The 130887-nt window shown below is 38.3% G+C and overlaps 4 protein-coding genes across 8 annotated transcripts in view; 2 read left to right on the top strand and 2 right to left on the bottom strand.

Annotated features, from left to right (window-relative positions):
• TRIM23 (tripartite motif containing 23) overlaps positions 1 to 6315 on the bottom strand; it is a 19663-nt gene extending 13348 nt beyond the window's left edge. Inside the window, exons 1-4 of the mRNA XM_072416355.1 lie at positions 6203 to 6315; positions 3874 to 4036; positions 1537 to 1658; positions 442 to 720 (exon numbers count right to left, since the gene is read on the bottom strand). Coding sequence (XP_072272456.1) covers positions 442 to 720; positions 1537 to 1658; positions 3874 to 4036; positions 6203 to 6304 — 666 coding nt within the window. The 5' untranslated portion in view covers positions 6305 to 6315. The remainder of the gene's footprint in view (positions 1 to 441; positions 721 to 1536; positions 1659 to 3873; positions 4037 to 6202) is intronic.
• Positions 6316 to 10296: 3981 nt separating this feature from the next.
• TRAPPC13 (trafficking protein particle complex subunit 13) lies at positions 10297 to 38922 on the top strand. Of its 2 annotated transcripts, XM_072416351.1 has the most exons (13): positions 10297 to 10437; positions 21760 to 21828; positions 22528 to 22627; positions 23084 to 23168; positions 23795 to 23922; positions 25095 to 25167; positions 26746 to 26790; positions 28372 to 28389; positions 30812 to 30945; positions 33703 to 33901; positions 34253 to 34353; positions 35686 to 35836; positions 37702 to 38922. In XM_072416351.1, exons 1-13 carry the CDS (start codon positions 10392 to 10394, stop codon positions 37801 to 37803), a joined length of 1251 nt encoding a protein of 416 aa, XP_072272452.1. In that variant the 5' UTR covers positions 10297 to 10391; the 3' UTR covers positions 37804 to 38922. The 2 variants fall into 2 exon arrangements, with proteins under 2 accessions (XP_072272452.1, XP_072272453.1); XM_072416352.1 differs by lacking the exon at positions 28372 to 28389.
• Positions 38923 to 43131: 4209 nt separating this feature from the next.
• Positions 43132 to 71863, bottom strand: SGTB (small glutamine rich tetratricopeptide repeat co-chaperone beta). 2 transcript variants are annotated; one of them, XM_072416353.1, is made up of 12 exons: positions 71789 to 71863; positions 63350 to 63480; positions 59615 to 59718; positions 54182 to 54260; positions 53394 to 53493; positions 52884 to 52988; positions 51555 to 51693; positions 49941 to 50003; positions 48955 to 48992; positions 45805 to 45888; positions 45600 to 45721; positions 43132 to 43620 (listed from the first exon to the last, which is right to left on the bottom strand). In XM_072416353.1, exons 2-11 carry the CDS (start codon positions 63447 to 63449, stop codon positions 45610 to 45612), a joined length of 924 nt encoding a protein of 307 aa, XP_072272454.1. In that variant the 5' UTR covers positions 63450 to 63480; positions 71789 to 71863; the 3' UTR covers positions 43132 to 43620; positions 45600 to 45609. The 2 variants fall into 2 exon arrangements, with proteins under 2 accessions (XP_072272454.1, XP_072272455.1); XM_072416354.1 differs by having other exon boundaries at positions 71780 to 71829.
• Positions 71864 to 77630: 5767 nt separating this feature from the next.
• Positions 77631 to 118584, top strand: NLN (neurolysin). Of its 3 annotated transcripts, none has more exons than XM_072416347.1 (13): positions 77631 to 77722; positions 86058 to 86314; positions 87387 to 87535; positions 88670 to 88777; positions 93270 to 93372; positions 94779 to 94939; positions 95766 to 95901; positions 97329 to 97695; positions 100348 to 100549; positions 110416 to 110602; positions 112158 to 112286; positions 113487 to 113623; positions 116008 to 118584. In XM_072416347.1, exons 1-13 carry the CDS (start codon positions 77685 to 77687, stop codon positions 116137 to 116139), a joined length of 2106 nt encoding a protein of 701 aa, XP_072272448.1. In that variant the 5' UTR covers positions 77631 to 77684; the 3' UTR covers positions 116140 to 118584. The 3 variants fall into 3 exon arrangements, with proteins under 3 accessions (XP_072272448.1, XP_072272449.1, XP_072272451.1); XM_072416348.1 differs by having other exon boundaries at positions 77686 to 77703; XM_072416350.1 differs by lacking the exon at positions 77631 to 77722 and adding an exon at positions 78972 to 79163.
• The last annotated feature ends 12303 nt before the right edge of the window (positions 118585 to 130887 follow it).

The following is a 130887-nucleotide window of genomic DNA, read 5'->3' as shown; positions in this document are numbered from 1 at the left end:
ATCCCAAATCCTGGGCCCCACACTAACCTAAGATAAGCACTGGCACTAAACCAACCATTTATTTTGTATGTTACCTGACCCTGCAGAATACAGTCAGTGCACAACCAAAAATTAATCAGTGTAAAAGTGGCAACATTCAAAGCTCACACTCCACAAAAGACCTCATTCCCCAAGAAAGAGTGCCTGTATAATATAGGCAAATAAGGCAAAAGATTGATCGTTCATAAAAACATATTTAAGATACATGTTTACGTATTGTTTTTCTGACATGCATACAAAAATGTTATATCTACTTTTAGACTTCTTCATAGAAATAGCTGATACTTTCATTATTGTTAGCAAATTTTACAAGAATTAGGCTGTCATTCAGTTTTTATTTGAACGCATCACCAATTCAAGAGGATGTAGATCTAGAAGTATGTAATATATTATATATATTACCTTGTGTCCTTGGTGTTTCCCATACTCCTTGCACACACAGCACATCAACGGGCTGGTCTGGCAGCCATCTTCTAAGCACACAAACTCAATGGCATGGACTTGGTGTTGGGAGCACAAGGTTTTCTCATAAGGTTTGTCAGCTAAAGGAACACGCCGGTGTTTAGCCAGGGTCTTTGTGGAATGGGTGTGCAGGGAGCAGTCAGCACACAGGTGAGTGGCACATACAGTGCAGTATACTGAAGCCACATGAGCGTCATCCTCATCACAGCGCACTATACTCTGCAAGAAAACAAGACATTTCCAATTATAACATTAGGATACAATTCAGGGTCAAGATTTGCTCTCTGGGATCTGTGTTAATTACTTCTTATCCAATTTTAAAAGGCTCAATACATATAAAACTGTTTGCATGCTGCCTAAGCACATTTTCTATATATAAAGAATACTTTTTTGGGAGAAAAATTAAAAGACAAAACTATCTGACCATCCACAAGGCAGCTGGATCATTGTCATTGAAATAAGAGCAGGGAGACCAGCGGTGGTCCGCGGCTTTAGCCGGTGCACCCCCCAACGGGGTCAAAAGAAGGACCCTGCTGGGAGGGGACGCACCAGCCAGAGCCGCGGACTATGTCTTCCATATGCATCGCAGGCTCAGACCTGCAATGGGAGATTGGGCGGGTTCTGGCATCATGACATCACTCTGGGGGAAGTTTCTTTTCCTTTGAGTGACACACGGCTCCCAGGGAATGTGCAGTCAGTAGTCTGTAGATTTAGTGGTCCGCAAGCTCCAAAAGGTTGGGGACTGCTGGTTTACAGAATTAGTATCTGCACCCCAACTTCTCTGCCAGCAGTCACATTCAATATCCATCTCAGCTGGTGACTTCCCCAATAAAAAGAACAAACTAACTCAAATCTGATAGCTCAGTTCTGCACAGACGGTGCAAAGTTCTCTCTCGGTTAGGTTTTTTCTCCTGTCATGCCTTTATCATTATTAAACAGGATTTATATAGCGCCAACATATTACACAGCGCTGTGCATGCCTTATCATGTGACAGTCTTTTAAAAAGCCATAAATTACATGTGACTTCGTCTTACCTCCCCAGACCCTCCTAAAGACTCGTCTGATGAACTGCACTGACCACTGGCCCCATTCTGTAGTCGCTCAAGAAGTTCTAACAAAGCAAAATTTTTCTTTAGACCCCACACACCAGAGTCACCTGTTCAAAAACAAAACGAAGGAAAAAAATATTAACGAATATTACCAATCAACTATATTAAACACATAAATGTGCCCCTAAACAAATCTCTGAACTATTTGCAAATTTCTATACCAAAAAGCACTTGGTATATGAGGATTTGAAAATGACAGCAGCCTGCAGCCACTATGACTGTGCTATTAAAAAGCATCCATGGACTTAATTCAGAAAGTATACGGCTTAGAACTGGCAGCCTCCGAGCATGAATGTCTGCAGTGAGCTAATAATGTAATACAATGTGAGTAACTACGCTAATAGGAAAGTGAACTGGAGATATGATGAACTTGGAGATAACATACTGGAAATGTCTATGATCACCACTGGCAATATTATTCATATATACCCAAGTGCTTACATTATGAGAATTTTTGCAGATTAGATATTAAAGGAGGCAGAGAAGGCTGGGGTTTCTCAGCAACTTTGATATTTCAAATAAAACACAAGCATAAGGAAAGATAAACAAAATGGCATATTAAATCTCAGCACGTTACATTCAACATAGGTAGGTCATTACTAATTAAGGTTTCATTGGAAATGGAGCCGGATGCCTATACAAGAACAGTTTTTATATGTAAATGAAACGTCTCATACACAACGCATTTCGCCGATAGGCTTCCTAGGAGGATGCACTGAGAACGTTACACAATTTTGTTGGAAATAATTTTCATGTGCGGAAGGGGATTCTCCAGAAAAGTTGAAGACCTAGTATTCAAGGTATCCTCCGGATAGAAGGGGGTTCTGTGACGGCAGCAATGTACCAACTGTACCCCAACACCATCTTTATTGGCTATGTGAGACTGACATATCCCATACATATTTTATTGATTGGAAAGTAAGTATTTAAAATAGATGCTATTTCATAGATTTGGCTTTATGTTTGTTGGATTGTTAATAATGAAAAAATAATAATATATAATGTTGTGCTTTAGATTCAATGTATCATGTTCCTGATGAAGCAGTGTATGTCTCTGCGAAATGCGTCAAACTAAAATATATAAAATCGTGGAAACTATTATATGTACAATCATTATTTGTCAACATGTTCTATAGGAACACAAAGAGTTTTATTATAATTTGTATAAATAAATGTTTTTATATTTATTCTATATTTGAGGTCCTGCTCTTGCTTTTTGATGCTTTGCTGTAAGTTATGGGATGTGGCTTTGCTTAGACAGCAGATGGGCAAGCTTATCTTCTGGTGCTGGTGAGAAGGTGACGTGCAGGCAGTAGGGTATTTGCAGGTTAGGTCTTAAAAACAAAAAAATCAGCAAACAAGAACAGTATTATCCCCAGAATGTTTTTCAGTAACCACCTAAAAACAGATGAATAATTAGTGAAAAGTGCCGGGTGGAGTACCAGGTTAAAAGGGTCTGGGGATAATACAAGTAAATATTGTAAATTGTGGTAGATAATAATAGCCACCCCATAGTAAGTAGGTATAAAGAGAGACAAAAAAAAGACGGGATTTTGAGGCTTTGGATATTTTGGGTAAATTATGAATTGATAAAAATTATTCATACATAATTACACTGCAATCATGGTATATATTGCCAAGTATCAACACGGTGTTGGAATATGCATGCTAGACAGTTTCGCTAACACATCAACATCATAAATCCGTTACAGTCTAGTCCACCCAATGCGTTTCGCCTGACAAAGCTTCCTCAGGGGTTTACATATTGAATATACGTGTTACAAACAGGCAATAATAATATTGAATACAAAAATATAACAAACATACCACTAGTGTAATACAGGAATTGTACATGCTAGTCTTATAATCTATTGAGCTGATTGCTCTATATATAGGTGTACATGTTTGGGGTACATCAAGTCTGGTGATAACACTGAAGAAAGGATGAAAAACATCAGCATGTATGTGTAAAAATGGAACTAATTATTTTTCTTTCTTCCGCTCCTATTGACAGGAAACACTAATAAAGGAAGTGGGGCAAATTTGCTGAAAGGGATTGTGGAAACTAAAATATACCTAATAATAAATTGATAAAAACTACTGTTAGATGTTTAAATCCCGGATTCCCTTTAATTCCTGTCCCAGTGATCTCAAATTCGAGACGCAGATAACAATCCTGGCAGATATTCCAAACTTTCCAAGTTCTATCCAAAACTAAAATGTAATTACAGGACAATTTATTTACACAGAGAGAATCATCACCTAGTTCAGTGACTTGCCGGTCGAATGGGCAGCGTATGGCTCTTCCATGCAGAGGCAGGCGGGTCAAGCAGTCGTGGCAGACAGTATGGCCGCACAGCAACAATCGTGGCACTTTGTCCCCTTGTAGTGTGAAAACATCTTCACAGACGCCGCATTCTAGAACCTAGAGATATAACAAAAGGGTCAGGAAGTCTAATCATTCTTATAAGGATGAAAAATGGAGAAATAACACAAGTAGACTAAATGAACAAGCGAAATGAGCAGCTAGCCCTTTCATCAATGTTTTAGGAAACTGCAGTGTTCTCCCCAGCCCCTTTAAGCTGGGTGCACCACCCGGCACTTTCCAGCAACCACCCGGCTGTTTTTGGGTTGTTACTGAAGAGTTGGGTCACAATACAGGGGCTGCCACCCGCCTACAGCTTCTTCCCACACAGCTTAAAAAAAAAGTTCTGGGTTGAGCACTGTACTAAATAGGTATTCAATATGGTAGACAGACATTTATTAACCAAATTCAGAGTGGAGATCCCCCTCTACGTCTTTTTCTCCCTCCCCAGAGACTGAACGATTTTTACCCCCAAAGCTGCATCTAAATTCCCAAGCTGTCACAACCTTCAGCTTTCACATTTCAGCAGCTGCACATAAAACTACTCTTAGCATTCAGTTTTATATTTCTTCTAGTCTATTTAAAGTAGAATTAAAATTTCTCAATCAGCCAATTGTCACAGCATTAAATGAAAGGTGTACAAAGTATAACAGTTTGGTTTTTTTTCAGCAGCCACAGACTAAAGAAGAAAAACCTGTCCCGTGCTGCAGAGGTGTGTGGAAGCAGCAGTCTCTCTGCAGATGTCTGATATGCCCCCTCTTGTGGTAGCTGATTTGCATTCTCACAGCTGATCAATATATCAGTCTCAAAGGGATCAAGTTAGATTTTTACAGACCACTGTTAAAAGGGTCTTTGCAAATGGCAGACTTCCATTTATTACAGGATGCAGGAACAATGGGGAGATGAGCAGGAGGAACCAGCGGGTGCTGCAGGGAACGCATGAGATTAACACTCCAGGAAAAATTTGTTGTAGAAGAGAAGTTATTAGGGGATTACTTAGCATCTGATCAGTGTTTAGTGATGGGCACAGCAGCAGAGGTAAGTAGAACTAAAGTTAAAGCGTATCTAAACTCAGAATTTTCACTTTACATGGGATCGAGAATGAATGGGAGTGCAAAGCCTCCCGGGATACCTACATCACACATTCGGGGAGGCTCTTGGGTGCATGTGCAGAAGGTGACAAAATGGGAAAAAAAAAATAAAAATATATCGCTACGTCTTCCGATCTCGCGCCTGGGTTGGGTGATGTATTAAGAAGAACCTGGAAGAAGATGGCACCTGGGGCGCCATCCCCAAGGACAACGTGGGAACAAATGGAAGAAACCCCTGGACCCATCGTCTGCACTGTGGGATTGAAGGTATATGGGTTTTTATTGTTTTTGGCAGTTTTAGTTTCTCTTTAAGTTCGTAGGGTCATGCAGGCCATTACCACTGAAAGGGACAGGCGATGTCCCATCTGCAATAATATGATTTACCTGCCTGATCGCTCCGAGTGTTTGCCATAAAGCTGAGCTCTGTGGGCATCAAGTCTGCTTTAGTTGCCAGCGAAACCCGACAATCGGTTATGTCAATCATGCCAGCCAAAGATCATACAAAAGTGTAAAAATAAAAGGAAGGTGGTGCGAGAACGCGGCCAGGTTTAGCTGCAGCTCAGGTGTGTGAGATCTTACCATTCTCCTGATCTTATAACCATGCACGTATTGATAGGAATCAATCACATATTTATATAATCAGAACACAGAAGATCATCAAAAACAAAACCACATGGGAAAATAATCCGCATGCCATGTGAGGCCCCTCCCACAGGACAAGGGGCGGGGCCAGCTATAAATAAGTCAGAGCAAAGTCATGATTTGCATATAAATTCTGCTGCCTCTACCCTTACATCTTATGATTCATTTGATGCCATTTCACTAACCCTTTACCCCACTGATGTATTTATTATTATTATTAATTTTGCACTCTGCATTACCCAGCCCATAAGACAGGTTCGCTTTAGAAGCTTTCCCGATGACAACCATGATTACATTATGAATGAATCGGTCAGCACTGCAATCCAAGGCCCGCATTGTACAGTCCCTGGTGTCTAGGTGCCCGGGGCCGGTAATTGTCACAAAGTTAAGGCGATGACGTGTAGTCTGAGTTCCAGGCCTTCTGCACACATCACAGCAGTGACAACACAACGCACCATTTGCAATGCACGGATGCTGGAGACACTTATCTCACCTTTACTGCTCCCCCTGGACCCGTCCGGCTGTGCCTGCTGATGCCCTCCATCCTGCCCGCAGAGCCGTGCCTATTTACAGCAGCAGCTGCAGCGACAGCCATATTGACAGGCCGGCTTACAATACCGTGGGCGGGGGTGTCTACACTCAGTGGAGGTACATTAAATAACATTGTAACTAGCAGCTTTGGAATTTGTAAAAACAAAATGTATATAAATAGTTATAAAATGGTATTTTTTACATTTTTTACTAACAGCGTTCTTTTAATTAATGTTATGATTAAATACTGCATTCCTTCTCCTCAGCGATTGAATGGTTTCGTCCAAGCTTTGCCAGTACTACCTCCTAAACAGTAAATGCAGCAATCCCTGTCATAGTGCTGCGGCGGCCATGTTAAGTGTGGGAAAACAAACACGTCATTGCCTATGCACTGTATTTACTTATCTACACCAGGCTTTCTGGAACTTTTTAACATGGGGAAACCTTGAAATAACTTTCAGATTTTTTGGGAACCCCTTCTATAATTATTATATCCAAAGCTCGGTGTATATTAGTAAGGTGGCCTCTTACATTGCTGTCCAGTGGGAAAATGTCACCATTACAGATAGCCAAATTATTATTATTATTATTATTATTAATATTAATAAACAGGATTTATATAGCGCCAACATATTATGCAGCGCTGTATATTAAATAGGGGTTGCAAATGACAAACTAATACAGGCAGTGATACAGGAGGAGAGGACCCTGCCCCGAAGAGCTTACAATCTAGTAGGTGGGGGAATTTACACACAATAGGATGGGAGATATGTAGTGGTGGGAAGTAGTTATCAAAAAACAAAAGTCATCAAAAGTGTTTCAAAAGACAGAAGAAGATGGGTAGGCAAGTTTGAAAAAATGGGTTTTGAGTGCTCTTTTAAATGAGCAGAAAGTAGGAGCAAGTCGAATAGGACGAGGAAGACCATTCCAGAGAGTTGGGGCAGCTCTGGAGAAGTCTTGTATGCGTGTGTGTGGTGAGATCATTGGTGTCATTTACAGAGAACCTAAACTGAAAACTCGCAAAAAAAATACATCTACCTTCAACCCCACAGGGCAGACCAATCCATCCGGAGGTGTCTTCCATCGGATCCCGCGTTGGCTCGACATCAGTCCGCCGAACCGGCGCTCCGGGTTCCGCCATCTTTTCCTCTTCTTCTGGGTTCTTCATCCTACCTCATCCGACACAAGTGCAGGATCGGGTGACAAAGAATGAAAAAGAAAATTGCCAATCTCACTGCGTATGCGTGAGATCGTCAATTGATTTTTTTCACAAAAAGGCTCCTTCTTCGCATACCCGAGCACCCAAGAGCCTCCCGGGATGCCTGACGTAGGTATCCTAGGAGGCTTTGTGCTTCCATTCTTTCTCGATCGCCTAGTTTCTGAATTTAGGTACGCTTTAATATGACCTGAGAGTCACAAACTGCTCATGGCTTAGGAAACCCCTAACAACCTCTGGAGGAACCCCGGTTGAGAAACCCTTCTGATGTTTGTTTCTCGTATGTATAATGTTTATTCAAACTGGTTTAATAAAAATTCACACTTTGCATATTTTCAAGCATTCTATAAAAAATTCTGATGTTGTGTTCTCATAAAAATTCTGAGAAATGTAGAGGCTGCTATTGCTTCTTATTATTCTGCAAAGTACAAGTTTCCTGGCTTCCATACTTCATGATTTCCCTAGCAAGCAAGTACATAATGGTTACGGAACTAAATCGTGTTCCAGTTTGTCTTCTTCCTCTGCCGGATGATCTTTGTCCATCTTGATTGGCTATGCTGGAATGACCTGACTCCCATGTACCCTTCAGCCAGGCCTGCGCAAAAGAAGTGATTGTCACTCACTGATTGTGACAGCTTTGTCGCCAGAAACCTGAAGAGATCAGGCAGGTAGGACACATTATTGCAGAAAGGATATCGCCTGTCCCTTCCCTTCTCACAATAAAGACCTGCCAGATCATACAGACTTAAAAATGGAATTTTATTGAGTACATCGAACAATTCATGTGACTTGTTGTCCCACAGAGGAGCTCACAATTTAATGTTCCTATTATAGTCATGGGTGGAAGCCAATTACCCTTCCAGTGTGTATTTAAGATGTAGGAGGAAACCCGTGTGTCTGGAGAACATACAAACTCCATGCAGCAGAGACCAGTGACTCAAAACTTACCAAAGCCAGTTGTTCAGTGTTCTAACGAGATAACTAGCATCTTTAGAAGAGTATAAGCAATGGCTTTTTCTATGAGTGGCTAATTTAATAAAGTAGCGGTGTGGCTGCACCACAACAAAAATAAGATCTGGATAGCAGAGTGAAGGCAGAGAGGGAGATATCCGCTCAGGAGCAAAAAGAGCTCCGGTCATGTGACAAATCAAAGACATTTCTGTACTTGTTGCATATTATCCCCACTTCTTGTCGAATAAAACATTGTTAGCACAATATCTTATTCTTTCTTACACCTTAAAAAAAAAAGTAAACAACATGCCTAAAATACAAAACGCAGATATATATTCTTATGGGAAGACAGTGGTAGGAATGAGTGTTTCTCAACCCAGGTTCCTCCAGAGGTTGCTAGGGGTTCCTAGGGAACATTAAGCAGTTTGTGACCCTCAGGTCAGTTTAAATTACGATCAATACCAATCAACTTGCCTCAATCCAATGAACTTGGTTCTGCTGCATCTAGTGGTATAAATCCTGATTGATTTGGCACTGTCTGTTCTTATGTGTTCCATAGAACAGTGGTCACCAACCAGTGGTCCGCAAGAAAATTTTCGTAGTCCACAGAAAACTGTGAACATTATTTGCAATTTTTATGTTTTATTAATAATAAAACAAAAAAAAAATATTCTAAAAAAAAATTTTTATTCTGAATGACAATTTTCGTCTTTATATTGCACTAAATTCACAAACTGTACTAGAGACGGAAAAACAAGCGAGGCACACCGTGACGTCAGTGTAGTGTTAAGTTGTATAAGGCAACCATTGCCGAGCCGTACATTTCAGTATTGTTTCCACCATTACAACAGTAACCCCGCTCTACGAATACCGATTCTCATCCGATTGTTTTATTTTATTTGTTTATTTCCCAGAAGCTCCTTTAGGTAAGTATGACCTTAGCTGTGTATTTTCTTTACCTGGTATATTTATTGCCATCAAATAGTTTGATAACTATCATTTCTTGTTTGGTCTTAGATTCAAATAAAGTTAACCCATAATGAGTGAGAAAAAGCAAATAAATATTTTGCATTTCTTTAGTAATATCAAAGATAATACAACTAATGATAATAGTAACAATAGTAATACTTCACCGTGAGTCAGGCACAATTAGAAGATCATTATTTTACAAATGTATTTATCTTGTTTTTAAAAAAAATTCACATTATTGGTCCGCAGGATTAAAAATTATAAATTTAGTGGTCCGTGAGGTCCGAAAGGTTGGCGATCGTTAATATAGAGGTATGTCTCAATGCCATAGAAGACTTTGTGTAGAAAAATAAAAACATGCAACAGCAGATGGCTGTGGTATATATGAATATATGGGGTGAGAGGGTGGATTAGATTAGGTCAAGGCAATAGGGCAAAAAACATAGGGGCTGCATAATATGTTCGTGCTATAAAAAAAACCTGTTTATTATTATCATTATTATTAATAAAAATAATAATAATAACAATATCAATTTAAAGGGCATCTATCTTTAAAGGACAACTAAAAAAGTGCAGTCATAAAAAAATAACAGATAAGTAAATTATATTTTTGCAGCAGATGTAATCAGGACTTGTAGTTCCATAAAGTCAGTAACTCCCCCTGTTTTTCTGTGTCTGGTCTGGATAATAGCCAGAATGTGAGATTTGCCCTGTGCCCTGACTAATGCCAGGAACCCCTGAAGCTGGCAGTGTACACAGAGGCTGATCATTCCACCACCCCAGTATCACCCCAGCTCTCCATCACACAAAGCCTGCTATCACCTTGGTGCTCATTCACTCTGCAATCTGGGAGAATCTATCACGTGACCTGCCTATAGTCCACCGCCTGCCAGCTCTGCGCATATTCTGCGCATATTCTGCGCATGCGCCGAGTCCTGGCGTTGTTTGGTCCCTTCTTCGACCCGTAGGGTCCGTGTAGTGAGTTTGCTGTGCGGGTTCTGACAGTACGGGCGCCATGGATGTGAACCAGCCCAAGCAGGAACATTTACTGGCCCTGAAAGGTACCGCAGTGTGGGGGTTTTGTGTTGCTGGGTGGGGTGTCACTTCCTCTGTTCTGTCCGTGGTTCCTCATAGCTGTACCAGGCCTGTGTCCCCTACACCGGCCCTGACACCCGAGGTAGTCACCGGCACCCCTTCCTGCTGGGACTGAGATATCAAAACACAGAGAAAAGTAAAGTGCTTTTACCCTGAGGTACCCCCAAAACCATGGGCCTTGGTGCAAGGGGTGTAATGGGGATATCTCAGTGCTGCTCACCTTAATCTGACCCTACAGCCTATGGGGTAGATTTCTGGCTTGTTTGCTCAGGTAATGCATGTGAATGCAGAATTTGGATATCTGTTGGGTATTATTTTACCATAATAGCAGCCGTGCAGCATTGCACCACACAGAAAATAGATATTCCAGGTTCCACTTGTACAAATGCATGATGATTATTACAGAGAGGTCCAGGCCATGTCTCCTCCAATAATTCATCTTCTAATAATTCATATTACCTTCCTGATCATTCTGGGTTTCTGGCAAGTTGAGCTCTGTATGAGCAGCACTAGCTTTGGTTACCATGGAAACCCGACAATCCCGAATGAACTCCCAGGTGCCTGCGCTTGAGTGGTCACCCCAGCACAGCCAATCACGATGGCAGGAGATCATCCCGGGGAGGAGGGAGTAGATAGCGCTGCCTTGTGCTGGGATGTAGATAGGTAAGTCCCGCAGGCTTAAAGAGGAACTAAACTAAAAAATCTCCAAAACGAAAAAAAAAAATCCACTTACCTTCAATCCCACGACGCAGTCGATCCGCCTGGAGGTCTCTTCCATCGGGTCCCACGTCGTCCCAGTATCAGTCTTCGGGCCGGTGCTCCGAGCGCCACCATCTTCTCTTCTTCTTCCTAGTTCTTCTTACTACGTCACTCGACCCAGGCGTGAGATCGGGTGACGTAGTTGGAGAAAAACACTTGCCGATCTTGCTGCACATGCGTGAGATCGGCCATTTTTTTCCTTTTGAAGAAAAGGTGCCTTCTGCGCATGCTTGAGATGCGTGACGTAGGTATCTCGTGCGGCTTTGCGCTCCCATTAGGGGGCATTGCTGCAAGAGTGTTGCACATAAAAACAAACACATAATTTTTACTTAACATAAAAGGGTTGTCTACCTTTTTATATAAGTGAAAATTCTGAGTTTAGGTACGCTTTAATTCTGCTTTTATAAAGCTCAGACCCACAATGTACAGCGCTGTGTTTGATGCTCTGTAAGACCAGTACTAAAGATGCTGCACGTGGCACACCTTCTAATCTACGGTGACAACGCTCACTTATTGCATTGCAGCTGTGACACAGAGTTGTCATCCTAAGACAGGAAGTATGATAGGACTACAGAATCTTCCCTTCCCACTTCAACATAACACAGATGAAATGATTGTGCAATTCACAAGCTGCTAACTTTTAGGTTTCAGGTCAGTCCAAAAAAAGTAACAAGGATACTGGATTTCAATCCAGATCAGAGGAAATTTCTTGTCAGTGTTCTCCCCAGCCCCTATTAGCTGGGCGCACCACCCGGCTGTTTTTGGGTGGTTTCTGAACAGTTGGGTCACAATTTAGGGGCTGCCACCCACCTACAATTTCTTCCCACCCGGCTTAAAAAAAATTCTGGATTAAACACTGCTTGTATTAGCAAAAATTGGGCTGGAAAAAATCTATGGACTGGTCATATTTTATAGCGAAATAAAACCTGTGACGCTCGCCTGCCCCAATTTCCTCACAGGGCACCGCCACCTTCTTCTTTTCCTGACGATGCTCTTTGGCCATCTTGATAAACTGAAATGGCAAAACTAAGCTCAAGTTCATTCGTTCCTGGCACGCACAGAGGTTCGGGATTGCTGAATATCCTGACAACCAATGCTGACATTGCACATGCGCAGCTCAGCTTTTTTGACAAATACCCGGAGTGATCAGATGAGTTGAAGATTTTAATGCAGAAGGGACATCGCTTGTTCCTGAATACCCTGGCTAATAATGAACTTTTAAAAAACTAAACTTCTGCTCTAAAGTGCCAGACTTTCTATTAATTTTATAGGACATTGTTGGGTTAAAACAGGTCACGTTGTTTCTGCTGTCTTTGTCCTCGTGGGGGAATTTCCCTTCACTTCCTGTCCTGGAAACACAACAGAAAGTCAGAGGAAATCTTTAAATAACGATGGGAATTCCCCTCAGTTCTTACAAGATCCCTGTTAACACCAAAATTTTTAACTTCACCTCTTGCTCTGATGATTACTGTAAAATGTTGAATTTTCATGGCCTTCTGTTTCATTACAGTGTTCTTCAGGGCAGAGTGGAGAGGTGAGTGTACCCAGAGGACACAAACAGCTAGAAAACCTGAGGTTCAAATCCCTTACTACTCTATCCAGGACATAGGAGTTGGGTTTAGTTAGCAGTCCCATGACTACTATTCTAGTACAGGCCTTTGGGGTGGTGTAGGCCAGTGGTAGCCAAACTTTCGGATCTCACGGACCACTAAATTCACAATTTTATATCATGCGTGGAGAGCCATGTGCCAATCAAAGGGGGTCTTCACCTCCAGTCACTTCCCTTCTTATCCTGACTACAAACCTCTGGCTGCTTTCATACATTTCTTCCGTTTTTATCAATGTGTCACATGCAGCTGCATTCAAGTACTGTTACGAATGGATTTCCAGTAAAGATTTTTACTTTAATTCTATTTATAGTTTTGCATAACTAATTTTTAACTGTTTCATAAAAGCAGAAAAATGTAAGTATGTTAGATAGAATCTTACCTATTTTCAGAGCAGTTTTTTATTTTGATAACAAATATTTTTAACATTACGGTGTATTGTTGTTTTTGATGTGATGTTTTTTTTTTTATATCAAAATATCACTGTGATAAACAGAGCAACTATGATGGGACTTGCAGAATAAAGAGAACATTCTTTTCAGAAAATTAAGAAATTTGAATGATCTCTAGAAATGTTTCCCTATCTAAGTGTGTAATATGTTTGTAATGGGCAGAATTGTAACATTGAGTAGCAAAATATTATTAATAATTTTAAATATTACACATTATATGGCGCCATCTTATTATGCAGCGCTGTACAAAGTCCACAGTCATGTCACTGATGTCACTGTGACGATCTAAGCCTGCGATGGAAGAGTTGGCGGGTTATGTCCAGAGACACAGCCTGCCCACTTCCCTGCGCCTGGGACTTGTATGCGGACGTGTTCCGCGGCTCAGGCCGGTGCTACACCCCATCGGGGTCACACTGGCCAAAGCCGCGGACCCCCAAAATTTTCTCGCGGACCAACGGTTGGCGACTGCCGCACTAAAGTATAGTTATGTTTTAATTTGAACATGTAACCAGGCTTTGGACATTCAAGTATTTACATTTTCTTAACAAGCTGTAAAGAAGTTTTAAAATAAGTCTTTAATAGCCACAGTAGCTGCAGGCATTTTGGAGTAAATCGGCCTCACAGTTCATAACAAAGGCACGCTGGTCACCTTTAAATCCCCCTGCTCTTCTCCCAGCAGTGACTTGGTATCCTTCCTATGGGAACACAGTGCAACTGCTCCCTTCCTCTTTTTTTTGGCTGCCTGTATTGTGCACTTTTCTAAGTGTAAAGAGAGTCCATGTACCATGTATGATGCCTGAGAATGGTCCTCAGATGAAGAAAGTTTGGATCCCTTACATTTATATGTTGTGCTGGAAAGGCTATTACCAGGTTTTTTAGATATTTATACAAATTCTAGTAAGTAGTCTCTACTTGGGCATTTTTCCACACTTTTCGCAATCAATAGACTGGCAGATGAGAATCTCAAATTTATTCCTAAATAGCCAGAAAATTTTATTTTCTGGCTATTTAGGAATATTATTAGGATTTTGTTAAAGTTTCCTTTTCATTTATTTACTTTACACAATATAGTCAAATGTATTATTATTCATTATGTAAAGACAGTTTAAGTGTGTGTTATGTTCTAGCAGTAAATTGAGGTTGTAATTTTGGTAATAATCATCATCCAAACAGTTATGTACAACACTTCTGCCTTAGGTCTACATAATATAAGATGATATGGAATCAGAATTCTGAAGATTCACGTTTATCCTACTACAGTTCTTTGCGATGGTCACTATACCGATTCTTTGAAGACAAAAATCTTACTACAACTTATGACAAGGAGATCAAATAAATACTTCCAACTATTTTATTTTTGCACAGCACATGATTTGAATCTAATTCGGTTCGTGGCTTGACACGCTTTCTGTATTCTGAGTAACCAGCATTATTGGCATTTGCTGGCTGGTGGAAGAGTTGTGAGACATCTAAGTTTTTGAGCTCTATGAAATGGAAGTTATCTTGCACTATCGTCCATCAGAGAATACACCAGGGAATGCACATAAATTATGTGTTGGCTCATTGGAAGAATTTCCTGCCCGACGTTTGCCAAAGTTTGCTCCTTGGTTTCCACATTGCATACGCAGCTTTACTCTCAAACCTCAAAGATGTCCTCCACCTGTGCCAAGTGATTTCTCTTCCAAGGCAGATCACAGCCCTTTTGATCCTCTCCATGTGGAGACATTTTTGTACTTTGATTCGACACCTAGTCTGTTGGAGTTCAACACAAATGTTTATGCAGAACACAACAAGGAAACGGAGTCCTATAAAGACAAGGACATTCACTGTCCTGCAACTGTGAATGAAAACATATCTGATATCAGTGCACAATTTAGGACATGGAGTATATGTACTCATAAAGCCAAAAAGAAAGACACGGATCTCTCACCATCGGAAGAACTAAAAGCCGTCTTGGAAAAACGTAATCTGAATATATACTACAGGGGAAGGTGGATAGTTGTACCATCAGTCTGCGGAACTCGAACGCTGGAAGATGTTTGGAGGAAACTGAGCCGATTGCTAAGAGATAAAGTCCTTCCAAGCTGCAATGCCACAATTCAAAGAGATATAAACGAGATATGGATATTCTGCGATTTGCGTTATTGTGAGCATATTGGCGCCTTGGTTAAATCAGAGCTGCAACTCTCTGGTAAAATGGATTTGTGTGTACATAAACATGGAACAATTTTTAGTTTGTAATCTCCAAAGCATTCAGATTTATTTACTGCAAAATAAAAACTGACAATTTTGCACAGGGAATGGCAATTTGTCTAAAGCCCTAAGCACTGTTAAATAGAAACGGATGAGACAATCTCAACTCTTTTTGCTAGAATCAGTGGTTATACAATCAATTGCCTAGAATTTCACACATATGAACTACAGTCAACAGCGCCTGGGGGAGTATTTCTTACAAATGCACCTTAAGAGTTGATCAACCTAAAACATGAAGAAATTACCCACAGAATGTCCTGGATTATAACTGATTAATTAAATGAATGAGCTTTAGAAAAAGAACAATAACTCAAGTTTTAAAATTTCAATCATGTCATAAAATTACTTGTATTTATTATATGATGTACATAAGCCCCACCTATGAGTTCCTGCTTCCTTCCCTAATTTTCAAGTACCAAATTGTCTTCTTTGTTATCAGTCATGGTTTCCCATATTATGTGAACAACATGTTGTAGATTGTACATCTGAGTGCCAGTCATGAAGGCTCCATAGAAACTAATAGGCAGGTAAGAGATTATTGCAGAAGGGGCATCTGCTTTCCCTTCCTGCAATAATGACCAACTTTGCCTGATTGCGGATTCTTAAAAGTTGAATTTTAGTTTTGCTTTCAGTATGGCCAGTTTAAGTAAAATCATGCATGTGATTTTTGTTTTCTTAAGATTTTTATGATTTTTTTTTATTTGTTTCTTAATTTTACATGATTTTCTTTTTATTCTTTTTTTGTTGTTCATTTTATTTTTACATAATAAAAATAGCATAGAGGTTAAACAGACACAATTTTCTACCTCACATAATGTTTTTAAAAGTGCTTTAATTATTTTAAGTTGATATTCATTGGAAAGGATCTTGAAAGTAATTTTGCAGCAATGCATAATCTCACACTGTGATATTTCTTTTTTTTTTTTCTTTTTTTTTTTTTTCTGCGAAATGTAATTGTTTGCCTTTATCAATGTTTATTATGTGTGGGCCGATTAGGCTAAGTACACGTGTAATAATTGTTGTTAGAAAACAAATTACTAATGACACATCAACGATTATTTTGAATGTTTGTATAGTGCCTGATTCGGTACATGCTGCAACGATAAGATCATTCAAATTGAATCCACCAATAATGTACACACGCTAGATACGATCGTTTGAATAATGCAGGAAGTGACATGTACCGCAGAACCGTCCACAATCACTGAACGACACAATACACACACTAGATGGCAAATGATCATCGCCCAAACGGATCCGCCAGGGCGGTCGATCACCTTCAGCGACATTCCTTGTTCATTTGCGTCATCATGCATTTTCTTTAACGATTATCCAACGATCAGTTTTAAATTGTTTGTTTGCAACAACAATTATTGCACGTGTGTAAGCAGCCTAGAGCCTATGACTTGCAATGTGAAGGTATTATTGTAAAAATAGTTTATATTGTTGTGTTTAGTAGTTTTATACAAATGTGAAAAAGGGTTTTTAACAATCAGGGAAACAATTAACAAAGGTGTTTTAAACCATATTTGAAGGTGTAACATTAGATTTATAATTTATGGGAAATTTGACAGTTCAATAATTTTGGTGGCAGCTGTGACTCCTAAACATGGGGCTTTACATATAGATTTCCCTCCATTGAATCCTGCCACCATAGAACGAACAACTTAAAAGTGATTAATAACATTCAATGCAGATGAGATACCTTATTAAGGAGGGGAAATCAACATTCAGGTTTGAAAATCTACTTCAATATATATTCACCCCATGGATTACACAGCTGCCTATCGAATACTTCACTAATGTGATAAAATAGTCGCATATTCATGTTAAGTGTTAAAGAAACTTTTAATTACTACTAAAACATGTCCTTCTGAGGAAGCCCTTGTGGGGAAATGCGTCAAGGACAGTTTAATGGCATAAAAAGATAAACTAAGATATTGTTCCCTAAAAACAGAAAAATGTTTTTTTGACGTGTTTATATGCTTGTAAACAGTGTGTTTTGTATCAAGAATAAAATACAAAAATGTAAAGTTTTTTACATCTATGTGCACCAAAAAAGTCCCATTTCCTTCCTAGGAAAATAAGAAAACCTTGTCTGTTATAGAACTAAATAGGGGATGTGGTGAGATAATAAATAAGTGGGAGAAACAAATTTCCATTAGCTCTCCTTTAAAGTACTAATCTAGTTCAATATTTTTGTCAGCAAAATATGTAATTGTGCTGTCACAACAGCTTACTTATGATTTATGTGTTGGTATGTTCCTGATCTCCCCTGTATTATACAGTTAGTTAGTATAGTCAACCTGTTGTCCCTAGCAACAAGTTTTCCTTTGTTGTGTTAGTGTTTCCAGCAGTTGGATTAAAGATACTAATGGAACTTACAGCGGTGTTTCTTGGCGAGTAAAACTACCTGTCATCGTGTTTTCAGCAAGAAGGTATCCATCCGTACAGACCGGGTCTCAGGACGGGTAACTTGCATAAATCGACATTGGTGACAGAATAGTAATAGTGTAATTTGAATAAAGTAAATACACACTGGATCTCAGAAGATGTCATTGCCTTTTTTACCAGTTAAATTAATAATATTAGTATTATTAATAAACAGGATTTATGTACAGCCAACATATTACATAGCGCTGTATATTAACTAGGGATTTCAAATGGCAGACAGATACAGACAGTGACACAGGAGGAGCAGATGACCCTGCCCCAAAGAGCTTACAATCTAGGAATTTATGTATTAGTGTAATTTAAATAAAGCAACTACACACTGGATGTAGATGTCATTGCCCCTTTTAGCAGAAATGACTTCTTGTAATGATTTTGATACCTGTCCACTAATCTTTGACATCAACTTTTGACCTCTCCTCCATGTTGCTGTTTACATGCATGAACTTCCCTTTCAAATCTCCCATTAACATTTTGTGGGATTTGATTTTGGTAGTTAGATAGGCCAGTCCGTAACACTTTCCAAGACATTCCTTTTCCTAGTGTGCTTCTAGTGTAATGTTTACCATAAAACTTTTGAAAAGATGGCCTCACATTCTTCCCAAGAGAGCGATTATATAAATCGGAACTCCTAGTTTGTTTTTTTGCAATGGGTCAGCTGTTCAGGCCTGAAGCAGCAAATCTAACCCAAACTGTAACATTTTCACATGTGCCAAAGAGTTTTTTTTTTTCTTTTGCCCTCAAAATGCTATTAGAAAAACAATTTCTGTTTATACTTAGTCTTCCCCTTGTCACAGGTCCTGGAGTCCCACCACACACCAGTAAGAACCACACTTGACTGGAAATAAATTCAGTTATTACTGATGTGTGCTGCTCTGCATATAGGTTCAGTACCTAGTTCTGTACAATCTTATTCCATGATCCTCTGCAAGCAGAACTGGCTGCATCCCCTCCCTCACTGAAAACATCCACAGGCTTCTTTCTTTCTTTATTTGAATAAAGATATAATGTTTGCTCGTTCTATTTTGGTAAAGAAAAATTAAAAGTCAACTATTTCTATGGATTGTAAGTATTTTTTTACAATTGTATGTCCAAACTTCTGCGCTGCCCCTATCAGGTGAAGCCATTAGAGTAGATTTCCTATTTGTTATTTTGCATTTTTAAAACCCCCAAAAAATTTGAGGCTCATTCGGCATGATGATGGGGTCTGCAAGAGTCTAGAAGTATAGATTTTAGTTGGGAGGTGGATGAGGTAAAGACTGTCTTTAGCCCTACCTGTATTTTAAAGATTATTTTTTTAATGCTACAATATATCACATATTTTGTGTTTTTATGATATGATCATTATTGGCTTAGTTTTAAATAAAAAGTATGTCTTCAGATTGTTTTCTATGCAAAGACTGTGTAAATTTTAAATGTATACAAATACTCCCCGAGTTACGATGCTTCGAGTTACGATATTTTGAACTGACAGTGATGATACTGGTATAGAAGTTTCATGTGTAAGGCAAAACATGACACCGTATGCGGTACGATACGTTGGGAGCAATGCCAGGATGCCTAACTTTCCATCGACGAAATTGCAATATTACACTACTTCTCCATACTGATCTACATTCTATGAGACTCGTGGGTAGGCCAGGCCAGTTTCCCATTCTGATATTTTCAAGTTAGGATGGGGTCATCGTAGCTTTTTTTCACCGTAACTCGAGGACTTACCTGTATTACTATTTGTGGATGATGAGGGGGAATTAAGAAATGGAAATTGCCTACAAGTAACCCATATTTTTTTGAATGCTACATTAATATGAATGTAATCTTTAAATTAGAACATTTTTTTAAAAAAAAAGATCAAATCTCAAATTTGTTTTTTGTATCTTAGTCTGTAGATTTTATTATGTAAACACCCTTGGATTTGTTTTACTAAAAGCATACTGGCTCATCGCTTGCAAAGTGAATGTTTATGAATATGAATGTTCACTTTTAAAATCTATTCATGATAAAAAAACAAAAAATGTTTTTCTGTTTTCACATTATTGGGTATTCTAAATAAACATTATTTCTTTTAATTCACCAACATTTATTTTGGAAAGTTTTCTTTTTTGCAGCTGCTAGAATGCAGCCATTGTTGTTCGGTCTGTGATTCTTTCATACCATTATGTATGTATGTATGTATGTATGTATAAATATTGTAAATCTTTTATCAATATAAGTAGGTTGCTTTAGCAGAGTTCAACTAAAGCAGTGACAGGCATGTTTAGCCTGTTTGGTATTTAAAAGCACTTCTCTTAATCAGTGTCCTGGCCGTTAGTTTGATCCAGTAGCCTCCGTTCATGGCAAGTGTCTGCTTTTACTCTAACTGCATTGGCTTCATGTGTTTCCTTGAAGTGTGCATATATATAAAAATCAGAGATTTTGCAAACTTTTAATGGAATTTGGTAACTGTCTACATCACTAAAAGCTGAAAAAAACTTACATTTTGAAAAAAAAAATGCCGTACTAGATTCTTTATGGAACATAAGTCTGTTCCTTGTGCAGTAAAACAAACTTAATCTAGTTTATGATCTCAGGATAGCTGGCTGCCTTGAATGAATTCTGGCCTGGCCAATCAGGATGGCCAAAGATCCCGAACCCAGAAGACCGGATAATTAAAGGAGCGAGGAAAGGTGAGTTTAGATTATAAAATAATTGTGAGCAAGCAGGCAGATCATATATCTACATACATAACATGTGCACAACAAAATCACACCAGAGCAAATGAGATTTTATTCAAACTACACTTCTACAGATATCATTATTTGGTTGACAATGAGTGAAATGAAACATGCTTGGCACAATTGGAGATCTGTAACAGACTTGGGCAACAGATCTGTAGTGGATATTACTAGCACAGCTTGACTAAACTTGGAAGATGAATATAACATTGGGGTGGGAGGTCTGGACTTGTAGTGGATAGCAAGGTATAAATGAATGCTGGGCACATTTATCCCAATCTTCTTGACATCATATAAACACGTAGGAGGCAGTCACTTCATTGGCCTGCTGTTATGTATGATATAAGTATAAATCCAGAGCATAAGGTGATATTTTGTTATGTATCACAACATTTATACTGGAATTGGAAAGCAGAACTAAAGCTACAATTTAACAAAAATGTGAGCAGGCAGGCTTTTTATTGCAATAGGGCCAGGCTATGTCGCTATTGAAAAAAACTTACCTGCATTATTATTTTTTTACTTAAACTCCCTTTTCCAACCTCCTTTACCAGTATCTCTACCCAGTCTTCTGGATTTGGGTCATCTTGATTGGCCAGACCAGAATGACACAACTTCTGCACATGTGGGAGTTCATTTTTCCCGGGTGCCAATCACACTGGGATCATACAAAGAGCTGTGAACAGGCAGGTAATTTGTGCATTAAAGATCATGTATACTCTCAGTTTTTGTATTCATTCAATTTAGTTCCGCTTTATAATCCAATGCTTTGTATTTTTCTTTTTGTTTTGTATTGGTTTCCACTAAGTGCTTAATTCCACCCACTGTGCAATTGCATGTTGGTAGGTTATTTATCTGGTCAGTGACCATGGTGTTTGTGCAAGTGTAGCAAAATATTTATATTCTAAGCTTCTTCAGCAGGAGGGCTGATAGAATAGAACTGTGTTCTCAAAGTGTTGCATGAAATTACTGCACATTGAAAAGAAAGAAACCTAAACTCTCCAACAACAAACTTAAATATTAAGACTTTTCTTTGTATTTCTCTTTTGCAGTGATGCGCCTCACAAAACCAACTTTATTTACCAATATCCCTGTAACATGCGAAGAACGAGACCTTCCAGGTAAAATGTTATTTCAATTCATGTGCATCTCTATACATACACATTTACATTTTTAGAAGTATAGAAGATACCAGCCTGAAAAATACATACATTGGGGTTTCTTTTTATATGTTCTGAAAAGCCAAGCAGTCAGAGACTCATCATTTGAAATGGTTGGTTTCAAAGTGTATAATAGAGGATGGCTGGAAAGGCTGCATGTTCTGTATGTGCGTAGAGCCAAATTATGTGCCTTACGACTATCTCACCTTCGTAAGAAACCTATCCTGACATCTCGGGGGCTAGGTGGTCAGAATGAACAATCTCCATGTTTCACAAAACTAATACTTTTCAAGCCTTTTACTTATTGATTGTCAAAAGGAGGTTTGGGCAGTTTCATGCTGGGCAAGGAATTTACCACTGAAAACTGTAGGAATTATTGTGGTTTGTGTTAGCCACTTGCCATTTTTTGGGCATGTTTATTTAAAGCTTTTCAAGGCTGGAGAAGGATACACTTTCATCAGTAAAGCTGAGTAATCCAGCAAACCTGGAATGGATTTGGTCCAGGATTGAAAACATTTGCTAACAAATAGCAAATGACTTTTAAAAAATCCATTCCATGTTTGTTGGATCTCCCAGCTTCACTGATGAGCTCAGGTTAATTTATGATGTTAGGTCAAGTTTTCCAAATGCTATAATGGTTCCTTTGTTCTCTGTGTCTAGGTGACTTGTTTAATAACCTCATGAAAGATGACCCTTCTACAGTAAAAGGAGCAGAAATATTAATGCTGGGAGAAATGTTAACATTACCACAGAATTTTGGGTATGGACCTTCTCTTTATATAACCTGGAAAAAAAACATACTTTGCAGACCTATCTACTGTAATTCTACAACTTCACTTACTGCCAAAACCCAGCTGTCATTTTCTCTTTTCTATTCTTGTTCTGTAATATGGCAGAGTCTGCAGAACACTCATTTTCCTATATCATAATTATGAAATGCAATGTAGTCACGTCATTGTTCCTTGATATGCTTGTGATGTCTGGTTAAGCAAAAGTGTGTGTGTGTATATGTATGTTGATTTATTAGACTCATACAACGAATGTATATGGGTATGAGCAATGAATTGATCTAAGTGGTCTGACTGACTAATAATTTCTATGTCTATAATGCTGTGTGCTCTAGGTAATAGGAGTTAGTCTTCTATACAGCAAACATTTTGTTTTCTTCTTTTTGCATTTAAATATTCAACCTCTTTTCTTGCATATGGAAATAAAGAAATATCTTCCTGGGAGAAACATTTTCTAGCTACATCAGTGTTCACAATGACAGCAATCAAACAGTTAAAGACATACAGGTCAAGGTAGGTCAATTCTAGTGATACTGTTATGGCTCCTCCCCCCCCATATATTATCACTTATTTGACAATTTGGGTTACTGCACATTCAACTTTAAAAATGCACTTCTGAAGAAATTTAAAGTTGGCAGATTTAGGTTGTTCAAATGAATGCAGCGCTGTATTTTTACAGCCTTAAATTTATTCCTAATACTGCTTGCATTGTTTAAAATAATCTGAATTTGACCTGTTATCTGCCTCTTTCATTCTCTCCCATCAGCATCTGGGAAGGTAGGGTAAAGCAGCACAAGGAGCCAGTTAAGTGTGCCACTGTGTAAATAGTATGCCAGTAGAAGGAGATATCTCATCAGTATGCTGCTTCTTTTTCATTGTCCATTTGCAATGTTGGAGAATATATGTAAATAAAAATAAAATTGCAGTGGAGAAAGGTCAAGTGTCCTCCTCTTCTAAGCAGACATGTTCTCTATAGCATAGCTGTTAACAGCTGTTACATACTTCAGTGCTGCATACTAGTTTTGGGATATGAAAGTTGATTGTTTCCATTTAAAGTACCCTAATTGGTGAGAAAGATAAACGTCTCTGTGCGAACAACTGTGAATGGCACTGATCAATATATTGCTTACTTTTTACAGGCAGACCTACAGACAAGCTCCCAACGGCTCAACCTGTCTGCATCCAGCGCTGCAGTAGCTGAACTGAGGCCTGACAGCTGTATAGATGACGTCATTCATCATGAAGTTAAAGAGATCGGCACACACATGTAAGCAATAGGATTAAAGGATGACTGGAAAAATAATTCCGCTTTAGCTTCTTGATTAGTAAATTGATTTGCAAGTCAGTAAAGGTTTTATGTATGTCAAATGGTGTCGCCATAGTCTGGTCGGCTACATTTTGTTGTTTTTAATATTATGCAATGTTTATATAGCGCCGACATATTATGCAGTGCTTTACAAAGCCCATAGTAATGTCACTAACTGTTCCTCAAAGGGGCTCACAGTCTAATGTCCCTACCATAGTCATATGTAATTCATACAATCATGTACATGTGAAGAAGTTTAAAGAGGAAGTAAACTCAAACCTCACCCAAAACAAAAAAAATACACTTCAATCCCGCAGAGCACTTGCTTGTCTGGAGGTCTTCTCCTTTGGGTCCTGTGTCATCCAGGTGCGGTGGGCGCCGCCACCTTCTCCCCTTCTTTCAGGTTCTTCTTCCTACGTCACCCAACTTTGCACTGGGCAGGCACAAAATTGGGTGACATAGATGGGGGAAACAACCTTGCCGATCTCACTGCGCATGTGTGAGATTGGCAATTTTTTTTCCCTTTTGACGAAAGGAGCACCCAAGAGTTTCCTAGGTATCCCGGGAGACTTTGCACTCCCATTCATTTTAGATCGCCTAGGTGATTGAGAATTAGGGGGCAGTGCTGTAAAGGTGTTGCACTTTATAAAAAAAAAAAAAAAAAAGATTTTATCTTGTCTAAAATGGTTGTCTACCCTTTTATGTAAAGTTAAATACGGAGTTTAGGTACGGTTTAATTATTCAGCTTATTTGTAGGTCCACACTAGGAAGAAAACATTCTCAAACCTAACAAAGCCTCTGCGACAGGTTTATAATATGTTTGCAACCCCTCTGTCTGAATTCCTGATTTTTATTTTTTTTTAAAAAAGCAGGTTTTCTAAACCTTCACACAATTTATAAAAGGTCAGTTAGTTTTGATTTTGTTGCATTGACTTTAGACTAGGTAGCATTTAGGACCTTGTAATAAATTGGTCTAATTCATGTTTAGCATTGACTTGCTGTGCAACAAATTGATAAATGTCTTCCACAGTGTTTTATATGTAGTTGAAGGGTCCAGTACAAAGAACAGCAGGGTACAAATATTTTTTTAAAGTAGAACACTGCTAATAAAAATGAACTTTTCTTTCTTCCAGATTGGTGTGTGCTGTAAGTTACACCACTCAGACAGGTGAGAAGATGTACTTCAGAAAGTTCTTCAAGTTCCAGGTGAGGTTTACTAAATACAATATATATTGGGCATTTTAGGGTTTTTGCCCCTGAGTTGTATTTGTATTGTGACTATCCTCATTTTTGAATTTTGTGTTATACATAATATTTTTCAACTTTATTGTCTACTGGCAATGGGGAGGGTGTATGGTTTTCAGTCCGTTTACAACCTGATCAACTTGCATTGAGGAATAGCATAGTACAAGCCCTACCTTTATATACTTTACCCAGTTGCACTACAAACCTCGAAGAGCCTTGGCCTCCTTTAATAAACCTGCCCATTGTTCTTTTTTTAAACTAAAACCTATTTTAAGCATGCAGATCATAAAAGTGAGCAAACAGCTAATCTGCTCACTGGCTCCAAGGCAATGAAGTGCTGAAACTACTAGATCAACTTGACAGCCAGGTAGTATATAGTAAGGAAATGTTCACAATTGCATCTTAAGTTCAGTTCTGGTCAGCTCCCAGAATTTTTTTAATTAGGAAACATATAAAGGATATAATACAAAGGTTGCAGGGGAGGAGAGTTTTGTAAAGGGCATTTTATTTATTTATTTTTTTCTTTATGTGCAATTTGTTGCTGGGCATTTACTTGACCTCACTATTTTGAATTGGTAATTTTTAAAAGATTCCCAAACACTCTTTTGTATGTTAGTTGTTTAAAAGTTGTCATGATTAAAGCAAGTGACAGAATTTTATTTAGTCCTTCATTGGCCACCCTTATGGGGAGATGACTATTTGTAAATAGTACAACCCTCAAAAGATACTTTATTTTTCTTTTACCATTCTGCTGCTTATGTCTGTATTGTCTTTTAGAATATATATTGTATATGATCTTTAACACTATAAAAAAAATTAAATTTTTTTTTCATTTTTTTGTAGGTAATATAACAATATAGTTTCATATGTATTTTCTGGCAAGCAGGTGGAGTTATAGGCTTCTTTTCCTATAACAATACTAACGTTTGGCTTTGTATTTAACTATTTAGCTGGCATTAAACTTTGAAAAGACCATTGTCCACAAAAATACATTACAAAGTTGCTGGTAAATATTTAGCATTTTCCATCTGACCCTACAAAATGTAAATAAACTCCCTAGCAGCATGCCTATTCCAGTCTGGGGGTGTTAAAGGCAAGGATGTTGTTGGAGTATGTGGAGTGCTTTTTCAGTACTGAAAAAGATATCCGTATAGAGACCAAGAGTACTCATCCTTGCAAGCATTACGAGTGTCATCTGTGGTGCTTCAGACTTTTTTCTGATTTTAAATTACATAAATTAGATTAAAAACAAAATATATTTCATTTTATTATTTTGTAGTATTAAGGACCGAATAGTATTTGACTTTGAGAGTGATCTAGACCTCTGGACATCATTGGACATGCTATTTTCCACTCTTGCTCTTGTGGAATGTCCTAAGAAAACAAGCATTAAATGTTGCATCTCTGCCAAACAGAGTAAAAGCAGAAAGAGCCGCACTTATTATTGTGGAAGCACATAAAACCCTAACGGACAATTGCCCCAAAATAGAGAAACTGACAAATTGCCTTCTGTTTAACATACCTTCTGTCCTGATGCAGGTCCTCAAACCTCTTGATGTGAAGACCAAGTTTTATAATGCAGAGGTAAGTCATTGTTCTCTCGCATGTATAGTAGTAAAGAGTTTGTATAATAGTATATGTTTTATAGAGCTTACTTGCTTCCTTCGTGAGCTGAGACTTTTCAACATTAAAAACTCAGCTGCCATTGTCTGAGTGACACATTAAATGTTTTTTATGACACTGGTTACATTTAACAGAATGGTTAGGATTTGTGCATGCTTCAGGTACTGCATGTACAAATCTGCTGGAAAAACAGTCCAGGGTTTGTTTTATTAGTAGAATCACATAAACGAGGAAATATCTTGGCATTTAAAATCCACATTTCTATTTAAATATATACTATATATATGTACTGCCTACATCTCCTGCTGAAAGTATTTTAGCCAGTGGGTCAACATAGGAGCCAGAAAGTTAGCAATTTAGTAAGGATGTCGGCACTGAATTCTCATTATTTATCTGATGATGATTTAATGTTGAGAACTAGGGACATATAATATTAAGGAGAAGGTCAGAGTCAGAAGTGGCAACTTTAAATTCTCATTGTAATTGATTTAGTATAGTTGCATGCTCCTCCATACCCCGAAGTACCAGATTTGAATAAAGTGAACGGGGAGCAAATAAATGACAAGTTTATTCTGCTGTGCAGAGGTCTTTAAAGAAAATCTACTTCTATTTTCAAATGGCAAAGCACAGACTTTCTTAATAAAATAAAATAACAAAATAAAAACCTGCTGAAAAGTGGAATACAAGACGTTTCAAATAATTTAGAGTGTTCCAAGTATGCATGATTAAAGTGCCATAAAAGTATAAGCTGCCAATTGGAGTACTTCATATTTCATATACTGCAGTAAGTCAAATGCATGCTTGTCTTTTTACTAATAGAGTAGCCACGTCTTCTTTTGCAGCTGGGGTATGTAAAATACTAAATCCACTTTTTTGTAACATGCGCTTGTTTACATGTGGTGGTTGGGAAGTTACTAATGTAAAGCAAAACAGTCATCAGTTTCCAGTTGTGTTTTTGTTCTTTTGTTACTTTGAAATTAAAGTGGGTGCCCACCAGTCACAGCAAACTTCCTCTTCAGTTGTGTATATCCTCTGCGAGTATTGTAGGAGTAGAGATGATGTCTCCAGTCCATGTCTCCGTGTCTTGATATCCCTTAAGGGCTCCTGACCACCTTCATTTTTGGATAGCCCTCCGTTTCCCACTGGCAGAAGGGTTTTCTATTCTTTGCACATCAGGGAGAATGAATCGGGAGGAGTGCCACAGTCTCCGTTGGTCTTATGATTGTTTTGGGGATCTTAACTTGCAACATATAAATGGTGTAGAAATCCAGTGGGTATCTCAACTGAAATACCTGATCTAGGTTGACAGATCTTTCCATTTTTGATGAAACCATGTAATGTGATTATTTGCTGTGGTTGGAGACCCCTTTAATGCCAATTAGTCTTTGGATTTAGTTGTACAAATGTCATGTATATCTGTAGCTTTTACTAATGCTAAATTAGGCAGCAGTTTAATACATGTATTTTGTTCTAGCGTTTCTAATTTTTAACATTTAACCCTCATTTCTTTCTCTAATGTTTGTTTTATTTTTTTCCCGTTAGAGTGACCTCAGTTCTGTGGTAATTTTTTCATCATTTTATTTAATTCTAAAGCACTGTCCAGTTTTGGCATTTGTGCCCGTTAATCAGTAATTTCATTCTGAAATCAAAACATAATGGAAAAGCATGATCACAACCAAGTGTTTAGGATATGTATGTCCTTTATGTATTGTATGTCGGATAATGCATGACGGCAATGTTTGCAATTAACAAGATGGATGGGCTTTGTTCCATGTTTTTGTTGGAAACATTCTGTGTCAAAGACATTACAAAATATGCACAGTTTTTATTCTGAATGAGCATGAATATTCTGCAAAGTGCAAATTACATAGAGAATAGTAACACTAAAGTTTGATGCACTCAGTTATAAGAGGTTGTCACTGTGTCCTCCTGTATGCCTTACAATTTCAGTACACAGCTAGTACAGTCATCATGTGTCATCGTCATTGAAGAAGGTAAGGGGTTAGAAGTAGGGGTGATGTCCCCAATCCCCCGAACCTTTATATGCCCAATAGGCTCCTGACCATCTTTTATGTTGATAATTTTATATTGGCAGAGGGGGTCATCACCGTGTGCATGTCAGGGAGATTGGTAAAGGGGGTAAGGTAAGGATTAGGTGATGGTGTTGGGGAACATGTTAAGAATGAGCGTAATCATAACAAATATAGTAAATAAAAATCTTATCCTTGTAGTACAACTAAGAAAGGTTCTAACCCTTTTTTCAGTCAAACTAATTGTGCCACCTATCATGTCTGTCCACTTATTCTCACTTATTCCCTTTTGGCCATCTTACTGCTCCAAATACATAAAAAAGATGGCACCAGTTTATAATTTACAGCACACATGTCAAATACACATTTCACCTTCCTGTGACAGTTAATAATCATTGCATTCTGTAGTGAGCAGTTAGGGATGGAGGGGAGGACATAGCTGTTGACTTTTGACAAAGGGTTGAAGTCCATAACCACACGCTTCACTGTGCTTAAGCTGCAAGTATTCAGGTAAAAGGTATCTGAATAAGCCAATGAATTATATAAGGGACCTCAATGTTCAAATGCTTGGAGAAATGTTTATTAAAATGAAAGTATGCTTTTTTAAATCCATTTATGCTCTCAGGTAAACTTCCATTCAGAAATAAAAAGTGACATTTCTGCAGCATGAATCACTTTTGTGGTGTCATTTGCTATGACTGTTGGCTAATATGCTTGGCTAATATGAAGCGGCCAATACAGCCAAGTGCAGTATTTCAAATGACCTGTTACAGTGATTATACTGCTGAAAAGTAGATGTAATTAGCAATATTGGTTTGGCTATCTGTTCTTATTAAATAACCTAGAATAATTGTTTATCGGTTATTGTGATAGCACAGATCTTCTCATGGCAGACACCTGAGGACCAGTCACACCTAAATATTTTGTTGATGAACTTGCTTTTCTATTTTGTTGCTTTGTTATAACCTCCTTAAGCTCCACTAAGCCTCTTTCACTTTGCGCTGACAATTGCCTCATTGATATTTACCAGTATGCAGAAATTGATTCTACAGAAAAAAAAAAAGCAATGGACTAATGTGATAGGGGCACCACTGAGAAAAATTGAAAAGTTAAATAAAACACTAAAAGTTTTTTGGAACTTCTTTGTTAGCTTTCTGTACGCTAACTGGGCATATTTTTTGAGTGGAAAAATTGGCACAAGGAGAAATCTAAAGAAAAGCCTAGGTATCCCCTTTTATAGATAGGTAACAATCCACCAGATCTTCATGTTATCGAAGTGTACCTCTAATTTTGAAAACCACATCCCATATGATTTTACCTGCATCTCTAGCATGTAAAAAGAACTAAAGAATTGGGATTTCTACTTTTATCACAAATTCCTGAAGACTTATGCTTACCCCTGATGTGTTAGTAGTGTGGGTGCATAGATAATGGAAGAAGTAGCTAAAACAGTTCAGAAAGCCAGATAACCCTCTGCTTATAGTGACCTCCACCAAACAGCCAACTTGGGGATCTTAATGCATAACATCCCTAGTGAGAACTGAAAGCAAACTCTGCAAGGCTATAGCATTAAACACAAATTTATTTGCTGCCTTTATGTTGGTCACTATGAGTTTATGTATGGAAACTGTACACTCTGGTACTCTCTGTATGCTACTCTTCTCCTTTCATCTTTAAAGGTTTGAAATAAATTGATTGAAGCCAGAGAAAAAAGCTTTGTTTATCCTTTGGAACCTATCCCATGTCCATTGCTTGCTCCAGTATGCCATATGACTAACTTTGCTTCTGATTCTTAAGTTTGGGATGCCGGTTGGAACATCCATTAATTGTGGTAACTTTGATTTCCAGGCATGACACTAATCACTTTCAGTAATAATAATGCTGTAAGACACATTTTGTCCTCTTTATTTATATTCATAGCTTGTCTTGTAACTATCTGTGTGGCCTTTCAGACAGATGAAGTGTTTCTGGAAGCCCAGATTCAGAATATCACCACTTCACCCATGTTTATGGAGAAGGTGTCACTAGAACCATCCATAATGTACAATGTGACCGAGCTGAACAGTGTGGTTTGCAATAATGAAGGGTAAGGAAAACACTAACATTTAAAGTGTATGTTATTCCTATAAATAAACTTTCCTACTTGCTTTCCTTCTTACTACTCCTACTTTTGGTCTGTCATGTGTACCACTGGAAGCATTTAAGTTTGTCTGTTGAATTAATACAAAATACCTGTTACCCATGTCAGAGCTGTCCAATGCTTACTCACTTTATGTTTTATCTTCAGAAAAGTATTTAGCCCTTTAAGTCCTTATGTTAGGTCTACAGAATGTTTAGTGTTTGTGTGAACATTAATATAATTATCATTAATAAACAGTATGTATATAGTACCAACATATTACACAGCTCTGTACATTAAATAGGTGTTGCAAATGACAGATATACAGACAGTGACACAGGAAGAGGGGAGAACCCTGCCCCAAAGAGCTTACAATCTAAGAGGTGGAGAGGCAGCATAAAATATTATGGGAGAGGAGAAAACCCAGAGTACTTTGCCAAGAGAAGACTGTGCATGGCTGACAACACTGGGTCCATATAAATACTGTGTGTTGTAAGCCCACAACAAGAATTGGGGAAAGTGCATTTATAGCTGATCAACATGTATTTTCAGGGTTTTTAAATTGATAAACATTGGAATGTATTGCAGAGAATTACTGCAAAATCTATGATGGTCAGGCTATATATTTTGCACTAACATAACCCCACTAATAAATTCTTATTCATTAGTTTGGCCAAGTCTTGTCAGTCCCTTTAAAACGGTGCAGTGTAATCTTAAGCATGCCATATAAACAAGACATTTCCATGTTTTATATGACCTGAAGCTTTGATAGAAACAGTCCAAAGTTTCTTTAACCACCTGGGCGTTTCACTGATGTCTAGATTTCTGTACCAAAAGCGGTACACTGTTTTCAGTTAATTTTCTTTTTAAATTGTAGACCTGTAACTTACAGAAATATGTCCTAACCAGGGTCTAGTAGATATCCTAAGTTTGAAACACAATCATGTAAAAAAAAAAAAAAAATAATACTTTTAATAAAATTAAATAAAAAACACAAAAATTGGCTTAAACAAGAATACATAAATAAATGAAAAATACTGAAAATGCAATAATTCGGTATGCTGTATAGTAATATATTTATCTAAACACCTCCCTAGTGTGGTAAATTTGAAAACAGAGTCCAACGTCACATACCTATAGACAAAACCACATAAAAATATTTTGTATTATTTTGTTTTGGATTGGATACAGGACTTTGTATTGAATCCAATACAAAATATTTGAATTTCCCGCTCTGACCCCCGTCGACCGACGCACGCACTGACATCATCAGAAATTGAGGGACGCGAACGCAAACGCCGGGTCTTCTGATTCTTTCCGAACTTCCGTACTTCCATGCAAAAAGTGTTACATTTTTTGCATGGAAATTTATTTTAGATTGTAGGCTATATTTCACCGAATAACTCAATAATTACTTAGAATTCACCAAATTACTGCATAACTCACCGAAATATGCCCAAAATGGTATAAATTTAATAAAAAAAATTTTATAAAACAAAAAAAAAATCTTTAAAAAAAAAGTGTGTAATGTAACTGTATAGTAGCTTATATAATATATATATATATATATATATATATATATAATACAATTATATATATATTATATAAAGATTTTTTTGTATTGGACTCAATACAGCTTTTTTGTATTGAGTTCAATACAAAGTGATTTGAATTTCCCGCCCGCACCGATGCATGCAGCGACGTCACAGGGAAACCCCGGAGATCGTCACTGCACACTCCGGATGAAGAGAGAAGACGTCTCCGCAGGAGCTGCTGGGACAAGGTAAGTATTTTTTTTCAGTTGTAATCCGATTGTCATACAATGTTGTATGACAATCGGATTGCACTGTAATGCATGTTTATATTTTGGTTCGGAGTAAACGATAACAGCAAGTTTACTTACCCCGAACCAAGGTCGGGCTAACCGCCCGGGTGGTTAAATAGCTACAGCAGCTGCAATAGCATTTGGCTGAGGTTACCTCTAATACAGGTAGTTCCTGCGTTACATATGAGATAGGAACAAACCTACAGTCCCTAAGTTGAATTTGTAGAAACAACTGCAGAGTTTGTCTTGGTCATTAAAGAGTTACTGCAAGAGGCTGCAGAAAGAGCTCAGTCCTTAAGATCACCAACAACCTCAGCTGTGCTTAGCAAAAGATTTCTTCTGCAAATCATTCAAACTGACCCCTCCCCCATCTAAGCCCATTTTGTATCTATGAGTCGTCTGTATGTCAGATGTCCTTAACTCGGGAACTACCTGTAAACACATTTCTATTAAATATAAAGTATCACATGCTTTATCTATGAAAGGGACCTGTATAGACATTAATATATGTTATATACATATATAATCTGTATTTATTGTATGTATTTGATATTTCAACTTGAGTGTTTTGGGGTCAGAGGTTGGTTGTTACCTTTCTAAGATGAAATGGAACAGTAATAGCAAACACTAAACCAGCCCTCTCCCTGGTAAACTTGGGCTGCATGTTACTTTTTTGTTTTTTCTTTTGGGATGGGTACTGAGCTGAGTCTTTAAACTGCTTGCATCTTTTGGCAAAATCTTTTGAGAAAATCCAGGCTAAAAGGTACCCATAGCCTTTAATGTCACAATTCAAATTGGTTATTGTAAGAATTCAGCAAAGTGCAATATTATTGAACATCTTATCTTGAGCCTGCAATAAAAAAAAAACTGGAGATGAACTAAAAGCTTTTGTCCTGTAGGTTTTCTACATTTGGAACAAAGACTTACTTACAGCCACTCGACACACGGCAATATCTGTACTGCTTGAAGCCGAAGCCAGAATTTGCAGAAAAAGCCGGCGTCATCAAAGGGGTCACAGTGATCGGCAAACTGGATATTGTATGGAAAACCAACCTGGGAGAAAGGGGCAGATTACAGACCAGCCAGCTTCAGAGAATGGTAAAGCCAAAGACCAGCACTTGGTGCACACATTTCAAGCAATCTAATAGCTGATATTTATGTTATAATTTTTTCATTTTCCTGGACGAACTGAAGTACCACAGTGTGATACTGAGTTACATAGACATATATTTTAAAGAAAAATTTGGTACTATGACCTTAACATTTGTCCGAGCAAACATAGATCAGAGGGTAAAAATAAATCGTACACATAACACATGTATAAACCCGATGCACAATATTTGTTTCTTATGTAGGTATTTTTAATGGCAGAATGATCTATATATCATCTGATATATCCGATGATTTAAATCAAAGATTCTAAGACTATACATCTTTAATATTTTTCAGGCTCCAGGATATGGGGATGTGAGGCTTTCTTTAGAGACTATCCCAGATACAGTCTGTTTGGAGGAACCGTTTGATATCACATGCAAAATCACTAATTGCAGGTAATCCCGACAATATGATTACATATAGAGCTTGATGAAAGTGCCATCTGGACTGTTCAGTAGGTTGCTGGATGAGGTTAGGATATCAGTCCAGTCAGTATGCAAAAAAGGTATGGATGATTTTTTCATAGTTTAAAGTGTATCTACATATAGATGAGACAGTTAAAAACGAGTATCCACTAATCCTGGTATAATCCAAATTTTTAGGTATTTTGGAGCTTTTCACACATAATCAATTGCTTATAAAGGGCCAAAGCCTCTTTGTGATACTTGTCTTTAATCTGCTGGCATAAGAGCTCAGAATTGCTGAAATGGTTTTGATAATCTGCACTAAAATGCACAGCAAAGAAAATGGTGCTAGGCTGCATTTTATTCTAGTGCAGTGCAGAGGACAGTAAGTTTTCTACTCTGCTTGGTATTGCAGCAACTGTAACATGTAAATAGACCCCAAAACTGATTTGTAGGGTATTTTCTAACAATTCTTATGCCTACATTTAAATAAACATACCATATGTGTATTTAAAGTTACTTTTTGTTTCACTGACTATGAACAAGTGCTTCTGATATTCATTGGTCTTCAAATGCTCTGTGTTGCAAACATGGCCTGCCTTGTAATGCATTGCGTATCATTTAGTGCCATTTAACACAACGGGTTTATTAATTTTCTCATTGGGGCTGTGTGATGTTTGGTGTTTCTTTGTATGCTTTTTTCTCATTAACTGGAGACACCCCTAAATGCATCAGAGCAGAACTATTTTTAATCTGCTTATTGTCCTGAGAAGCACAATTATTAACTTCAAATGATTTGTGTCTAACATTGATCTAAATAATTGGATTTGTTTAAACCAACTATCAATAACTAAAGATGAAACCTTGTGTTGGTTGAAATATTTCGGGTACTGTTCAGCTATATTTGTGATTCACACCTCCCTACAACACTGTTTTGCCAGGACCACTTTTTGCAGCTATCTCTGCCACTTCTACCAAAGTCTGATATATAATACAATGATAAAGTGACTCTGTCATGAGTAAAAGTACAGGACCTACAACTGCACAGACTCCTATTAACATTCTAGTTGCTTGTTCCCATACCTTTCCAGCAACAATCGTACCAGTAATACAAAGATAGGGTTTTTTAAATATATGTCCAGCATTAAAAAAAAAAAAAAAAAATCATTTATGGTTTCTGAATTTACACATAAGCACCATGATGAGTTTCTTGATTTACTGGAAGCATTGGGTCCCATGTGTTGGGTGATTGTGCAGGGAGAGATGCTGAGTTTAATATAATAATATCTGGAATTGTAATGTTTTGTCTGTTCTCGTCTTTAGCAGTGAAAGGACCATGGATTTGGTTCTAGAGATGTGTAACACCAACTCCATTCACTGGTGCGGAGTATCTGGAAGACAGCTTGGCAAATTGCATCCCAGCTCCTCGCTCTTCCTGTCTCTTACACTTCTGTCATCTGTACAGGGTTTGCAGGTGAGTAAATCTCCAGCATCTCCCAGTACAGTGCTGGGTGACACGACAGCAGCTAAAAACAACATTGATGGACATTTCTGAAAATTAAACGCATTTTCAGCTATAGTTCAGGAAATAAAATATGATTGGACACTGAGACTTCATGTGAGCACTGGATTCTGCATCATCAGACTACATGTGAGGGACTAGCATTTTATATATATATATTACATACCCAGAGCCAGGTTATCCACAAAGCAGCCCTAGGCAGGATCATAGGACCAGGTGGATGTTCACAGGGCCCCAGCAGCAACACTTGTGCAGCAGTTAACCAGAGAAACCGAGCAGTTGGTTAGAGTTGTGCACCTGCCTGTCACTTCACAAAGTAAATTGCATTTAAAATCAATTGGTATCTGATAGGAAAATCTATATCTATGTCAAAGAAAGGGATAAAGAAGCCAAAGCTTTTTTTTTTGCCTCAGGGCCAATTCCTCCTAATCGATTTTCCACTTTAAAGCCTCATAAGATTTTTTTTCCCATGGCTACATATTTTATTTTCTGTCAACAATAATGTATTTAGAAATGGGTGCCAATCTTTCCATAAGAGTTTACATGGTGCAGCCTCAGATTTGTGACTGGCTGTCTGAATGGCTGACATGGTCACAAAGAACTGAAGATCTACACACATCAATTGGAGCTTTTTATTTTATTAGGACAGTAACTGAAAGCATAAAGTACTCAATGGTGGCACTAACCAAAGCAAAGTGAGAGCAAGTGATTAATACAGGATTTATATAGAACCAAAACATTTTACGCAGCGCTGTACATTAAATAGGGGTTGCAAATGACAGACTAATATAGGAAGTGATACAGGAGGAGAGACCCTGCCCTGAAGAGCTTACAATCTAGAAGGTGGGTGAATTTACACACAATAGGATGGGAGATATGTAGTGGTGGAAAGTAGTGAGGGTTTCAAACGACAGAAGAAGATGGGTAGGCAAGTTGGAAAAATGGGTTTTGAGTGCTCATTAAATGAGCAGAAAGTAGGAGCAAGCCAGATAGGATGGCTTACAATCTAATAGATTGTAAGCCGATTGAGAGGAAGACCATTCCAGAGAGTTGGGGCAGCTCTAGAGAAGCCTTGAATGGAAGCCAGTGTAGAGATCTGCAAAGAGATGCAGCGGAAGAGGAGCGGTGAGAAGGATGGATGAGTCTGGCTGCAGCGTTCATAATAGATTGTAGAGGAGCGAGTTGGGTTAGTGGAATACCAGAGAGGAGGAGGTTACAGTAGTCCAGACGAGAGATAAGCGCATGTACAAGGAGTTTGGGGGTCTCAGGGGACAGGTAGGGGCGGATTTTGGAGATGTTGCGTAGGTGAAAGTGACAGGATCTGGAAACGTTCTGAATATGAGGGGTAAATGAGAGGGCCAAGTCAAAGGTGACACCAAGACAACGTGCCTGAGGGGAGGGCTGAATAACAGTGTTATTAACAGTTAGATATGTGTCAGGGGGAGATTTGGAATTTGAGGGGGAAGATGATGAGTTCTGTTTTATCCAGGTTGAGTTTCAGGAATCGGTCAGACATCCATGATGAGATGGCTGACACGCAGCATGAGACCTTATCCAGGACTGAGGGAGACAGGTCAGGGGTGGACAGATAGATTTGAGTGTCATCAGCATACAGATGGTACTGTAAGCCAAAGGAGGATATGAGAGAGGAGGTGTAAAGAGAAAAGAGAACCAGTTCAAGGACTGACCCTCTGGGGAACACCAGCAGGGAGGAGAGTGGGCGAGGAGGAGTTATCATTGAAAGAAACTATGAAAGAAGTGATGTTTATTGGTGTCATTTCTGTAAAATTTGCTTTTGTTGTCCTTTATTTCCACAGAGTGTTTCTGGGTTAAGGCTGACTGACACATTTTTAAAGAGAACTTATGAATACGATGATATTGCTCAGGTCTGCGTTGTGTCCTCCAAAGTTGCAGCATAAAAACCTTCATACGGAGAGGTTCTAGTGATCCCTGGCACTTCTGGAGACAGGGAAGATCAGCGTCTCCAGACTGGTCGCACACAAATCAAACCAATGACCTGTTTACAGACGAAGCAAGCGCGTTTTATTGTTTTTTTTCCATTTGTCAGCAAATGTCTTATTTTTAAATGAAATGTGCTGTGTTTTATTACACCATATTTTATCTAATACATAAAAATAAAGTGTAAATATGAATTTATTTATTTGATATACAGCCTTGCACTCTGGTATTACCTTTTACTTTAATTAGTGCATTTTACTGTTTGACATCTAACCTTTAATACAAGTAAGCCTAAAACTGGGCAGTTCAGCCTAAATATAAAATGAACAAATGCAGAAGCAGAGTGAAATCATGTGTCCAGTGAGTCAGTCTAGGGACACAGGCTGCTACGTGCAAATACTGAATTTACTTGTAAAAGCCGAGCTTGTGCACCTCCTGCTGCTTCTCTATTGGTCAGTAATGCTGTTCATTATATTGGGGAACCAATAGGAAGATGGGGGGGGGGGGGGGGGGACAGGCCAGGCCTATACAGGGAACATTAAGGTTTGCATGTAACTTCAGCTTCAGCTGCATCATGCTCACTCCGAATTGATGAGGGTAATGGCAAGCTTACTTTACAGGCCAAAAGTTTGATGGATTATTGTAACCCTTGGACTGTTCCATACCTTTAGTTTACACAACCTGCCTACATAGGTCTTTTTAAATCCTTTTATTTCAGATTATTGGGAATTTTGGGTGTTGTTGGGCCATAAACCTATTTAAAATTGAGTTAAATTGGAACCAAATGCTAATAGAAATATACCTAAATGGAGGGTGGGGTTCATTTAGTAGAAACTAATGACCTCATACCAAGATTATATCACCAATTGCCAGGGAAAGGACAGACTGCATTCTTCTCTTAGTGTACATACAATATCGCTGTCATTGTGAGCAATAACCACATTACTGCAAATACTAAAACGGACCAACCTATTCTGTCACTTCTTGTATTTTGCTTGTTTCTTTTTAAATCTGTTGTTACATGCTATATAAATATGGAAATATATTTGTAAATAAGAGTAATAAACTGATCTACAGATTTCTGGTTTACATTTCTCTCTGTATGTGATGTATAGATGTGCTCATGGTATTGAATGATGTAAGGTGGGAATGGGATCCATGTGGGTGATTGTGACATCTGCTACACATCTGGATCATCATGTTATTACAGCCAATTATGGACAGATTATGAAATCATAGCAACTTTCTCTAAATGTGTAGTTGAAATGTGTGCTGAAGTAATGAATGACATGGAGGATATAGTGCCGGGGTTGTTATGTTGAATCCCCAATAGGCACTGTATGTGGATGGAGTTTGTATGTTCTGCTGTGTGATAATGCTACAATGCTACAAAAAATTTTTTCTTAGGTTTGAATATAGATGATTGAGGAAGAGTCCATACATCTGATTTTCTATTTCTGTGCCCATACTGGGTAAGGTTCCACCTTGCATTCCATCTGAGAAAAAGGTCATTAAATAAGAAGCTGCTCAATGCAGTGTTCATTCCAGCTCCTTTTAGCCAGGGCGCACCACCCAGCACATTTTTGGTTTTTTTGTAATTATATTTTTATGGAAATTTTTAACAGGGTACAGAAAGGAAAAAAAAAGGGAAAAAACATAAGGGGGTAGCAACACTATAAGAAAAAATCAAAACATTCCAGAGTCACACAAAAAGTATACAACATACATTAACTTTTATAAGGTAGTATATAAATCTCTGAAGGTGTAAGGGGGGAACAAGTAAAACCTGAGTCGTAAGGCATTGCACATTTAAGAAGAAAAGACACCACAAACATCAGCCACACAGATTTGCATAATAATGGTCCCATGCCTCCCAAACTGACTCAAATTTGGCCATCGTGTCTCTAATAATTGCCGTAAGATACTCCATAACACCCAGCACTTTTCAGTAACCACCCAACTGTTTTTGGGTGGTTACTGAAAAGTTGGGTCACAATACAGGAGCTGCCACCCTCCTACAACTCTGCGAAGAATACCGCAGATGCAAGTAAAATCCTGACAGAAAAGTTTCACTTTATATCTTGCCTTGCAATATAGGTATTAGATTAGACTAGCCTCTTAGTCTGGAGTTGTGCGGTTCTATGCACCCTAAATGGGCTTTTTTTAAATCTTGGAAGTACAAATTATCTTTTTATTGGCTGATGTTGCACCCTAGTCACCATCGCAACTCTAATTAGTGGGTACAAGATTCGGTGATAATCTATTATTACATAAGTGCAAAGCAGGCCATACACTGATATCATTGCCATGTGATATTTGCTATTTTCTTTTTTTGCTGAAAGTCATTTTGTAAATTAAGGTTTTATAATACATATCTGCTAGGTGTACCTTATTAATCATACTGATTCTTGTAGTATTTTGGTAACTCACAAATGATTCTGTGGGCTAGTGTGCCTTAAAACACTTCTAGAGTCTGTCTGCTGCTCCTTGGATCACTATGCAGTTTCTATTAGGCAAAGCAAAAACTGGAGTCATTGTTGGTGGCAACAGCGATTTATTAAACAAAATATGATTCCTGAAAAATAAAGGCTTTTTATAGTTTTGTGTATATAGACCCAAAAGCAAAAAGGTTGCAACTTATCAACCCTTAAATGTAGGGGCTGCATTGATTTTAATTTTTCAGGCTAAGAACATCCTCAGCAAGTACAGGAATTACGGGTTGTTCAAGCTAGAAATGCAGATTTCTTTTTCCTTTTATAAACTATGTATTTCGCTAATAGACTTCAGAGATGTCTGCCTTTGCCCATCTCCAATCTGTGTGATAACAATGGCTGCCTTCATAGGTGCACTGGAGAAATGAGTGTAGCCACAAAATTACAGGAAGTGCCTTACTTTCAGGATCACCAGCTGAAGAAGAAAACTAATGCAACCAACTCATCTAGGGACTGGTAAGTGGATATAAATATTACAATATTTTCGAGTTTTGATAAGCTTTAAAGACGAATATTTCAATACAAAATCAAAAATGCATTTTATTCAGAGCTAGGACAAACCCATATCTGTTTTGATATTGGCCCCTTGTTATTAGGCTCATGCTTTATTGCTTTGTTTGATAATATACCCATGGAAGGGGAAATAATAAAATTATCCTACTGGGTGTGCTGCTGCTGGAGGGAAGTGGGTCTGTACTGCTACACTGCAAATAAAGTCCAGCATTTTCAATGATTGGTATCTTCTGGAATGCAAAACTAGCTGAAGAGAATTTCAAATCAATTGATAAACAAGAATGTTTACATACATATATAGTATGCCCAAAGTATATGGACAGCCTCCATATTATGGATTCCAGGGTTTCCCATAAGGGTCACCATTACTGCAACATATTGCACAAAGACATTGTAGACATCTGTGAGCTAGCTTTGTGAAAATGGTTGTAGGTAGATACTCCCCTATACCCTGTGCACAAAGCCAACTCCATGAAGCTATGGTTTATAAAGCTGACTGAGCTCTGATATCAACTCTACAGAACTCATTGGGATGAAGTGGAGTGACGATTGCAAGTTAACTCTTCCTATTCAACACCAGTATCTTACCTTGCAAATGCTGACAGACATTCAGAAAGCTTGAGGAGGCCATTATATTCACAAACATAATGTCCATGGTTTTGGAATGGGTTGTCCAACTAGCCCATAATGGTTTCCACAAACAGTCATATATATATATATATATATATATATATCTATATATATATATATATATATATACACTTTTTTTTCTGCACAAGAAAAAGAAGGTACACCCTTTACACTCCTTTAATTCAATAGTTTTGAGTATCAGGACATCAGCACAAAATTTACCTGGTCCCTAGCAGCATTAGGCAATACAACCTCAGATGAACAGCATCACCTTGTCATTATTTCACAAAGACTTAGTCAAAATGCAGGAGTGTGTGAAACATTCGGTACATCCTTACCTCTTTCATAGGAATTAGGATAAGTAGCGGCCAGGTGCTGCAATCAAATGCAAAAGCGAAACTAAAGTAAAAACAAAAAAAAATCACACTTACCTTTAGTCGTTGACCTATTAGGAGGTTTATTAGATCGTGTCCCGTGCCATCCTGGTATCCATCTTTGAGATTGGTCATGCACAGAAGCAGTAGCCAGAGTGTGATGTAGGTATCACTGGAACCGCTGCGCTCCTATTCAGTCTTGATTGCCGCAGCAATGGGGTAGGGGGCAGTGCTGCACCTTTTTTTTTTTTTTTTTTTTTAAAGGGTGTTGCACCTAAATTCATTTTTACTTTATATAAAAGGGTTGTCTTGAGTTTAGAAATGAAAAAAATCATTCACAAGTGGGAAATTGTCAAGACCGTTGCTCCTAGCTGTGGACATCCTAGCAAATTCATCCCAAGGTCAGACAGTGTAATGTTCAGAGGAATTGCAAAACACCCAAGAGCTCCATTTCATACTCTACAGGCCTTTATTAGACCTCATCATAGTTAATGATGACTTCAAGTTATTGCTACTGGGGGAGATTCTTCAAGCTACTGAATCATGGAGTGTACTTGATTTTTCACCCATGGCTTCTCCATTTCAGCTTCATTTTTGCTAAATAAATAATGACAGTGGACTCTGTTGTGTGCTTTACACCTGAAGTTAGATTTTAATAATCTGGAACCTAAGGCTTTGATGACTTTGTCCAAATAAAACAATGGAACTGGAAAATGGTGTACTTTTAGTTTCTTGTTACTATATATATATATATATATATATATATATATATATATATATATATAAATGAAGGATGCCACAACAACACAACAATCAGGGACATAAGTCCCATTCAGTGGACATAGGGAGGTGCAAAGCCCCTGCATGATGGCCTTGGGTCCTCAAGTCAGTTCTACATGCAGGCTTACTGTTGGCCATGTCCACCACTGACAACTATGTAGTATTTATGTGAACTTAATTGTTTAAAAATTAAACGTAGGAACAATACATGGCTCACATAGAACTTTGTGATGTGGTAACATTCAAGTCACCATAATGCACCTTGTAACATATGTTGCAGTGCCATTTATTCTGAGTGGCACCCCAATGTGATGCACTTGCACATCAATGCTGCTTGTGTTGTGTTAAAAAAAAAGTGTCCTGTGTTTTTTTTTTTTTTTTTTAAGCACCACACAACTCTAAATGACCCCCTGTACATTTCAATGACATGACCTTCATGTGTTTACAGTGTGGATACACAAGGCTTTCAGGTACATTACTAATGAGGCCACATACAGTATACCAGTAAACAGTAAAATTCTTAATGAGAGTATCCATAACTTGACCTATAACATTTTAGCAGCATTATATCACAATTGTGGAAACGATGTACAATGTAATAGGATTTCGATCTATAAAACTACCAGTTTTGTACCTCATAAATAAGAACGTTGTGAAACAACAGTACAAAATACACAAGAAGCTTTTCATCTTTAGTTACTTTGTGATCTGTATGTTACACATAAGACAGAGCTTTGAACATACTATATTTCAATATTTCATTTACAACAAAATATACAATAAAATGAGGATAGTATGGACGTTTGGCAGATTCCTCTCCTATATGGATCTCACCATACGATGTACTACAGGTTCCCATGCTCTGCTGTAGCTGCATGTGTGACAATGGAGCGGACTCGGGGATGCTGCCTGACGGATGCTCAGCTCTGTCAGCCACCTTTGTTAACGTGCGCAGTGGTCGGTTAGAATTCCATGTGTTATCAGCCACCTAAAAGGAAACGCACACAAATTAATTGACTAAAAATAAAATCATATAGCTGCAACATAGAACATGATGATGATTGATGTTTAAAAAATTTTGGACGCTCGTTATTATTTAAGATAACCAAGCAAAACTTTTGTTCTGTATTTGCTTCGTTCATTAAAGGACAAAGCTCAGGTGTAGATTATCACCTACTAGAAATATTGGCCAAAATGAAAAAAACAGACAGCCCAAGGGGTGTCCAAAAGCCACCGGCTATAACGGGTGAGGGACAGAGGGTTATTAGAAGCAGTCATGCCTAAGGCTATGTATACAAGTTGTGTGAGAATCTGATATGAGTACAACTCCGTTCATGGATCCTTCTCAGCAGATCCATGAATGATAAACCTGTTCATTGCTGTAGAGCCGGGGTGTCAAAATCTGGACCGCAACTTCCTTTTTTTTGGCCCCCAAAGGAATCCTAAATATTATTTGTAGCTGGCCCGCCTCTGCATTGAACGCGCACCCCTGTTGTAGAGGGTCCATGTAAGGATCTGTCATCGCTGACTGTTACTATCTCATGCTGGATCCGGCACATTTTTATCTAAGCATATTCTATTGAGAACTGCAGTTAACTGTTGCAGTACACTATAAAGTTAAGTCTACACTGGCATTAATTTTAAATGTTTATAAATGGCCATACAGCTGTTGTATCAGTTTTTAAGAGTTTTTAAAGGTTTTATAAACAAAGGAATGTGGAAGAAGAAGAAGAGGAAGAATAAGAATAAACACCGAAAAATGCCCAAAAATGCAGTCTATTTTAATAGGAGGTATTTGAAGTGTTTGTAGGCATTGCCGAGCCTATTTGGGGATTTGTTGGGTGTTTTTTTTTAAAATGAATGGGGCACTTAAACATTATGAAACAAACCTTGTAGAGCACTAAGTACATCCAAAGGGATTTTTGATAGCATCAAGTAGGAAAAAAGTTTTTAACTGACAGAGGTCACCCCTGAGCTATGTTTTGGTTTTGTTTTCTTGCTGGTGCCTGGTGTCCTACTACTGCAGGGGACATTAAATAATATTAAAAGCTTGGTTAGTTAGTGCAGAGGTTAGCACTCTGGCCTTTGCAGCACTAGGTCCTAGATTCAAATCTTGGGCAGGACACCATCTGTATTGAGTTTGCAGGTTCTCCCTGTGTTTGCATGGATTTCCACAAGATTCCGGTTTCTTCCCACATTCCAAAAACAGTCAGTTAGAATAATTGGCTTCCCCCAACACTGACCTAAGACTGTGATAATGGCATAATACTATGGTAGGGACATTAGATTGTGAGCCCTTTTGAGGGACAGCTAGTGACATGACTATGGACTTTGTAAAGCGCTGCGTAATATGTCGGCACTATATAAATACTGTGTAATTAATAATAATATAAACCAGAGCTGTCCTTAACTTAATGCAGTGAAATGAATTTTGTGTAAAATTATTTTTTTTATTTTCTTTGTGATATATAAATTCAAATGTATGTTTTTTCATATTTAACCCAGTGGTTCTTTTTAAAAGCTTTTATTGTATTCTATAATTTGCCCCGTTTAAAACAACACTTAAACATTAGGTTTATGGTATGAAGCATTACAAAATGATTTGCAGATGAAACAGCATTTTTATTTTCCTTGGTTTAGAATGACACGGTTCCTTCCAGTACCTATGTTCATATATACACCAACAGGAAAAACCACTGCATGCAACAGGAGAAATAGGAATTCAACACATCCTAGCAGAAACCAAGAAGTAAAATGCAGAACATTAACAAGCCACTGGAAAGGTAAGAATACAGCCTCCTCTATAATGCCTTATTTATAGAAAGTGACCACATGCTGACAGAATCACTTTAACAAAATAATGATAAAACAGAACAGAATTAGGATGAGCAGAGTCTGAGAATTAACCCAGCCAGACATCTAATGTCCTTAATTCAGTTATATATATATATCTATTTTATTACAAACCTGTCGAGTGTCAAGAATGCTCCTCGGTGGTCCCACTGAAAGATCGACTTCGCACATGATTTCTCAGTTGTTGTATCAGTTCAGGGTTTTGTTGCTGAATCTGTTGTGCAAACTGTTGCCCACTGAAAGAAGCAGATACAGTTGTTAAGTGTAAACTTTGATGATTATTGAACAATCACAAAATCCTGGCAGATTACATACTTACGCTTGGATAAGACCTGAGAGGTCTGTTAGTCCTCCAACACCAGCTGCCGGACCCCCTCCAGCATTAGACATCATTCCAGACATCCTGCAAAAATACAAACAATACAGAAAGTGATGCACAGTAACCTTACATACGTTTTCATTATACATACAAATAAGTACTTTATTCATTCAAGATCATAAAATCTAAGGGAACCCATAATGTAATGGCGATATAATGTCTGCAATACTGAGAAGATAATTACCAATTATTTTATTACAAAGGCACCTGTTAGAGGGATGAACAGTCAGTACTTAAATGTGATGAAAACAGAAATAATGAGCATATGGAAGGATCAGAGTGACTTTCACAGGAGCCTGACAAGTCGGAGTATCTCCAATAGGCAGGTTTTGTAGGGTGGTCTAAGGAAGAACAACTGGTGAATGGATGACATTGTCATTGGCACCCAAGGCTCACTGATACATGTGGTGAGGTGCAGCTGGCCCCTAGCCATATACATTGAATTTATGAATATCTCACATGTTTGTTTATTGCTTGCATGCTCTGTTTCCCTCATTCCCATTCTGTAGCATTTTATCGGCCCCACACATGCAGCCTAAATTATAAAGAAGTATTTACAGCGTAAAGAGCAACAGTTTGGACCTCAATGTCAACCTTATGCAACCAGACTGGAGACATAAAGAAGTAAGACTGATAAGTAGAACAGTGGCAAGTCTGCTTGGAAGAACTTATCACAGGAGTAGCTACAGAATGTGAGGTAAGTGTACCTAGGAAACTGCTGCTGTGTTTGAGGCATAGGGTTGTTAATCTTTTAGTTTCCTGCATTCATGTTTTGAGTTGAGGCTTCTGTCTTATAAAGCCCAGATCAGTGGAAGGCTGCAGTTATGGTTGTCCTTCTTACACCTAGTCCCATCTCCAGACAGGATCTCTGACGCTCAGATTGACCATTAGGTTCTGGTCACCTCTTTTACTAAATCCCTTCTCCCTCGATTGCTGAGGTTAGCTGGGGACCAGCTCCTGGAAAAGTCCTACTTGTTCCAAACCTCTTCCATTTAAGAATTATCGAGGCCACTGTGCTCTTGGGAACATTCAGAGCAGCAGAATTTTTTTATTGTAGCCTTCCCCAGACCTGTACATTGCAACAACCCTGTCTATGAGCAAGGTAGTTCCCTTGACCTCATGGCTCTGATATGCATTGTCAGCTATGAGGCCTTCTATAGAGAGCTGTAGTGAGTCCAAGTTATGTCAAATCATTTTAATTTATCACCCCATTCAAGGTGCAGAAACATCTCCGCAGTGATCAAGAGAATTGGGATGTCCCTGAGCTAAATATTAAGTGTTGTTGAAATACATGTAAATGTGTAATTTTATCCTTTTTATTACATTTACAAAAATGTCTAAAATTCTGTTTTCACTTTCTTGTTATGCGCTACCAAGTGTAAATTAGTTAGAGAAAAAAAAAAGGAATTTAAATGATCGCTGCATCAGGTTGCACCATCACAAAACTGAAAAAAGTGATGGGGTCTGAATACTTTCTGAAGCCACTGTATATACTCAGAAAGCCACTAGATGGCGCTACGGTGTAAAATGTGCCCTATGCAACAGATCAGCTAAAATCATCTTTGTTCTGGCAATTCCAAATCATTGGGTCTGGTATGTTTATAGCATATATTTCATAACATCTGACCACACAAGCCTCTTTCTGTCTGGAGGATGGCTCCAGCTATGTTCATTTATTGGAGGAAGTTATTTCAGTGATTGGATCTGTGCTTCACTGGCTATATGTTTATTTAAATCATTTTGCAGAGATCTGTTTTCACTTTGATATTAATTAGTATATTCCTATTGGTTAGTGATTGATAAATTAGAAAGATTGTGAGCCCCTTTGAGGGAAAGTTATTCACTATGGCCTATGTAAAGTGCTGGGCGATCCAGTAAACCTGAAATGGATCTATTCCAGAACTGAAAATATTTGCAAAAAATTTTTAAGAAATCCATTCCAAGTTTGCTAGGTTGCCATTGTAACCCTGTTCATATGCCAGTGCACCAATGTTGTAACTACATCCTGTCTCTTCCTTTAGTCACATGGTTGACCCTAAAACAGATATTATTTTCACCACTTTCTATACAGTATACAGAAATAAATACAGTATACAGAATAAATTCTATGGGACTTTTAAGGCATATTTTTACAAATAATTTTCATGATTAAAAATTAAAACAACATAAAAACTATTTTGCTTATGACCAATTAAAACCACATATGAAATATATATCCATTTGGTTGCTTATTCATGGTAAGCCTCTGTAATGATGTTATTCATACATTCTACGTGTTACACGGAAACCCAGTCCACTTCATCAGGAAATACAAAGACCTATAATTCATACACAGCAGTATTCTAACATTGGGTCTAGTGAGTTGCAGCAATTCTCTCACTGAATGGTATATATGAGACCAAAGAAAGACAAGATGCAGGGAACCCTTTTGGAAGCAGCATGGAGACAGATAGTTACTTTAAGCAGATGGTAAATTGGTGGAAATCATACTATAGGAAAAGGAATGTTTGGAGTCGTATTGAATAAGTGTAAGGCGATATTTACATTTCGGCGGTTCTCTGCATCTTGTCTTTTTGATCTCATATATACCATTCAGTGGGAGAATTGCTGCAACTCATGCTGTGTATGAATTATAGGTCTTTGTATTTCCTGATGAAGCGGACTGGGTTTCCATGAAACGCGTAGAATGTATAAATAACATCATTACAGAGGCTTACCATGAAAGAGCAACCTATTGGATATATATTTCATATGTGATTTTAATTGTGAATAAGTAAAATTGTTTTTATGTTGTTTTAAAAGTGAATCATAAAAATTCTTTGTAAAAATATGCCTTAAAAGTCCCAGGGAATTTAATATATTTGTGGAGGTGGCATACAAATAAAATCCAAGAAGGGGGGCTGAAGCAAATGTATTTATTTCTCTCCTACTGAAATTAATTAAATAAAAAAAATACCCCTCTGCTCTCTATTCTAGGGTTAATCCCATGGTAATGGCAAGTAAAGAAAAAACAAAGAGTGATCTTGGCATGGTGTCATTTCTAAATAAAACAAGTCATAAATAGAATAGATGACAAGGTGTAGTGCTTACAATCGTTGTACTTGTGGATCCTGCATCAAGCTGGCTGCCTAAAAGGGGAGAAAATTGTATAAATTCATTAATAACAATGAAGCAACAGGCAAACCATGTACAAATAATATTACAATATATTCCACTGAACCACTTCCTGCCCCAGTCAGTGCCAATGTCTTTCTGTCATAGTACAAGAGGTGTCACAGGGGATGGTGTGACCCAAATGCTGACAGTACCATTCCAGGCTGTGATTTCCCAGTACATCAAGTGCGAGTCAAGTGGACAGGAGGTAAAAAAATATATATATTCACTAAGTCAGCAGTTTGTAGGACATAAGCTTTAAAATGCTTTTCTAATTAACATATACCCCATTTCTGGAGGAAAATCAGGACAGAAAGATTAAAACTGAGCTCCGGCCTGATATATAATAAAACCAAAGGATGCATTCTGATTTTTTTCTCGGTATCAGCCAAATGCAATGTTTCCTATGCAGCAGCACCAAAGGAAAATGCAGCCTTTTAATCAGGCTCTTCTGCAGTGATAGTTTGCCAACTGTAAAGATGCAAACAGGAGGAGAGAATAAGGTGAGCTAAGTTGAAAAGTGTGCTGCTGATCCTTAATTGTCCAATCAGCTGGTTGGGGGTATGCCGTTGTCCAAACTGTACTGCTGCTATAATAGAGGTCAAGGGGCTGGCTCTGCTGCCTTAGCAATCTGAGTGTGGAATATGACATTTCTCCTGGCAGTTTCCCCGTTTCAATATATTTTGCACTTTTTTCATCTGTTTTTTTTTTACTGCTATTCGTGTGCCCCAAAAATGTCTATGTTCATTTTTAACATTTGATCAGCTCGTGTTAGGAATAAAATGGGTGAAATGCAGAATTCCATCCAACTGCCCTGGCCATGTACTCACTTAGGTTAGGTATTTTAGCTTGTTTCAACTGAATTTACTTAGTAAGGATAAAAATAAATATAAAATATACATATCAGTACAGGAACATCTCACCATGCTCACAAATGCTGGGTTATTCATGAGGCCTCCCATATCAAATCCCCATCCAGCGCTTGTCTACAGATAGAAACACACAGGTAATTATTACAAGATGCATACAATATAACCAGCTAATAATATTTCACTGGCTCAAACTGGAACAGCATTTAGATATGGCAAACTTTTTTTTACTTTCTTCTGGATCATCACAGGGTTTAGTAATCTGGGGATGCAGGTCTTTAATGCATTCTTTGTATTTTAGTTGAACGTGGTGGCCTTGTTTCTTTTTTACCTGGATTATGTATCAATGTAATTGATAATACCAGCCCTATAATACAGGCATACCATGGAAAAGACTTTCAGGAAGCCATGCAAGACTTTCTTTAATCTTCTAATGACTGTACCTCCCATCACCCATATATATATATATATATATATATATATATATATATATATACACAATAATTAAAGTAATATTAAAGTGAGTAAAACTTATTTGATAAAAGGGCACCATTGTGGCTCAGTAGTAGCACTCTGGCCTTTCCTTCTTTAGGACCTAGATTCGAATCTCTACCAGGACACTATCTGCATGGAGTATGCAGGTTCTCACTGTGTTTGCGTGGGTTTTCTGGGTACTTCGGTTTCTTCCCACATCCCAAAAACATGCAGGTAGGTTACCTGGTTTCCCCCAAAAACATTGACCTTACATTGTATTGAAGACATATGTTTATGGTAGTTACATTAGATTGTGACCCCCTTTGAGGGACAGCCAGTGACATGACTATGGACCGTGTACAGTGCTGCGTAATATGTCAGCGCTATATAAATACTGTGTATTAATAATATGAGTATGCTACCTGGTCTATCTTCAGGTCATCCTAAGACATTACCCTATTTTAGGATGATGTTGGTCAGTTTTTTTAGTAGCATTATTTACAACCATCTAACAATGTTTTCAATTTACAATGGTAAGAGTTTGCAACTTTAAATGCAACTTTAAAAGTAGGACTATGGCATCATGTTAAAAACACTTCATTATATGTGTAACTGCCCTTACGGCTTTCTCTTACAAAATCATTCAAACACCCGCTGATCCTGCCCGTGAAGTCAGTCAGGTAAAGGAAGGTTTTTTATAATTAATATTAATAATATGAGGTTGTGCACCACATAGTAACTTAACTCAGGACTTGTTTGTGATAAGAGAATTTAGCTATGCTTTAATTTAGGTAGCTTCTCTGACACAAATACGATTGCCTTACAAATATTTTTAGGAATAAACTCTCTTTTAATGCCTTAAAGTGTTGCACCTCGCAACGGGGTTCATTTACTATAGAGGTAGAGCATGTTCACTTTACAAAGTCAATTTTTACTTCACTTAATGAATAAGGTGAAGCTATGGTAACTTGACTCAATCTTAACCCAACATCAAACAAACATTCTTTTTTTTTTTTTTTTTTTTCACCTAATTCACTAAAGCCAAGTAAAAATTTACAAAGTGAACATCCTCTTCTCTTACTTCTTAAGTAAAACAAGCTCCTAATATCTATTTTGTATATCAGCAGCAAAATAACTTACATTTTCTTCTATCACAGCAGCACATTAAAACTTTACAAGTCAAGGTGCACTTACAGGGCTGGGAACTTGTCTGACTTTCTGTTCTGCTATCTTCAGATAGGTTTTATAGGATTCATTTTCAGGATCTAAATCCAAGGCTTTCTGGTAGCTGCTAATGGCTTCTTTGTATCGGTTTAAGGCTGCCAGGGCTCGTCTGTACACAAATGACAATATTAGATATAATTTATTAGGCTTTACAAAGTCTTATTTCACAATTTACAACCACATTAATTAACCTTGTATTAAAATAAACCATACAACCAGAGCCAAAACTTTTGTATTTTTCACAGATGTAAAACCCTTGTAAGGTTTTGGTTTATGGTCTGTGTAACCATTGGGAAGATTTACCTCCAATTTATGTCTTAGTGACCATGGTTTACCAGTACATGAAGTGATAGGAAATCCAAAATTGCTTGGTTATCACTAGAAATATCACTAGCTAGTGTCAGAAGTATGGAGTAAATCTATCCAAGAGAACTTTCTCCCACTTCCTTTCCTGTATCTGGGACAAGAATTTAAATGAAATCTTCCCTATGGGTCACATGCAGAAAAAAATATTCCATTCTTTATCCTAGCCTATAACGATCAATTTATAATGGAGAATGATTCGATATAGGTTGATAGATTGATATCTACTGTCTGTTATTTACTGCAACATAATCCTATTCACAATATTAGATTGTGGCATGTGGCCAGCGAAACCTCAGAGTTTTTGACAATTCACATGACCAGGCTCTTCTCCCAGCTTTTTATCTTTTCAACATCCATTCATTTTAACAAGCTCCAACATATCCATTGTTCCTTTTTTAAGCAATGGTGTGGCTCCAGTGTCCCTTAAAAAGGACCTAATATTTAGCTCTTTTCAGGATTAATTTGTAATAATAATTTTATTATAATTAAATATAAAAATAATAATAATATTATAGTTAAACTTGCTAACACGGGGCTATGGGCTCATCTGACAGTACTGATGCTTAGTGAATGACCCAGGACTGTTACAAGGAATAAGTTCCTAGTACAAAGTGGTTGTAGGAATGGATACTAAAGTAAACCCTTTGTTTTGCTTGGCACTGATATAATACAGGTTTGCTTTAAACACCTTTATCCACATTGTATGTGGAAGTTGTTACTGTAGGTATGAGTGCATGTGACTGCTAAAAGAATGTGCAGGAACAGGTACAGCAGTTTGTAAACACAATATTCTACATTCTAATAGACATGATGTCTGACAAAACAGGAACAAAACAATGTGAACAATTTACACAATGTAAAGAATGTACAAGCACTGTCTATTCACAAAATAATACAATGGAATTAAAAAAAAAACATTAGGTGATCTCTTACCCCATTCTTCCATAGGCTTTGCTGTATTTTTCATCAATTGATATGGCTTTTTCACAGTCTGTTATTGCGTCTTCATGGTGACCCAGCTGGCTATGTGCGGCAGCCCTGGAATACATGCAAAAATGTAAAAAAAAAAACAGTCCAACAGAAGGCTTTTTATTATTATTATTATTATTATTATTATTATTAATAAACAGGAATATTTAGCGCCAACATATTACGCAGCGCTGTATATTAAATGGGGACTTGTAGAATAAATGACAGACAGATACATACAGTGACACAGGAGGACCCTGCCCCGAGGAGCTTACAATCTATATTATGAATGCTATTCTGTGAAATGAGTCACCACATTTATTATAAATTACATTTTGTGGACAATTTCCTGTTAGTTATAGCCTTGACAATGACCCTGATTGGCTCCATACACCATTGGCCCCTCTGGCACACAGTGATATTCTGATACAAGTACACACAACATCACAAAATCATCTAATAGAGAAATTGTACCTGTTGCAGTAATATACAGCATTGTTCGGGTCTAACTCAACCGCCTGTGAGTAACATTCTACAGCAGCTTCATAGTTCTGCTCCTTCATGTGATTATTACCTGTATCATAAACATGCTTGAGTTAGAAAGTACAAAGAGAAATGGAATTGTTTCCAAATAAATGTTCTCTCTAACGCTAATTTAATAAAAAATAAACCATAGAATAGGTATAGAAAATTGCTTACATTAACATCATTAAATGGTTTCCTAATGTTTCTATTATAATGTATCTTTTATCCAGATGCCTATTATATATACAACATAATTGTATATATAATGTGTTTCATCTATTAAGCATTGCCACAATACTAAAGTGATTTTATGGAGGTTTGAGCTTTGTGACTTCATTTTTAAGTGAACATAAAGAGAAATTGTAGAGGTGATTATTGTAGAAAGACAGCAACCTGAAAATATATTGAATTTCAGAATTCCTCCTGCAAAACAGCAGTGCAGTTCCTGGTATGTGAACCTCGGGACCCCTGTGACTACAGCCTTATAGCTTTATAACTGCAGTGTCAGGTCTAACGTACTGCTGCCTCATCAGATTTGGAGTAAGGTTTGGTGTTATTCATTGTTTTTCAGGAGGAAGCAAACTCTGTTTCTACCAAGATAGCTGCCTCTACATACGCAGCAGAGAACATGGCATGGGAGAAGGATGAGCTGCAGAGAACCTACAGCAATCCTGGTGCCTGCTCCTTTGCCATCTGTCTGCCATTTTTGAGCACAGTGCATGACATAAACAGCCTACCTTCATCTTTCAGCTGTTCAGCCTTTTCTATATCAGCTGGGGAGACTGAGGGGGATTCTGCTGGTGTCAGTTCATCATTCTGCAGAAAGCAACACATTTTAGGTTTGACACAAAATGCATAAACAGATCATCAAAGAATCAAGTGAAATGAAGGAGAAGCAAAGCAATCATAATATACTAATTTTTGCGTTGAAGCTCAATCAATATGTTCTTATGGTAAAGATGATTGGAATCCCTCATAGTAATTCTGATACTAGGGTCCCTCGGTCTGACGGGCCAGACTAACATAGATCAGAAACAAGTGGAAGCTGCATAGTGATGGCCTTATTTCTCACACTCCTGCCCTGCTTAAGGCAATAACTCAAATTAATTGTATTTACACTGCTTGCAATCAATATATTTATATTCAATGTATCCATGATTAGTGATCTAAGCTAAGTGTGTGTCATTGTGCCTGACTACTCGTTGATATATGGAGAAAAGCACAAGCTGCCAAACTTCAGCTGAAAATGGTATTTATGAGTTAATGTAAGGATGAATTTCTCCATAGTGCCTACATTTACAAAGGTAAGTGAGTGCTTGCTGTATAGCTTCTTTACTGTGTATTAAGTATCCTTAATATTTGTCCATGACCTGCTCTTTTTGCAAGGTAAGGCTGCAGGTTTACCTTGCAGTGAAAATAAAGTTCCACTTTAAAAATGTGACATCAGGCAGAAAAGTGCAGGTGTTGTCCCTTCTATTAGAATTCTTACGTGCCTGATCACCGCCCTATCTGTCAAATTTCATTGAGCTGTGCATGTGAGGGATACCCAGTAACTGAATGAACTTACATCTCAGCCCGGCCAATCAAGATGACTGAAGATCAGAATGCGAAAGAGGAGATAGTGAAGGCACCCATGAAGGAACATGAGGCTAAGTAAGTATCCCCAGGGTTATCCCCCCAACTAGTAGTACATACCCAACATTTTCCTTTCTCACCCAACCACTCTATTCAGCTAACAGAAGCAGGAGAACCCAAAAAGTGTAAGCTACAGGTCACTTACCCCACGGGTCATAGATTACGCTAAGCTATGTACTCTCCTTGTGTGACTGCACTGGTAATTCACCCAGCACCATCACATGGAATAGGTCACATTCCCTTTAATACCTTGAAGTATCTGCAGGGGGGTAATGGAAACTTAAGTATGTGCTGCTGGGCAGGGGGCTAATTATCCAGACCTATTGCCTTGCAGTATATCAGCAATGGTTGCCCATGAATGTCAATGTAAAGCTTTGGCTAATGACAAATGTACACACCATTAGCACCAATATATACCCCTTACCCATACTTTGAATTTCTTTAAATTAAATAATGGCTTAAAGACACTGAGTAATTTTAAACATGCAAGATTTTATAAATAATGACTTAGTATTTACAAGCTATAAAAAATAGTAGGGTATGTTTTCTTGTACATGGGTCCAAGGAGAAAAACGTCAAAGCAAATCTAATGTTTACCTAGGACATGTAATCCTTTAGAATGATTTTGCTTCTAGCAACTAAGACAACAACCTCTTATCCTTCCAAATAAAGAAACCAACTCTGGCATTTTAAGATTTCCCTGGATGTCACTGACAAGAAAACCTGGGGCTCTATGGATGTGATCACGATTAATTAGTAAATCAAACGTTAAAATGAGAGGATTGACTAACTCTGAAATGTTCCCAACTGATTCCTATTGGAATAAGTCTAAGACCTAATTAGACTCCCACTTGTAAAGGATAAATATAGAAAAAGCCATATTTAGGAATTCATTCAAACTTACACAAAAGATGCGAATAGCCATTTATACATTGACCATATTTATCCAGTGGTGTAGGAACAGGACTTGCAGGGGCCTCAATAGGGACCGGGCTCTCTATTCCAGAGGGCCTATAGGGACCCTTCTCTTGACCACTGTCCAGCTGGTAATTGTTGTACACAGGGTTAACAAAGGATATCTTCCACCATTGGATTCCTCCTCCCAGCTCTACAACATATGGTGTCAGAGCCCAGCAGAAGAAGACAATAGTAGGTGATCTCTTCTGCCGACTGAATTTACAACAGTGATCAGCCAATACGGTTAAACTTGCATGTGACCTGCGGAAGGGTCAAAAAGAAACAGAGCGCTGGGGGCTCCTGATGTGAATGTAGGATTCTGATGTAAAGGTGTGAAATTGGAGAAATTGATGTAAAAGGGGAAGCTGTGGTAATTGGGGAGTTTAATGTTAAAGGAGGGGGGCATCCTGATGTAAAGTGGAAGACTCTGTTTTGAAGGGGTGTTTCTGATATAAAGGTTAGGTCCCAATTTGAAGACACAGTCCTAATACGAAGGAAAGGACTCTGATGTAACTTAGGTCCATAGCTTCGACTGTATTTAACAAAGGATTAAGGAACAGTATTAGACAATTCGGTAATTTCAATAAAAAACTGAATATCAGTATTATCTCCCTGACTTTGTTAAGCTGAATAGATACATAATGGGAAAAAATGATATCTTCAGATGTGACCATAATAAATGGAATCTATCAAGCTCTAGGTAAAGTAAATATTTAACATATTTTACTCAGTAATTATTCAAAGTGTATGTCCAGCCAACTTTTATTTTAATTTTTATAAAGTGCAAGGAAATAATAACACCCCTATTAGGGTATATCTTGCTTTTTGCACTCCACTAGAAAGATTTACCTTCATTTTCTGTCTCAAAGACTCAACAGATAATGAGAAGAAATACTTTTCAAAGTGGACACATTTTTCATCCCAGGAAGGATTTTCCCTCGCTCATTGTTTTGATGACAACTAAAATGTTGGGTTTCCTCTAACTTGTTGTCTTAGTAGTCAGCAGGACAAATAAAGGGGTAAATCTCCCCAGCAGAAACACAGACAACAATAGCAACTTTATCAAAAGCGTGAAAAAGGGAGTACGTCTTCCTATCTAAAACCCTCTAGAACATTTGGGGTTTTGATGTTAGGTTGTTGGATTAGAACTTGGATTAGAATTCTGCAAGTTAAGTGACTCTTGTTTGGCTATCTCCTGTCACTAGGTAGGGTTACTGGCCTTAGTGAGAGGGGGACAAATAATTAGGTAAACTTATTTCTTCACTACTTATTTATTGGAGTTGGCACCCAATGAGAGAGGTAGTAAAAAGGAATAAATGCCAGAAGAGTTGGGGGCAGGGGGGACGCTGTCAGGCTGAAGGGCCCTGGGACTGATCTGGGGCCAGCAAGGTGAAAGCAAGACATCTCCTGGGGTTTGAGGGCTTTTGATGTTCCCTGTAAAGGCTTAAGGAAAAGAGGAGGCCCATTGAAGCATTGACGTTGACTTTGAAAATTGTCATGTTCAAGAAACCAATTTAAGATGAGTTAAATTTTGTGGCCCATTAATCTCCTAGACGTAGCTATCAGAAAATAGGTACATTGCAATCATAAAGGGTTGGACAACAACAACTGTAGCCTCAGGTGCCTGTTCTTAGCTGGCAGGAGTGGTACCTGGTGGTCTCCTGTTGCTGTAGGTTCAACTTCTGCATAAGACAAATGGGTGGTCATTTGAGCTACTGTTGTCTTTCTATCAGCTTAAACCAGTCTGTCCATTCTCCTTTGATCTCTGGAATCAACAAGGCATTTTTGCCTGGAGGACAGTTGCTCACTGGAAAATGTTTCCCTTTTTCAGAGCGTTCTCTATATACCCTACATGGCATGCATGGCATTGCTACATGGCAGCACGGTGGCTCAGAGGTTAGGTCAGGACACTATCTGCATGGAGTTTGCAGGTTCTCCCCATGTTTGCTTGGGTTTCCTCCAGGTACTCCGGTTTTCTCCCCCATTCCAAAAACAGTTAGGCTACTTGACTTTTCCCAAAATGACTATGGTATGGACATTAGATTGTGAGCCCCTTTGAGGGACAGGTAATGATATGACTATGGCTTTTGTAAAACGCTGCCTAATATGTCAGCTCTATATAAATACTAGATAATAATAATATAAATATTATAAAAAATATTTGTGTTAACAAGAAGTTGAACAGGTGTACCCAATAAAGTGACTTGTGAATATATATATATATATATATATATATACACACACTATACATATATACACATAAATATAATTATAGTAAAGCACAGGTATAAGACAATTTTTTTAAAAAGTTTGGAAAATAAACACTAAGTGATTTATTTGTATTTCTATATTATTACTACGGTACTTTGGGATGCTTATTTTTCCTCTAGTGAAAATGATGCTTAGAACCTCTTAGCCACATTTTCTATGACACTTAAGGTATGGCGGGTAAAGTCAGAGCTATTTATGTCTGCTTTTTTAAATCAGAAATCACAGCTTGCAATCTCTTCACTGAGCTACTAAGCAATGATTATCTCAGTTTGGAAATCAATGAGATTTTGTTCCAATCCTGTTGGATATTTTGGTTTTGCCTACACTGAGGCATACAGTTGCAGATCAGTGCAGCTTTAACCCTAGCTAGCTTTAGCTGCAATCACTTTTCCAACCTTTGTTCACTCTGAAGCAAGGAATGAAGTTGGCCACACAGAAACTGTATGACTTAGTCCGGATTAGCTTTTCTCAACCTTTTCAACATGGGGGAACCCTTAAAATAACTTTCAGGTTTTCTGGTAACCCCTACTATAATTACTATATCCTCAGCTCTCAGTACATTAGTGTGGTGGTCAGTGATCAGGGCACCCCTAGCTAGAGAAACCATAGGGTTCCACGCAACCTTGGTTGAGAAACACTGGCATGGGTAAATGCTGACTGTGTTGGAAAACATTTCTAAAAAGCATTATATATACATATGTGAGATTCCTTGTTTTATAAATAGAGCCCAGCGCCTCTAAAATTGATCTTAAATGCAGACAGCACACTGCACTTGCCCAATAATGTAAGTCTGTAAATTGTGGGGTGACAATCCATTGATATGCTGACTGACGTTTATTAAAGTCCAGTCACCTAACATGACCCCTGCCCTCTTTACTAAAGTGTCTGCATCAATTTATAAACACGTTGTAACATAATTATAATTAAAATTACACTGCGAAATTTTGGCTAGCACAGACAGAATGAACATAAAGCAACTCTAGTACATAAAGCATGATAATCCAACAAATAATACAAAATAAATTTAGTATCTTTACCTTATACTTTGATTACGGGGTGGTAGAAATAGACAAAGTGGAATCTGGTATGCTTTTTCCTATTATGAACAGGTTAACTGATGCCATACAGACAACAGGAGCTCAGACCTTACATAGAGTTTCCAGGCTAATGCCAGACTTTCTAGATTGACACTCCAGGCTTGATATGATATACAGCACTACCTAATGTACTTCATGGTAATAGTATAAATAGTATAATATTAGTATAAACTGACAATGCACAGCAGTATTCAAACATTCAAAAATTACCTTAAAATGTGCTTGTGAAAATAGTTCTTCCAAGGAGTTTGGGGTAGAAAGATGTACGTCGCCTGGACTGATTTTAAAAACAGTCTCCAAACATTGCACTGCAACTAAAACAGAGGAAAAAAAGGTTTCTGTAATACAGCCTTACACAGGTTTATTATAAGTCAATGGGCCTGGTTTATTAAAGCACTCCAATACTGGAGAGGAAGTCTTTCATCATCGAAGCTGGGTGATCCAGCAAAACCTGGAATGGATTTCTTCAAAGTCTATTGCTAGCAAATATTTTGAATCCTGGACCCAATTTATTCCAGGTTTGCGGGATCACCCAGTTTCCCTGATGAAAGATATCTTCTCCAGTTTTGGAGTGCATTAATAAATCAGACCTAGTATGTATGCTGTTAGTTTTTTATTACTACTGTACTATTTACTTATTACCCATTGTGAAATGTCCTTTATGTTGTGATCTGATTGTGGGAAGTGTGTTCACCGAATATCAATTTGGTTGGCAAAGTATTAACCAAAGGATTTCCAGCTACTCCAAAAAGCCATTTGATTATCCATTTGTTTCTAACCAATAACAACAGATGTTCCATGTGGTCAGCTGACAGGTCTGCCGTGGCTTTATTAGTGGAATCACAAGTCACATACCTTAAGGTTGGTCACTCCGTGACTAGAAGGACAAGGTTGTTGCGTAAAGGTAGGCATACACTATGCAAATTATTTCTTAATGTTAGTTTTAATCGATATTATCTCATCAATCAATATTTCTATAAACAGATCTGTGCAGTGATCCATCATGAAAGCTTTGCCTTCCTGCATTAAGACTTGTCACTGCTACTCTTGTGGAAGGGACTGATCTTGTATCTGCTCACTTCGGTTGATGTTTCAGGCTCATGTAGTGGGAGAATCTGTTGGGTCCTTTCTATTTCTCTGCATATATGTGCAGCACAGTAATAATGCCTCTTTTACAGGGTAATACTGAGGTTTTCAACAGCATTTGTTGCACACATGGTGAATGCATACCCTATGTGGCTTTTGAGAAATGTTTGCATAAAGTTGGCTTCTCTTTTTTTCAATGCTCTATGTTTTAAATGGGCCCTGAGTGTCCTCTATTACAATGCCAGTCTAATAGACCACCATTGCAGGTCTATGACTTTATGTCTCCACTAAACAAAAATGAACATTTTATCCTTGCAGTGCAAGGGGTGGGAAACCCACTGTGAGGGTAATTTATAGAATTTCTGCACTTCAGCTACCAGTTTCTTGCTGCCAGGAATTTAGTTATAAAATGATTTACATCTCAGCAAGCATGTTATGTATAATCAGTCAGATATATATAAATAGAGTGCACTGTATGATAAATGAGGTCACCTTTGCAGTAGGGCAAAAAAAAAGGAGAACTCAGCAATGTGTTAGGAAGCCAAGCCTGTAACCTCTACTTGAATATAGATGCTGCAGAGGCGCAAGATCGGCTAGAATAGGATCTGGCAGCAGTGAGGTGGACAGGGAATTGTCAGGTCCTGTAATACCCCACATTTTCATTTTTTCTTTGAATGATTTCTTTTCCACATATCATGAAAATATTGAGTCAAAACAAAAGAAAATTATACTACACATGCTACAACCCTATCAGAAAAATGTCCATTTTTTAAAATCAATTAAAAATGACTTTAAATGGCCACAGGTTAACAGTTGGATTTTGTGGATGCAACACACACGATATAAATAGATATATAAATTGTACAAAAATATATTAAATATATAAATTGTACTGAAACATGTAGAATGAATCTTTGCTTTCAAATGCGCATTTCACTTGCAAATGTATATATTTAAAATTAGCATAACTTCGCCTCATTCATTGGACCTTATTTAATAAATCTCTCCAAGGCTGGAGACAAAACACTTTTATCAGTAAAGCTAGTTGATCCACAAAATCTCAAATGGATCTGGTCCAGGGTTGAAAACATTTGCTAACAAATAGTAAATGACTTTTAAGCTTTCCATTCCAGGTTTGCTGGATCACCCGTCTTCACTGATGAAAGTGTATCTTCTCCAGTCTTGGAGAGCTTTAATAAATCAGCCCCAATAAGTTAAATGAAAACTCACTTTGAAAATTGAACATTAAGCCCAATAGTTAGATCTTGCTCAATGCATAACCTCTCTTTGAAATTGCACAGCTTCATCAAGTATAGTGAAAAGAAATTGATTTGGACATTTTATAAGTTTTAAATAAAACAAATACTTTTGGTGGTTACCATTGGTCATGCTCACCCCCTACATGCACACTGTGTTTACATTAGTCACATATCTTAAGATCCAGGATATTCTGGCAACACAAATTACACTCTGGATGTGCATTCTCCTTTGAATTTAGCTACAGTTCTGTAGTACAAAGAACTACCTGACAATGGGTCTACGTTATTAAACCTCTCCAAGGCTGGAGAGGATACACTTCCATCAGTAACTTGGGTGATCCAGCAAACCTGGAATAGATTTCTTAAAAGTTATTTCCTATTTGTTAGCAAATGTTTTCAACCCTGGACTAGGTCCATTCCAGGTTTGCTGGATCACACAAGTTTAATAATGAAAGTGTATCTTCTCTTGTCTTGGGGAGCTTTAATAAATCAGGCCCATTATGTCAATTAAATGGGTTGTTTGGATAGGACCTCACATTTTCTGGTAAATCAAAAGGAAAATGTACAGACATTGTACAATCAGATGATAAAGTGTGGTCAGTCAAACAGAAATTGCTGCTATAAAAAAACACACTCACCATCTGCGTTTGTACGAGTTACAATCATGCATTTTCATCCTCTGCCATTGTTATGAAGAGGCATGGTGATGCAATAAATTTTGGAAATGCATGTCAATGCATTGCATTGATGTATGGTAAAGCAGAACTAAACCTGCTATACTCACCTGTCCCTATCTTATTCTTTCCTCTCTTCTTGTAGACAATCTTTGACCATCTTGATTGACCGGGCCAGGTACGAGGCAACTCCCATGTGTCTTCCAGCACGTGCATGGGAAGCCGGGATTGCTGGGAGCGATCAGGCAGGTAGGAGGGATTATTGCAGAAGGTACATCACTTTTCCCTTTCTACAATAATGACCTGCCTAATTGTGGATTCTTAAAAGTTGAAAATGGCAAAGTATAAATGAGCACTGTGTCCTGTTAAAGGAAAAGCAAGCCATCCCTTAATAATAACCTGTACATACTTCACATAAAGCATTTTCTATTTGTAACCTTTACAGCTTAAAGTAGATGTAAACCAAACCCAAAAACATTTATTTTGAAATCAGTGAATCTGACATTCAGCACATATTATCTGAAGCCTGTGTGACAGGGTCAAATTAGGACAGAACTCGCAGACAAGGACAAATTGTTTTCACTCTATAACAGCAGAGACAGGCAGGATATCCAGGTAATATTTTAATAAAGAATAATTAAAAATCCATTAATTAAACAAAATTACTATTGAAAGTTTATATACAATTTTGGTAATTGCGTTTGTTCATACACGTCCATTTAAGATAATTTTTTACAATGCAGATATAACAAATCTATAAGCATGTCAACAAGCAGTTTTATTTAATGCATGAACCCTTCAGGAAGCCATTATTACGGAGCCGTCATCATGTTCTCAGTAACAATAACCTTTTACTATAAGGTTTAAGTGTTTTTTGCATGCTCCGGTATGGCTCTGAAACTGAACTGACCATGTTAATTATTTACCTTCTAAACTTTCTTGTTCATCTGCCGTGTAAACATCCCGCTGACTCTGCTCTCTTAAGAATTGGATGACTGCATACACCAAACGCTTGATGGATGACATGGTTTTCAGTAGATCGGCAATGCTTTAATCACTGTAACAAGGATAGAATTCAGAAATCTTAGAGATACAAAGGGAGAAATGTGTGCACTGTTCTGCCATAAAACATCATTTATAATTCCAAGCGACTGAAAGCACAAATGCAGATTCTCAGGACATATTTACACCATTCCATTGGGCTCCATTGCTTAGTGCAAGTCCAATGCAAAGACAAGCTGGAATGTATTGTTTCCAATAGGCCCATTTCATACCAAGGTGATACTTTCATGTGCATTGGGTAAATAAATGATGTAATACACTACAGAGCATCTAATGCTTATCCAGCCTGAAGGTCAAATGGTGAATAATTCCTTAAATAAATTATTCTCATATCTCTGCTTTATTTGTATAATACCAATATGGCACAACAGGTATGGGGGTTGATAATCTCTAACCCAATCACATACAAAAAAGCATACACACCCTCTCCATGCTGAAAGCAGCTGGCATGACCATCATCATTAAGTGGAACATTGAGATATGTCCCCAAAAAGAAGACCCCCTGCCTATACACAAAAATACCAAATGCTCATGGTCACTAGAGTCTTTGGCACCTCCAGTATGGAGGGGTGGGTGCATGGGTGGGCATAGGAGGTTACATGCAACCCACCAAGAACCTGATGAACAGATAGTGTGTGCCCCCCTCTTTCAGTGAATGTCTCCTTCACCTGTAGCGTCAAACACAGACAACCCACATCCTCCTGTTTTAATTTTTTTCACACATCAGCTTTGTAATACATGGCACTGCATTTGCTGGCATTCATTTGATATTGTGTACAGCTTTAAAACTTTTCAAAATCAGACCCAGAGTTTTTTTTATTTCTATAATTGTTCCAGGCCAATGACAAAGGAAGTCAACATGACAGCCAAGAAACTAACATTTTAAAAGAGGCCATTAAAGAAAGCCTCCATATTTCTTCCATGACAGGTTCCTTTAAAAGAGCTCAATGCACATCAGTTATGGCACCCTTGCTTTAGGATACCCTTAATGTTGAAAACCATGCAAGTTGATATTAGCATAGTGGGGATACTGGTCCATACACTCAATGTGTCAGGCTGGTATTGCCTGGGAAGGAGGATATTTTTTCAGCTATGGTATTGTAACCTAATAGCTTGGACTGCTTGGAGTTCTTGAATTTTTACGCACAGAAAAAGCCTCATATAATATTAATACCTTAGGAGGGAAATCCTAGATGTTAATTACACCTAAAACATTTCCTCTTTGGTGAATTCAGTGATAACATTACGTTTGCCACTTTTAATATGTGATTTTGCATTTAAATAAGCGAGGTTCATAAAATCCCCTCAATGGGTAAAATGTATGGTTGGTAATATTGTGAATAGAGTAAAAAATCTGACTCTCTGCAGAGTAGCTTTTATAAAATCAGTGCAATATTTTCAGTTGATGTTTGTATTTACATGCACTGTACAGAAAAGTAGTCCATGAAACGTTTGCTTACAAACATTTTCCCCAAAGTGGAAGAACTTTCAGCTTCTTTGTTTAGCAACCAAAGTTATTTGGTGCCCCTGGGGGACTTACCGTAATTGCACAATATGGCAAACTTACCTTCTAGTTTGTCCTTCTTCAATGATATTAGGCAATGTTTCTCAGCCAGGGTCTATGGAACCCTAAGAGTTCCTCAAGATCAGGAGTCGGCAAACTTTCATGGCCAAAAGGCCATTTCCAGGGTGAGTGGGAGCACACTAGACCGGACTCTGAGTCCCACCCTATTGGCTCCACCCACCACCAGGGAACGCCCCCTGAAGTGAAATCCCTCTCCTCTGTATGCATTTGATATTGTTACAATCATGCATTTTCATGCCCTGCCATTGTTATGAAGAGGCATGGTGATGCAATAAATATTGGAAATGCATGTCAATGCATTGCATTGATGTATGTTAAAGCAGAACTAAACCTGCTATACTCACCTGTCCCTATCTTCTTCTTTCCTCTCTTCTTGTAGACAATCTTTGGCCATCTTGATTGACCGGGCCAGGTACGAGGCAACTCCCATGTGTCTTCCAGCACATGCATGGGAAGCCGGGATTGCTGGGAGCGATCAGGCAGGTAGGAGGGATTATTGCAGAAGGTACATCACTTTTCCCTTTCTACAATAATGGGGAGAGGGATTTCCCTTCAGGGAGCTTTCCCTATTCACCGCGCCGGTGGAAGTATCAACACCGGCCGCGGTAAAAAGGGGAGTAACTGCAGGGAGGCGGCACCGGAGCTCTGGCTCCGGTAGTTCCCAACGCCCCCTGACCAATCTGCTGGCCTGAACCTGGCATTGAGCCGGATCAGCCAGTGGGTGTTAGGCCGGAAGGAACTACCGGCTAGGCCATATCTGACCTAAAGGCCGGAGTTTGTCGACCCCTGCTCTAGATGTTCCTTGGCCATTTCATATTACTTACGCTGGTATTTTGAGGACTAGAAATCAAGATAAATCTCCCTAACAGGAGCACTGTAAAAAAAAACAAAAAAACTGACATAATCCAACCACCCCTTACTTTGGATTTCATTGTGTGAACATAATAATGTAACATGTTCCATTGCTGATTTGTTTGTTAAAACTAGTCCTATTAGGTATTGTAGCCACAGAAATGAATGTGTAAGGAATCCTAACTCCGTTAGTGAATCACCCCTGAATGCTACTGGCAAGTCTTCTTAAAAGCAAAAATTTCCCCTACACATTTTTTTTATCATGTCCCGTTACTTAAAACCCTAGAATTGAAAGAAGAAAGCATTGTACTTTTTCCATATTACTTTTATAATTACTTATATAGATATTTGCCTGTAGTTTTGCCAGTTTACTTATATAATGCCATATTCCATATTACTTGTATAATTACTTTTATAATTATTTGCCTGTAGTTTTGCCAGTTGTCAAGCTACTGCATTTTACAGGATAGCTTGGCTCCATAGAAAGCTATGGCTAGACTGGCAGATCACCGATTCCCTATGCCCAGAGTTCTTTCATATTGGCATAATTGTACAGTATTGGTACAGTTTCATTAGTACGACTGAGGAAGCATTTTGGCCAAAGTAAGCACAGATTCACCCTATTTACTAACATGTACTTTGTTATGTAAACCTTTAGGCCGGATGTGGGCCTGATTTTTTAAAGCTCCCCGAGGCTGGAGAGAATAAACCTTCATCAGTGAACCTGGGTGATCTAGAAAACCTGGAATGGATTTCTTAAAGGTCATTTGCTAATTTTTAGCAAATCATTTTAATCCCGGACCAGATTCATTCCAGGTTTTCTGAATCTCACAGGTTTACGGATGAAAGTGTATCCTCTCTAGCCTTGGAAAGCTTTATTATTTTTCTGACTGGCCAGAGGTTGTGATGCGGTTAGTGCTTCCTTGCATCTATGAAACACTTTTTAGGGTGATACGCTACACCCATGGCACCTATTTGAGAATAATTGGGGTTGGTCCAGTACTGCTCACTGTAAAATATGCAGGTATAAAGGGCACCTCCAAAACTCCTTGACAGCAGATATGTCTGAAGGAATGCCTTTTTGAGGGCAAAGCACTGCATGTCCTCGTTCGGCCATATATATGCAGGCTTTTTAGGTGATTTACCCATTCCATTTTTGTATTTTGTTCTAGAGGCACAGTCACTTTAAAAAGAGGCAGACATATGGAGATCTGAGGAGGCCCCTGAGATAATATTTGAGTTATGTCCAAGGGAAGTACATTAGTATAATTCGCTTTACATAAATAAGTGCAGCTTGTTTCTGGAAGAGAATAAGCTGTATACACATTATTCAGTTGGCAATCAAATTCTGTAGGAAGAGGCTTGTGGCCTGCACTTCTTATGTTATTATTCAATAAAACAGTGCAAACTGTAACTAATAGCAAATCAGTAAAATAATAAAATAATATGATTTGTTGCTGGTTGTTTCTGAATGTTTATTATCTGCTAGCCAGTGGAAACAAAGGACTGAAGTAGAACCACCACAATTAGGTCATAACCTCTAGGTAACACATTCTAAACCATTTGGGGATCACAGACTTCCCACCATTTTAAGGCTATAATACAGGCAAATAACAATATAAACTGTATAAAGTAAAGTATATACACCATGGGTCGGCAAACTTTTATGACCACTAGGCCATTTTAGGAGTGGGCGGGAGGACACTAGGCCGGACTCTGAGTCCCGTCCTAATGTCTCCTCCCACCACCAGAGAACGGCCCCTGAAGTGAAATCCCTCTCCTCCTTATGCATTGCGAAGGAGAGGGATTTACGTTCATGGAGCGTTCACTATTTACCGTGGCCACAGAAGTATCAATGCCGGCCCTTTAGTAAATAGGGGAGCAACAGCAAGGAGGCGGCACTGGAGCTAGTTCCTAACGCCCCCTGACAGTACCGGCTGGCAACCCGCGGCTCCTGGCAATAGGCCGGATCCGCCAAGGGGGGGTTAGGCCTGAACGAACTACCGGCTAGGCCGTATCTGGCCTAAAGGCTGTAGTTGGCCGACCCCTGATATAAACTAAAGTATGTAAAGTATAAGTTATTGAACTGATGTACAGTCATGTGACATAGAAAGTACACCCTTTTTCAGGTCTAAGGCTTTACATAACAGGACATGATAAAAAATAAAAAATCATCTGTTCCTTAGCTGGTTCTAAAGTTACTTAAATCTAATCATGAATGTAAAATATACAACACATTCCACTGTGTCACTATTTATTGTACAAAAATTATATCAAAATAGAGAAGCCATGGGTGAACAACTAAGAACACCCCATGGTTCAAAAGCTTGTACAATCAGGTTTAGCAGCAACTTGTAATAATCTTTTCTGTATGACTTTATCTGTCTGTCGTATTGTTATGGAGGAATTTTGGACCACTCTTCTTTACAACATTGCTTCAGTTTTGTGAGATTTGTGGGCATTCATTTATGCAAAGCTCTTTACGTCCCCCTACAGCATTTCAATCAGGTTGAGATCTAGGCAATTGCAACTCCTTGATTATTTTAATTTTGTTATTATTATTAATAATATAATGTTATATTATTATTATAATGTTAATTATAATTATTAACTAGTATTTTATAAAGTGCCAACATATTACGCAGTGTTGTACATTAAATAGGGGTTGCAAATGCTGTATGACAGATACAAACAATAACACAAGAGGAGGGAAGGACTCTGACCTGAAGCGCTTACAATCCAAGAGGTGGGAAGTAACACACAATAGGAGACGAGATACGTAGTGGTGGGAAGTAGTGAGGGTTAGAAGACAGAAAAACACAGGTAGGAGAGTTTGAAAAGATGGAGTTTGAGTTCTCTTTTAAATGAGCAGAAGGTAGGAGCAAGCCGAATAGGACAAGGAAGATCATTTTAGGGAGTTGGGGCAGCTCTCGAAAAGTTTGGAGCCGTAGGTGTGATGAGGTTATGAGTTAGGAAATCATTAGTAGGTCATTGGAGAAGTCAAGAGAGCGGCTAGGGGATAATTTCTTTTACTAGGTTAGAAAAGTAAGTGGGACAAGAACTGTGGAGAGATTTGAAGTTTGATTCTAAGCTCCTGTGCTATGCCTTAAAATCCCTCCACAGCTCTTGTCCCATTTGACTTTCATGTTTAGCCATTCTGTTGTAGATTTTCTGGTTTCTTTAGGATTATTGTCCTGTTACATGAACCAATTTTGGACAGCCTTTAGCGGTCACACAGAGGCCTCACATTTGACTATAGAATCTTTGAGTATACAGAGGAGTTTATGGTCACCGCAATGATTGCAAGGTCATCCACCACCACTGTGCTTCACAGTTGGTCAGATGAGGTGTTTTTGTTGATGTACTGTGTTTGCATAAATGCATCCCTCTACATTATGGCTAAACATCTGGCAACCACTTTGGTTTTGCCCGTCCAAAGGACATTGTTCCAGAAGTCTTGTGGTTTGTTCAGATGAAACATTGCATCAAGACATGGTGCCATATTCTTTTTAAAGAGAAGATTTCTCCTGGCAGCCCTTTCAAAACAAGCCATACTTGTTCAGTCATTTTCTAATTGTTCTGTCATGTAAAATGCTAAACGAAGCCTGTGGAGTCTGAAATAAAGGTCTTGGGTTGCTTGATTTCTCTGAGCATTGCAAAGTCTGACCTTGTGGTGCTTTTGCTGGGACGTTCACTCCTGGGAGGATTGGCAACTGTCCTGAACATTTTCCACTTGTGAGTAATTGAATGATGAATTTCAAATTGTTTGAAACTGGCCTTATACATTTTCTCAGATTGATTGGCAGCAACAATTGCTTCTCTAAAATCATTGTTAATGTCTTTCCCCCTTGGCATTGTGTTAGCATACACCTGATTGCTGCATACCAACTGACTGCCAAAACATCTGCTTTTATAAAGGTGATCATACTAACTGATGATCAGTGCATTTAAAGAAAGCATCTTACTGCTACTTACCCTTACTTCCTATGTAAGGTAAGGGTGTACCTAACTCTTTACACACTGCTTTTGGGTTTTGACTTAGTCTTTGTTAAATAAATGATGATATAGTATAATATGTCATGTGTTGTTCATCTTGTGTTTTATTTCTCCCATTTTAAGACCTGCTAAGAACCAGATGATTTTTATTATGTCCTGATACATAAAACCTTAGATTGAAGGAGGGTATACTTTCTATGTCACATGACTGTACATCAATTTAATTAATATGGCCTAAAATACAAATTTAAATTTGCTGACATTTGTGGCATGACTGTGTTAATATTAGTATTGGACAGAGAATATTTATTACCTAAATGTTGTATTTGTATTGTATTTCCCAATGATACTAAAAATGTCACCTGAAGATTGAGGTTAGTGTTGAGGGCTAGATTAAATTTAGAGGTTAGTATGAGGATAAAGCAAACCTGTGGCTGGGTCAGGATGATAATAAACATGCTTCAGTGTTTAACCATAAAATGTTTTCATGCCAGGTGGTAAGAAATTGTAGGCAGGTGGTGGCCCCTGTATTGTGACCCAACTCTTCAGTAACCACCCAAAAACAGTCGAGTGATTACTGAAAAGTGCCGGGTGGTGCGCCCCACTTAAAGGGGCTAGGGAGAACACTGTGCTTGTTGTGGTAACAACATATAGCATACCCTTTTATTTACCCCTAATGCTGCCTGGAGCATGCCAGATTTTGATTGTCATAGTTAGATTCCCTACTATGGGTGTGCAGAGGTATACATTAAGGTAAGGGGGTCAGTAAGTGAATATCATTCTTTGAGGGTTTGACAAATTCATTTTGCAGATGAGAAAAGTATATAACACGTGCAATCAAGGTAAACTGTGCTGGTAAGCTGTGTAAAGAAATTTCTAGCAATAAAAACAAACAAACCATTGAAACCATTGAGATGAAAACTAAGAAAAGCACCTAATGCTGATTTGTCACCCTACACACATCGCAAAAATGTTAAATAAGAATTTTCCCGAAAGCTGAATCTTACTACTGCTGTGATACAAATGCTCACTTATTTCACCATTGCTCTTGGCCCCTGGTAGTCCTGAATCCACCATCATAAAACAGCAAGTTTGCACCCTGAGTGGATATGATTTTTTTTCTTAATGAATTGCTCAAAGACTGGCCTCATGCCTAAATATTGCTGCAAACAAAACTACAAATACTGCTGGATTAAACTGCTTGTGTACGCGGCTTTTCGATGCATGCACTACTTAAATATGCAATAAATAGAAAACAGCACTTGCAATGTCTTATAACAAGGGGATGGTGTATGTCTGAGCAGCCCAAGCCTACCTGAACACCCTTAGTCCATCAATGACAACAAAATCATCTAAAATGTATCATTCCTGATGATCATATTATAAAATCTGAATCCTGGTCTGGGTATAGCATGAAATAAATACAACATTACACAAGTAACTTCCATCATGCCCAAGCTCTAAATATGACACAGCTTCGTCCTATAGTACATGGACTTTGCATTATATGCCCATGCATCCAAGAATTAGGACACAGCATCACTTACGTAAGGCATAGTCATTTTCTAACATTGCCAGCCCTCCTGATCATGAAGAACTAAAATACCCTAAATAGGGACAATAATGACATCATTCAGCAAGTTCCTATTTTACTCTACTCCCAATCACATGCATGCATTCACACCAGCTGTTGATAGCATCATTAAAATTGGGATGTAAAGAAGGCTATCTCCAATGCGTATGCTGTATAGCCATTTCCCCAGGAGCCTGAATAAGCAGCAAGTGTAGGGCCTGATCAATTGTCAGCATGCTGGGCACAGCGCATCCAATGCATAGTAGCAGCACAAGCAGCCTTCCTTACCATACACACCTGCAGCAGAGCAGTCTATGGACTGAATAGAATAGACTGTATCACAGAGGGAGGCTCCTTGCTGACAATCATCAGCTCTCAGTCACAATAGGTCCACTGTGAAGAAATCCCTCCCTGCCACTACCCCATCAGTTACATTCATTAACCATTCATTCACCATTCCGCCAAATGGCCATTAACCACATCCTCTACCATCGCTTCATCTACACAGACCTCTTAGGCACTTGGACACATTCATTCCTCACCATGGCTATATCCAGACATTCTGCAGCTGGATGACATTACTATGCTTTAAATGCTAATTTAATATTAAACTCTCTATTATAGGTTGAAAGGGATTTTTGCTACATGTAATCATAGCAAAAATCAGAAAAAGAAATGTGTAGCCTTCCTTTGCTTTTGAAATGCTAGTTTGCTAGTTTATCATTTGCTAGCTCAGATTATGTGATGTAGCTAAGAAGAGATACAAAGGATACATTCACAAGATATACAAGAAAAGAAAAATGCCCTTCAGGTTGCCCTTAGGCCCATTTCAGTTTTCTTCAGTCATAGCACTGAATTGCATTGTCAACCATGCAACCAAATGCTTCCATTCAAATGTATAGGAACGTGTGGGAACCACACAATGTATGTGGTTGTGGAATGTTGCATTTGTGTTGCAGCTGTGGTAGATTGTGGCGCAGTTTCTTGAAGCTGCATGACGCTTCTGGACCTGTGGTTGCTTTTTCTCATTTTGGAGGAAGAACTGCACGGCACACACAAGGGCAATTAATGCAAAGATATTAACCTGTGGTGTGATTTGCTCCTTTGTAGCAACTTCTGCTTTATTCTTCCTTATGCCGTTAAAATTTTGTGCATGGAGCTCTTTCGGGCAGCCATTGAATACAGCAATGATATGATGATGTGGGAAGAACTCTTGTGAGGCAGGGGCTCAAATTGAAGTTGGTTGCAATATACTTCATAAAAGCTTCTGCAACAGAGGCAGAGTACACCTAAAGCAAGGTATCTCAGATAAGCATCGAGGGACCTAATTGTAACATTTAAAGCTAAACTCTACTCAGCACCTTAAAAGTACCCTCAATCGTCCCTCTCCACTTGTTTAGGGTCCCTTCCTAATTTTTTAATTGACCTGTGCTTAATCCCTCTTCTCAGTCTTTGTGACCTCATTGCGAAGGCTGCAAAAGATCCATCCTTGAGAGTCGGAGGGGTGAATCCAAAGTCTCTGCTTAGCTTGCCTACCATGTGTAATCAGTTCCCCTCTGCTACTGTGACAGCACAATAAAACAAATGGCACCTTCGTATTGTGTCTGTGCTATGTGAGCACAGGAGCTATGACCCTAAAATACTATGAGTTACTGAACTGCTTTCCAACTTTATTAAGTGTATTGGGTTTAGAAAAATGTGAAATAATCAATATGAATGAGGGTAAACTTTGTCAAGGAAGTAAGATTTTTCAGCTCACAGCACTGCTTCTCACACACTGTATCAGTGCATAGGCATTTCAGGATGGACAGCATTTGCATGCAAAACCTTCTAGATTAAAACCACATAATACCGAAATTTAAAGACTGACAGGGCAGAAAACAACTAGTTAAAAGTGGAGGGCCAGAACAGAACCGATAGGAAAGTTGGCTGAATGATGCCTGTAGTCCATCAGACAGAAAATGAGGTTAGCTCAAGATACCTGCTGCAGCTTCTAATCCTTGTTGTGTGGAAGTATCAGTGTTCAGGGAAACAGCACTAAAGAAGAGATGACTGTCTGACGTGAGGCGGGAGTTCATCTGCAATTACATGGAAAAAGTTAAGCAACCCGCGGGAAAGATGAATATACAAAGGGTGTTCAATTCCAATTTAAATGCCCTGCGGCCAGTCTCTTTGCTTGCAGGACGTTCCTTTCTGCCGGAACAGGAGATCAGAGCAGTATTAATAATAATATTGTGAAAATATTTAGCAATTATTCTTCTCCACATACACATCAATACAATAAGAATAATCACGTTACTTGTTCATTCATGAGATTATTGGACAATTTTTACCAACTGCCAGGGAAGTCATCTTATAGTCTTTTTTCAAAAATCACCCATCACCTGCAATTGCTTTTTTCTGTAGAAAATATTCACATGTGTATTTATGTTCTCAAAACTGCTGCTGCTCCATCACTATCTAGTCAAAGGCTTAGTCCTTGTCCAGGTTGTATTGCTTTACTGCAGTGAAGGAAAGTAAGGTCTGGCTTAAGACTGTGCTACCCATCAGGGGTGAGTGAATCTGAAGTGTAACTGCATGGAAGGTAAAGCCGTTTACATCTACATGTTACATGTCATCTGTAGCTTTAGCGGCTTTAACTTAATTCTAGTTTTAATTAATATTACCTTAATATGAATAAAGATGAAAACTTGTAACTGGAAGAAATAAAATCTTTCTATACTGTTGATAGAATACTCTCTGCTAGCAGCAAGCTACACCATAACACATCACTAGCAGATAAGTTTGCAGTACAAATATTCTATTTAGTCTATTTGCTGACAACAGAGATGATGCATGGACACAGCCAGGCTTACAAAATGCTCCTGTGTCAGCAACAAATAAAAAAACCTCAATCAACAGAAATGTCAGAATATACATGTAAATGCCATGAGTTTAGACTGAATCGGGTATAATGAATGTCCAATCCCATAAATGATAAACAATATAAAGTATATAACAGTGCTAACCAGTGGTCTGCAAAAAAAATTTGGTGGTCCACAGAAACTTTGGACATTATTTACAATTTTTATGTGTTAATAACAAAACAAAACAATATTTTAGTAAATATATATATATATATATATATATATATATATATTCTGAATGACAATTTTCACCTTTTAGTTGCACTAAATTCACGAACTGTACTAGAGACAGGAAAACAAGGTAGGCGCAGCGTGACGTCAGTGTAGTGTTACAATGTATTAGGCTACCATTACCGAGCCGTACACTTCAGTATTGTTTCCACCATTATATACAGTCACCCCACTCCCCAAATACAATATTTTATTTTGTTTATTTCTCACATGTTCTTTTAGGTATGACCTAAACGTTGTATTTTCTTTACCTGTTATATTTAATGGCATCAAATCGTTTGACTTTGATAACTATCATTTCTTGTTTGGTCTTAAGCTGCGTACACACTTGCAATTTTTGTCGTTGGAAAGGATCTTTCACAATCCTTTCCAACGACAAGGGGCTGCAAGATGCATGAACGATGCTGTACATACAGCACCGTTCATGCTCTATGGAGAGGGGAGAGCGACGGAGCGGCACCCTGCTGCGCGCTCTCCCCTTCCCTTTCATTACGATCGGCTGTCGTCCATCGTCCGTGGATCCGGCAGGTCGGTCGTCTGGACGATGGACGACACCGACTGTACACACGGAAGATTTTCGCCCGATAATTGGCCGATGCCGATCATCGGGCGATAAAAATCTGCCGTGTGTACGTAGCTTTTGATTGGAATGAAATAAACCCATAATGAGTGAGAAAAAAACCCAAATTTTTTGTATTTCTTTTCTAAGACCAAAGATAATACAACTAATGATATTAGTAATAATAATAATACTTCACTTAACCGTGAGCTGATCAATGAATCAGAGCCCCCACAGTCCTTGTCAGGCACCATTAGGCACCATCAGGCACCATTAGGAAGACCAATATTTCACAAATGGTAAATGGTTTGAGCAGAAGGCCACCCTGGGAAGCTCCATGAAGGGACCTTATAACCGCACTACAAGCAAACACTTGTACAAACAGGGATTCCAACCACTTTAATTATTCCAGTGATACCTGGGGCTTAGGTGAAGGCTGAGGACCCTCACTGCCTGGCCAAAAAAATAGTCACACTCTATAATTAGTTGGACTGTCTTTAGCTGTGATTACAGCACACATTCACCATGTAATCATTTCGATAGGAGTATGCAATATCCCAACATTTATTTCCGACCATTACATTTTTAAGATCTTGTATTGATGATGGGAGAGTTAGACCTCTGGTGGTGCCAACCCATAGAGGAAAATGATGTCTCATGTTCCCTGGACCAATCTTTCACAATCTGAGCCCAATGAATCTTGGTATTGTCATCCTGGACTATGCCTGTGTGAAAATATCCATTAACCTTCATTGGCGGTCTGATTATGTCCATTTTTTTATATTGAACATTGTTTTGTATGAAAATTTGGTGTTTAATATTGTAGGACTGTAATTCTTAGGAATAGCTCCCAGGTATGATAAAGTTTGAAACACAAATCATAAATTATAATATAATAAATAATTTTAAATAATAATTATAAAAAATAATGAAATATTATAATACTAATAAATTTATTGTAATATTTGAATCAAGTCAAAAACACTGAAATTTGTTCAAACAACATTACAATAATAGATAAACTTTTGTATTTATTATTTTTTATAACTTTATCACTCTGATCAATATGCTAAAAGCAGATTACAATGTAATCTGCTTTTAAATTTCCCGCCAGACCATGCCTTCCCAGCGTACCGATAAAGCCGAGGATGCAATGGAGAAGCTGGACGGGGATTGTTGGAGGATGCCGCGGGACTGTGGTGAGCAGGTAGGAGTTTTTCTATGCCACCCTGTGGCTCGGGTTACCGCTTTTGGTACATAAAATTCATGGGGGTTAATAGTAACACCGGTCTTTCAGTATATTCAAGTAGTTAGCTGACCTGATATTTTGGGGCACATACCATTGCAGAACCTAGACATGACCAACTGAAGCAACCCTAGATCATAGCACTGCCCCCATACGTACCCAGATCATAACACTGCCCCCCACAGGTACCCCAGAATATAACACTGCCCCCACAGGCACCCCAGACCATAACACTGCACCCACAGGCTTGTGGTGAGATTCGGCCATGTGGTTTATAATAATTTGGGGTCTATTTAGATTTTTTTTTTCTGTATTACAGGTTAAAAATATACAATATATGATACAGGATTGCCAAAGCAATAAGGTATAAGTACTGAGAAAGCAGACAGCTGATATTTTATAGTTTGGTCTTGTTAAAACCTTCATCTAAATGATAAAATCACTATTGTGATGGCTTATTGAGTTTACAAGCTCACACATGTGCACTGCAGTGGATTCTGATTGGCTTTTGGTGCTTTACAAATAAAATTATATTTATCATCATCATTATGTGAAGGGCAGCATCTGTAGGATAACTTACCAATAATGAAATAATGTTTAATGAATAGATAACTGTAATAGTTTAAAAATCACATGCTATAGCTTTCAACAGTGCTCAATTCTATTGAAAAATATATATATATTTAAAAAAAGATATTTTACAAGAGCTTTTACAAGCAGCAATGTCTTCATACTTCCTAAACAATATTAAATAGGCTAAGGTAACCATGCTGTAACCCATGTCAGCCCTCACAGCTTTGTCCCCACAGCCTCCAGCCCTAGGACCCTGCAGTACCCGGCGGCCCTGGATCAGGTATCCGCCCCTTTCTGTTCCTTCGCCGCCATCTTTAGTAAGGGCACCGACACCACTTGCAGACCTCTCGAATAAAAGCAACAAGGGGATTCCTAATTACGATCCGGCTATGAGTTAATACGGATATTTCCCTGAAACTAAGAACGTTGAACCACTTTTAAATCACGGTTTGACTCTCTGAACAGCATCAATAAACCAATGGTATTGCACAGCCGACGAGTTTTCATGACGGCTGATCTCTGGGTTACACGGTTTAGAGATTACAATGTTTGGGTCATACCGGTTGATAACAGAATGTGATGCTTTGCCCTCACAAAGCGTGGCGGCCATCATGTCCGCATCACGTGACGGTGGTAGCCATGCCTGTGTCTGCACGCTGAGCCGCTGTGTGTCCGGTCATGTATGCTGCACGCCTGTGTGTGTACACCTTCCGCAGGTACACTGCATGCTTCTTCTGTCACCTCATACAACTCCACCAATCACTGTACAGTCAGGGCTGTCTCCTGCTGCTGGAGAACTAGGAGTACCAGCATGCCACTGACACATGGAGATTGTTCCCCTCCTGTCATGCAGCAGCTGCACCATGCTGGTGACACAAAGGGAGGTGCCAGTGCTGGCTGTGCATTCTGATTAGCATGCATCTGTTTGCCATTTCTATGTTTATAATTCTGTTATTTCAGAAGATTTAGAGATGAAACCTATGAAGAGAGAAGTAGTCTACCATTGCTGACCTCTCCTGAAAATGCTATGTGCATGGTTGTTATGGCAATGCCTTGGCTTGATCACTGCCAGCGCATGGTCAGAAGAACAAATTATTAATAAACAGGATTTATATAGCGCCAACATATTATGCAGCGCTGTACATTAAATAGGGGTTAAAAATGACAGACAGTGACACAGGAGGAGGAGAGGACCCTGCCCCGAAGAGCTTACAATCTAGGAGGTGGGGGAAGTATCACACAATAGGAGGGGAGATAACAAATGGCAATGTCGGAAGAGGCTCCATACCACTGATTCCCAACCAGGGCTCCTCCGGGGGTTTCTAGGAGTTCCCAGAGCAATAAGGAATTTGTACCTCTCAGGTCAGTTTAAAACGTACCTTAACTTAGGAATTTGCACTTTACATAAAAGGGTAGACAACCCTAGGTCAAAGGTCTGCAAACTTTTTCGGCCACTAGGCCATTTATGGGGTGGGCAGGAGCACACTAGGCTGGAGTCGTGCCCTAATGGCTCTGCCCCCCACTAGGAATGCCCCCTGAAGGGTAATCCCCCCTCTGTATGCATTGCGGAGGAGATGGATTTCCCTTCAGGGGGCGTTCCCTATTTACTGCGGTGGCGGAAGTGTTAACGCTGGCCGCGGTAAATAGGGAAGGGAGCCACAGCAAGAGGAGGCTCAAGAGCCGCATGCGGCTCCAGAGCTCTGGCGGTCCGGCTCCAGTAGTTTGTTCCGGCCAGCAACCCGGGGCTCCTGCGTAAGGCCGGAACAAACTACCGGCTAGGCCGTATTTGGCCGATCTCTGACCTAGGCAGTTGAGAATGAATGGGAGCGCAAAGCCTACCTACGTCACGCATCCTGGGAGGCTCTTGGGTGCTCTTTCTGCGCAAGCCCAAGCATTTTGGGCATGCGCAGAAGGAGCCTTTTTGTAAAAAGAGAAAAATTTGCCTATCTCACACATGCGCAGTGAGATTGGCAAGTTTTTTTTCCAAACTACCTCACCCGATCTCGCACCTGGGTCGAGTGACATAGGAGGAAGAACCCGGAAGAAGAGGAAAAGATGGCGGTGCCCGGAGCGCTGGCCCGAAGACGGATGCCGGGACGATGCGGGGCCCGATGGAAGAAACCTCTGGAAGGATCAGACTGCCCTGCGGGATTGAAGGTAAGTGGATTGTTTGTGTGTTTGGGAGTTTTGAGTTTAGTTCCTCTTTACATGACACCAATGATCTTGTTGGCTATCTGTAAGAGTGACATTCTATCCAGTGGCCAGCAATGAAAAGACATTCTTCCCGCCACACTAATACACACTGAGCTGTGAATATAATATTTATAGCAGAGGTTCCCTAAAAATCTAAAAGTTATTTCAAGGGTTCCCCCATGTTAAAATCCTAGAGAAAGGCTTTCTGCTGTGCTGTGACTTCAAACGTTGCAGTGGTGCAGCTTCTCAGCCATTACTGGTATTCCACTGATTAAATGCGTTGATTCAGATGTTGTATAATGACATACATGTGTGGTGATTTTAGGTACGCTTTAACTAATAAAACACATTCGTGATAGGTCTCTTAAAGCAGTGGTCCACAACCTTTTAGACATCATGGACTACTAAATTTACCGACTTCGGACCACGCATCTGCGGGGAGCCGTGTATCATTTAAAGGGGAAGAAACTTCCCCCAGAGTGACGTCATGATCCCAGAACTGAGGTCTGAGCCTGCGATGGGAGAGTGGGTGGGTTATATCCTGGCCAGGGTATGTGGCACTGGCCAGAGCCGCGGACCACAGTTTGGGGACTGCTGTCCTAAAGGATGTTAGTCAGGTATTCCATGCGTTTCGCGGCACGCAGTTCGCTTCTTAAGGAAAAAGGAGACATGTACAAACATTCTCTAAGGCTGTTGAAGGCTAATGAAGCAAATTGTTTCACAAGTTGGTAAGTCACACCAAGGAGGGCAGCAGCAAGTCCAATAAAGCTCTACCAGACTCTCAGTATTCATTAAACAGTACATTCATGTTCAATCCATATATTACAAAGACCCACCATTATCCCAGCTAGACTCCGCTCTGGCAACAAACGCAATTGCTTTTTAATGTGGTTTTACATTTTCCAGAGTTACAAGGCCCAGAGATTTTTGTCTCCTTTTTCTCCATTCTGTATGTTAAATAGGGGATGTGGAATAGTTGAAATCCGAGAATGGGGTTTGCATAGTTTATTGTAGGTATCAACATAATTACTTAGGGAAATTAAAGGGAAAAAAATCCCCAAAAAAACTACTTATTCAGACACCACATCTAAGAACTGGACAGCTGCAATATATAACATTTTGGTTTTGGGTTTAGATTTGTTTTAAGACACTTACAGCTGACAGGAATTCAAATTGTTTTGAGCCTTTCATTTGCTGCAAGCTTGTCAAGTTTGTGACAAGCAAATCTCCTTTTCAGGAGGACAGCAATGGCAGCCCTATATTTCTCTTATGACAGGTGTATTTTACAGGCATAGTCAAAGACAAGCGGTCAAAACAGAATATTTTCATGGAAATAAAGTCTTAACCAACGCTAAACTAATTGCACCCCTTGTTCTGTGGCTTACTTTATCTGCCAGTACAATAGCACACACATGGCAGGGAGTCCTGTGCAATCTATTGATGTCTGAGGTGAGCTTTTCTATTATCCTCAGCATGGAACCCTGTGACAGTGCCAGTGTGTGCCATCAGTGCAACTGAGGATAGCTTGTGGTGCTCTTTTGCATGTTTTAACAGTTTTATGTTTTGGATTATGTGATGGACAGCAAACCAGCAACCAGTTTATTATATATTATTGTGCTGCAAAAGGATAAAACAGAATATGGAGATCATTGTTCCCAGGGTCTTTCAGGTTTGTCAGAATTGTCATTTATGATTGGCAGCTTTTGCGCAAAACTAGCTAGAATTATTACATAGAAACTTTGCTGCTGCACATACTTACAGTGATGTATAGTAATGTGACTAGTATCTTACCACCAAACTCCTTGTACACGCTCTTATCATCCCTCGTCTGGACTACTGTAACATCCTCCTCTCTGGTATTCCACCAACCCGACTCTCTGCTCTACAATCTATTATGAATGCTGCAGCCAGACTCATCCATCCTTTCCACCGCTCCTCTTCTGCTGCCTCTCTTTGTAGTTCTCTTCATTGGCTTCCATTTCACCTTAGAATCAAATTCAAGCTCCTGTGCTTTGCCTTCAAATCCCTACACAGCTCTTGTCCCATTTCTGGCCTGGTAAATAAATAAATACTCCCCTAGCCTATCCCTCCACTTCTCCGATGACCTACAACTGACTTCCTCACTCATCACCTCATCACACACGGCTCCAAGATTTTTCTAGAGCTGCCCCACCAGTCTTCCTCGTCCTATTCGGCTTCCTCCTACTTTCTGATCATTTAAAAGAGCATTCAAAATCCATTTTTTTTAATTTGCCCACCCATCTTCTTCTGTCTTTTGAAACCGTCATTACTTCCCACCACTACATATCTCCCATCCTATTTTGTGTTAATTCCCCCCCCCCCCTCCTAGATTGTAAGCTCTTCGGGGCAGGGCCCTCTCCTCCTGTGTCACTGTCTGAATCTGTATGTCATTTACAACCCCTATTTAATGTACAGTGCTGCATAATATGTTGGCGCTATATAATATTATTATTAATCTTACAAGACAAGTAGACCTGTGGGATTCGTCCTCTGTGCTCACCTATTTGTTTTGTTAGTTTTGAAGCTAAAAATGGGTTAGTAAGCAGCAGGGATAATCATGGTTGTGTTTGGAGTATTCATGCTAAAGTGTTTACCGATTCTAACTGAGCAGTAAAAGCACTTTGAAACAAATCTTCATTCACCTCTGTAGCTATAGGCATTGTGGAACAATTTGTATGCACATTTTTCCAATCTCTGGTGGTGGATAAGTATTAATACAAAACATTATTATTTATATCTGTTCCTGAGATCCAGTTTTCTCAGATTAAGTGCCTCCATTTGCCTTTCATTCGGCCCATGCCTCAAATACATCATCTTCCTGGACAGTCATGTTCCACTGCCTTCTGGATATTACAGAAGCCTAGTGGAGTTGGCACTTTTAAAAATTCACGCAGGCAGGTCATTTTTGCAGAAAAGGACAGGCGATGTCTCTCCTGCAATTATCTTTCTACCCGCTTGATAGCTCGGCATCTGTCAAAAAAGTGGAGCTCCACATGCGGTTGGCAGGCTACCCAGCAATCTTGTTTTCCCCTTCATGTGCGGGGAATGAACGTAATCCTGGCTTGGTCAATGAAGGTGGCCGAAGATCGTCTCCAGGAAGAGATGAACGAAGAAGATGTCATTGCCCTGCAATGGAACTGTGACAGGTGAGTATATTGGGTTTAGTTCCACTTAAACTCAAAGATTTCATGAAGCCAGAGATTACATGGATTCCTGGAATTACCAGGATTTTCCAGAGATGGCCAGGGTTCCTGCAACTAGATATACAACCACTGGCATTAATTATCTTTTTTGCAGTCGATTTGTGGAAATTCTTCACCTTGACCACCAGAGGGGGTGTTAACTACCAAGGGGAAAAAGTGAATTAGCACAATAACCTCACTGTTACAGCTGCATGATTTTACGGGAGAAGCAGTACTTTGTGGAGCAAACACATACAGACATTTTGGTGCAAGTGCTCTTCCAAACTAAACTCACCTCTCCTCGCTCCAATTACCGGTGTTGACATCTTCACTTAGGCCACCTTGAATAGCCAGGTCGGAATGACATAACTCTCATGCATGTGGTTCACTCATTCTTGGGACCTGGGTATGCCAGCATGTGCAGCTCAGTGTTCATTCAAAAAGAATTCAAAACAGGCAGGCAAATTTGTTTTATTGATGAAGGGAAATTTCTGGGATTAAATTTGGGGCTAATCATATGCCTTCCGGTATTGCATGATATAGAAGTATCTGCTAGTATTCCTCAGCATTGAAGACACCGCAAATCCTGACCAAATTCCAGACTCAAACTCGATTAGCAGAAATGTAGCCCCAAACTTACAAAGAACCTTCACCATGCTTGCAGACACTTATTATTGTACCAGTTTTTAATGATTTGATCTTCTGCTACAGTCACATATATCATATTTTCACTCATTAGTCCAGAGCACCTGCTGGCATTTTTCTTCACCCCAGTTTCTGCATAAATTTTGTGCATAGCCCGTGTTCTCGAGCATTGTTGATTTGCTTGGCCTTTCCAGGGTTTCCACGTTGTGTTGTAGTCTCAGACTACATTAATGACATGTGACTATAGTAGGGACATTAGATTGTGAGCTCCTTTGAGGGATAGTTAGTGACACGACTATGGACTTTGTACAGCGCTGTGTAATATGATGGTGCTAAATAAATACTGTGTAATAATAATAATATATATATATGTGTGTGTGTATAATTAGTTTTGGATAGTTGACAAGAAGACTTGAATGAATTTGAAAATTCCCAGATTTCCCTTGTCTGCTACCCTTCTCTTGAACAGAATTTGAGGGCAACTGTCCTCAATATGGATCACAAAAACAACTGAACTGTGAAAGGGGTTCCAACCTTTACCCTAAGCTGAAGAAAAAGGAATGTTTAATAACCAGTATGTGTTCTGCTTTTCTTTATTTCGTAGCAGAAGGTTCAGATAAAAGCTCTCTGACAGGCAAACTCATATAGCATAGCTTATTGTTCACAGATCATTAAACTTGTCTAATACCATTTAAATATGTTTGGTCACGACAAGCAAAATAGCAGCGGGAGTCTGCTCATCCAAAGAGATTTCATATCCCATTGTTTAGTATTTTTAATGTATTCAAAGATATTCATTATTTTCAAATAAAAGTTGTTAATGGAGAACCCTGGTCAAAACAAAAATCTTCAGTAAATGAACATAATATTAGGTGTCAGCTAGGTCTTTCTTTGGAATATTTTATTCAGCAGAAAATGTCATGGGTCCTTCATTTTCAATTACTTGTTTGCCTGGTCCCTGTTCACTTTGCTGACAAAGTAATTTACACAAAATTAACACTTTGAATGAAGGGCCACAGAATGAATACACATGCACTTTTGTTGAACAAACTTACTTTTTCAATTATTTTTAAATATACTTCTTAGAGTGGAACTTTTACTAAGTTGCACACGAACACATCAGTGTACATTTTCTGCATGTCTTGGGATGAACTAACTCTATATCCCTGCATGGGAATTATGTTATTCCATTATCCTATGCCGGCCCATCAAGATGGCTAAGGATGCTGAACCTGAAGAATGACCCGGTGAAGATTGAGGAGAGATGAGTATTGCAAAGTTTAGTTCCACTTTAAACTAGTTATGTTGGTGCAAAATTTTCAGGAAAATCAAAAAGTTTAAGTGAGCTTGGTGCTCGAAAATAAACCGTTTTTCTGCACAGCTTAAAGTGGAACTTTCATTTCAGAGCCCTTGATCCCTCCACAATTGGATTCCATTCGGTCCTGTGCCGTCCTGGATTCTTTCCACGGGGCAACCATCGGGCACCGCTATCTTCATCTGTCTTCTAGTTTTTTCTTATGTCACCCACTCTCGCACTGCATAGATGCAAGATCAGGTGATGTTTCCTACTAAAAATAGTAAAAATAAGGTGCTGATTTCACTGTGCATGCATGAGATCTGCACTTTTTTTTACATTGCAGGTAAAGCCACCCTTTTATATTGTTAAAAATGTCATGATAGGTCCGCTTTAATAGAAGAATTAAAATACCTATAAGGAGGGGAGTGTGTAAAATCTTCCCTGGGGAGCAAGCAGTACAGCTACAATCTTTCACTCTGGGTGTCTTAGATATTGCGCTCTCTTTTTGGTGTCTTGGTTCTTCCTACCAGTTGCTGAATCACATAGTGCTGTATCTTCTGCTGTAAGGAACTACAGTGCCCTGGAGGAACACTCCATTCAACACACTCCAAAATATCTGATATCAGCAGCTGAGGGCAATGATTTCACCCACAACCTGTCAGAGAGGTTTTTTTCTTCTATTACAGCAACAATGGGGAATCACTCCCAAACTTGTGGTACACGACCTACAGTAAGTAGGCAAGGAACTCTCCACTTGTGTACTTTCATGATCCTCTGTAGTCTTCACAATAAAACTGTGATGTTTATTTGCTGATGGGGTTTGCCCACATCAATAGGTTCATAGGGGTCTTCAGGATGTTCACAGGTCATAGCAAAAAAGGTATTATGTAAAAAATGGTGATCTAGTTTTCACTTCAACTTATAACTTTAAAATCTCTATAAAACCAAGTTTTCTTTGTGAAAGTTTACTTCTACTTTAAAAAATTTTTAGGATTTGTGTAGACCAAGTTGCAGACCCCTCTTCCATATCCCATTTGCTGGCTTTACATTTCCCAATTTTAAAAATTGGTAATATTGTAACCTAGAGACTTGTTAAGTGCCCATATCCTCATTTTTGCTTTGAAATGAATTCAATGGTGTATTTTTTTCTGTATACCCGAAGTCTGTCCTTAAGAAAACCCCATCACTTTGCATATTCAGTCAAGTTTTAAATTTGCTCACTGGTACTCACCTTTTATTCTTCTCCGCTGCCTCAATGCTCTGTTAGGATTGACAGTCAAAATCCTGTGAAAGCTCCATCATTATACAGATCTTTCATTGTGTTTGGACCCATGTCCAGGGGAAGGTTTGTACCAGTAGGTGTATGGGCATTCTTAAAATAGAACATTGATGTACCCTAAATGGGCCAGATATATTTTTTAAATTTCATGCAGAATGTAGTTTATTCTTCTCTTATAATTAATTTTAATAAACAGTATTTATATAGCGCCAACATATTACCCAGCGCTGTACATTAAATAGAGGTTGCAAATGACAGAAGAGATAATAGCAGATACACCGTCTCTCATGGGCTAACCTAGGTAGGTGTAGGTTTTCTCTGTCTTTGTTTATTTACAGCATTTATTCTAAAGACTCATCATACAAATCAAATGTTTAACTTTTTTTGTAATTAAAACCTTTTTAACAACATTTTATTTTCTTTCTCAATTTCAGGTTACACAGCAGCAAAACATTCTTAAAAATGACTATGGGCTCAGAAGTCCTCAAAACCTTAAGAATGGCTTCAAGCCTGGCTGGGAACAGGAATCTCCTGAGATGGGATTTGTCACCGGAGACCATCCAGACCAGAACAGAGGAACTCATTACAAGGACAAAGAGTGTTTATGATTCTGTGGCTGCACTGAATGTAGAAGAAGTTACTTTTGAGAACACAGTAAAAGTATTAGCGGATTTGGAACTTGAGTATTCAGGTGATACTTTGCTACAAATACAACACTTAATAGAAAAATAGTGTGTGCAGTTTATAAAATGTGTGAAATAATGTTTTGGGTAGACAAAGCCCACAGAGCTTTAACTTTCATGTATTAACTAAAGTATTTTATTGCTAGTATTGAAACAGAACTAAAACCTAAAAGTAAAAACATTTGCGCAAGTAGGCCCTTTATTGCAGAAGATACAGTGTCTCTTCTGCTATAAAATAAACATATCTGCATGAGCGCAATTTTTTTTTCACACTCATTTGTCTTCGCTCCTTCGTAGGCGCTGCCAACTTCCTTTGCTCTTCTTCTAGGTGTCAGATCTTTGGCCATCTTCACTGGCCAAGCTGAAATTACATAACTTCCATGCATATGCCAGGGATTACCTTCTGTCCTGTTAGCAATGCAGAATGCCAGTATATTCAGCAAATCCTGGCATCCTGAGCTGCACCATGATTACCAGCAAGCAGGTAATTATGTTTTATTGTAGAAGAGACATCACCTGTCCTTTCTTCAGTAAAAATCCTTCCTGCATATGATCCCCTCTGCAATTATATATTTGTGCCTTCCTGCTTCCAGACTTCTTTAGTTCTTGGCATAGCTTGGTGCAGGAAATAATTCATTCTCTGTGCATGCTCGGGGGTTACGTTAACCCAACCTAGCCAAACAAGATGGCCAAAAATACCAAACGTAGAAAAATTTTGTTACTAACAAGGCAGCTTGTGGGTGGTTCAACACTGGAATGGAGGTAAGTATAGCAGATTTAATTTTTGCAGTTAGGAAACACTTTTTGAGTGTCAGTGATGAATTTTCTACCAAGTTGTGTTTGCAGTATGTAGTGATTTCAGCCTGTCACTTAAACTGTCTGTTGTGTCCCATTACCTAATTAACTTGGTTGCTTTTAGTTTCAAGCAATGAAAATGGAAGGGTATTGGTTATTCAATTTCAAATGCTTCAATGTATGTGGTATGCCATGATTAGAACCACAATATGTGATTTTTTACTTTATTTACTTTTTTATTTACTTATTACTTTATTCACTTTTTTTACTTATACTTCTGGACAGTGGAAAGAAGCATGTTAGATTTCCCACAGCACATATCCCCAAGTAGGGAACTGCGCTCATCCAGCACACTGGCTGACAAAAGACTGTCTGACTTTGACGTTGAGATGACTATGCGAGAAGATATATTTAAAAGAATTCTGCACTTTTATGTAAGTGTTGTGTTATGAATAGGTCATTGAAGGTCATGTTGTGATGTCATGTATTTTCTTTAAACAGTCATATAAATGTGTTGATTTTTGTCTTGTCACTTTAAGCAGAACTATAGTCAAAAATTCCCTTCTTTTACTAGTGATTTGCCACACCATATTTCTAGAAAAAATCTGAGACTTAAATCCTGCTGTGAGGAGGATGTTTCTTGAAGTACTAAGAAGAGCTTCTAACTGCAGTGCAAACATGCCAGGCAGATTTTCAGTGACAGAATAAATGACAGTAGTAAAATGCTTTATTACTAATGTATACAGCTGTCTGAACAGAACATGGTAACCATTTGTATTGTGAAATGGGGGAATTGTGTATTGTTTACACAGGTGATATTTGTGCAAAGGCATGTAAGGTAAAGCTGTGGGGAAAAAAGGATTTAGATTTTAATATTTTATACCAGGGTGTACTTCATCTTTATTTGTGGGTTAAAGTAAAAACTTGGATAGATTTACATGATTCTCTTGGATAGAATCTCTTGTTATAAATAAAAATGAACAAACATTCCTTTGTATTATTATGCTTATGTCAGAAAACTGTGGTCTTATACTGTAAATAATAAATGCATTCATGTCCTAGTATGTAGCTTCTGCATACTTAGGATGTGCCCTTTAAAGGGTTCCTTAATAGGCATAATCCTAAAAAGACTAAAGTATGCTTTGATAATCTATTCTAATTATAATCTAGATAATTATCTATTCTTACCCAGTCTTTACTTACATGTCTGGTTCATTTTGTAATCACCTGTATGTTTGGTTAGGATGTTGTAACATTTGGTGACCTGGGCTATGCTAAATCCCACCTTGCCCAAGGCATTATCTTTAATACAAATGTAAGTTAAGATAAGCATTAGTGTACAATACCAAAGCATTATAACTAATAGGTAAAGGAGGATCTCTGTGACTGCATCTTTTTATGTATGCTGGTTTGTAAGGCAGTATGTTTGAAATAGGATTCAGTTATTTCTTATATTGCTGTGCCACTTTTTGTTTAGCTGAATAAAAATAAAATGGTTTAGCATTATTATATCTAATCAATATGTTTTCATATCTTGTTGTAATCTAAATTTATTCTACTATTTATAGCAAACACAAGACCTGAAACAATTGGACCCGGAGGTCAGACGATATCTGGAAAAGTCTGTTCAGATTGGTAAACGGAATGGGCTCCATCTTCCCCAGGAAGCACAGAGTGTAAGTAGCGGACAAAACCTGGCAGTTAAATATTAAATTGTATTGGTACCATCCATAAACAATATTTCCAGTTTTGTCTCTCTCTCTATTTATTTATATGTATATATATATATTGTGACATGGCAAAGGAGTCATCTTGGAGGGAAGATATATTTTTCCACTTTTCCTCTCCTATGGGAGAGATTAACCAGCAGCATTTCTGCTATGATTCCAGACCTGGATTTGCATGTCACTCAGAGGTGTTCTGATCCAGGCCAGAGTTTGGTTTTGTTTAGTCTGGCCATTAATTAGTGCACAGCTGTGAGCAGCAGGTAAAAAGGGAAGGAGAGGAAGGAAGCTCTCTTACCTGGGGCACAGGGAAGCTGCCTGTGAGAGCCATTTTTGTACTACATGTGAGTAAAGGTTGCTGGGACATTTGTGTTGAGTTGGCTGGGTTAGCCACCAACTGGTAGAGAGGAATCTGCCTGTTGTATAGTTAGTGCCCGACTGGCTAGGATTTATTTTAGTTTGTTTTATCTTATACAACCTTTTAATAAAACTGACTGCGGGTCAGTTTCAAATCTATCCACTGTCTCCCGTGTGCTTCATCCACCTCCCCTTCAGTCTGAGAAAAGGGGTGGTATTCATATAAAGTGGTATAAGATATATATAATTGTTTTGGACTCATCAACTGATCATCAAAGAGAGAGATTTAACTGCTTGTTCACAATCACCTCAATTCACTTATCACTGTTAATTATTTAGTGTATTTAAATTATTAATGTAAACCCCAAGTGGATGACAAATATTTAATAAAACAGTGTGTATCTAAAAAAACTTTGTTTCTGCCACTTGTCCATTGATTCTCCTTCTGTGTCACTGCCTCTATCTGTCTGTCATCCGCAACCCTTTTTAATGTACAGCACTGCATAATATGTTGGTGCTATATAAATCCTGTTTATTAATAATAATAATAATAATAATAGGTATCTGCTTTAGCCTCTGTGGACGAATTTCCTGTCAAAATGAACTCTCCAATGTGAGCACATGTGAATGGGAGACAGCATAACAGATCATTTTAGAGATAGGGTAATGGTTTTGCCACCCCATTTTAGGAGGTACCTAAGCAATTTTACCCAATGGCAGGACCTTTAGAAAATATTTTGCCAAAAGCTGCAAATTTGAAAATGACTTTGAACTTAAATTAAGATGATGAAGCTTATATGACGTTTTAGTGATTGGGTTAACAATCACTAAAAAATAAAATGCAGATTCGCTATCAAAAACAGAAGGCCTGTTTCAATAGGCTACAAAGGCAAAAGGTGGCTTTTCCTTATTGGATGCACATTTTTTTCATCAGTAGAAATTAATCACTGTCAATACATTTATTAATATAAAGGGTAATGAAAGTTGGGTGAGGACCAATACAAGAATTGTTCTGTTTAAAAGTAGAGATCCTAGTGGGATGGATGTGCCATTATGTTCATTGTTAACGATTGTGTGCCTACATGCTCAAATGATGGGAAATCCATCTATGACTGACGTATGTAGCCTGCAAAACTTTCTAAATCACTGACCTAAAAGTAAGATTTAGGTCAGAACTTCTGATACACATACTTGTTTAAGGACTCACAACTGAAACCTCTGGATAAGCTTGACATCCAGGCAAGTGGGGTTTCACAATGAAAGATCAACAATGAAAGTTTAAATAGTTTTTTATATGCAAGTTTTCTTTAAAATCATTTAAGTTTTCTTCCCTCAGAAAAATGCTCCCAGGTAATAAACTGATACCGGTGCAGTCTAATATTGTAAATAATTGAATCTTTGTGGGACATAAGAAAAAGTCGGTGGAAACTTGCTCTATAGATCAAAAATCTGCTCTATTACTAAATTGAGATATACAAAGCTAGAGAAAGGAAAACTACATTGTTAACTAGTAGATGAAGAAAGTAACCGGATGAGAAATACAAGCAGATGAGGATGGTCCAACAATTTAGATGCATCATGCTGTCATTCTGGGACAGTGAGCAAATGATCCTGTTATAGCATTGATTTGTAATGGTCTAGTCTAGGTATAAGTATCATTGGCATTTGATTTATGCTGGCTTGTTCTGGCCAGTAATATTGCTGGATGTGCCAGGGAAATCAGACACATCTGTTTTATTTCAGCTTAGATTTGCTTGTCAGTAAAAGCCAAGTCAATTTAATGTTCTTTTTTTTTTAGAAAGAATTACCAAAAATAGGAAGATCTGAATCCACACCACACAGTCAATAATGGAAAAATAATTGATTGGCTTTTGTAAATTAAACCACCTGCTTGCTAATTCATTATAGGAAAAACACTTGGCAAGAAGAAATAACAACTGATCACTCGTATTCAACAGACGTAGAATGTATCTATTTTGTACTTCAACAAACACCACAGCTGACTTTTTCATAATGGTTGTAATCACTAAACTAATCCAAAGGAGATTGCAGGACAGCCTGTATTTCCTATAGTTGCTACAAACTAAAACCCTGTTTGGGAGTTGTAAGATTTTCTATGGTCAGCTGGGCGATACATACAGGGCCGTGTCCTAAATTAATAAGCCTGGAGGCAACATGCTAGCAAGCCTTTGGTGTAAGTTTGCCAAATGAACAATTGCTTTAGAAAAGTACTGGATTATTGTTAGGAATTATCTAAAAGCTTGAAGAGACCCGGTCACCTTTCCCATTCAGTTGCAAATCAGAAGGAAACCATAGAAGAGCCTTGGACCAATAAATGACCGAAGTGGTCAGACACTAAATAGGCAAGTAGCAGTGTCTCTATAATACAAATCTGTGCTTTGCCCATGCAGCAGGTTTTCATTATTGCCTGGTCCCTCAGCAGAATATACTTATCTTTTCTCCTTTGTCACTAAGTTCAACCACTAGTAGCTAAATAATTAGTACCTGTGAGTATAGGGATTAGGTATAGCATTTGACTTGCTTTCCTTGCTGTCATGTGACAGTGCTGGTGTTTGGACCTGGGAGAGGGGAGAGATTGCTCACCCTTATATACAGCGGCTTCAGAAAGTATTCAGACCCCCTTCACTTTTTTTCAATTTTTGTTATATTGCAGCCTGATGCTACATTTTTTTTTTAATCTACACTCCCTACCCCTATAATAAAAAAATATAAAAACAGGATATTAGGCGATTCTGTAAATTTATTAAAAAGAAAAAACTGAAATATCATATATTAACACATAAAAAGTTAATGTATTTTACCTTTTGTGCATTGACACAGTGTAGTAGGATTCAAAGCAGAATAAAAGTCTGGCAGAACATGCAATAAAAACCTGCCAACTTCTTTTTTCCCCATCATAATATTTTACCTACCTTTAAATTAATGTCATCGATGTTATAAAAAAAACACCATTCCTCCTATTTCACAGTACATTTGTTTTGGTATTTGCAATTATGCATGGTTAGGTCATATACAGAGGGAGAGCTGTAAATGTCAGGAACAAAAAAAATATATTTTCTTACAGATCACTTCATCTGTGATGCAAAATCTTCCTAGTTTGTTTTGTAGATTATCTCTTGCTCTCCCTACATCATTCTCCCCACTAGGGGGAGCTTTTTTTTGCACACTTGCGGTCAACACAGGGTCAATGAGAAAGTGAAAGAAGTAAGTTTAACCATTTCAGTCCCTTTTTTTTAATGAGTCTGTTTCTAGTAATAAAAATGATGTGGCAAATAAATTTAAAAAGAAAGAAAATTTTGACGTTAGTTCACCTTTGACTGATTTTTGTGTCACACTAAATGTGGTATTAACGATCACTACAAACGTCACAATGACAACAGGGTTTTCCAGATTACTATGCATGGGAGCTCCTGTGTTCAGTAATTATTAGTAGTGAACATAAGTACACAAGATACACAAATGTATTTATGTACGTACGTAATGTATGTATAAGCTGTTACTATGAGCGGAACACCAGAGGATCGGAGGAATTTAAAGGAAACTTGCTGCCAATGCTGGTCTGCTGAAAATATTAATCACCTGGCTATCATTGTCATTAATACTACCTTAGACAATGGACCTGATTTAATAAAGCTCCCAAAGTTTAGAGAAGATACACTTTCATCCATGAAGTTGGGTGATCCAGCAAACCTGGAACGGATCTGTTCCAGGATTGAAAACATTTGCTAACAAATAGCAAATGACTTCTGGGAAATACATTCCAGATTTGCTGGATATCAAGCTTTACTGATGAAAGTGTATCATCTCAAGCCTTGGAGAGCTCTAATCAAATAAATCTAATCTAATAAATCAGGACCACTGATCCCAGAACAATCATTCAGATCAGAGGAATCTGAAGGGAAGGGCAGCTGATCTGTATAAAATCTTTAATAGCCAATATTTTGCAAGTTTTAAAAATCCACATTATTGTGGTAATTTGTGACCTTCTACATAGCTTACTTGTGTCATCTGTTTGGTTTTTTATTGTGAAAATATGTTGATATTGTGTTTTTCTGTTCTCATTCAGGAAATAAAAACCATGAAAAAAATGATCAGTCAGCTGAGTATTGATTTCAATAAAAATCTTAATGAGGACAACACTTTTCTAGTGTTTACGAAAGCAGAACTGGGTAAGAGTTTTTACAGATCTCACATCAGCTGTGTTGTGTCACATTTGTTCAGATTTGATTTATGTTTAAATAGAGAGTATGCAGGCACTGTATTGTGACCCAACTCTGCAGTAACCACCCAAAAACAGCCGGCTGGTTACTGAAAAGTGCCGGGTGGTGTGCCCAGCTAAAAGGGGCTGGGGAGAACACTGATGATCAAGGATATTCAGATATTTAGAATTAAGTTCTATGTTACTGTTGTGTCTGTATGCTTGCAGTAACATTTACAATACCTATACAACACTCTTTTTCAAAAGCTCCAAGAAACGGTATGCTTGCACATAAAACAGTTATGCTTTTTCCAAACTTGAGTAAGTGTATGTTCAGATTAGCAGTATTTGCAAGTAATTTCATGCCGTTTTGCCACTTAAAATTGTTTGCAAAAAAGTTAACATTGGACCAAATGTTTTTTTAACTTGACAGGTGGTAGGAAAGAGCAGCATTGCCACATTGTTTGCCAGATGCTACATAGAGCATCCGGGGACAGCTTGCCGCCCCTGCTGCCTCCATAGACTTGAATTGAAACTTTGTCACTACTTATGCAGATTTTTTTCAAGGTAAAAAAAGCACCACTTTGCTAGGTTTTTGCAGCCACTTGCAAGCGCCTAGGCAGGGATTAGCAAATACCTTAAAAAGTGGTTACTGCCTCGTATTGCGTCCGTGTGTGTCTAGCAAGTGGCTGTAGGCACTTGGGAGTGGTAAATGCTGCAGTAAAATCTTTCTAGCCTGAACATACGGTACCTTAAAAATATTTTTGTCAAGTATCTATATCTGATTTTTTATATCTAGAAAAAAGTAAACCTTTTTTTTTTCCTGTACCCTTATAGTTTTTTAGTCCATAAAAAAACTTTATTCTTCACTGTTGCTATGACTGTCTGTGCTATTCAGAGGTCCACAATATCTGTTTAGAACATGCAATTTTTGCTCTTCTGTAGTCACAGGTGGTGTTTGTGTGTCTATGCTGCATCCATGTCTAATAAAACCTCCATATCTTTGTTCTATGTGTGGTGGAGGCACTTACAGTATGTGTATTACAGCCTGCTGTTCTATAGATCCTTTACTATCTCTCTGGGTAGACTTTTCCTTACCTCTGTCATCTCACCTAAATACAATCACCTGAGGTCCAGCAGCTTCCAGAAAAGCCTGATTTGAACTTTTGAATTACATGTGGAAATCCTGTGTAGTCACATAATATTGGTAATTGTGGTTGCTGAATTGAAAGTAGCTTTTGAAAGGATTCATAAGTAAGATAAGAAGTATTTTCTATTTGTCATTTTAACAGACAATATCAATGGCAGGAAAGATTTAAAATGTCTTGATGTGTACTGATTTGTTGTAATAGCTTTACCCCATTTTGTATTTGACAGAGGGTCTTCCTGATGACTTCATTGACGGCTTAGAAAAGACAGAAAACCAGAGCTATAAAGTAACTCTCCAATATCCTCACTATTTCCCTATCCTTAAAAAGTGCTCTGTGCCTGAAACTCGGATGAAGCTGGAGGCTGCCTTCAATAGTAGATGTATGGAGGTATGTACAATACTTTGCAAATCACATGGAGTTTGTTTGGTGTAGGGCTGCTCCACTTAGACACCTACAGCATTATCAAGAAGTTCTACGTGGGTTTAAAGAGAAAAATGGTTTTGTTTATTTTTGTTGCACACTTTGTTAGGCTGATTTGTTTGGCTGTAAACCATTATATGTTGTCAAATGCTTCTCAGCAACGAATTCCCTATTTTCAACAGTCACAAGTTACAGGAATATGTCCTTGTATTAGTGCATACTGTCAATTCAGCAACTATATGCAACTTGTTATTTTAGCAATGCAAATTGTAGTGATGATGCACAAAGAAAAATCATCCATAACAGTCAGTCGGGTGTCCATTTAATGGTGTAGAGGTCAGAGAAAATTAACTGAAACACACTAAATTAGTCCAGGGAAGGATATATCCCCATCCTATCTTTAGAGTTCTGTGGGATCTGTATGAAATGTCATTTAAAAACCAAAAAGGAGTAGCTAGTGGTGGACTTTCCTATTTCAAAGCCCAGAATGCTGAGACCACAGTATTAATAAACTGCTCATAAAATTGGTTTATTATTAGCATTGAAAATTTTATGTAATGAGAAAGTAACGCATAGTTTATAAAAGTAAGCATTTAAAATTTTGAATTCTAATATAGTAAAAACATTTAAATTATTCTGTATGATGTGCTATACATTGACCATATAGAGTAGATATTAGATCAGTAACTGCCTCAGTTATTACATCTATCTAAATTAATAAATTGGAATTTTCCAGCATTTGCCATTCACTTTCCTGTGTCATTAACGCCTTTTATGTTTCCTTTTCTTTCAGGAGAATACTAAAATTCTAGAGCAGCTAATTACCCTGCGGGCTAAACTGGCAGAGCTGCTGGGATACCAAACACATGCTGACTTTGTCCTTGAACTAAACACAGCAAAGAACACAAGGAAAGTCTCTGCTTTTCTAGGTTAGCTGTCTTGTTATTACTCATTGGACCATTAAAACTAAACTGAGTAAACGGAGTAAAGTGACCTAAAAGGTCACAAAGAAATACTAAATATTAAATACAGTGAGAATAGTATAAGGAAATTTCATACAAAACAGAATATGAAATTGATGTATATGTGTCTACAGCCATCTATTTCCTTATTCTTTTCTAAAACTTGAAGATGGATCTTTAGTTAGTAAAACTTTTTAAAACATGTAGTTGTGTCGTTAGCATTGTGACCCTGCAACACTGAGGACACTGCATGAAGTTTTTAGGTCTTGTTTTTGCCATTAGTCCTTTCCCCTGTTCTGATTGTCTCCCAAAATCCAAAAGGTACTAGTAAGTGAATTAACTATATATATATATATATATATATATATAAAGATTGTTTTAAATCCTAGTAAATTACGGCTTATTTTTTTACTTTCGATATATTCACTGATCTAATTGTGAAAAGTGATTGAATCTAAAATCAATCATAAGTGAAATTATTATTATTAAATAGTATTTATATAGCGCAAACACAGCGCTGTACATTAAATAGGGGTTGCAAATGAGACAGATACAGACAGTGATACAGGAGGAGGAGAAGACCCTGCCCCGAAGAGCTTACAATCTAGGAGGGGGAAAAACCTATGTCCAATTGTCCTATCAGTCACTTGTGGGCAGATTGGATGTGCTGGTAATATCAATTGAAATTACGCAAGTTGTTTTGTGTGTATAAACATTCAAGCAGTTCTTATTGAACCTCACACCTGTACTGTGATTCACCCCATCCCTACCGCGGAATATTTATTGTACATGTGTGTACATGTTTTTGTACTTTCAACAAAGAATGATTGCAGATTAGAAAGTGATTCAAACTGATAAGCACACACAGTTGGTAGCAGGTCTGCCTTTGTGTATTTGGCCCAAGGAATATAAGAGTAACATCTCTTGAGAGTAAGATCTCAAGCAATTTTTTCAAATGTAAGAGTAAGTTCTTTTTTGGACTTCCTGGAAACATGAGTACTGATTAATTTTTGGTCATGGCACCATGTCTAGTGCTAAAAAATCTGCACAGTGTAGGTTTTATCTCTTCCTTGCTGAACTAAAATATGCTTTTATTGCTGCTTCTGTTAGGGTTTACTTGGATTATGTTTTACAAGAACAGAAAGTAGGTGGGGGGCATCAGTATTCAATAGTAATTCTGACTGAGGTTCTAACCCACTCACAGTTTTCCAAACTAGAAAACATTTTGTCTGGAATTAAATTTTACTTTTAGAATTACTTTATATGTAATAGGATAAAAAATATTTTTATATATTTTTATATTGGATATATATCCAATGATTTTGTTTATCACCTTACAATTTATTTGAAAGGGCTGTTGCTTAAATCTGGTGACCTGTTTGTGTGTCTCACAGATGATCTGAAGACAAAGGTAAAGCCTCTAGGAGAGGAAGAGAAGCAATTGATTCTGCAGATGAAATGTGACGAGTGTTCAGAGAGAGGTTTGGAGTTTGATGGTAGAATTAATGCCTGGGACCTGAACTACTACCTCACACGTGTGGTGGAGACAAAGTACTCTGTGGATCAGGACAAATTACGGGAATATTTCCCCATGGAGACAGTTACAGAAAGCCTTTTACAGATTTACCAGGAGCTTCTTGGACTCCGATTTGAGCGCGTGGAAAATGCACACGTCTGGCATGAAAGTGTGACTCTGTACTCGGTTTATGATGCTGCAACAGGAGATATTCTCGGACAGTTTTACTTGGACCTTTATCCTAGGTAAATATCATTAAAATATCACTAGTGTTACAGAATGAATTTCACAAGTGTTAAGCTACGTACACACTTCCAATAATTATCGTTGGTAAACGAACGACGAACGATCCTGCACGATATCTGCGAACGATCGTAAAGCACCGATCCTGTACATGCAGATAACGACACGATCGTTCGCAGATATTGTACACACAATAGGTGCGATCGTTTGAACGATACAGGAAGTGACGTGCACCACAGGAACGTTCGTTCACCGCGCATGCTCAGACCATGGACGATCAATGAACGACGGTACACACGATAGATGGTAAACGATCGTCGTCCAATCCGATCCGCCGGTCGGGTCGTTCATTTCCAGCGACTATTCTCGTTCGTCGGCGTCGTTGGTTACTTTTTTTACGAACGATTTTTGCCCAATCGATCGTTCGTTCGTCGTTCATTTCCAACGATAAAAATTGGAAGTGTGTACGCAGCTTAAGAAAAATCAAATCAAATCACAATAAATTGCCTGTAAGCCAACTTCTAGAATATGAGGTCCAGTTTTGGATAATATGGTGTAAACAGTCTTGTAGAGGGTTCAAAAGTGGGCAACTAAATTAGACAGATCAAAAATCTAATTTAAAAGGGAAAATTAAGAAAACTTATATGTTCAGCTTAAAAAGGGCAAATAGGTTACAATTATTAAAAACATATGTCCTGCAGCATTTAATTATAAATGTGTCTGTTATTATTTCCTCCTGCAAAGTTTTGTAAATGCATGTTAAGCATGCCGGTGAAGTCCCTATAATGCAGCGTCATGGAATGATTGAGCAACAATTCTGCACTGCTCTTAAATTTGGAGTCGCAACTCTCATGTAGGCTGTGCCTGCTTGTACTACAGTGGGAAGAACATTGCTGCAGAGGGTATGGCTAACAGTATTTTCATTTCCTACTCACAAGCCCATAGCTTTTCTGTAAACACCTGGCTACACCTAGTCCTGCCATTGTTGTTAAAATCCTCACACACGCTCTCTCCAGTGTCCGGGAGATGGAGCGTGTGAGACAACAAAGAAGCAATATTTGGTCCATTTAGTGGAGGTAAAGGAAGTTTCTGTTTACTCTGGAAGGTTTGTGCATCACATAAGTTTAGGATTTGGTACTTGTGTAGACTGCCATATAGACTGATTTTTTTGTATTTTACTGCTTTTTAATTGAATTGTTTAAATAATGAATATGTATCCAGACCTAGTATAATGATTCATCTAAAAACATTTTATCCCGGGAATTGTAGAAAAATCAAGAGTACATCACAGTTGTGTGAGGCAAAAAAAAGGATTTTTAGAATAAACTCAGCCATTTCCAAAACTGTGAAAACATCTTTCAAGCACAATTATTTTTTAGTTTTGAGCCTCCAAATGATGAAAAATCAATCCCTGACACTTGATAAAGCATTTCCAATTGATTACATTGCGTTGGTGCTTCAGCTAGGAAACACTTGTGGTTGAAAGATATTTGCAAGTAAGAAGTAATTTGTAATTTGTAAATGCCACTCTGTCTTCCATTGCTGGCTCTTCAGGCCTCACTTTGCATTTTTCCAACTTTGGAGTCTTTGACTTCTTGATTGACCAGGCCAGAATCGGGTAACATTGTGTAAATGTGTAGAAATGACCTTTTCCTTTATCAAAGTAACATCTTTGCAATAATCGTCTCCTGTACACGGAGCTGCACATGATTAGTTTAGGCTATGTTTATGCACGTCAGATGAATCTCATCCGATTATCGTTTAAGGGCTAGTATCATATTGGAGTCTGGCGTGTGTACAGTGCTCGTCCGACGACGCTAATGAATCTGTCCCTGCAGATCAATGAACAACGAACAACTGCAAAACAAGTGAACGGAAGAGAGTGCAGTGGGGTGCCGCTCACTCGTTCTCTCCGTCCCCTCTCTATATAGCAGAAAGGTGCTGTATGTACAGTGCTTGTTCATGCATCTTTCAGTCTTTTGTCGTTGGAAAAGATCGTGAAAGATCCTTTCCAGCCACAAATGTCTAACGTGTGTACACAGCCTTAGTGTACAGACAAACCAAAGCTGCTGACAGGCAGGTAGGAGCATTTATGGGAGAAGAGAAACTGTCTTGCCTGTCATGAAAACCTGCTTGTCTGCACTTTGTTTATTGACCTAAAGTTAGGATTTACCAAAAATACAAAAACTTAATAGCTATGTTTTATATTTCTCAGTTCTGTGTTCACACAAAAACTAAGGTGTGCAGTAAACCACTGAAACCTGTTACATATTAGTGTGCATATAGCAAACTATTGCATTTTCAGGCTTTTGCTGATTTTTGCTCACTTTACAAGTAATATGATGAACCTCTCCATCTCAAATGCATGAATGTAAAATAGAAGCTGCATTTAAAAATTTGTTACAGACCCCTAACATGCTAATTGTCAGTTTAAAGTTTGGAATACTTATATTTTAGAGTAGGCAAGTCAGATTTTCCCTGTGTGCGCAGTTCTAATCAGGGTAAATATTTCATTGTAAACAGAGAAAACTATGTCCATTATTATTGCCTAAATGTGTACGATATAAGTCAATGATGCATACAGTATTGTTACACCTGGTGTGTTCAATATCCTCCTCCCTATCATGAGCCTAACAGTATTTATCTTCTCTTAGAGAAGGAAAGTATGGTCATGCTGCGTGTTTTAGTCTGCAGCCAGGCTGCCTCCTACCAGATGGAAGTAAGATGATGTCTGCAGCAGCCATGGTGGCAAACTTCACCAAGCCCGCACCCACCCGGCCTTCCCTCTTACGTCATGATGAAGTCAAGACTTATTTCCATGAGTTTGGACACGTTATGCACCAAATATGCTCTCAGGTTAGTGCCTACCTTATTATTTTTTACCTTTTTTTTTTTTTTTTTACTTTTAAACATGCTCTTAGTTGGGCACCATGCTCTTAGTTGGGATCTTCTCCCAACTGTAATGGTTAGGTCAAATTGGCATTAATTTATTCCTAACAGCCAAGCATCCCACTGCAATGTTTTACTTTTACACTATAGTTCAATTTCAAATGAAAGCAGCACTACTGCAGAACTGGCATCTCTAAAGTCTTCCATTGTGACTCTCCAGATTAGATCATGCAAGTAATAGACATTATACAGTAGAAAGAAGAATCTCCCTTACATTAGTGGACAGCTTCCTTTATTTAAGGTTATACAAGGTTATGTTTAATTCGTTGTTTGTTGGGCGAGTATTCAGATATACAACTATAAAGCTGTTCAGAGAGGGCACAAGTTCACTTTGGTCAACAAAACTGACATAGTAATAGGTGTATGGCATTCACGTTTTCAAAAGTTCAGGATTCAAGGTTTCAGATAACAATAATCAATAGATTCCATGAAATTCATGTTACATCATCTGAAAGCAATTATCTTTTTATCTATTCATTACTGCAGTTTAGGATTGTTTTACCACTATTTTGGAGTCTAATAGTTTAATCTTCCACTGTACACTCAGAATTCTGAAATGTAGGTTACATTACATGACACTGTAATGTCTATGACTATGCTATCCCTAATGAGAACGGTTTGTCATTGAGCAGATCTCTGGGGATAACCAGGAACGAATTCAGATGCACACACTAAGGCATGCTGACAGATACAAAATTTATCTCTAGTAAATAAAAGTCTGAGAGAAATATGTAATCTATTACTTTTAGCTGAAGACCTAAGAATGTTAAGGCATTCCCTAAAAAAGTACCTTGGGTATTCCTCATATGTCTTGCTTTTTTTCCTTTATTGTGGCTGTGCTGTCGTTTTTGTTGAGCTCCCTGCAACTTCTTTATAAAAACAAAACTTAACACAGAACTAAACTCTGAAAATGATAAATTGTAACCAGGCAAGTCCTTTATTGCAGGGGAACAGGTAATGTCCTTTTTGCAATAAAATCAAATTTTATCAAATTTTGATCATAATTTTTTAAATGCACTCACCTGTTCCTGTTCTGCTGCCATCTTCTTTCTTCTTCTATTCCTTTCAGTCGTTGCATGCTCCTGAGAGTTAATTCAGTCCTAGCAGCCCCAGGGGTTGCATCCTGAGTACATGCCAGTCTCCTATGCTGAGCTGCGCATTTGCAGCTCAGTTTTGTGTTTTTTTTTTTTTTTTTTTTTTAGAGAAGACAATGATCAGGCAGGTAAGTATGTCTTATTGCAGAACAATAGGTTTGCCAATTGTCATTTTATTTTAAGGTAAGTATGTTCACCAGGATTACATCTACCAGGAGCACTGTGTGTCAGCAAGTTCTTAGTGCAGCAGCCTTGTTTTGCTGGGTAAGAAATCACTCTAACAATGCAACTTCCAGATAAGTTGGAGTGCTAGTCTTGCATGCAGGCCGTCATGTTTGCATAAAGTAAGTAATTAAAATGTGAGTTAAGCATCTGTGTGTTTTTAAACCCATGACAGTGAGCCCTTCCTTTTGAGAACTAAGGGAGAACCAAATGTTGTAACTATACTGGCCGAGGCAGTAACCCTGATTTATTAAAGCTCTCCAAGGCTAGAGAGGATACACTTTCATCGAAGCTGGGTAATTCAGCAAACCTGGAATGGATTTACTAAAAGTAATTTGCTTTTTGTTAGCAAATGCTTTCACTCCTAGACCAGATCCATTCTAGGTTTGCTGGATGACCCAGCTTCACTGAAAATGTATTCTCTCCAGCCTTGGAGAGCTTCAATACATCAGGGCCAGTGTTTTAGTGCCTGGCTGAATGCAAAAACATGGTTATTATCTTTGACCTAGACCTAGTGGGAACATTTTTTTCTCTGTCAATCTGTGGTTCTCCTTTAATGACGCACAGGTCATTTGACAAGCAAGTGCGGTAGTTTTTGCATCTTACACAAGATCTAAAAATAAAAGTTACTGATTTTCCTGTTTGTTGGTTCACTAGGAGGTGCTGTGTGATAAGCTATATGCTAGACACGGTTCAGAATCGTCGCTCTGTGCAATTGATTTGAAAGAATCTTCACTGTAGCACAGTGAGAACAGATGTATATGAATAAAAGAATCAAAGTCCATCTATTGTATGACGCTGTTCATTTTTTTGTTTTTTGCTTTTACTTGCTGTTTTTTTTTTTTTTTGCTTTGTAGCTTTTTTCCATGCTTTATTTTGCACAAGCTACTTTCTTTCCACAGCTTTTTTGGAATAAAAAGAGAACCTTTAGGTTTGTTAAATATTTACAATCACAACACTTTTTTTTTCATGACTGTTTTCCAAATAAAATAACAATATAAGAGTGCGAGCTTGTGGTAACTTTAAACCCTGTAGTTGTAAAAGTACTAGTACACAAACTATTTCCTAAATTAACAAAACAACTTACATGAAAACATAGGCTTTTTGAAATAACAGAAAAAGATATTTATCTTATAGATACTTTGATAAAAATTTTCAGTTTTGTAGAAATACCTCCAGCTTTCTGTTACCAAGTTTGCACAGGGTGCATAACCTTAGGGCTCTCAGTAACTCAAGAATAAAGTATATGATAGAAAAAAGAAGGAATAAAGGCAGGCTATAGCAGGCAATAGTAGTATAAAGTCAAAATTAGTTTAATTTTTTACCATTTCCACCTGAAACCAACAAGGATCTACTATACTATCACCCTAGCTAGACATATAGATCCGGTGCTAATTGCATTAAAACGGAACCCGTGTTTTACATTTTTCACAGGGGATTGTGGTCATATAAACTGGTCACATAAACAGAAAAATGCTGGTCTCAGGACCCAATGCGTTTCGCCCATTGGCTTCCTCAGGGGATTTTTGAGACCAAGGCTGTCCGTTATAAACATAAAAAAAAAAAAAACTCAGTATATTGTAGATCCAGGGTAATGTAAAAAACCTGGTGGATCTACAATATACTGAGCGTTCTTTTATGTTTATATCTGACAGCCTTGGTCTCAAAAAGGTGATAGCATAGTGGATCTTTGTTGGTTTCAGGTGTAAATGTAAATAAACAAACACATTTTGACTTTTTACTAATATTGCCTGCTAAAGCCTACCTTTTTTTCTCCTTTTTTTTTATCATATCTTAGATACATTCAGGCTAGGCATATACAAGCTTCATATATAAGTCAAGTATACCCCTCCTGAAGATCCCCACTAGCTTCAAGAAAAAAGTGGTTTGGCAATTATTAAAATTGCATGAGTTCTTCTCTTTAATAAACAGGAAATCTGTAATTTGGTTGCAGTTCTTTCTCCAGAAACTGTTTAAGCTAGGTGGGAAGAAGCTGTAGCCAGGTGGTCAAAAAAAGGATGGGGAAACACATGACAAATTTAGCGTGCTCAGTTGTTGATGCCATAGGAATCTAGTAACCTCCATAAGTCTGTCAAATTTCTAATGTCCACCCTCTTAGTATTTCCCATTTTCCATTATTTTTGTATTATGTCTAAACTGTTCAGTGCCTTGGTATTGTGATCCAACTTTCCAATAACCACCCAAAAACAGCTTGATGGTTGCTGAAAAGTGCCAGGACGTGCACCCAGCTAAAAGGGGTTTGGGAGAACACTGCTTTGCAGGATTTTTACTTAATTCCGATTTGCAAAGCTTTCACTGGAGCAACTGTTACCATTGAATGATTTCTTCTCCATTCCTGTTCTGGTGACAACTCAAAACATTTTTTCACAGCAATAAAGTTTATCCAAAATAAAAAAAAATCTTGACTTTAGATAATGCTGTTTATCGTTTTGCTCTAGATCATGTAAAACCATAAAACAGCTCTCCATATGAGAGAAGTGTAACACAAATGAAAGCCTCAGTGGCACTCCGCACTTTGTCATCATGTGACACCGGCTGAGTTAAATATGATTTATGCCGCTCAGCTGAGGAATTATGGATGAGCTATAAAAGCATGTCCGTGTATTTTAGAAGAAATGGATATCTTCTATGCTTCATGTCTTCTTACAACTGGTAAAGTGGTCATGGAAATATTCAATTTAATTCCCCTGGATTATTTTAGATTGAACCTCTAAAATTAGCTTTAAAACGTGGACGCCAGCGATTACATAGTATATGGAAAAAAGCTGATTACGGAAGTGTGACAAAGGCGGAACGCACAGACGGATTGAATCCTCCATGCTTTATTTAACTTGAGCTTCTGTCTGTTTTCTGTGTAAACAGCAAATCTCCCATTATCCTCCTTGAATAATGGTGATCTGAATCCTACGCCACCACTTTTAGTCTGTGAATTAATTTCCTCGCATGCCATATCTATCTTAAGGTCTTCAGCGCAGTCATTACATGGAAATAATTGTTTGAAGTGGAATTAGAAATCGTCCAGCACAAATGCTTTTGTGAGTCAGGTTTCCAGGCTTGTGTATTAATGGAGTATTTTATGCCCTTTGATAGAAAGAGGTATGCTGCTTGCGAAATGTATAGCCAGAAAATGGCAAAAAAACAGAGAGGTTAGCTTCTTACGCAGGTATAGGGTTGGGTTTGAGATTCTTCTAGTCCCTATTTTTATGTTGTACAGGTAGTCTCAGGATTACATATGAGATAGGAACTGTAGATTTGTTCTTAATTTGAATTTGTATGTAAGTCGGAACATGTACATTATTTTAATAAATGCAATTAGGACAGATGTTTGTCTCAACATGTTATTAGGCAGCATGGTGTCAGTTACTGTAAAAAATCCTCACTGTGAGTTAATAAAAACAAAACAAAACAAAAAAAAACTTTACGGAGCCTTAACAATCATTAACTTCTGGAGCAAGCTGTGCTTTTATATGCAAAAAGAAACAACTGCAGAGTTTGTCTTGGTCATTACAAGAGGCTGCAGAAAGAGCTCAGTCCTTAAAATCACCCACAATCTCAGCCATGTTTATCAAAAATTCTTCTGCAAGTCATGCAAACCACCCCCCATCCAGCCTCAGTCCTGCACACAAGCAAGCAGGGAACCCTGTTTGTATCTAGCAGTCATCCGTATGTCGTATGTCCTTAACCCGGGTACTACCTGTTTTGGGAATAAGGCTTTTTTTAATTATTGTATGTATTACTCATTATTTACCTCTGAATGATATCGTTGGAGCTTGTATATACAATTTCTGGCCACTTTATTAGGTATACCTGTTCCACGTCTTGTTAACACAAACATCAGCCAATCACATGGCATGCTTTTAGGCATGTAGACATGTAGTCACAGTGCTGTCACCTGCTGCTGAAACTAAGCATCAGAATGGTAAAGTTATTTTAGTGATTTTGAACTTGACCTAGTCTAGGTATTTCAGAAACTGCTGATCTTCTAGGATTTTCATGCATAACCATCAAAATGGTCCAAAAAAGGGAAAATATCCAGTGCACGGCACTTCTATGGGCAATAATGCTTCGTTAATGCCAGAGATCATAGGAGACTGGCCAAAGCTGATAGAAAGGGAATAGTAACTCAAGTAACCACTTACTACGACTGAGGTATGCTGAAGAGCATCTCTGAATGCACAACATCCAATCTTGAAGCTGATGGGCTTAAGCAGCAGGAGACCACACTTGGTGCCACTTCACAGTCACAGACCAGAACAGACTGGTCACAAATCATTTGTCAGGTTTATTTGCACACAGGTCCCTGGGTTACGTACAAGATATGGACTGTAGCTTTGTTCTTAAGTTGAATTTGTATGTAAGTCAAAACATGTACATTATTTTATTAAATGCAATTAAGACACATGTTTTTTTCAACATATTAGGCAGCACCGTGTCAGTTACTGTATGAAATCCTCACTGAAAGTTAATCACAAAGAAAGCAAAAAAAAAAAAGCAAAATTATGGAGCCTAGACATTTCTGGAGCAAGCTGTGCTTTGATATGCAAAGAAACATCTGCAGAGTTTGTCTTGGTCATTAAAGAGTTACAAGATGTTGCAGAACAGCAAAATTCTTCTGCAAGTCATGCAAACTGCCCTCTCCCCCCCTATCAAGCCTCCATCCTGCACACAAACAAGCAGGGAAGCCCCATTCATATCTAGGAGTCGCCTGTATGTCAGATGTCCTTAACTCGGGGACTACCTGTACTTGTTTTTGAACTGTGAAATGTAAATATTGAAGCCAAATGCAATGTTCATAAATAGGCACGTGAAGGCAGCCTACATATTTTATTATGAAACAATTATCTTTTTAGGTGTTTATAAACCCAAAATTTGTCATTTAATAGGGATGGCATTATATCTTACTATATACAGTGTTTGTTGTAATTTGTTGAATTTGTTGCAAAATCTCTTAGTTGGAAATTCTTCCAGTAATAGCATTTCTTGTTCCAGGTTGGCAGTGCTAGGCCACTGCTTTCCAGTTAGCAGCAGTATTGTCAGTCTGTCCTGCGAGCTGTTTTTTTGTTCACTGTCTATCTGATAAGTCTGACTGGCAGCCCAACAACCCCCTGAAGGAGCACACAAATCAGACTGACAACACCAGTACAAACTGCAAGACAGCATCTTAGCACAGTCATTCTGCTGAAATACTGAAAAATAAATTTTACATTTGATTTGATATTTTTGGAAAGGAGATTATGATAGTGTTCAAATGGTATCTGTATATGTAAACGTTTTTATATCCATTTCTGTGTAGAGTTTGTAAAATATGCTTGTAGGGTAGTGCAGTGTTTGTGCCCTGATGTTCTTCCTACCTTACTGCAACCATACAGGGTCTGTCCAATTGACATCAGAAGACATTCTCTAGCCCATTGGTTGCCAACCTGTTTGGACCACGGACCACTAAAATTACCAGCCCTGGAGCGCACATGCAGGGGGAGCCGGGTGTCACTCAAAGGGGAAGGAACTTCCCCCATAGTGACGTCAAGATGCCAGAACCAGCCCACTCTCCTATCGCAGATCTGAGCCTGCAATAAGAGAGTGGGCGCCCATTTCCCTGAGCCTGTAATCCGTACGGGGGACATGGTCTGCAGCTTCGGCCGGGGCTCCCCCCAAGCGGGGGTCCTTATTCTGACCCCGCTCTGGGGCGCACCGAACAGAGCCGTGGATCACCGTTGGCGACCGCTGCTCTAGCCTCTAATGTCGTATAACTCACAATAATTACTATCAAATACAACATCACTACTGTTACTGTAGCCAGAGAAAATGTACTCTTTTCTTTAAGACATATCAGAAAGAACATTAACAGAACAATGTCATGAAAAAGAAAAGGGTTCTGCTATTACATATCTCTTCTCAGCTCGCTGCCTGTCTACCTGACAAATTACCTTTATGGCATCTGTAATTTATGTGTTTTGCTCGCCATGTGTGGAATTATGGATTTCTGATTTACTAAAAAGTATAAAAGCTGCAGATAACTAGTTAGCCATGTAGTCAAGAGCAGAAACCTGTATATATCTTTTGATAGATTTGATTTAAATACAGGCCCATTTTTTTATACTTGTACACCAATTCTTCTATTGTAGCTAAATGAAAAGGGGAAATGGAGTCATCCAATCACAAGCAGGTATTGGCTCTTTCTCACCTGTTAGAGAATGGTGGTAACCAATGGAGTGATTACAACTTTAATGGCATTAAAACATTTTTACTATTGCTGTGCTTTAGTGATTCGCTTCAATACAATAAACTCATTTCCCCACCTACTAAATTGTAAGCTCTTCGGGGCAGGGTCCGCTCCTCCTGTATCACTGTCTGTATTAGTCTGTCATTTGCAACCCCTATTTAATGTACAGTGCTGCGTAACAAATTGCAAATAACAAACTGAGATGCAGCAGTGTGCAATTCACATTTTATTTCACAGTTAGCTCACCCAAATGTAATACAAAAGTAACCTAAATGCATTCTGTACATTCCCACTACTGGGCCTTCACATTTATCTTTACACTTGATGAATAATATAGTACAATGATAAATGTAAGCCTTAGATACCCTTTAAATGTTGCTTGCTGCAGAAGCAGTAGCAGAAGATGACCTCATTCTTCTTCACTGTCCTGACACAGGGTATACTAATAAACTGACATTCTACATCCAGGACTCAGTTGTGACTCTTCAGCAGAGTCAATTAAGGTGTGGTGACTCATTTCTATATCTACAATCTTTGCCGTGTTTGTTCCTTTTCTTCATCAGTAAACAATAATAAACTCTTTTCTTCGCTGGGCCTGTAATTTACAGGTTTCTGTAAGCCAGGAGCACTGACTTGGAGGAGGAAGGCAGGAAGAGAATAGAAAGTTCCAGGGTTCGATATGTGCAGGAATGGGAATCTGCCTAATATGTAAATTATGAATGTAAAATCCCTCAATGGTAAGGGGCAGGAAGCATTAGTAAACATTACATAAATATTAGAAATAAATAACTTTATGTTGGTCTATATTGACTAAATCATCTCTGGATTGCAGCAGTCTGCACAAATTTAATTAGCAACGGTGAAATGCATTGCTGTCTTTTGATGTAAGCTTAGTACTGAAAAGGGATATAACTGCCTTGATAATTAACAGCACTCATGCGAATGTCTATAATAACTACAACCGTGCAATCATAGATGAGAGAATGCTTTTGGTTGAGGCTGATGGGCACACAACTACTGCAGCTTTGTTACAATTTGTACACAATTAGGTGTATTTCTTAAATGCACACTGTGCAAGTACCTGGATTTTACCTGCTGTCACCCTCTTGCAAAAGCAGTACATGTGCAGCCAAGAAACATGCTGATAGGAAGAGAAAGCAAACCAAGTGATAAGCTGTGCCACTTTTCCTTTTAATGTCTGGTTACAGGCTGAGGTAGGTCCAGGACAACCTGGACTCTCAATCTTCTCTGGTGCTGGGCTAGTGATTAAGTTTGCATCATTCTCTGCATCGTGCTACGACAGTGCAGGGGGCTGTATACTTACAGAAAGATAGTAGAATGTTGATAGGCATGTTTTAACCCAGAAGAGGACCACTGCTGAAGCCAGTTTGTGCAGCAGAGTGCCAGGGAGAGGGTAAGTATTGCAGTGAGAGTTTCAGTATTCATATATAGGGGTTCATGATGTAAAGTCTGGGGATTATCTCAGACCACAGCCAGCATGCTTTCCACCAAAAGGGTGTATCAGACACAAGACTTTATTGGGATAACTAAAGAAACCAGCTTCATTTCAGCAACCCAGGAGGGAATATAAACAAAACAGAAAATGGCTTACTTAAGCCTAGTTGGGTAATTGTCTATAGTCCATCAAAATGTCCCCACGATAAGGATGAGTCCAATACAAGTTTCTTGTGAGGGTCCAATCCCCAGCCTGTAGTTCCCACAGTCCATAAATCAAACGAACTCAAATCAGCATCAACAGCTTCCCATGTAACAGCAACACCACTTCTTAGCTTGATTCCCCACCAAGCTTGTTTGCAGACTACTTCCTGCAATTCTACTCCTTCTTCCCTCTTGCACACCTGGACGTTTATGGGATTCCCGCCTTCCTGCTAGGCAGGTGCAACTCCCGGTGTGTGACTCCTTTCCCAACACACCAGTTTAAAGGGACCAGCATCCATGTATATGGGAAATGTACCTTCCATCCAAGATCCCCCCCTGCAATCCTGTACAATGATTAAAAGAAAAAGTAAGCATAAAGTTATGCCTAAGATTGTAAGATCTATTCGGAAGAGTCCTCATCTTTTGTCATTGTTTTTACCTGTTTATTATTGCAGGATTGTCTATCAACCCCTATTTATTGTACAGCACTGAATAATATTAGCACTTTATAGTTCATTAATAATATTATCACTTTAATTATGTTTTTAAATTTGCAGACAAAATTTGCGCGATTTAGTGGGACAAACGTGGAAACAGATTTTGTGGAAGTGCCATCCCAAATGCTGGAGAATTGGGTGTGGGAGAGAGAGGCTTTGCAGAGAATGTCCAAACATTACGTAGATGGCAGCCCCGTTCCTGATGACCTGCTGGACAAATTAATAGAGTCCAGACTGGCTAATACAGGTAAATACTCAAACATCTTGTGATTGGGGGTTTGGATACACTTTTATTTTAAATGTAAGATTACCACTGCAAAAAGTGTAAAAAATGTAAACTCCATTCTTTAGCATAAGAGTTAAAATAAATTGTAATATAATAATAATTAAGAACTGGCTTTCACTGATCCTGTTGCTATAAGTGGTTACCTGGCAATAGTTATTGATAATTATGATATTGTATTTTGTGTTTCTTGTAATGTTTGATTTCTGTGTGTACATGATTCTTATTTCTGTAATGAGTTATTATTATTCTTATCCAGTGTTATACAGTTACTTTATTACACCAGTAACCAGTTTTATCAGTCATGTTTACACACAGCTCAGCCCCAGCCAAACATTAATTTGTGTTGGGTAGGCTTGGAAAGAATAAATACCTCTTCCAAGTCCTTCTTGTCCATTGACAGGATTTGACCTCAAATTCTGTTCTGACAGCCTGTGACAGCAGGACACAAAATGAAAAGACAGTAGTAATAAACTGACAGCAGCTCTGACCTCTGCACATTTTATTATAAAACTTTGATTTGTGTCCAACAAAGATATTTCCTATTACTTTCTGGCAAGACAGAAAGTTTCTATAATATGTAATAACAGACTATAAATAAAAAATCCTGACACAGGTATTATCCATAAATAAAAACATTTTGGATGGATTTGGATTTTGAATTCATTTTTCAGTCCCTTTGACAAAGAGGAGTACAGCTTCAATTCAAAATATTTGTAGAAATCACAGCAACGCTGTATGGATGGTCATACAATTACTAGCAAGTAATTAAGGTGCATTAGGCTGACATTCATAATGAAGCGCAACTCATATGCCCACTGGTATTGTGTGATACAATAACTGGTGGTAATGGACAAAATTTATTATTACGTAAACTAGCCTAACATTGTTGACAAGGATGTTTACATGCTTCTTTAAAAAAATCTGAAACATTCTAAAGACATTGGGCCAGATTTTTTAGGCCAGACTTGTTCTAGTGCATTTTAGCGTACTGATAGCTGTGTCCCTGTGAAGCCCTTTGCATCCTAGGTTCAGGCTGCACACGGGTCCTCAAATCCTCTCCAAGTCAAGATTTCCAGGTGTATTAACTAGCAGCAAGATGATTTCTTTTCCTTTAGGCATTTTTTAGGCAAGGTGAGGTAAATTTAAGAACAGATTTTCTGTGCCTTTGGATTCCTGGTGTCCAACCTGAAGCCGCATGCAACCCCCAGACCTTTGTAGGTGGTATTTTGTGTTTTGAGTCTTTGAACAAGCTTCAATTAGTTAAATTAGTTCTAAATTGGTCTAAATATTTTACACATTCTTTTGTATTGTCCATCCATCTACTAAGTTTTTTTTTCATTCTCCTTTTCATAATTTTGTCAAATCAGGGGACACCATTAAGGACCATATAGCAAGCTATTTGGCATGCTTTGGACACAATTTTTGTGCTGTAATGATGTAATGAAAAATAAGGCAGTCAAGTTAATGTGCTATCTTACATTTAAACTTCTAAACATTACATATGTACAATCTTCAGGTCTCCTGACTCTTCGTCAGATTGTTCTCAGTAAACTTGACCAATCTCTGCACACAAAGCCATCTGCTGACACGGCCAGTGAATATGCCAAGTTCTCGGAGGAGATTCTAGGGATCTCTGCTACACCAGGTAAGGTGTAATTGTTTCTTGTGTCTTTGCAGGGCCTTGTTCTCATAAGACTACTTGTAATAAATGTACTTAGAATGCAAACTGCTAGGTGTAATTGTGTGACAATTTAACACAGCATAAAGTATTATTAAAACTATACGATAATTTCTCAAGAATGAATGAAAGAAAGATGCAGATAACTAGCCAGAGTCCCGATTGCTCTGTATTGCTCATGCACAGGTAAGTGCCCACTGGGGCTCACAGAAAATTGGAAGCTGTATAATATGCTCTGTACAATGGATGGCAGTATCTTGAGTAGAGAACAATCTTCTGTGAGTCTAGTTCACAAATGGACTTTACAGAAACCACATTTGCGGAATGCATAATTGAAGTTTCATCCCAAATAATAAAAATAAATGACTCCATTAGCTAACTTGCAGTTTCCATTTGTTTAAATGTAAGCTTAATGAATTTTTGAATATCTACCTCCCGACTTTGCATGTAGTGATTTTCTGGACTGCTCTGAACTGTGTCACCTAATGCAAAGTATGTACTAACATATTGGTATAAATGTAGTTATCGAGTGGTTGTTCATCTAAACCTAAATCTGATTTTTAAATAAGGTAATAATAATATTAATGAGAAAGCAAATAGAATAAATCATGTTTTAGTGAAAGTGAAGTTTTCCTTCAAATGTGAATAACTGTCAATGTGCAGATATTTCGGTGCTTGTCAAAAACCAAATTCATCTCTTGGTAAAATTCATTTTTCAGTAGCTAAGAAATTTAGGGCTTTGAACTTGTGTTGATGGGGCTAATGGAGCTTGCTTCTGACATCAGTTTAAGAAATTGCATTGACAGTTGACCTGCTTCTGGCTTGCATTTGATATTTTTCAAGCTGCTTTTTCGAAAAGGAAAACATTACTGATACAAATAAAAGCCAGTAGACCCATACTCAGCACTATCCCTAATGACTGGAAGGGGTGACTGGACTAGGTTCCACAGGGACAGATTAGCACAGCTGCTTCAACAATGCTGTCATCTAAGGCACTTTTTTAGCCAGATCAGGTTCACATTAATGCAACGTATTTGCAGACATTGAAATACTGATCACTTTTTAGGATGCAAGATGGTGCATAAATCAGTGGCATGGTACCATTATAGTGCATAGTGCTTTGGTGAAGATGGTCTGCTTGTCCTAAATATTTCTTTGTGATTAAAGGTACAAACATGCCAGCCACCTTTGGGCACCTGGCTGGGGGATATGATGGACAGTATTACGGCTACCTGTGGAGTGAAGTCTTCTCAATGGATATCTTCTATAGTTGTTTCAAACAGAAAGGAATAATGAATCCAGAGGTAAGTTTCATTATTTTTTATATATATATTAAGGCTTTGAATGAAAAAAGAACGCTTAATAGATGGTAAAATCTAAGACATTTGTCATCTACCTTTGTGTCTTGGGGACTGCAATGGATGGGAATGGGGCATGATTTGAATTATAAGAATACACATACGTTAGGTTTTCCAGGAGAAAAACACGATGGAACAATTTTTAAATATGGACCAGTCAGTAGTAAGTAAACTCCATTGTAACCAATCTTCTAGTATACTGTAAATATATCAATTCAGTATTCTCCCCAGATATCTAGTAATAGTCTATAGCTAACGGAACATCAGGTGCCAAAGCCTTTGGTGTCCAAAATTGGACTATATTCAGAAGAAAAATAAAAAGAGATAGGCTTCTAAAAAGGCATGATAGTATATCATAGATCGCGAGACAAAGAACGGGCTGAGGGCTAGGGACGAGACCCCGTTCTTTGTCTCACGATCTATACGCAGTAATTTTTTAAGTAGTAGTAACTTAAACGTAGTAACGTTTAAGTCTGTAAAACCTACTATTAACCTATATAGTGTGAATAGAGTGCCTTATCATGCCAATTTGTAACATAACCTTATCATTGTTTTAAAGTTTTTTGTATTCGAAGTATAATTAAATAATACTGTTTTTACACATAATTACTGTAAACCTATGGTGCCTTTTTAGAAGCCTATCTGTATTCCTTTTTCTTCTCCCCAGATATATTTTTATGCTGGGTGGGAAGAAGCTGTAGGCGGGTGGCAGCCCCTGTATTGTGACCCAACTCTTCACTAACCACCCCAAAACAGACAATTGATCACAGAAAATTGCAGGGTGGTGCATCCGGCTAAAAGTGGCTGGGGAGAACACTGCAATTGCAGTATACGGTTGTACTGGAGGTTGTAACTACTACCTAGTTGATTTTCATTTGTTCTTCAGCTAGATGTGTACACTTACCTTTGCAACATGTGAGAGATCTGGAGCAGGTGTGTGTGCCACAGGCTATAAATATTTGCTTGCAGCTCAGCCGTAAAGAGAAATGGTTAAAACATGTATGCTTGTTATACACTAGTCACAGTGTATACACACAATAATAAGAAAGTATATTAGAGAATAAGTGAAATGTAAATATTATATTAATCCATTTAATAATGTGATGGATTATTTATCAGGAATTCTCAATACTAGATGGGTGCGAAAGAAGGCAAGAACAGCAGGCAGTCAATAGGACTGTATTTAAGGGATGTGCTGCCCATGGCACTTCTGAATAACGATGCCCCTACTTGAGGAGAGCTGAGCCTGGGTCTGTTTAAGAGGAAGGTGGTGTTGGTCGCATATGCATTGCGCTGCAAGAAAAAAAAATGTGAGATGTGGCTTAGCTGTGCATTTTTAAAATAGGCCTGCTTTCATGAGGCTGAACATGACTTATCAGGAAGTCTTACCATTAAACCAAAAAAATAGCACCCTTAATGTGGTTATTTATAAGAAATATTTGGGCTGTCATTGCTGGAGTAGATGCCAAACTGTCATGCACCGTTTTTGGTTGCAATGAATTACAGACATGTCATTCTAAATTAAAATAAATATTTTTATCAGATTAAAAGATAAAGCTCCATTCAGGATCCAGATGTGGATAATATTGCTCATGATCATGTTTCATGACTACAGAGAGATTACCAGTATGGTTAGCTACTGGCCAGACCACTGTTTTATATTAGGCTGATTTGGAAGGTACAGTGCATGGACAAGCTGATGAAGTGTTGCTTTGAACACTGTAAAAGAGGACTCAGAGTTGCCCTTGGGGGATATAGATATATCATTAGAGGTCATGCCAATGTCATTACCAAGGAGCTCATCAGACCTGTCATAGGATTGGACTGGACCTACGCTGAGCCAGTTATTTTTGTAACCAATTTTCTGTAAGAAAATATATAAAATAAGAAGATAAGAAAAGGAAAATGTCAATTTTATTTTTTGTTCCTTTTAATTTACTAGCACTATAACGGCTGAAATTAAACATGTTAGATATTTATGGTATACATTAATATATTGTAATAGTTTAGTTATATTTATAAACCTCATTACATCATGCTATAGGTTATCAGACTGCATGCACTTTGCATGCCTGTTTTAGGGTACCAACATTGAAAAATATTACAGCATTGAATAGGTATAACAGTCTGGCAACAGCCTGCAGCAATTGTGGCCTTCATATTATTTTCATCATACATTCTCTTTAATGGTTACTTTACTGAGCTTTAGCCAGAGGAATATCCATTCATCTTTTTTCTCTTTCTTTGACCGCTCTCTGCCATGAGTAGCTGAGATTCTTTTTACACACCCTGCTCTGTGACCCAAATCCGTGACTTTTTTTTCCTTGTAGGTTGGAAAGAAATACAAAGACCTTATCCTGAAGCCTGGAGGATCAGTGGATGGCATGGATCTGCTGCGGGAATTTCTGGGTCGTGAGCCAAACCAAAAAGCCTTTCTCTTGAGTAAAGGATTGAAACCATAAAATATAGTTACCCTCTAATTGTATACATTTCAAGGGAAAAAAGTTATGTGACTTTTCTGAACAATAACTGCCTTGATAATGTGCCAAAATGTACTGACACTTCCTTTATACTATGCCAAAATGTGGCTTAAAACACAAAATGGAATCGTTTTACATATTTAATTTCATTTGTGTTGTTTTTGAAGCAGGAAATTGGGTATTTGTAACAAATAGGCTAGAAACAAGTATTCATTTTAACTTTACAGGAGAATTTTCACTGCCACTGCCTGTGCACTAAAATCCTCCATGCCTTCAGTGGTTTCTTGATTGAACTTTGTACATCTTGCTTCTGTTTGCCTATAAATGGCAAATTCAGATATTGGACCTGTTTTAAAAAATTTTTAAACATGATTTAAATATATATAGTGCATGTGTAATGACCAATTATGAACTTGTTTGGGTTATTTATTTCTATTTGTGTCTGGCCATGGTGTTATTTGGGTGGAACACATAAATGGCTGTCAGGCTAGCTATCATTCATTGGGAGTAAGGCTGTATAATAAACTGTGCATGGCTGGCACAGGAGCCTCTTTTACCTTGACATAGGAGCTCCCTGTAGTCTAAAACCTAGGATTAAATGCAATTTGGAAATGTAGGAGCTAAAAGGCTCTATCAAAGCCTTCAGCCTGAAAATATACAGACACAAATATGACTGCATTTGGTATGCTTAGTTTATTTATGAATGGTAAATTCTAAACATTTTTTAAACACAGAGCTGGTAGGGGGCTTAGCATGTTCAAAGATCATATAGTGAGAATATCTGTATAACACTTCTAGTAGAATTCAGAATTGATATTCTAACAAGCAAAGGAAAAAGGAACAATAATCTGTGCCAATATGACATAATATGTGTTCTCATTCTCAGTGGTGGAGTTCTGCTGAATTATTCAAAATGCCAACAAACATGAAAAAATACTTCCAATTAATAAAAAAAAAAAAAAATAAATACGCTCTTACAGAACATTCATTAATAAACAATGTATTTTCATAAAAAATGCTATCAAAATGAAAATGGATTTTTAATGGACATTTCCAGAACTAGCTGTGCAGTCATTATGGATCCATGACTTCAGGAGAATGCAGAGACAAACCTTGGGAGCTACGAGTCTCCAAACCTTTTACACTTTATTGTGCTCTAACTTCTGATCATTTTTATACTACCAATCCACAGATCAATGCCTACATCATCATGGCCAGGACATATTGTGTTTTAAAACAAAATCTGTGATTTTAGCTCCATATGCTGCCACTGAATTGCTCAAAATGTTGTTTAACACGTACACAATTGTGTTTTCTTGTTGAAGAAAATCTTTTCAACTAAAGTGTTTATATGTGTCTTATATGCTACTTTTTTGCATGTCATAATCATTTTTTTACATCCATGTCACAAATCACAATAAGCAATAGAAGGAAAAGGCACACAAAGTCTGCACCTTAAAAAACTTCAGCTCCCATATTTCTTTTCATGGGTTAAATTAAACCCCACTTTGCTGCATGTGCAAGGACTCTTTGAACTTTGGTGGTAAGAAATTTGTATGATTATTCCCCAGCAGCTGGTGCTTTACTGCTATTTTATACTCCCAGTTGTGGTAAGGCACTCATTGTCCAGTACTATGCAAGACTGCTGGTCCTACATTGTACCTGATGATGTTACATACCTGTGTCCAGCCAGACGGCTAAGTGAGCGGCTTTGAGGTTTCCGTCACATGGAGAGAAGCCTGTGCAAGCAAGAAATTAGTTTAGTATTTGTACTTGCTCCTTTCTTTGCTAGCCAAACAAACCCATGAAATGTAGAGGAAACCCTATGCGTAGGTAAGTTTAACCTAAAGTACTTTTTAGGAAGGGGTGTCTCTAGTTTGGGGGAAGTTTCAATACAGCTAGACAATGCCAAACAGTGGAAGCGAGGCAGATTTGTGTCACATTTGAGACACATTTGTCTTGTGTTTATAGGCTTCGGACTTGTGTAGATGGCATAAGTTTGATATTCTTCTGAGATCATTCAGAAATCATAGACAGGTTCATTTGAACTGGAGTTGACCTCATCCTGACCTGCATATTACCTGCCTAAAGTGACTTAAAAATGCCAAATTTATCTGAAGTGAACAAAGCCAATCAAAACAGGACCTAGGGCACCTTTATTCATAATTTCCATTCAGCTGTTAAAAAATAGAATCACAGCAAAATAAAACCTGACCCAGACCACTGTGTGTTCATTTAAAACACAAATCTGTCACATACCTGTGCAAATCTCATTTTTTGAGGTGGAGGGGGTTGCAAATACAACAGCCAACCGTCTCATTGCTTTTATAAATGTCCTTCTTTGTTTCTTCCACAGGATAAGTGATAATTTTCAGAGGTTGTATTATGTTACCTCATTAAAAACAGAAATTCCAGTCTTAAACTCAGCCAGTGTGTTTTAATTCTGAATATAATAAGTATGTGTTAGAGATTTTGCCAAATTTTTCTTCCTGTCCAACACCAGATTTTGTCTTACATAATGTCTCTGTGATTCCGGTATTTAATATGGGGAGGGATAGTCACGAAAACAGAAAGGTACAGACAGCAATAAAATCAGGTTTTAATAAGACTCCCCAGTGGGGACAAGGATGGCAAAAAGAATCTGGCAGAGTTTGTAATTCTTTCCTGTTTTATCCAGAAGAGAAAAAATGTTTTGGCTGGCTTCTTGGCTTTAGGGTTGTGGTGCATTGTGGAAGGTCAGTACATTTAGTTTGAATGGATTACCTATGTTTTACAATACAAACTTTGATGCACCATCACCATTTTTCAATTGCAATGATGAGTTTGTTGACGGATATTGTGCTTGTCCGTTGTGGTTTTAATGCAAATGAATGGAAAAATATACACTTGTTACAGTGACATACAGTTGCACTTGTTTCGTTCATTCCCAGAATCCCTTTTAATTGTGAGATAATTGTGTGTCTGAATCCCAAAACTGTACACCAGGTCACCTCTCTGTCTTCATACCAATCATCAAATTCTACCTGACTTCCTTCTAAAGCAATAAATTAGATTGCAAGCTCTTTCAAGATAGATCCTTGTTAGTTTAATGAGATCTGTATGCAGGGAATGTGTTGGAACGGCTGCTGTAAACTCCCACTGTGTTCACAGATGCTCCGCTCACTTTAATTATTTTAGAGGTCACACGTTCGAAGCTTAGTAGTCTTGGCCGCAATATGAATATTGAGTTCTACACTCCAGAGTCTCTAAGGAGCAGCTGCCAGACACAGCAGACTATTTCAGTTTTATGTTCTCTTCAATAGCCAAAAAAGATCTGTTACACCTCCAGCTTCATGGAACAACTGGGGAAGGTTACAGAGACTGGGTTTCACTTGATTAAATATAGGTAGATATAAAATGGCATTTATTCTATATAAATATAAGTCTGGGAAATATAGAGGAGATTTTCTGTATTCATATGTAAAATGAGATCTAAAAGTTGGAATAAGGAGTCTATATAAAGGGGATAGAAGTAAATAAAAATGCTGCAAGGATAACCACCAATGTTTATGTATGTTGTAGGATGGATTGTTCAGCAGAAATGTTTCTGGACAATTCAGATGTTGGGCATGCTGTAATAGGACTCATATGCCATAGGACTCCCTATGGCATAACAATTTGGTTTGTTTTGTGGACGGTACTAGCCGTTATCAGCTGTCCATTCCAACCGTTCCAACAATAAACTGGAACTATATATTGCAAAATTTATGAGCAGGCAGGTCTTTATTGCAAAAAGGGGTTAATACTTACCTGCCTGTTCGATAAGATAAGAAAAAACGCTTAGCTGCACATGTTGCTGGGATATGCGGGGTATCCCTGAAATCCCTGGGGCTGCTGGGGCTGAATGAACTCCTATGTACATGCGTGGATACTATGTCCCCCCTGCCCGGATAATAAGGATGGTCAAAGATCAGGAAACCAGCAAGAGAAGAAGGTAGCGGCACCTATGAAGGAGCAAAGACAGGTAACTGTAATTACAAAATTGCGATCATGCAGTTATGTCCATTAAATCACCTGTCCCTTCTGCAATAATGAACCTGCATGGTTGCAGTTTTTGAATATTTACATTTAGGTCCCTTTATTAACAAAGGGTAAAGATAAAATCAAGCTTAATAATAATAAATTTCATCACAATGGTTGTGCCTTACTCTTCCCTTTCCCGCAATATATATCCACTCCATGTGGATGGCATTTTATTTGGAAGTAGTAGTTTTGTTGAACAGAGAAGCTGATTGATTGGATTAAACAAAAGATACCCAGTGGAGAAAGGATCTATAAATCTGTATGTGATAAAATACTGGAAATATATACAACAAACATGTCAAATGTGAAGTATATACTTACATGTGTTTACAGGGCATTATGGTTGTTTTTATACACTAAGTTTTGGTAGTTTTTTAAGCACTTTGACAGCCAGCAACGATGTTTAGAAATCTAGTTATGCCTTAAAACACTGCACCTTTCTGTACACATTTGCTTATTCGTACTTTTACAGAACAACAGCATACCTTCTCTACATCACACACAGCAACCAAGATATGAGCCCTATTTGCTCAGGCCAGATGACAGCTGAAATCTTGTTGCTGTGTACATCAGGAACAAATGTTTCTCAATATTTATTAGTCATTCTTGCATTGAGTATTAGAAGTTTCTGTGCAGCTTGGGAGAAGAAAGCTAGACAATTCTAGACACTGATAAATCTGTTTTGTGAAGACACTGATAGGAGAGAAATAGCAGTGCCCTATTCTGTTTTGTACTATTCTGGAGCAGACCTTTTAATGTCTTGGTCCTACTTTATTTTACATCCCTTTTGCCTTGTCAGTTAGCTGCCTGTCAGCAGCAGTATGCTATCTTCTATCACTGGCATTGGAGCACATCTGTGCTAGAAGGATATGTGGGATTTCTAAAATAGGAGAGCCTATGTTTAAGTCGTTGGCGGTTCCTAAATAAGATCTTTTGACAGTTCTCTCTGTGCTTTGCCCATGCAGCACATATTTACATTTCCTTTAATCTGTTCAGCCACTGGGACCAGAAAAAGCTACACTATGTAGACAGTGAAGGTTGTGGGTTCTCCCTATATAAATTGTGTCACACAAACATCCATTGCTTGCATGGACAATGCACGGGTTTGGTTTAAAGGCAAACTAAACCCAAAATTGAACAAGGAGAATTCTAACTGTGATCAGATTGATGAGTGAATACAAACAGAGTATATAGAGTCAAAGTGATGAACTATTTTATAGGACAAATATGCTTGCACACTGCATTTTATTTATTCCCTCCCTGAATTCAACTAGTAAGAGAATCAGATGTGACCATAAGACAGGAAGTAGGTGATGAGTAATTGTAGGACCATGTTATATCATGGAATGAAGGTAAGAGACATGACTGCCATAGAAATGAGTATGATACATTTCTATTGCTGCTGCATTTTTCAGAGCCTGCCAGATTTTATAAGATAGCACAGTGCTGGGGTGTACAATAGCTTAGGTTGCCTGCAAACTTTAGGTCTGCTTTACTCCTGTGTAGTATCAATACCTATGTGTCTAGGATGGTATTGTATTTACATCATTCTTGTATACCTGAAGGAACCAAAGTCGCCTGCACAATAACTTTAGCCATGTGCTGCACTTTAGTGATTGTGCCAGTGGGTACTGCTCTGTCTTTTTTTGTTTTACTGTAAAACACATCTGGCTTTACTTAGTAAATTATGCAAGTAACGTTTTTTGTGCAGTAATCAGGCAATTAAAATTCAATTTACGAACACAATTAGAACAAGGTGTTTGTCATGGGTAATGCTCCTTGCATAATTTTATTAAAAAGCCTGATTGTTACAAAATCTTTTGCCTTTCTTCTATGATAATTGTTGCGGTATCACAAACCAATAAAAGAATAGCTCTTAGTGGTCTGTACTACTCTGCTTGATATCTCACTCACTGAGGGACACATATTGTGGTGTTAATTGGAAATAAACACAATAACATTTATTTAGAAATTACAGAGCTGTGTATTTATTTCTCTTTATCCTGTGTCTGAGTTATTTACAAGTTCCTTTTTTTTCTTTCAAAACATTTGTTGTTCTACTAATTACAATGTAATGTGCTGACATGGTGGACAAGTCTACAGTTGTATTATAAGGTAAAAAAAAAGGCAACAAGGTTATTAGGCTGCATACACACGTGCAATAATTGCCGTTGGAAAGGATCTTTCACGATCCTTTCCAACGACTGCACGGTGCATGAATGAGTATTGTACATATACCGGTAGCACCATTCTGCTCTATGGAGAGGGGAAGGGGGGAGCAAAGGAGCGGCACCCTGCTGCGCGCTCTTCTGCTTCACTTCCAATAAGATTGTTGGCCGTTCGGGCGATGGACGACGGGTGCTGTACACACGCCAGATTCCGGCCCTGAGCTGATTATCGGACGAGAACCATTGGACGTGTGTACGTAGCCTTAGCACAGCACTTGTCCTTCTTGTGAAACTCTGTACTATAAATTTTATCAGCCCCAGGGTCCTTTCACACAAAGGAAGAACACAACTCTAGTAAAATGCATTTTCATAATTGTAACCTCGGCTCTAGTCCTACAAGAAGTTGATTGGACAAGGAACACCCCCTTCATAATAATAACCTCTGCTGCTGTCTTATAAGAGGTTGTTTGGATAGTATTATTCATTTACTGCCAATCACCTCATTTTCAATGTGCTGATATCAGTGTGCTGCAAGCAAGAGAAATGGTTGATCTGATTCTAGTAAATGAATAATAATAAAAAAGGGTCGCTGCTTCATGGCTAAGAGTTCTGAACGTCTTATTCAGTAACATAATTATTTTCGTAGTCTTTCACAGATGCCAAACATTAGGGGAAAAGAAAATCAACACCCAATGTTTACCATGTCATCCAATGACAAGATCTGAAAAAAAGCCCTGCAGTGTTGAAATTACTTGAAGATGAATTGGATACTCTCAAATGTTTTTATGAGCACACAGAGAACCTTGGGCCGGGAATAGTGCTTAGCATTCTGGGGGTACCTTTTTGTAAAGGTATAAAAAATCAGATGAGCCAATGCTTTCCAGTGTATCATCTTTATGAAATTGCCAGGTGACCCTTTTAAAGTGAATGTGTGTTTGCATTTCAGTGCAACATTTATATTTACCCAATGTCCACCCCAGCTGCACATACTCACCTTCCTTTCTCTCCCCACCACTCAGATGAGCCCACAAAAGTAAAGACAGTATATGTTGTGTAAGCTCCAAGGCTTAAGGATTCTCTCCCATGTGACAGCACTGGGTATCTAAATGGTCATTTACCAAATACCAGTGCTGTAATGTAAAAGGAAGGTATGTGCCTTATACTCAAAGTACAGCCAAATAAGGTGGTAGAGGAGTGAATAAAAGTTGATTATATGTAGGGGTTGCAGGCATTTAAGTGATTGTGTTTCTTTAATGTACAGAGGGATTTGCAGCAGAAGACAATCATCTAATTGCTAAGCAGACAAACCAGGAAGATTTTTTAAACCAACTGACTGTAAGCACAGAATGCTGACATGTACAGTTATTTCTATTTACAAGATATGACCCATTTGTGCAATATGGCTGCTGGCACACATCAGATGAATATTGCCTGAGATGAATAGTTGTACTCATCTCGGTTGAGAATCTGACATATGTACAGCAGTCTGCCGATGTTGATCACGGATCTTTCAGGATGGATCCATGAATGACTGATAGGGAACAACTACCATACAAGTCAAGGGAGGAGAGCACAGCGGAGAGCTGCTCACTCGTCCTCCCCCATCTACTTAGAAAAGAAGGGGTGCTGTGTGTACAGTTCTCATTTTTGTGTTGTTAGACATTGAATTCACACAACCACATTTGTGAGCAGTAGGTGAAAGGATCACAGGCACTGCAGTGGTCTGCCAAGCTCTGCCTATGTTGTTGCTGTTTGTATGGTAGTATGAGGTGATATGCGATGGCTCCTTCATTGAAATCTCTAATTTTGAAGGACATTCATCTAACGTGTGTATGTAGCTTTCTTGTGCTGTAAGTAAAAAACGATATGGCCAAAAAGGAGTTGGGAACCAAGTTTTATTGTATGTTATCTGTCAGCTTGATATTAATTAGAGTAAATGAAGCAATCCCATTTATTCCCCTTTCAGGCATTGCATGCAAAAAGTGATCTAAACATGTTGTTTGTCTCAAGTTCTTTTTAACAAGTTCTAATCCTAACAGTTTCCAAAAATCATGAAAATTGGGAATTTTAAAAAGTCCCCAAACTTTTCTCATATGTGAAATGTCACAGGCTGACAGTGCAGTGTTGGAAAATATCATTTAAATAACTATTAAGTGTACATTGATGGAGCACAGGCTATGCTTTTCTATTGGGTGAGTGCAGCGTGCTCAATGTAGAGCAAACAAAGTTGGCTGGAGGCTTTTCTGTGGTTTATTTACTAAAAGAAAAACCACAAACTCCCAGCTTAATGAAATTTTATTTTAGGCAAGTGAAGAAACCTATGTTCCAGGAAAATAAGTAAAAAAATAATACTATAATATTGCTTAAAAAAACTATCAAATTAGCACCACATTTATTGCTGAAATCTTCTGGGACTAGCTAACGGTTTGACAGCCAAAGTGTTGGTCTGGTTTCTTAGTTGTGTTAGTGTTGCAGGAACAACAACAGCAATAAATCACATGTTTTAACAGGCTTTATTACAATGCATTAACATACATGCATTGCAATTCTATTTATTGTGGCACCCCATATACAGTAGCCAAAAAGACACCCATGCTACAGTGCACAGTAATAGTAGTACTGTGATGCACTACAAATCACTTTGTCAACCCAGTTTTGAAATCTGGTCTGGTCCAAAAAAGTCAACCTGTCAGTAAAATTAACATTTAAATCTACCTTTAAAAAAATAATGTACAGCCCCCAATCCATAAATAATGGTCCCATGATGTCTTTGTAGAAATTGACACTTCCAGATGTGTCAATCTCATACTAAAGGTTCCTCCCACCAACCTTAGGCAGCACTGTATTCTGTATTGACATGGGGTTGGCAGGAATAACTACTGAGAGCAGCAAGGTACTAGAAGATTAATACTCCTGAAAGTATGCTGCAGGAGACCAGAAAAGGGACAATCCTGGAAGTGTTGGTTTCTGCAGAGACCTGGGGTTATAATTTATCTGGACTGGATCTGTGTTTGGCAGCATGGGGAGCTGGAAAACGAGTTACTATATACAGCTGTCACTTTAAAGAGTAAAACATTATATTACAGGAAAGAATAACTCTTGAATTAAAAAGCCACACCAATGATTTTAATAACAACTCAAAACAGACTCAAAGTTAGGAAGACTTAAAGCTGTCAGAACAGGGTGCAGAATAAGTAGGAGACAATGGATGTCCCAAAGAGCAGAAAAGATAAAATTCAAGCATTGCTGGCCTTTCTTTGGCTGAAATAGAATTTTATATTTTGCACAAAGCTTGGCTTTATTCCCATCATGTGTAAAACTTTAACATCTTTTATTCCGAGTCATAAAAAAATGTCAAACCGTAATCCAGAGTTCTGCTCTTATTGGTACATGAAGATTTATAAAGCAGAAGCGCTAAGCCTTGAGAAATCGAATTCACAAATAATGGATTCCAGGAAAATGAAAGTGGTGGATTGATCACTAGATGAATGAAATAATACCTTCACAAAAGCACATTAGATAACAGGAACACTGTCAATCTTTCATGAAAGGCCATTCACGTCAGAGGGTTAGGAAAAAAGTCTATGAAGACAGCAAAGGAATTATAATTTATGCAATATAACTTTCTGGTGGAAGTCAATAGAAAATAATTATTATGGAATACATTTGTCATTTTGATGTAAAAAATGGCTATTTAGTTTCAAGTGTGAAGCAGAATAAATGTAGATCAGCACCACTACAGACCTCTATACACCAGTGTCACAAGGGGCTGTGCAGGAAGCATTCTTCCAACACCAAAAAGTGTACTCCATATATTGCAATAGCACCACCTGGACAGATCCAAGGTGGCCGGCTAGCTCTCAATAATAGATGATGGACTAGGGATGCCTGGGCAGGAGAGACGTTGCTCCACAGAATTTTGAAAGGTACCAGGCACAGGTGGTAGAAAATTTTGCAAATATACAGAGCATCCACAGAAAGATTGCTTGGGAAAGTTGTAGTGTTCTAAAAAGACTTTGATTGTCCGCATGCAAAGGGAATCATGTGCAGTACTACTACACCTGTTGTCTTCTAGGTCATCACTTGATCAGAGTAAGCAAATTATTTAGATACCAAAAAGAATAAAAGATCAATCTAAGCTACAGTGAGGGAAAGAAGTATTTGATCCCCTGCTGATTTCGTACGTTCGCCCTCTGACAAAGAAATGACCAGTTTATATTTGTAATGGTAAGTTTATTGTAGCTGCGAGAGACAAAATAACAACAAAAGAACCCTCAAAAACCCAGTGCTTGATGTGCATTGTAATGAGTGAAAAAAGTATTTTATTCCTTCGCAAAAGATGACTTAGTACTTGGTGGCAAACCCCTTGTTGGCAATCACAGAGGTCAGACGTTTCTTGTAGTTGGCCACCAGGTTTGCACACATCTCAGGAGGGATTTTGTCCCCTCCCAGATCCTCTCCAAGTCAGTAAGGTTTCGAGGCTGATGTTTGGCAACTCGAACCTTCAGCTCCCTTCACATATTTTCTATGGGATTATGGTCTTGAGACTGGATAGGCCACTCCAGGACCTTCATGTGCTTCTTCTTGAGCCACTCTATTGTTGCCTTGGCCGTGTGTTTTGGGTCATTGTCATGCTGGAATACCCATCCACTACTCATTTTCAATGCCCTGGCTGAGGGAAGGAGGTGCTCACCCAAGATTTGAAGGTACATGGAACCGTCCATTGTCCCTTCGATGCGGTGAAGGTGTCCTGTCCCCTTAGCAGAAAACCACCCCCAAAGCATAATGTGTCCACCTCCATTTTTGACGGTGGGGATGGTGTTCTTGGGATCATAGGCAGCCTTCCTCCTCCAAACGCGGCGAGTTGAGCTGATGCCGAAGAGCTCAATTTTGGTCTCACCTGACCACAACACTTTCACCCAGTTCTCCTCTGGATCATTCAGATGTTCATTGGCAAACTGCAGACGGGCCTGTACATGTGCTATCTTGAGCAGGGGGACCTTGCGGGCTCTGCAAGATTTCAGGCCTTCACCGCGCAGTGTGTTACCAATTGTTTTCTTGGTGACTTTGGTCCCAGCTGCCCTGAGATCACTGACACGTTCTCCCTGTGTAGTTTTGGGTAGCTTCGTCACCGTTCTCATGATCATTGCAACTACACGAGGGAATTATCGCGACAATTGTTGCCATCTTCTCACCAAGCTGCTTGGCGATAGTCTTGTAGCCCAGTCCAGCCTTGTGTAGGTCCACAATCTTGTCCCTGACATCCTTGAACAGCTCCTTGGTCTTGGCCATGGTGGCTAGTTTGGAATCTGAATGATTAATTGCTTCTGTGGACAGGTGTCCTTTATACAGGTACTGTAACAAGCTGGGGTAAGGAGCATACAGTGACAACACCTGGGAGCCTGAAATCTTGCTGGTTGATAGGGATCAAATAGTTATTTCACTCATTACAATGCACATCAAGCTCTGACTTTTGAGCACTGGGATTTTGAGGGTTCTTTTGTTGTTATTCTGTCTCTCACAGCTACAAAAAAACTACCAATACAAATATAGACTGGTCATTTCTTTGTCAGAGGGCAAACGTACAAAATCAGCAGGGGATCAAATACTTCTTTCCCTCACTGTACGTTGCGATGTTTTCACTTTAGTCTATACAGTTTCTAGTTTTATATTAAATTTGTAAGGATAATATGTTTGCTTCTTATAAATGTGTCATTTGGATGGCAGATGTTGGCACACTACATTAAGAACTTCTGACATCTTGTCATTAATATAAAATGCTGAGTCTCACTACTTTAGTCCCTGTTGGGTAAGACTCTCTTTAAATCATCCCAGCATTACCTGTTATAATCATATTGCTAGACTTCATGTGATTGCTGTGCTATTTATTAATTAGGCTATGAAATGGTTTTCTGTGGCGTTACTGCTGAAAGCAAGCAAGCTTAGCTACCTTGTTCTGCTATCTTTGATTAGATTATATGCTTCTATTAATTACAACACAATGAACGATGCTTCCTGAATCTGAAAAGATTGTGCTGAGGATTGTTAATAAGCACCAAAACACTAGATCTTCATTCAGTTCATATATTAACTTATGCTTCTAGAATAATAGTTTTTTGGGTACAATGCATTAAGAATGTCTCAAATTGTTGGAATCAAGTGCACTTGGACACCATAGCCAGTCATTCCATGTTGTCAGTCATCAGTCATGAAAATAGCATTTTCCACATGCCCAGCCTTATAATTCATCATGTCATCACTGGACAAGCATTACACCCATACATACAATAGATTGGCCTGTCAGATCACCACTTCAGATATCGCCTGATGATCTGGATTTTCATTTTTTTATAAAAATATGCTTTCAATCAAAAAACACTTCCGTAAAGAAGAAGATTTATGTGAATAATTCATATCCTACATTCTTCTAAAGCAGAACTAAAGTGATCAGGCAGGTCCGTTATTGCAGGAGGGACAGGTGATGTCCCTCCTGCAATAAAATACCCTTACCGGTCTGATTGCAATGTTTTTAATACTCACCTGTCCCTGTTCTGTGTGGGTGTCGCTATCTTCTTCCTTTTCTTCGTTCTGAGAAAGGTTACAATTTCTAAACAAACTCACCCAAGGTCAGACTGTGCAATACTCTGTGAAAAATAGCCTGTGAAAAAATAGCCAAAAAAAAGCAACACAGTAGATAATTCATGACAGTACAATTAGAAAATTATTGAACATGTATTGCTTGTTTAGAGAGGTTCCAGGAGAAAGCCTTTTCACTCTAAAAAGAACATGGCAGTACAGCTTAGGTTTGCAAAGTTTCATCCGAACAGGCCAGACTTCTGGGACAATGTCCATTGGACAGACAAGACCAAAGTGGAGGTGTTTGGCCATAACGCACAGCACCACATTTGGTGAAAACCAGCACAAACACCTGACACCCACTGTCATACAGGGTGGTGGAGGGATGATGATTTGGGCTTGTTTTACAGGCACAGGACCTGGGCACCTGGCAGTCATTGAGTTGATCATGAACTAAAGCTGCGTACACACGGCAAATTTTTCTCGCCCGATAATCGGTATCGGCCAATTATCGGGCGAAAATCTGCCGTGTGTACAGTCGGTCGTCGTCCATCGTCCGACGACCGTCCTGGCGGATCCATGGACGATGGACGACGACCGATCCTAATGAAAGGGAAGGGGAGAGCGCGCAGCAGGGTGCCGCTCCGTCGCTCTCCCCCTCCCCTCTCCATAGAGCATGAACGGTGCTGTATGTACAGCATCGTTCATGCATCGTGCAGTCTTTTCTCGTTGGAAAGGATCGTGAAAGATCCTTTCCAACGAGAAAAATTGCAGGTGTGTACGCAGCTTTATCCGTATACCAAAGCATTCTAGAGTCAATGAGCCTAATTTGTTAAAGTTCTCCAAGGCTGGAGAGAATACACTTTCATCAGTGAAGCTGGGTTATCCAACAAACCTGGAATGGATCTTGTCCAGGATTCCAAAGCAAGTAGCAAATGTCTTTAAAGAAATCCATTCCAGGTTTGCTGGATCACCCAAGTTCACAGTTGAAAGTGTATTCTCTCCAGCCTTGGAGAGCTTTAATAAATTAGACCCAATAACTGGGGCCATCTGTGGGACAGTAAAGCTCAGTAAAATTGGGTCATGCACCAAAACATTGATCCCAATCACACCAGTAAATCTCTGGTAGAATGGCTGAAATATAAAAGAATTAAAATGTTATGATGATCTAGTACAGACCTCAACCAGATCAAAATATTTTAACCCCTAACAGAGCTGCACATATATGAATGCCAAAAAACCTCAATGAACTGAGCAATGTCGTAAAGAAAAGTGGAACAAAATTCCTCCACAATGACATAGGAGACTGATAAAGTCATACAGAAAACACTTACTTCAAAGAATTGCTGCTAAAGGTGGTTGTACGCGCTATTTTTTCACATGGGGTGTACTTGTATTTTTATTTTTTGGCTTCATTTTTGTTAAATAAAAAACGATATGGTAAAATCTGTTGTGTTGTTAGATTTTGTGTTTAGATTTTAATCATTTCAGAAGCTGCCAAAGACCAGCATGTTTTTTTATGTCCTGATACATAAATCCTTAGAATTGATAGAGGGTATACTTTCTTTTTAACAAAGACAGCAAATGGTAAAAGTATCCAGATAATGCAGTTTCCAGATAACGTTAATATATAATATAAAGCACTGTCCTGTTAATTAAGTCAATTTAGCAATCTCTTAGTGTAAAGTTTCAGTAAGTCACCTTGCAGGTGTTTTAGCCACATGTCATGATCACAGTATGTTATGCTTTGTTAATCCAGCTGAATGGTCAGTTTCCACTAGCTCATAGTGTGATACACATTTTTCCGAGCACAAAATGAATGAAGGCCGCGTATATGACGGGACATACATTCTTTCCATGCACTTTCTTAACAGGAAGGTTTTATTGACTTAGACTTACTATTCCTGGCAGATTTTATGTCCAC

The sequence above is a fragment of the Pyxicephalus adspersus genome, chromosome 6, assembly GCF_032062135.1.
Source record: "Pyxicephalus adspersus chromosome 6, UCB_Pads_2.0, whole genome shotgun sequence".
Classification (NCBI taxonomy): Eukaryota; Metazoa; Chordata; class Amphibia; order Anura; family Pyxicephalidae; genus Pyxicephalus; species Pyxicephalus adspersus.
This window is presented reverse-complemented; position numbering and strand designations above follow the sequence as displayed.

What these genes read in the sequence shown, in the direction of transcription:
- SGTB (XM_072416353.1), bottom strand. Translation starts at nt 63,449, where the DNA reads ATGTCATCCATCAAGCGTTTGGTGTATGCAGTCATCCAATTCTTAAGA. An exon ending in GCTGTATATTACTGCAACAG is followed by an intron (nt 52,989 to 53,393) that starts GTACAATTTCTC and finishes CATGTATTCCAG; the next exon opens with GGCTGCCGCACATAGCCAGC. An exon ending in GATCCACAAGTACAACGATT is followed by an intron (nt 45,889 to 48,954) that starts GTAAGCACTACA and finishes GTATTTTTGCAG; the next exon opens with GATGTCTGGAATGATGTCTA.
- TRAPPC13 (XM_072416351.1), top strand. Translation starts at nt 10,392, where the DNA reads ATGGATGTGAACCAGCCCAAGCAGGAACATTTACTGGCCCTGAAAG. An exon ending in AAAGAGATCGGCACACACAT is followed by an intron (nt 23,923 to 25,094) that starts GTAAGCAATAGG and finishes TCTTTCTTCCAG; the next exon opens with ATTGGTGTGTGCTGTAAGTT. An exon ending in CATCTGTACAGGGTTTGCAG is followed by an intron (nt 35,837 to 37,701) that starts GTGAGTAAATCT and finishes TTATTTCCACAG; the next exon opens with AGTGTTTCTGGGTTAAGGCT.
- NLN (XM_072416347.1), top strand. Translation starts at nt 77,685, where the DNA reads ATGTATGCTGCACGCCTGTGTGTGTACACCTTCCGCAG. An exon ending in TGTGTGTACACCTTCCGCAG is followed by an intron (nt 77,723 to 86,057) that starts GTACACTGCATG and finishes TCTCAATTTCAG; the next exon opens with GTTACACAGCAGCAAAACAT. An exon ending in GTCCAGACTGGCTAATACAG is followed by an intron (nt 110,603 to 112,157) that starts GTAAATACTCAA and finishes TACAATCTTCAG; the next exon opens with GTCTCCTGACTCTTCGTCAG.